The sequence below is a fragment of the Balaenoptera musculus genome, chromosome 4 (genome assembly GCF_009873245.2).
Source record: "Balaenoptera musculus isolate JJ_BM4_2016_0621 chromosome 4, mBalMus1.pri.v3, whole genome shotgun sequence".
NCBI lineage: Eukaryota > Metazoa > Chordata > Mammalia > Artiodactyla > Balaenopteridae > Balaenoptera > Balaenoptera musculus.
Genome location: NC_045788.1, coordinates 78,661,271 through 78,805,449, shown reverse-complemented (window position 1 = coordinate 78,805,449; position 144,179 = coordinate 78,661,271). Strand labels below are relative to the sequence as shown.

The 144,179-nt window shown below is 40.9% G+C and overlaps 2 protein-coding genes across 4 annotated transcripts in view; both read right to left on the bottom strand.

The window, feature by feature from the left end:
- Window positions 1–24,036: 24,036 nt before the first annotated feature.
- On the bottom strand, window positions 24,037–112,671 carry GPR156 (G protein-coupled receptor 156). Of its 3 annotated transcripts, none has more exons than XM_036849544.1 (10): window positions 112,571–112,671; window positions 83,524–84,002; window positions 83,171–83,307; window positions 48,370–48,505; window positions 48,040–48,150; window positions 43,070–43,195; window positions 41,971–42,066; window positions 38,381–38,617; window positions 31,324–31,482; window positions 24,037–27,045 (listed from the first exon to the last, which is right to left on the bottom strand). In XM_036849544.1, exons 2-10 carry the CDS (start codon window positions 83,617–83,619, stop codon window positions 25,696–25,698), a joined length of 2,448 nt encoding a protein of 815 aa, XP_036705439.1. In that variant the 5' UTR covers window positions 83,620–84,002; window positions 112,571–112,671; the 3' UTR covers window positions 24,037–25,695. The 3 variants fall into 3 exon arrangements, with proteins under 3 accessions (XP_036705439.1, XP_036705441.1, XP_036705442.1); XM_036849546.1 differs by having other exon boundaries at window positions 43,082–43,195; XM_036849547.1 differs by lacking the exons at window positions 83,171–83,307; window positions 83,524–84,002; window positions 112,571–112,671 and adding an exon at window positions 64,181–64,310.
- A 25,558-nt stretch (window positions 112,672–138,229) lies between these two features.
- LRRC58 (leucine rich repeat containing 58) overlaps window positions 138,230–144,179 on the bottom strand; it is a 22,361-nt gene continuing 16,411 nt past the window's right edge. Inside the window, exon 4 of the mRNA XM_036850223.1 lies at window positions 138,230–144,045. Coding sequence (XP_036706118.1) covers window positions 143,837–144,045 — 209 coding nt within the window. The 3' untranslated portion in view covers window positions 138,230–143,836. The remainder of the gene's footprint in view (window positions 144,046–144,179) is intronic.

The window sequence follows — 144,179 nt, the reverse complement described above, 5'->3', positions numbered from 1 at the left end:
TCATATATGAAACACATTTGTCTCACATTTTCTGGTTTGCTAACCAAAAGTTCAATTCAGAATACCTGCCATTTTTACAATCTCTCTGATGAATTTATTGTTATTAGAAGCTATTTATTCTAATGTACCAATAGGTAAATTATATATAGTCTGATGTTTTAAGCAGCTGAGCTTCCTATAAGCATGGTTAAGGGAATCACAAAGAGTGCTTCTCTACTCAGTATTTTTTTTTTAACATCTTTATTGGAGTATAATTGCTTTACAATGGTGTGTTAGTTTCTGCCTTATAACAAAGTGAATCAGCTATGCATATACATATATCCCCATATCTCCTCCCTCTTGCGTCTCCCTCCCACCCTCCCTATCCCACCCCTCTAGGTGGTCACAAAGCACTGAGCTGATCTCCCTGTGCTATGTGGATGCTTCCCACTAGCTATCTATTTTACATTTGGTAGTGTATATATGTCCATGGCACTCTCTCACTTCGTCCAGGCTTACCCTACCCCCTCCGCTTGTCCTCAAGTCCCTTCTCTACGTCTGCGCCTTTATTCCTGTCCTGCCCCTAGGCTCTTCAGAATTTTTTTTTTTTTTTAGATTCCATATATATGTGTTAGCATATGGTATTTCTTTTTCTCTTTCTGACTTACTTCACTCTGTATGACAGAATCTAGGTCCATCACTCAGTATTTTTTTTTTGCCATCAAAAATAGAAATTTTTAAATTGTCAAGAAAATATGTACTTGGTACATTCACTAGAATTAGCAATAACTATATTTAAACAAGCAGTTTAGAACAAGATTCAAATAAATCAAGTTGGATTTATTCCAGGGATGCAAGGGTGGTTCAACATTCACAAATCAAGCAATGTGCAACACCACATTAACAAAAGGAAGGATAAAATTAACACGATCAATTCAATAGATGCAGAAAAAGCATTTGACAAAATTCAACATCCATTCATGATAAAAACTCTCATCAAAGTGTGTATAGAGGGAACATATCTCAACGTAATAAGGCCATTTATAACAAACCCACAGCCAACATCACACTCAATGGTGAAAAGCTGAAAGCCTTTCCTCTAAATTCAGGAACAAGACAAGGATGCCCACTCTTACCACTTCTATTTAACATAGTATTAGAAGTCCTAGCCACAGCAAGCAGACAAGAAAAAGAAATAAAAAGTGTACAAATTGGAAGCAAAGAACTAATTGTCACTATTTGCAGATGACCTGATACTTTATATAGAAAACCCTAAAGTCTCCACCCCAAAACTATTAGAACTAATAAACAAATTCAGTAAAGTTTCAGAATACAAGATTAATATAGAGAAATCTCTCACATTTCTATACACTAATAATGAACTATCAGAAAGAGAAAGTTAAGGGGAATTCCCTGGTGGTCCAGTGGTTAGGGCTCGGTGCTTTCACTGTCAGGGCCTGGGTTTAATCTCTGGTTGGGGAACTAAGATCCTGCAAGTTGCGTGGTGCAACCAAAAAAAAAAAGAAAAAGAAAAAGAAAAAGTTAAAAAAAAACGAAAAATTGAATTACCATATGATCCAGCAATTCCAATTCTGAGTAGATATCTAGAAAAAAATGAAAACACTATTTCAAAAAGATACATGCACCCCGATCTTCATAGCAGCACTATTTATAGTAGCCAAGATATGGAAGCAACCTAAATGCCCATTAACAGACTGAATGGATAAAGAAGATGTGTGTATACACACACACATACACACACTGGAATGTTAGCCATAAAAAAGAATGAAATTCTGCCATTTGCAGCAACATGGATGGACCTAGAGAATATTATGCTTAGTGAAATAAGACAAAGAAAGACAAATATCATACAATGTCACTTATATGTGGAATCTAGAAAATAAAATAAACAAGCATAAATAACAAAACAGAAACAGCCTCACAGATATAGAAAACAAACCAGTGGTTACCAAAGGGGAGAGAGAAGGGGGAGGGGCAAATTAGGGGTATGGGATCAAGAGATACAGACTACTCTGTGTAAAATAGATAAGTAACCAGGATATATTGTATAGCACAGGGAACTATAGCCATTATCTTATAATAACTTTTAATGGCATATAATCTGTAAAAATACTGAATCACTATGCTGCACACTTGAAACTAATATAATATTGTAAATCAGCTATACTTTAATAAATAGCATTTTAAAATTTATCAAGAACATTACAGGGGACTTCGCTGGTGGTCCTACGGTTAAGACTTAGCCTTCCAGTGCAGGGGGTACAGGTTGAATCCCTGGTCGGGGAGCTAAGATCCCACACACCTCACCGCCAAAAAACCAAAACGTAAAACAGAAGCAATATTGTAGCAAATAAAATAAAGATTTTAAAAATGGTCCACATCAAAAAAAATCTTAAAAAAAATGTATTCAATATTCACTAAAATTAGCAATAACTATATTTAAACAAGCAATTTAAATCAAGATTCAAAGAAATCCAGACCTAGGTACAGTAAGTATATTTGTCTTTATCTCCTTCAGATTTTCTCTCCTATATTTTCTGAATACAAACACCAGAACAATTTTCTTTAAAATGCCAATTTCATCATGTCATTCATGTGCACAAAATCTTTCAATATCTCTCTGTGCCTTTAGGAAAAATCCAGACTCCTGAGTTGGCATTAAGACTTCTATTCAATGTGGCAGTCCCAATCTATCTTTCCAGCTGCATCTCCCACTCCCATAGTTAAAGCCAAATGAGACAATGAACAAGCCTTGGGCTTTCCTGCCTCCGGGCTCTGTTCATAGGGTCTTCTCCACACAATAAGCTTTCACCAGCTCTTCCTACCCATATCAATTTTACTTATCTCTAAAAACTGGGCTCATACCTCATGTTCTGTGCAGAGACTTCTCTGACTCTCAGCTTAGTTGAATCAATACTTTGAATTCCTATAGCAAAAACCATCCAACTTTCCAGTTTTTTAAAATAATTAATTAATTAATTTATGGCTGCATTGGGTCTTCGTTGCTGCACACAGGCTTTCTCTAGTTGCAGCGAGTGGGGGCTACTCGTTGTTGAGGTGCACAGGCTTCTCATTGCAGTGGCTTCTCCTGTTGCGGAGCACAGGCTCTAGGTGTGCGGGCTTCAGTAGTTGTGGCTCACGGGCTCTAGAGCACAGGCTCAGTAGTTGTGGTGCACGGGCTTAGTTGCGCCGCGGCATGTGGGATCTTCCCAGACCAGGGCTCAAACCTGTGTCCCGTGCATTGGCAGGCAGATTCTTAACCACTGCGCCACCAGGGAAGTCCCAGCTTTCCAGTTCTTAATGGTGATGTCAGGTTGTGAGGTGTATTGCCATTTGTTACCACTAAGCATCAAAGCAGGAGATTGTAAATTTTAAAATAATTAATTAACTGAAGCAATTTTAAGATTATCTCCCACATTAACACCACCCTCCATCACTTGAGTCATGATAGGCTTTCTAGATGGGGAGCTACCTCTGCAGCACTGGTGATTACACATAACCATCTGCCCAGGAGTGTGTCTCACTGTATGATTCCAAGTGCAGCATCCCATCATTCACTCAGCCTGCCTTTTCACCTAGTACTCAGGGATCATGTTGGAGGCCCAGAGGCTTGTAAGACATTGAGAGCCCCATGCAGAGATAAAGGGATGGGGGGGGGGGCTTTGAGATGACTCTAAATCTATAATGGGCATAGTTACCTATGGGGTGGAGATATTGGGGAAGGAGTTACAGTTTGGATGTAGAGACATGCAGGAGGTAACACCAAAACTTTCAGAACAGAGAGGGGTAGAAGGATGGATGGGAAAGATCACTCTGTAACAGAAAAAATCTTGTTTGGGAAAACACAAGAGACCACCTCCACCCCCATCCTAGCTTAGGGACTCCCAGAAATACGTGGGTGGACTTTTGAGAGTGGTCAGATTTCTCAAAATTGAAGGTGACAGGGCTTCCCTGGTGGCGCAGTGGTTAAGAATCCGCCTGCCAATGCAGGGGACACGGGTTCGAGCCCTGGTCTGGGAAGATCCCACATGCCGTGGAGCAACTAGGCCCGTGAGCCACAACTACTGAGCCTGCGCGTCTGGAGCCTGTGCTCCGCAACAAGAGAGACCGTGATAGTGAGAGGCCCGTGCACTGCGATGAAGAGTGGCCCCCACTTGCCGCAACTAGAGAAAGCCCTCGCACAGAAAGGAAGACCCAACACAGCCAAAAAAAAAAAAAAAAAAAAAAAAAAAAATTGAAGGTGACAGCAAAGCCTGAGAAATGCCACTTTTACCATTACTGTGACTCTATTTTATTTCAGACAGGTGTGGCCTGGGACAACATGGGTTATATTCAGATATGTTTATTTGTCATTTTAAGGCACACAGGAATGATAGAGAGATAAAAATACCTGTATTTAGGTGAAGGGGTTATGGGTAATTTTTGTGGTTTTACAACAAAGTTTAAATAAAGAATAAAAAGTTTAATAACAACTATATATAGTTATTATTAAGCTGTTACCACAAAATAAATATTAAAAATTAAAATGTTATTAAACTGTTACCATAAAATTTTACATACAAAAATATATATATTCATATATATGTATGTATGTAAAATGTATACACATTGTTCACATTGGTCTGGGAACAGTTGCTGACAGGACACTTCATGGGTCAGTGACGGCTTCCACACGAGGGGCTGTTGGCAGATTTTGTCAGGAAAGCCAATGGGGTTGGAGACAGAGGAAGAAAGGGTTCTATTAGGATCTGAGTGGGAGAAAAGGGGCAAGGAGTCACTTCCTGCATACCAAGAGAAAGATAAAAAGGAGAAAGGAAACAATACAAGCTCTCTACACTCAAGGTCAGCTCAGGGTAAAATTGGGTTGAAAACAGAATAGGTCTTCAGTTCCAATCCCATTCTATTTTTCTCTCCTTGGATCTCATTTTCTTCCACTTCTACTTTGTATCTTTATTAAAACTTATGAAAGTATGCTTCCTTTCTTTGCCTCACTTAGTTCTGTTTCTTGGAACTTGCTTAGCACAACAGCTCATTCTCTGCCTGTCTCCTGAGGCCAGTTCTGGCTTTATTGTCAAGTCTGCACAATGCCTTGCAGGCCCTCAGGAGAGTCCTCACATTAAGCTGGCCATGAACACACTGGCTGCCTAACCCCCAGGCTGCCACCTGCTGTCTTGCCCTATAGATGTTCCTTTACCAGGGATGCACCCTGGCAATCTGTATACTTTCATGAATGGCATGGCCTCCTTTCCCAGGTGGACTCAATTCCTATCATCCCTGAGAACATGTTCTGCTCTGACCCCTTACTCATCTGACCTCCGGAAGGCCTGGGAACAGTGTGTTGCCCCAATTACAGAAAGCAGAGTGTGGCTGAGGTCAGCCCCAGGCCATCCTTGCTGGGACTACTGCCCTGTGGAGGATTCCTGGGGTTGATCACAGTTTAGTTAGGGGCCTCTTCAGACTTCGTGAATATCACTCAAGTAAGCCCAGGCTGTAACTCTCCACAGGTCCCATGACTCCCTCACTCCCACCCCAAGTGGCCTGCTAATTCTCAGACTTGTCTGATGCAGTTACTAAGAAAACCTCACCTGGTCTGCAGTGGTTCTTCAATGCCTGTGAGAAAACCTTCATTTTGTCTTTACCTGGTCTATACGCTATGCCAGGTGATCACAGGTATCATGGCCTGGTTAATGTTGAAGAATATTCTGAAAGCCTGACAGAGACCATGGTCTGGGGTACAGGTTGCCACCAATTGGGGCTTTATAGTTAACTCCTAATAAACTAAAGAAGTGTCCCGGCTGTTTAATGTCCGAACATTGCCAAATAATGGGCTTTCTGTTAAACACCTACAGCGTGCAGAATTTGACTAATCCCACTGTGACCCTGACTTTTTGCAATGAGACAGAGCACCCCAGAGTTTACAGAGACACCACGCCCACTATGAAATACTGTGGCCTCAAGGTATGCTGTAGATCAGTCTTCTTACACTTTATTGTGCATGTAAATCACCTGGGGATTTTTGTAGAAATATAGATTCTGATCCAGCAGAACTGGGTGGGGCCTGAGATTCTGCCTTTCTAGCAAGTTTCCAGGTGATATTAATACTGCTGCTCTGAGGACCATACTTTGAGTAACAAGACTCTGAAGGAAGCAGAGCAGGTGGAAAATATTCTAGGACATAATTCCAAATTGTGTCCTTCTATGGACAATTTTCTTGCAGCTAGAAAGGAAGTCAGCTTTGAGACAGACGGAAATGGCCTTCATCCACTTGGCCACTTCTCCCAGACAGATGACATTTCCTTGTGAGCAAGCAGAGATAAGGGAACTGATTAGCGTCCAAAAGGAACCCAGCCATATGTCAGCATTTCCACACCACAGCGCATATACCTCCTCAAATCCTCACCTAAACGCACCCCATTCCTCACCCACCCACCTAGTGATTCAGCTCTTTAGGCCCTAGGACAGGGCAGGAGAGATGACGTGAAATTGCCCAGTGACTGGATAATGCTTAGTTCTGACAGCTGGGATTTTCAGAGAAGGTAACAGGGCTCTCTTCTCTTCAGTCTCCACTTGCTGTCCAGGTGGTGGTTGGCAGCTCGCTGGGCTGGGCACTATGAAAATCAGAAATGAATAAAACCTTGTCCCTGCTCTCTAGACACTTACCATCGAGTAAGGAAGACACGTGGGCAAATAACGATGGAATGATGAGTGAACGCTTTATAGGTCTTATGACAAATAACTGTTTTGAACATATCTGGTGAAAGGGTGGGGCTAAGGTTTGGGAAAGGATGTAGAAAAGGCTTCACAGAAGAGGGGCATGGGAGCTAGGACTTTTCCAGGTGGAGAAGGAGGCACGGGAGGGTAGCCTAACCGGAGTATCCTGACAGGGCTCCTTGAGAGGAAGGCTGGGAAGAGAGGGCAGCTCCAAAGAGGAGTCCCTGGGACCAAGGTTTTCCAAAGCACACAACGTAAGGAAGGCTCTTGCTTACTTATCTCCTACTGAGGTATAAGGGTTTTCTCTTTTCATTTTTAATGTTTCTCTGATTTTAGAAGTATTTCTAGTAAAGTTAAAGGTAGATAAGAAAGAGTTGATTGCTGTAATGAAAGGGTGTTTATGAGCTTCTCAAAGATCTTTGTCCCAGAAAGACACACAAGTCAGACTGCAGTGCTCCAGGGACAGACAGGCCTGTTGTCCAGGGCTAGCTGCAACAGTGGAGAGGGGTGTAATTGCCACCTAGTGGCCCAAACCCACAAGTGTGAGCTCCATTCGAGGCATCTGTAGTCTCTTCAGGTGTGGAATCATTATGGTCTCTACAAGTCATTTAGCATAACTTCCTCTATCCTCTTCCAGGGCCTAGCCCCTTAGTTTGGTTACTGGAGAATATTGATTCAACTATGAAAATATCAAATGGGCAGTATACACAAGAAATTAATTCATACTAAAGTGTCAAGAATTACTGAAAAAATGTCAAGTGGCAGATGCTGCACCCATGCCTAATTTGATGGAGGAGAGGAATTGATGGCCAAACCGTGGAGAGTAGGAAAAGCAGGGGGTGTGGGGTGGGGGAATGTGTCCTCCCTGAGAGAAGAAACAAATACAGGAAGAGGCTGCTGGAGCAGCAGCTGCCTTTGATTTTACTTGTTTACCTTCTCCTGGGAAGGGGCAAACAGAAGCTACTCGGTATTATTTTTAGAGCTATTTTCAAACAGTGTGGCTAGAAAGGGCTGCTGTGCTGTTTGGCTATGAAGAATGTTTAGCATGCCTAATTTTCTTCCAGAAGGAAGAAAATTTGTCCCCAGGTGCTTTGTCCCCAGGTGCACCAGCAATGTTAAACACTCTGAAGAAAGAATCCATATCAGTGCCCCCGAATGATGTGGGGTGTCTCCTCTGGCACCACGAGGGGCCCTGGCATGGCCTTTTTCTGGTGCCAGCAGGGGGTGGTCTGATTTACTGTTTCCCCCAGACTCCACTTCTCCAGGGTCCCTTACTATTTGCCGAATCCTTACATTACTGAGAGAGAGCCCAAGGGCTCCTTTTAGCCTCTGAAGAAGGTCATTTCGGATGAGGAGGCTATAGCGAGGTAGAGCCGTTACAGAGCAGGTGAAAGAGAGGCCAGGAAGGCTACGACAAGGAAGCAGAAGGGGCAGGGACCAGGGATTTGCCAGCCAGACATCCTGGCTTCTTAGGACCTGTGCGACCATTTAGGCAAGTTAGCTCATCTCTCCGGCCGGCCTTAGTTTCCTCTTCTACAAAATGGAGGTTAAAAACAACTAGTGTTATTGTGAAGATTTAAAGGAGAAGAAGACAGTAAAGCACAGAGTCTGGCACCTAGTAGGTGCTCCATCATTTCCTTTCAATGCCTACCTTCAAATCTCCCTTCTAATCCCCGCATTTCCTCCGCCGCTTCTCTTTACTTCTTGTTGGAAGGGTACCTCAGTCTCCAGTGTTGAGCCAAGATCCCCGCCTTCTAGGAGTTCTCATTTGGTGCGAAACGAAAGGATGCGCTACAGCTGAGACTTTGGCGCGCCGCCAGGGGGCGGGGCCTTCTCCTTTCAGAATGTCCGGCTCCGCTTTGGAATCACTTCCTCCCTCCCAGGCTCCGGGGCTGTCAGGGGCCCCTTACCAAAAGGGGTGGGTGGCTCAGTCTGAGCGAGAGATGCTCTTTCCTGGGGCACTGATCCTCTGGTGCCTTTTCCAAAGGGGCTCTTTTCACCTTCTGAGCGTTAAGACCTCGGAGGTCTAGGTTAAGCATCTAGGCTTGAGGGGAAGATCCCAGAGAGATACTCAGCTGCTTTTAGTTTGGGCTGGGATTTCTCATGTTTAAGTAAGGTAGAGGCCTCTCTCTCTTTTTAATTTGGTAAAATAGAAATAACATAAAATCTACCATTTTAACCATTTTAAGTGTTAAATTCAGTGGCAGTAAGTGCATTCATATTGTTGGGTAACCATCATCACATCTCTCTCCAGAAATCTTTCATCATCCCAAACTGAAATTCCACACCCATTAAATAATAACTCCCCATTCCCCTTTCCCCACAACCCCTAGTAACACTATTCTACTTTCTGTCTCTATAAATTTGACTATTCTAGGTACCTCACATAAGTAGAATTATAAAATATTTGTCCTTTTGTGTATGTACAGGCCTCTTTTAAAGGAAAAATTATACATTACAGAAATACTCGGTTGCCTATTCTGATGTTGCACACACACACACACACATACACATATGTATATGTAAAAGTAGGTATAGAATCCTATGTGTACAGCTCTGTTTACAGGTTAGGCAATTAGAAAACCAAATCATCAAACTGAACCTAAAAATCCACAAAATTCTATATAATTAAATTTAATGTGAGAGATGATATTTTGTTTTAGCAAAACAAAAGTTTTAGACCCAAAGGTGTTTAAAAATAGAAAAAGTTTTGGTCTGGGTCCATGTTTAATTTTTGTCTGCATTTTGACTTTATTTTAATGCAGAGAATAACTGTTTGCATAAGTATGTTATAGGGAATGTCATTAGTATCATCAAAGCTTGGTTTGATAGTTCAGAATAATCAGACCACACACTTAACCATAATGCCAGCAAGCAAGTCTTGAAGACCAATTTTAATGAAGTTTTACTAGATAATAATGTAAAATTATCTTTTCTTACAGATAAGATTAGCATTGTGATGTTATTGAAATCTGAATTAAAGGAGGCATCTAATCTCTTATTATAGAGTTGGGAACGAAAAAAATCCTTTATTGTAATTACTTACTATACTTGCTGCTAATGAACTGTTGCAAGTTGGTACATACAAAGATAAACTCTGAGCAGTAGAATCTGAATATGAAATCATCTGCTATGGCAAGGTCTTCTTGAATCCAGCATGCTTATAAAACTGTTTGAATCATCTATTGCTATGAAATAAGCCATCCCAAAATTAGTGGCTTAAGACAGCAACATTTATTTTGCTCAGAAATCTTTGATTTGGGTTGAGGCTTGGTGGCGATCGCTTGTGTCTTCACCCTAGGACTTACCTGGGGGTGGCTTGAAGACCGCGGGCTGAAATCATCTAATGCAGAGGTTGGTAAACTTTTTCTGTAAAAGATGAGATAGTAAATTATTTTTGCCTTTGCAGACCATATAGTTTCTGTTGTAACTACTAAACTCTGCATTATAGCACAAAAGAAGCCATAGACAAATAAATGGGTGTGGTTGTACTCCAATAAAACTTATAAAAACAGGCAATAAGTCAGATTTGGCCTACAGGTAAAAATCTGCTAACCCCTGATCTAAAGGCTTGTTCACTCACATGCCTGGCAGTTGATGCTGGCTTCTGACCCTTATCTGGGTCTTCCAGCCAGAATACCCACGTGTGGCCTCTCCATGGGGCCTGAGCTGTGTTCCAAGGGCAAGTGTTCAGAGAGAAAGAGCCAGGAGGAAGTTCTATCTTCTTCATGACCTAGCCTGAGAAGCTATGCAGCATCACTTCGGCCACGTTCTATTTGTTGAAGCAGTCACAAAGGCCCACTGAGGTTAAAGGGGAGGAAATATAGACTCTACCTCTTAAGGGGATAGTGACAAGGTCCTGGAAGAGCGTTTAGACCAGGAATATCGCTGAGCCCATTTTTGGACAATACAATCGTCCACATTTACCATCTGCCATGTGATGATTCAATTCTCCCACTAGTTTTTTTACACTCAAACCATTTCAAAATCCTCGCTTATACAGCAAGCCCTGACGTCATTTGAGCTTCATTTATTATGAAAACGTTCACAAGCACAACCTCTGGTACTGAAGTTTCATGGAACATTCTAAAAGTCATCCAGACGATTCAGAGAAAGCTAAAATTTGCTTTTATATTATCACTAAAATAAAAAGCCAAATTTCAAAAAAATCTCAAAGAGATCTTGAAAATATCTTCTCCATTTGAGAAACACTAATTCAAGCCTTAGGCCACAGGGGAAAACAAATTCCTTCCGGCCTTTACAGGATCCAGTCCAACTTCCCGGAGTGAAGGTCGAAAGTCCTGTAATTATAAGCTGTGTGCATTTGCTGCCAGAGTCCTCTCCCCAGAGCTCTCGGGGGAAGCTGTAGGCCAAGGATTTGGTCTCATTCACTCAGAGACACTACTAACAGCCCCTCATTGTTTTTAACCATTTGCACTTGCACTGTGGCTCTTCAGCAGCCTCTTCACAGCAGTGAAAATGTTCTCTCCTTTATTATTGGCTGGAATTTGGACTGATATGCCTTAGCTTTCTGGATCATCTTCCAAAAGTTTCTCTTAGGGTTTTGCTTGGTGTCCAACCTGGAGGACTGAACACCTGCTATAGGTGGAAGAGAAAGCATGGGAACTCTTTCCTGCATAACAATCTGACTTCTCTTTTTTGATTATCTGAACAAATAGATCTTAAGAATGCCGCCCCACTCTGACAAAGCCTTGCTAAGATCTTCATTCAACATTTTTAGTGGTGAAAGAAGACACGGGAAGCATGTCTTCAGGTCTGGAATACCCCCATTCAGAGAATCTGAGGTGGTTGGACTGAGATGCCGTATCTGAAGTCTGTAGGAAACAATGTAAGCGCATAATAGACCTCAGTGAGCGTCAGGCAGGATGGAGGTAAGGGCTCACACCTCTCACACCCATGTGTCTTGTTTCTGGGTTATTGGATGTTGAGCTTTTCACAGTTGGTCCAGGGACTGAGGGCGGGGGGCTCAGTTGGTGTGGAGCTTTGGAGACCTTTACTGAGCAGCTGGAAGGGAAGTAGCAGCTTATCCTGAAGGTGGGAAGACACTTGGTTAAAGCTAATTGCTGTTTCTATTGCCTTTGGTAACTGAGAGGCTGAGCTGTGGGCCCTCCTTTTCTCCTGTACATCTTGGTAAGGGGTCTCTATCTTAAGATGCTCTCCCTCTTTCCTGCTGTTCATTCCCCTACTGGGAGCCAGACCTTCTCTCTGTGACTCACATAGTTGCTGTAGAGATAATTCTGATGTCAGAAGCAGAGGCCATTGATGTGAGAGGAAGAAAGTAACGACTATTCAGAAACAAGTCTCCTCTCATCATGCAAATACCCCTAATTAAGAAATCCAGACAGATTCTGTGTCATGGAAACATAATTTCCATTGACTCAGAGAATTCCAGGAATTGCTGTAGGCTATCAACCTTTCCTGATTTCCTGAGTTAAATGGCTTCGCCTTCACTCTGGGTTTTCTTGAATAAAAGTAAATTCAATCTGACGTTTGTGAAATATCTTTCATGTGCCAGGAATGGTCCTAGTGACCTGAGAGATAGGTATGAACAACAGAGTTCCTGCCCTCAAGGAGCTTACAACTGAACGAAATAATCTTTAAGTGGTAAACTCTGTGGATCCTGGTAGAAAGGTGAAAATTTTGTTTGGACACTGTAATGGGTTGAATTGTGTTCCTCCAAAATTTATATGTTGAAGTCCTAACCCCCATACCTCAAATGTGACCTTATCTGGAGATAGGGTCTTTACAGAGGGAATTAAGTTACAGGGAGGTCATTAGGGTACACACTAGGGAGAGAGGCCTGGAACAGAACCCTCACAGCTCTCAGAAGGAATCAATCTTGCTGACATCTTGATTTAGACTTCTAGTCTCTAGAACTGAGACAATAAATTTCTGTTGTTTAAGTCACCCAGTATGTGGTACTTTGTTACCACAGCCCTAGCAAAATAAACACTCAGCAACATAGACACTCAGTGGCCCCCTTCTGCTTTTGTACAAGCTGGTGAGGAAAACCCTGGGTGGAAGTAAATTAAATGTTTGTGGAGTTTGCATTTACTAGACATTTGATAAATTCACTCATTGATTTATTTATTCATCCATTTCCTATCTCTTTACCCTGGTTTAATTATTTTTTATTACACTTACCACTATCTGGGAAATTTTATCTTTTGTTTACTTGTTCACTGTTTCTCCACCTGCTTTATGATAGAGGTGCAATAAATATTTGTTGAAGAAGAATTTATCCTCTCTCATTCCCTTCCCTCCCTCTCTCTATTAATATTTAAGCACCTCTTATGTCTATTGTGTACACAGCATTCCATGCTCATCCCTGTCAGAACATAAAGACATTCAAAGAATGGCTCTTGGACTTCCCTGGTGGCGCAGTGGTTAAGAATCTGCCTGCCAATGCAGGGGACACAGTTTCGATCCCTGGTCCAGGAAGATCCCACATGCCACGAAGCAACTAAGCCCGGTGCCACAGCTACTGAGCCTGAGTGCCACAACTACTGAAGCCCTCGCGCCCAAAGCCCATGCTCTGCAACAAGAGAAGCCACTGCAATGAGAAGCCCGTGCACTGCAATGAAGAGTAGCCCCCGCTCACCGCAACTAGAGAAAGCCCTCACACAGCAACGAAGACCCAACACAGCCAAAAATAAATAAATTAATTAAAAAAAAATTTGCCATCTCTCAAACCACTAAAAAAAAAAAAAGAATGGCTCTTGTCTCCGAGGAGTTTGTGATTTCGGGAGAGAGATGAATATCCATGCGAGGGGCTGCATGCCTCACATGGGTGAGTGTGTGCTGGGCAGCTGTTGGATCATGGCTGTTGCAGAGGGAGGGCGAAGTGGGCTGAGGTGTGCGGGAAAGGGTCACAGAGGAGGAGGGACCTACACTTGAGATGAAGGGAGAGAAGTGGAGAGAGTAAGGGGAGAATAGAATGTTTATAATCCATCTACCTTCCTAACCCCTGCAGTCTATGCTTAGGAAGGAGTAGGATTGCTCCAGGCCAGGAGTTGGGCAAAGCATAGGGATGGAGATGGTGGCAGGACCCAGAAGCTTCATTCTGGTGTCCCAGGAGATCAGAGGAGCCAAATCCCAGGGGCTCTCAACTCTGGCTGCACATGAAAATCACTTTGGGAACTTAAAATACTAATGTCAAGACCCTACCTTGATCTGGGATGTCCTGGAAATTATAGGCAGGACTTCAGATGGAAGAAATTCTTTTAGCATGTGGCTTGAGAGCAGTGGCTTCTGTATGCAAGCCCCAGGCCACTCTGGGCCAGTCGTGAGACTCCTGTAGTTCCAGAGTGACAGGGGTAACTGTTGGAAATAAGACATCTGGCTGCATTCTACTGGTACGGCCCGGCCCCCTTTTCCTGAGTGTAAAAGTGCCTGCTTGTGACATCAGAAGAATGTGTTGACAGATCTGTATCCTGTTTCTGACTCTCCATTATATTTTATGGTGGGAGCAGTAGCAACAACAGCAGAAACAACCTGGTGTCCCTTTTTTTAAGGATCCTTCAGCTTTCTGTAGGTGTTCATAGATAGGAACAATCCAGAGGAGTGGCTTTCACCACTGCTGATTTTTATTTGTTTGTTTTGAGGATGTTGGGGAAATTGGGTCGAGTTTTAGGGATCTTACTACTTGGGTCCTGTTAGCTTGATTTCTTCCGGCATTATCTGCAAGGCTCTATCATAATGCTTGGCATGTAATGGACTCTCAACTAAGGAGACAGCAGAGATCCTCTGAAATGCTATACTTCAAGTACAGTCTGAGAGAAAAACACTGCAAACTCCTGTTTGTTTGCTCAAGACCCACTCGGTACAAACAGAAAGGTGGGAACAAAGAGAGAGTTGGTCAGTCTTCAAAATAAACCTAGAAATGTTGATTGAGATCTATGAGGCATCAGGCACTGCGCAAGATATTTTGGACGTGCAATGATAAATTGGACATGGCTTTTGACCTCCAGTCCCTAATAATCTAGTAGGAGAGGCAAGAAATGAACATGTGAAAAGTTAACAATGAAGGACTTATATAACAGCTCAAGATAATAAATTCCGAGACCAGTTGGAACTGGTCAGAGGAACGCAAGGTCACTTTAGGCTGGGGTGGTTAGAAGGAGGGAGGGGCTGGTGTGAACAAAAGTGAGAGCCTGAGGTGGGTGCCGGCATGCTCTGCTTAACGTACTGTAAACCCATTTGGCAGGAGCCAGGAGGGGAGTTTTAGGCAAGTTGAGAATGGGGGAGGGTTGAGCTCCATAAGGGAGGGCCTCGAATCCCAAACCAAGGTGACAGCTCATCTTGCAGGAAGTGGGAACAATGAAAGTTTTTCAGCAATGTAGAGACTTGGGTGGAAGAGATTCCATGGCCCTTCCCCAGTCTCCGCAGAAGCCCTGTGGTCTGCACCACTTCTAGTCATCGTGGAGTCTTCTGGGACCCTTGCCCAGCATCATCTTTTTCTCCCACTTAAAGGGCATGACACTTGAGAAAACACTTTCAGCTTGGAGGACTGGGTTTGGTCTTTTCAAACAAGGGACTTGCTTGTTTTCAATATCCCGTGTGTTTGGCACTGAACTTCCTGAAGGGGGCGGGAGTGACTGGGTAGCTTTAGAAAGCTCCCTTCCAGTGAGTGGCAGGACGTATTTAAAGTGATGAAAGGGAAAAACCTACAACCAAGATTAATCTACCCAGCAAGGATCTCATTCAGATTCGACAGAGAAATTAAAACCTTTACAGACAAGCAAAAGCTAAGAGAATTCAGCACCACCAAACCAGCTTTACAACAAATGCTAAAGGAACTTCTCTAGGCAGGAAACACAAGAAAAGGAAAAGAACTACAGTAACAAACCCAAAACAATTAAGAAATGGTAATAGGAACATACATATCGATAACTAACTTAAATGTAAATGGATTAAATGCTCCAACCAAAAGACATAGACTGGCTGAATGGATACAAAAACAGACGCATATATATGCTGTCTACAAGAGACCCAAATCAGACCTAGGGACACATACAGACTGAAAGTGAAGGGATGGAAAAAGACATTCCATGCAAATGGAAATCAAAAGAAAGCTGGAGTAGCAATACTCGTTTCAGATAAAATAGACTTTAAAATAAAGACTGTTACAAGAGATAAGGAGGGACACTACATAATGGTCAAAGGATCAAGCTAAGAAGAAGATATAACAATTATGAATGTTTATACACCCAACATAGGAGCACCTCAATACGTAAGGCAAATGCTAACAACCATGAAAGGAGAAATCGACAGCAACACAATAATAGTAGGGGACTTTACACCCCACTTACACCCATGGACAGATCATCCAAACAGAAAATAAATAAGGAAACACAAGCTTTAACTGACACAATAGATCAGATAGGTCTAATTGATATTTATAGAACATTCCACCCAAAAGTGGCAGAATACACTTTCTTCTCAACTGCGCATGGAACATTCTCCAGGATACATCACATCTTGGGTCAAAAATCAAGCCCTGGTAAGTTTAAGAAAATTGAAATCACATCAAGTATCTTTTCCGACCACAACGCTATGAGACTAGATATCAATTACAGGAAAAAAATCTGTAAAAGATACAAATACATGGAGGCTAAATAATACAGTACTAAATAACCAATAGACCACTGAAGAAATCAAAGAGGAAATCAAAATTACCTAGAAACAAATGACAGTGAGAACACGACCACCCAAAACCTATGGGATGCAGCAAAAGCAGTTCTAAGAGGGAAGTTTATAGCAATACAATCCTACCTCAAGAAACAAGAAACATCTCAAATAAACAACCTAACCTTACACCTAAAGCAATGAGAGAAAGAAGAACAAAAAACCTGCAAAGTTAGCAGAAGGAAAGAAATCATAAAGATTAGATCAGAAATAAATGAAAAAGAAATGAAGGAAACAATAGCAAAGATCAATAAAACTAAAAGCTACTTCTTTGAGAAGATAAACAAATTGATAAACCACTAGCCAGACTCATCAAGAAAAAAAGGGAGAAGACTCAAATCAATAGAATTAGAAATGAAAAAGGAGAAGTAACAACTGACACTGCAGAAATACAAAGGATCATGAGAGATTACTACAAGCAACTCTATGCCAATAAAATGGACAACCTGGAAGAAATGGACAACTTCTTAAAAAAGCACAACCTTCCAAGACTGAACCAGGAAGAAATAGAAAATAGAAACAGACCAATCACAAGCACTGAAATTGAGACTGTGATTAAAAATAAATCTTCCAACAAACAAAAGCCCAGGACCAGATGGCTTCACAGGAGAATTCTATCAACATTTAGAGAAGAGCTAACACCTATCCTTCTCAAACTCTTCCAAAACATAGCAGAGGGAGGAACACTCCCAAATTCATTCTACGAGGCCACCATCACCCCGATACCAAAACCAGACGAAGATGTCACAAAGAAAGAAAACTGCAGGCCAGTATCACTGATGAACATAGATAGAAAAATCATCAACAAAATAATAGCAAACAGAATCCAACAGCACATTAAAAAGATCATACACCATGATCAAGTGGGATTTATCCCAGGGATGCAAGGATTCTTCAATATACACAAATCAATCAATGTGATACACCACATTAACAAATTAAGGAATAAAAACCATATGATCATCTCAATAGATGCAGAAAAAGCTTTCAACAAAATTCAACACCCATTTATGATTAAAACTCTCCAGAAAGTAGGCATAGAGGGAACTTACCTCAACATAATAAAGGCCATATATGACAAACCCACAGCCAGTATCATTCTCAATGGTGAAAAACTGAAACCATTTCCTCTAAGATCAGGAACAAGACAAGGTTGTCCACTCTCACTACTATTATTCAACATAGTTTTAGCCACAGCAATCAGAGAAGAAAAGGAAATAAAAGGAATCCAAATTGGAAAAGAAGAAGTAAAGCTGTCACTGTTTGCAGATGACATGATACTATACATAGAGAATCCTAAAGATGCTACCAGAAAACTACTAGAGCTAATCAATGAATTTGGTAAAGTAGCAGGATACAAAATTAATGCACAGAAATCTCTGGCATTCTTATACACTGATGATGAAAAATCTGAAAGAGAAATTAAGGAAACATTCCTATTTACCACTGCAACAAAAAGAATAAAATACCTAGGAATAAACCTACCTAAGGAGACAAAAGACCTATATGCAGAAAACTATAAGACACTGATGAAAGAAATTAAAGATGATACAAATAGATGGAGATATATATCATGTTCTTGGATTGGAAGAATCAACATTGTGAAAATAACTACACTACCCAAAGCAATCTACAGATTCAGTGCAATCCCTATCAAACTACTGATGGCATTTTTCACAGAATTAGAACAAAAAATTTCACAATTTGTATGGAAACACAAAAGACGCCGAATAGCCAAGCAATCTTGAGAAAGAAAAACGGAGCTGGAGGAATCAGGCTCCCGGACTTCAGATTATACTACAAAGCTACAATAATCAAGACAGTATGTTACTGGCACAAAAACAGAAATATAGATCAGTGGAACAGGATAGAAAGCCCAGAGATAAACCCACGCACCTATGGTCACTTCATTTTTGATAAAGGAGGCAAGAATATACAATGGAGAAAAGACAGTCTCTTCAATAAGTGGTGCTGGGAAAACTGGACAGCTACATGTAAAAGAATGAAATTAGAACACTCCCTAACACCATACACAAAAATAAGCTCAAAATGGATTAAAGACCTAAATGTAAGGCCAGACACTATAAAACTCTTAGAGGAAAACATAAGCAGAACACTCTATGACATAAATCACAGCAAGATCCTTTTTGACCCACCTCCTAGAGAAATGGAAATAAAAACAAAAATAAACAAATGGGACCTAATGAAACTTAAAAGCTTCTGCGCAGCAAAGGGAACCATAAACAAGACAAAAAGACAACCCTCAGAATGGGAGAAAATATTTGCAAATGAAGCAACTGACAAAGGATTAATTTCCAAAATTTACAAGCAGCTCATGCAGCTCAATATCAAAGAAACAAACAACCCAATCCAAAAATGGGCAGAAGACCTAAATAGACATTTCTCCAAAGAACATATACAGATTGCCAACAAACACATGAAAGGATGCTCAACATCACTAATCATTAGAGAAATGCAAATCAAAACTACAATGAGGTATCACCTCACACCAGTCAGAATGGCCATCATCAAAAAACCTACAGACAAATGCTGGAGAGGGTGTAGAGAAAAGAGAGCTCTCTTGCACTGTTGGTGGGAATGTAAATTGATAGAGCCACTATGGAGAACAGTATGGAGGTTCCTTAAAAAACTAAAAATAGAACTACCATACGAGCCAGCAATCCCACTACTGGGCATATACCCTGAGAAAACCATAATTCAAAAAGAGTCATGTACCACAACGGTCATTGCAGCACTATTTACAATAGCCAGGACATAGAAGCAACCTAAGCGTCCATCGACAGATGAATGGATAAAGATGTGGCACATATATACAATGGAATATTACTCAGCCATAAAAAGAAACGAAATTGAGTTATTTGTAGTGAGGTGGATGGACCTAGAGTCTGTCATACACAGTGAAGTAAATCAGAAAGAGAAAAACAAATACCGTATGCTAACACATATATATGGAATCTAAAAAAAAAAAGGTCAGGAAGAACCTAGGGGCAGGACGGGAATAAAGACGCAGACCTACTCGAGAATGGACTTGAGAACACGGGGAGGGGGAAGGGTAAGCTGGGATGAAGTGATAGAGTGGCATGGACATATATACACTACCAAATGTAAAATAGATAGCTAGTGGGAAGCAGCTGCATAGCACAGGGAGATCAGCTCGGTGTTTTGTGACCACCTAGAGGGGTGGGATAGGGAAGGTGGGAGGCAGATGCAAGAGGAAGGAGATATGGGGATATATGTATACGTATAGCTGATTCACTTTGTTATAAAGCAGAAACTAACACACCATTGTAAAGCAATTATACTCCAATAAAGATGTTAAAAAAAAAAAAAAAAGAAAGCTCCCTTCCAGCCGTGAATATGCTGTTCAATGACTCAGCAATGGAGGGTTTTGCAATAGGCTTACAGAACCAGACCAGCTTGCTTTTCCTAAGGAAACCTTGGTGTCCTGAGAAAACCTCAGTCTGGGTCCCTGCCCTGCCAGGTTGAAATTCCTTCTGTCTTCTGGTAGCACGCCTGTAGCACATGCTCTGGAACCAGCATTGGGGTGTCCTAAAAGGGCTTTGGAGTCAAGTCAGATTTCATTTAAACTTTGGCTCTGCCTCTAATGAGTTGTGTGACTTTGGGCAAGTTACCCAACCTCTCCCAGTTACAGTTTCCTCATCTGTAAAACAGAAATAACTAGTTTGTGGGGTTGTTTTAAGTCTTGAATGAGACAAGTATTAAGTGGCACATAGTAGGTACCCTATATATTTTTGTCTATTATAAAGTGCATAATATTTCTGTAAAGGAAAATAGTCGTCTTTGGCTCCACCCTAAAAAATCTGATTTCCTGACTTTCAACTGTACTTTTCCCTAGGCCTGCCCTAATATTTGAGTCCTGTAGGTGGATGTTCACCCCACAGTAAGTGAACCTGACCTAGAAGGGGTTCAGGGAGAAATTTCTGCTGTCCTAGAAGTGGGCTGAAGCAAAGGGCCATCCTCACGTTACCAGATCTGTTTAGAAGACCCTTCCATCAGGAACAAATTGAACACAGGAATGGGAATTTTGATATAAAGCAAGAAAACATAAAGAGGCTTTTAAAATATAAAGCTGTGTTTCCCAAACAACTTTCTAAGACAAACACTTAATATAATGTTTACTACGTGCCAGGCATAGTTCAAATCAATAATTAATATTAACTTATTTAGCCCTCATATCTGTATGAGGTAGGTGTTATCATCCCAGTTTACAGTTGGGGAAACTGAGCCACAAAGAGGTTATGCAACTTGCTGAAAGTCACACAGTCACATGGGTGACTCTAAGCCCTGGCAGTTCATGGGGAAAATTACTGTACAAAAATTAGTGGAGAAGAGAGCCCATCTAAAATGCCTTCTTTTTTTTTTTTTAATTAATTAATTTATTTATTTTTCGCTGTGTTGGGTCTTCGTTTCTGTGCAAGGGCTTCCTCTAGTTGCGGCAAGTGGGGGCCACTCTTCATCGCGGTGCGCGGGCCTCTCACTATCGCGGCCTCTCTTGTTGGGAGCACAGGCTCCAGACACGCAGGCTCAGTAGTTGTGGCTCATGGGCCCAGTTGCTCCGCGGCACGTGGGATCTTCCCAGACCAGGGCTCGAACCCACGTCCCCTGCATTGGCAGGCAGATTCTCAACCACTGCGCCACCAGGGAAGCCCTAAAATGCCTTCTTTTGAGTAAGGGTCCGGGCACTATCACAAAGCATTTAAACTTCAGTGAATCAACAGCACTGTAGTTCAGTCCGCAATGAGACATCTAAGCCCTGCTTCCCAGGTGACAGCTCTTATGAGTGGCCTCCCTGGGGTCCCCCTTGAGACAGTTCTGGTGAGGCCACTCTTTTCTTGATTTCTTTTGATAAACATCTGCTGAGCGTCAACCCAATCACCAGGCACAGTGCTGGGTGCTGGGGACACCCAGATAATTATAACAAGTTGCAGGCTCAAGAAGCTCACAGTCTAGCGGCAAAGCAGAGAAATGAACCAGTGGTTACGTATACACTAAAGAAAGGGCTCTGCAAGGGTTTCCCTGCCCTTCTTCATAGAAGTGAGCCCCACTTTCTCTCAGCTCAGACCGGAGCCAGCACATTCATTTACGAGAGAGGTGATGTCCACGGACAAAGCTAAGCAGGGTGCCTTTGGTTCTCTGCCTTCCTCCTTCACCACATCTCTCTCATCTCTCTCTCTGTTTTCTGGACTTCTTGTCCTCCTTCCCTTCTTTTTCCCTGCCCCCTTGCTTTTCTCTTAGTCACCCACAGACCTTTCCAGGGCCCTTCCCAAGCACTTATTCTCTGAACCTACGTGTCTTGCTAGTATATTTAGACATCCAAAGGTAAGTTAAAGAATGAAAAGGGTTGGGAAGCATTGACCCAGATCTTGTCAAACTCCTAACAGGTTATTTTGCCTCGTGACACTGGCATTTCTTTTCTCTTTGTGACCTTGATAGTGAACTGAACATTCCAAGATGTTCCCTTATTCAAATGCAGCTTGGCTGGGGATGCTAACATCAGAAACAATTCACGGAGAAAGAGATCAGAGTGGGTACCAGAGGTGAGGAAGAGCGAAGTTTGAGGACAAGTAACCTCTCTCCTGCTTTCAGTCCCAAAGCTGCCATCTCTGCGTTAGACCTCCCTTAACAAAGCCCAGAGGCTGTCACTGGGAGAAGTGCAGCAGCCAGAGGGAACAGAGACAACTGCTTTGTTTGGGGCTCTGGGAAAAGGGACTCAGGAAGATGATGGTGAGAAAGATGAACAGACTGTCCTCCTGCTAGTACTGCTTGCTACTTAGTTACAAGCCTGTGAGGAAAGCGTCTTTAAGAGAACACCTTTAACACAGTAACTTTGTTTCTCTTCCATTAACTCTGTCACTCTACCTCACCTCCCTCCAAGAGACTTAAAGTACTGTCTTTTTCAGAATTCAGTTACTTCTGGGTCCTTCAGTGATGTGGTTTCTTGCTCTTACCTCATCGAGAGGCAGTGAAGCCAGATGGCTCTGCCTCCCTTTTTGTTGCATTACAGGTTCTCTGCCTTCCTCTGTTTTCCTCTGTTTCATCCACTTACCTGCCCAGAAATCCATCCATCAAACATTTACTGGGCTCATACTCTGTGCAAAGCTCTCTGACGGCTACTCTTGAGGATACAAAGATGCAGAAGACACACTCAGTGCTTTCAGGAACTTGCAATCTGTGAAGGAGACACATCTAAATATAATAAAATAAATATAGACACAGAAGAGATTTTTGTGGAACGTGCATTGACTTTTCTCTTTACCGTTTTCAAAGTGAAATGGTTCGTTAAAAACATGCCTCCTACATCTGATGCTCTTTTCTCCTCTCTGAGCTCTGGGGAGGCCAAGTTGATCCTTTAAGGAAAGAGAGTTTGACCCGGGCCAGAGACAGGGGCAGACTTTGGGATCAGGATGGACCCCTCCAACCCTAAGATTTCAATCAGCAAAGCAACATATACTTGGGTAAGAAGCAGGCTGGGCTCCATGCCACACCTTATGACCAAAAGAGGCAGGCATAGCCCCGATGACAACAGCAGAGGCAATGTTTACTTCTCTAGGATTTCTTTGCACCACGTTTCTGCCCTTTCTTCAAGAGCATAACAGTCAAGAGCGGGCCAGAAGCCATGGCATACTCATCCTTTCAAGAATTTCATCACTGGATTAGCTGGTATTGAGTAAAAGATCTAGGGAAAAAGCTGGTGAGGAGTGGGTGTGGAGGTAGTACACAGTAAGCAATCGATTTGGAGACAGTATTCTGGGGCAGGAAGTTGTGGTACTTGGCATACAGTTTTCAAACCAAATGATAAATAAGGAAAATATAGGGTAGATTCTCCATCTTGTCAACGAAGTCTAGCAAGCGTTACAAAGTCATTCTAGGAAAAATGGATGCTAGAAGCTTCTTTGCAACTAAGTGTGAAGCATGGTCCCCAAAACATCTTTCTTCATTTAACTAGGGGATGTCATTTTTACCTGGGAATGCTCTACCTGAGCCTTGAGGGATGAGTCATTCACAAGATGCACAAAGAGAGGAAAGAAATTCTAGATGGAAGAGAGATGGAGATGTGCAAGGGCTGGGATGAGGGAACTGAGGGTGTAGGAGCAGAGACAGTGAGAGAAGCCCTGCCAGGTTTAGAGCCTGCGTATTCCACACTACTGAACAGCAGGCTGCTAGCGGTGACATACTGGGAGGAAAGGAGCTGAAGGAGGTGAAGCCCAACCACAGGATCCCCAGTGGGTGGGAAGAACTGAGGGTCTCCAGAGTGTCCTCTACCCACCGGGGCAGGTGTTTCTGGGATAGGAAGCTGCACGGGGAGACCACAGAAGAATCTGTTACAAATGGAAGCGTGGTAGAAGATACACCTGGAACCCAGGGTAAGCCAGCAGCAACTCTCATGGCTGCTGCATTTCCACTCCTTTGGCTGGTTCGGTCTTGTCTGTGCCCCTCCTCCCCAGCCCCAAACTACAATTTCTGAAGAGACTTGCCTTGAGAGCCATTTCTTTTATTAAGGTCTCACTTGGACAGCATACAAACAGCACAAGCAGAAACTACAAGCCCACACGCAGAATAAATTATGACATTTGTATTTAAAAGTAGACAACAGAAGAAGCTGTGTTACCAGGAGGGCCTCCTGGTCCAGTGTCTGGAGATTCACAAGGTGTCAGCAGCCGCCGAGTCTGTGATACATCTTCTGTGAGACATTTAAAGCCACGTGCTCCCCTCCAGACATACCTAATGAGGCCCAAACTCCTGCACACAAGCATAAGTACACACACAGATGCACACACAAGTGGGGGCAGGGAACAGCCTGTAAACAACAACTAGCTCAGCAACAAGTGAAGTGGACCCAGCTGTGTTCTCCGTGTGGCTCTGGCAGCAGATGAGATCCTGGCACTTATCTTTCACCAACTCCCCGGCTGCCTTGGGAGGTGTGAGTGGGCCCCTGAGGCGGTGAGGCAGTGGAGCGCTGCTTCCCGAGGTGAGGAGCCCAGTTTTGTCATCCTGGACTGCAGGGTGAGTGCACTGCAGCTTCCTACACTACCCCTGCTTTGCTGTCTGGCCTGCCACGCTCTGCCCGCCACTCCCAGAAGAACAAGTGAAGAGATGTGCCCCAGGGAAGTCCACCCACTTGGAGTCCTGTGAGCTGTGGCCAAGTCTCACGTGGGCCCCTACACGGGCCCCTCTCCAGCAATGTGACGCTGGGGAAGCTACCTCAGTTCTCTAAGCCTCATAATCTCCATCTGTAAAAATGGGAACGAGAGTATCTACTTCATGGGGTTATCATAAGGAATTACCGATATTGGATATTTCCAAGTACCATGCTAGACTCAAGGTAAATGTTCAAAACCTGTTTTCTTTCCTACCTTCTCCCCCATTTCTTCCTTTCTATTGTCCCATTTTCTGCTTTTAGGTTTACGTAGCCATCGGTGGTCATGTAGCCCTAGTTGGCATCCTCTTGACCAACAGGGCCTCCCCAACCTCAACAGAGATTGCCAGTGTGTGCTTCCTGCTATTGCAAAACTGCACCACTGGCAAAGTCGATGCGGTGGGCCTCCGGTGCCATCTGAGCCCAGGAGAGAGATCTGGGTCACCTGTGGCCCCATGGACACCTGACTGTCTCAGGGATGATGCTGAGGTGCCACAATGGTATAAAGACATGAACACCAAATACAGGTGCACAGTTGGCTCTGAGCTGAGTCTGCCTGGAAGCTGGGACCTAGGGGTGGTGCTGTTGACAAAGCTGAGCAGAAGCAAAGCCACCCCCTGCCGAGCGTGGGCCACCCAAGGACGCAGGAGATGTCTTCCTAGCAGGTCTGCCACCAAAAAGCCAGTTTGATGGACCACAGTTCACAACTCTGGTTCTGCAGAAATTCTCCTTCCATTTCTCCATCTCTCTGTCCACCCAGCCATCCATCTGGTGTATATGAAGAGTTCTGTACATTATAGGCTGACCAGGACAGAAGACCCTCTGCGCTCATTTAGCACCTTTTATCCAAGGGTATCCTTTATGGGCACTCGGCTGGAGTCTTTTACAGGAATGCGGTGAGGTAGGAACAAGACAGGCAATACCCCTCTTTGTATAGATCGAGAAGTGCCCCAGGTACCACCGTGCTCAAGTGAGCATAGCTGAAACATGGTAAGGGCTGGTCCCACGCAGGGCACTGGTCTGTTCCCTGAAGGCCACAACAGGCCATGGTGTGGCTTGTCCCGGACAGAGCTCTATGTCCAGACTTGCTCTGCCGTTCACACCAGTGTGGGTTTCAAGTCATCTTTGAAGTTCACGATAGGCTTCGAGCGGGCCCACAGCTTTTCCCAGGAAGCCAGCCTCCCAGTAGGCTCAGGGTCGCTGTCTGACGAGCCACTGTCACTGGAATCAGAGGAGCTCTGGAAGCAGATTTCACAGTAGGGCCTGTGGCAGCGGCAGAAGAACTCGTCCGAGCTGCTGGATTCTGTGTCGAGGTAGCTGCGTGGAGGAGACAGGGAAGGGCAGCCTGGGGGCGCCGGGGACCGCTGCAGCCGCTGCTCAGGCAGGTCTGGCGAGGCTCTGGCTCGGCGTGGGGCAGTGGGGCACAGCGCCCGGCCAGGACCAGAAGGCTGGTGAGAAAGGGCTGCGCGGCTCCCTTCGGCTCTCTGGGGCTCTGTCTGGCACTGTTTGCTGCCCTCCAGGGCGTCTGGCTTGCCTTGAGGAGCTGGGAGTAGTAAAGGCTTCCCGGAAGAGGGTCTTGCTACCCTGGAATCCGCAGTTTGGGGGTCCAGGCAGGGGCTGTCCCTGTCCTGCACATTTCGCCCAGTGCGTGCCCCAGAATCAGCCCTGTTTACCCGACGCCCCACAGAGGAGGGCACAGAACCTGGCAAGTGCGAGCGAGCCCGCTGTGCCGCGCCCCTTCTCCTCACCATGTACGGGCTGAAGCCCAGCTCCTTGGAGAGGGGCATCTTCTGGGGGCTGCGGCAGGCACTGCTCTTCCAGGGCTGCTGGGGACAGGACGGGGGAGAGGGGATGGGAGCCTCAGGGCCCAGGCCCAGATCTTGGAGGACTTCCTGAAGCTTCTCCCTGATCACTGAATTCACCCTTGACAGTCGCACCTGGGGCCCTTCTGAGTTCTCCAGCTGCCCCTGTCTCTGGGGAACAGAGCCTTCTCCACCTGGCATGAGACCCTGCTGGAGGGCCACGGGTACCTGGTCTCTTCTCTCCGCACCCGGGCTTTGCTCAGCCCGCGGCTTCTGGCTGCAGCCTAAATTTAAATGATCAGAAAAGTCTTGAGAGGCAGAAATTTTCTCCTTCTGCCCCGGGGAGGGGCTGGTGTCCTTCACAGGCCCCTTGAGGCCTTGTACACTTGAGGCGGGTGCTGAGGTGCTCTGGGAGTCCTGGGTGGCCGGGCTGGTATCATTCAGAGAGTCAGAGGGACATTTCAAAGACCCCTGAGCTGCTCGGCTATGGGGAGGGGCTGCAGCCAGGATGTCCTTGCTGTGGGAAGAGGCAGGCGGGACAGCCCCCTCGGGGGGGTCATAGGTGCACTCAGCTGACATCAGCCTCACCAGCTTCTCTTTGGCGTTGTTTACTTGTTCTTGCAGGCTTTCAATCACAGCATTTTTCTGTAAAACAAAAGCAAAACCATCAACAAAAGATGCTGCTGAGGGCTTTCACACTGTCTCCCATGGTGGAGAAAGGGTGGCATCAGAAGACATTGGTTTAAATCCCAGTTTCTCCACTTATTAGCTGGTGATCTTAGGCTCTGAGGAGGTCCCTCCTTGAGGGGAAATGAGATGATGCATACAAAGCGTTTAGCACAGTAACTGCCACGTGTGCTCAGTAACGGTTTACTATGATTTACTGTTGTATGATCTTAGTCTCCCCATACATCCCCAGACTGTGGCACTGTCTGCGAGAAGGGCGGTCGGGGGGGGGCACAGTCTAGCTGCCTGCTAGCTGCTGCAGCACCCTCTCAACTTTGCTCAGCACACAGGGGGTCAGGTGACGCTGCAGGACACCAGTCACAACAGTGTTTGCGATGGCCCAACTCTGGGTATATCATACTTCTGCAAAATACAGATGACCTTGAGGCATCTCTGAAGGGGATTGAAGGAATAGGGAAACAAGAATTTTGCCACTTGCTAAACAGCCTAGAAAATGGGAAGAACAAGGAGGATGGAGATTCCTGGGCCAAAGTGACAAGACTGGAGCCAGGGGTGGGGGGTAGTTTAGGGGGGAATGAGAATCTCAGGTTGGTGTTATCACCTCCCTCGGCTGGAACGTGCGGGTAGGAGGCCAAAGCTACCATGTGGCACTATCAGCTGTCGGTATGTCCCAAAGGAGTGCAGGCATCAGAATTGCTGGAGAAGCTCAAAAAAAAAAAAAAAAAGGATTATTGGGCCTAAGTCCCTGATAGCTTGATTCAATAGAACTAGAAGGGAACCCAGAAGATAAATGAAGTTGGGCAGTTCTGCTAGTGAGCTGCCTACCTGCAGCACGGCTGTTAGTTGATAAACAGGCTGTGCCCGGGATGCTGGCAGGTGACAGCCGCAGAGATGTACCTGTTCTAACTGCAGGACCGTGGGGCATGAAGTGGGAGGAAGAGTAACAGCAGGGGGTGTGCCCTGAGCATCCTTCGGGGCTACAGCAGCTGATCGTCTGGTTCAGACCTGATGTCCACCTTCTGAAATTTCTGATGTTCAAAGGCGGTGGAGCAGGAAAGAGATCATTGTGGGGAACTGACGGGTCTTGGAGCAGATGACACGGGGTCGAGAGTTTGGAGAAGATAATAAGAAGTGCTTGTCCGAATACCAAAATGCTGCCTCTCTGCTGTCATCCTCTTTAGGAGCTGAGGATGAGCATTTGGATGTCCATTTATCATGCCCTAGAAGTAAAAGGATGTTTCCCTTCTTTAGGATTCCTGACACAACTTGCCTATGAATTGAATTTGTGGTTTCTTCTCAAGTAGGTATGGAAGAGTTGCCCAGAAGTGAACCTTTGAGGGAACAGTAAATTAAGTAAACTAGTCCAGCAAGAGTCTTCTGGCAGCAACTCCAAGGCAAATCTACTGCTCCCTACTTATAAGCAGGAAGGTGATTTTTCTGATTATTGGTACTCCCGGTTTCATTCTGGTTTAGACTTCTGTTATCCTCAGGAGAGAGTCCCGGACCAGTGAGCAACTGGTGAATAAGCGGAAGGGCTTGCAGCTGAGCACCTGCCTGATCATTCTCCCTTTTCCCCAGCCACAGAGCGGTAAGGGCTGGGCGTTGTCGCGGAAGTGTAGGTGACTCAAGGACTCGCCAGGCGCGGAGCGGGTGAGTAACAGGAAGACATTCACTCAGGCTCTTCGTGATATCTGGGTGGTGCCAGGTATCTCTTTGAGCATCTCAACAGGGGTGACTGCGCTGGCTGCACTGCAGGGACCCCAGCTCTCTTCCTCCTCACCAGCCCTTCCTCGTGAAGCCCACCCGGCACATTCTCATGCTGGCTTCAGGAGGCCCTACCGCCTCACAGAGTTGGGAGGGAGCCATCAGCTGATGACAGCTACGCCAGCAAATGAACTCTGAGTGCTGCCTTTTTGTGCCTTATCCACAAATTCCTTAGAGTATGGGAAAACAGTACAAACCTTGAGTTGGGAAGAATGCTCTTCTCTAGCAAACCAAACATCTGAAGCTGGCTGGTGACAGGTTTAGAAACATCAGCCTAATCAGTAAATCTCCCTTCTTACAGAAAAGGAAGTGGGACTCTGTTTTCACCATGGCTGCATACTAATCAGAAGCGTGGTTTGCCACTGTGAGACCAAAATCTGACTGACCATGGCAGCTGCATTGAAACGAGCTTATTAACGATCACTTTTGGCACACCCAGGGAAGCAAAACATCCACAGGCATGTTTCGTAAGGTGCAGGCCACAGGGAGAAATGGAATCTCCCCTTCTTTCTGTGTTTCAAGGAAGAAAAGTAATAGGTGCGTTTCCTCTGCTGCAGAGCGTAGAAGGGAGGTTCTTCAAGCTCTGGGAAGGTTCTACCTGCTGGCCTCCACACAGCCTGGGATGTCAGGGATGGATGCTGCCCCAAACAGCCTTTGGGGACCACTGCCATGGGGAAAGGGAGGCAAGAAAGAGAAGATGGACTGCCCAGATGGTGCGAAAGTAGGAAGAGGACACCAGGGCGGCAGAGGGGCTGCAGAGGAGGGAAATGCAGCCGAGAAGCTGGGGTTACGGAGATTCTTGTGTTCATCCACTGGGCAGTGGTGGAGCTGGGGATTCAGATACCAGAAACTCTCTAGGCCTGCTGCAGGGCTCTGGGATGGGCTGCTGGTTCTCAGGCCTGCTCTGGGAAAGGTGTTCCAGGTGTGGGGTGTCGGGGACAGGAGTCCAGCGTTTTACTACCTAAGCATCTGCTCCCTATTAGGGCCCTGCTTCTGCAGACTCAAGGCATCTTTTTGGTAGAGTGGATTCAGTCACTGCGTGGGAAACAGGGTAGCATGGCAGGAGTACAAAAAGAACGTCACAGATTACCATAAGGCTAAAGAGTCAGGCCACTTGGCTGTTCCAACATTAGCTGATTGTGAATGAAAACCATCCTGGGTGTTCTCGCCAAGTTTCTGGCCTTCTGTTTAGCTGAAAAAAAAAAATGTTTCTTTGAAGACTTCAGAGAGTATCAATGGCAATGCTACTCCCTTGCCAGGTGGGAAGAAATCTGGCTCTGAAAAAAGGTCCTGAATGCTTGATAAATAGTAAAGAAATGGACAAGTATTACTCTGATGGATAAAAAAAGGTCCAGAACCAAGGGAATGGTGCGAGGGACTGAGGGTGCCTGGGGAGCTGAATCCCTTCATTGGTTATGTTTCTTAGGTCCCCATCACACCATCCTTTCGCACAGGGACTATTGGTACCCAGTGTCAGTCCAATACGAAAAAGCATAATTTCCCATATAGCACCTACTCAGGTATGTTCTCTACTAAAAAAAAATATGGAATATAATTTAGTTAGTGTGAAAAAACTGGCTAATTCCTCTGGGCCCCATGCCTCCTCTCTGAGGCAGTGCAGCCTCAAGCTTTCCCATGTGCTTTCTTCAAGCCCACATCACTCTGCCCAGTTCTGGGAGAGGTGCCAAATCTGGCTGAAGAACAGAAGAAAGAGGACTGCGGGCTCCCTTGTCCCTGCCTTGGCGCTACTGTGATATTCAGAGGCTCTATTCATCCTTCCTCCCCATCTTTAGATACCTCTTAATTTTCTGGGTTGGTAGGATGATTGAGATTTCTAGTTAGCACCTGGAAAAGACAGTAAGGAGCCCCATAGGATCTTGGAAACAAGGGCACAACTCTATGTAAAGAAAGAATGTATCATACAGCAGAAGCTAGCATCCACTACTCCTCAGGGCCTTTACAATGCTGTTCCCCGCACTTGGAATGCTTTTCCCTGCACTCTTTGCCTGGCTAATTTGTAGTTAACCTTCAGCGCTCAGCTCAGAGAGTCTTTTCCGACCACTCTAAATTAGGTTCCCTTGTCCTCACCACTCTTTCTTCCCACTCTGATTTTTCCCTTCATAATTCTTATCACCATTTATAACTATATGGCTACTTGATCAGTATCTATTTGCTCCACTACACTGTGAGCTCCATGAAGGTAGGGACTCTGTTTGTTTTGTTTGTCAGCACTTAGCACAATGCCTGGCACACATCTGTCCAATGAATGAATGAAGTGGGTGGGTGAGGGTCAGCAGTGGGAGGGGCACTGGGGAAACGTTGAGGTTTTGCTTGCTGCTAAGGGAGACCAGAATGGCTAGGAATTGGGGAAATGGGAGGAGGAGAAAGAATGTTAGCAATGAGGCATATGGGGCCCACCAATGCATGACTGGAGTTCTTTATAGAGAATCCAGCAGGCAGGGTCTCGCTTACTTCTGTGAGGAGTCTCTCCATGGAGTTTTTCTCTCCTCTAACGTGGCAACTCTGTTCCTCACCATACTGGGTGTGCAAGCTTTTGCTAGGAGTGCTGAAATATTTGGCCATGCGTCTGATTGTTTGGTTTTCCTCTTCAAATGCCTTCCATTGCTTCAGCTGTTGGATAAAAGAACACATGTTATTTATTTAATTACACACCCAGAAACACATTCTCTCACTCTTTCTCAAAAACACCAAGGAATGACAGTGTCATAGATAAATGCACAAACTATTCTCTCCTCAAAATGTACTTTACTCTGGAAAGTTCACAGACAGCAATGACAGAAGGTTTAGAGAATGTAAAGGTTATATCATTTAAAAAATGCCAAAGGAAGAAGATGACAGGTTGATGAAACAGAACAATCAGCTGGACCCATCTACCAACCCATTGCTGGACTGATCAAAGAAAACCAGAGCTGAGGTGGACTTCTAGAGCCACATTCTCAAGCCAGAGTTTAGGAGCTATAACAGGGTTAAGCAATCTAAACACTATGTTTCAAATGAAGCTGGTTTTAGTTGTATGCAGCAGTTCTTAATTATTCTCATGTGTTGAGCGACGGTGTGCTTACCGCTTTTGAAAACCCAGTTCCTTCTAGAGGACTTTTAAAAAAAAATTTAATTTATTTTTTTTATACAGCAGGGTCCTATTAGTTATCTATTTTATACAAATTAGTGTAAACATGTCAATCCCAATCTCCCAATTCATACCCCCCTCACCATTCCCCCCCAACCCCTGCCTTCCCCGCTTGGTGTCCATACGTTTGTTCCTTCTAGAGGACTTCTAACCCAAGTCAGTGATCAAGGCTCAGAGAAACAGAAAACCACAAATGTCAATAAAAATCAATAAAAATGATAGAACATCAGGTCTGCGATCTGTCTTTTTCCCTTGACAAATGAGGAAAGACTCAGAAGGAGGATGACTTGTCTAGGTCCACGTGGCTACTGGGCAGCAGAGTCACAGCTGTAACGAGGGCACTGCGCCACGCTGCACGTCCTCAACACAGCTTAGGAAGAGAGACTGTCAACGGTGAGGGTCCTAGGGAACGTTTTTCAGGAGATACTGGCTTTGAGAACCAGTCTATGGATGCACGGGCTGGTTTAGTTTAACAGGGATGGGACTGAACAGAGAACATTCACAAACAGGGGCACGCTCCTGGGCCTGGGGGACACTGTCTCCTCCTGGCGAATGCCAGGGACGTGATGCCAGGGGAGGCCACCGTGCTGGAGGCGTCTCCTGTTCCCTTAGGGATTCTCATGATTAAGAGCCCTAGTGATGGACGCTGGGCACTCTGGGACCTTAGCTCTAGAAACGATGCTGAGATATCTGTGGGGAACCTCACAGGGATCCTGGGATGTCTGTGCTCGCTCATCAAACATTTACTGAGCTCTGACTATGGAAGGTAACCTGAATTTGGTAAATCTCAGAAAGGATGCTAAATCCTGCCATCAATTTCAATACCACATTCTGCCCAAGTCCTCTTGGGTCCTCTGTTAACTCGGCATGAGTCCTTCATGGTACCAGGAGTCTGTGTGACCTGTGCTGGGTCGGGCCAGGAACCTGCCCTGTCAGATGCCCTTCTTGAAGGCCCCCTCCCCAGGGTGCTGTCCTCTCAACACCCTGTTCAGGAGCTACTGGAGCCCAGCACTACGGGGTCACTGTACGGCCATGGGTGGATGGCGCTGACCGCCAGCGCTGCTCTCCTAGCACTGGCCCTAGCAGTGCTGCACTATCTCTGTGCCTCCTCAGGGCCCCCTCCTTTCCCTAGCAGCACAGCTTTTCCTTTCTCTCCCCCCAGCACCTCCAGACCAAGCCCTCCCTGCAGAGCTGCTGGAGGAACTGCTCAACATTGGTGTAAGGGCACTTCCAAGGCTTTTGGTCTGTCTCACCCTAAGCTGGCTGGGTGGAGCCAGGGTGGCCCTTGACTAAAGCCCCCTGCCCCTCCAACCCCCTCCCCCTTAATTCCCCATTTGTGAAGGTCCTGGTCCTTAAGACTTGACTCTTCAGGATTTCTGGAATATGGCTAGAAATGACCCTTAGGTCATAATTTCAGGACCTCCCCACGGCCCTTCCTTCAGAAGGACAGGGAGTCTTGTTTTCTCAGTATCTGGGTATGGGCGTGTAGCAGGCAGAAAATGGCCCCCCAAAGACGCTTCCCTCCCAATCCAAGAACTCGTAAATATGTTACCTTACATGGCAGAAGGAATTCTGCATATGTTATTGAGTTTAAAACTGTGAGATGGGGAGATTATTCTGGATCATCCAGGTGGGCCCAATGTAATCACAAGAGTCCCTATAAGAGGGACGCAGGACGGGAGATGTGACAATGGAAAGAGAGGTCAGAAAGAGAGACTTGAAGATGCTGTGCTGCTGGCCCTGAACATGAAAGAAGGAGCCGTGGCTCGAAGAAAACGCAGGAAAATGCACGGAAACAGATTCTGTCCCAAAGCCTCCGGAAGCAAGGCAGACCTACTAACAACTTGATTTCAGCCAAATAAGACCCATGTTAGATCTCTGACCTCCAGAACTATAAGACATTAAATGTGTATTGTTTTAAGGCACTCTGTTTGTGGGAATTTGTTACAGCAGCAATAGGAAACCAAACAGTGGGATTAAATCTCGGGTCTTTAATGGGGTGCACCGGGGTCCTTCAGAAGTTCACCCCATGTGCCTCTCTCACCTCCAGCCACTCTCCCCTTGTTTCAATTTGTGCTTCGAAAAGAGCAAAGACTCGTGGTGTTCCAAACACCTTCTCTTCTCTCTCATACCTCTCTGCCTCTGTCAGAGGGCTTCCCCCATCGGAAATGCCACCCATGCCCTTCCCCAGTCTGCGCTGTGAACATTTCTTACTCCTCATTCAAGGTGGGCCCAAGCACCTCATTTTCTGAGACGGTGTCACCGAGTTCCCAGACAGGCTGGGGTATCCCTTCCTTGACATCGTGTAACATCCTCAAACACTTAACACGAGGGTTATAAATCCTTTCATGTCAGCTCCCAACTAGACCCCGAGTGAGGCCGTGTGTTTAACTGCCTGTTCCCAACAGTTAATATTTGCATGGACAGATACACGGACAAATGAAGGAAGCTTTCCTTTAAAAAGCTCATCTGTCTGGTAAGGGTGCTGAGACATTTACAGAGGACTATAAGGCAGAGTAGAAAGTCGTGAGTACCTTCCTGGAGGAGCAGATGAAACACTGTGGGTTTAGAGGATAAAATAACGTCCTATCTCAGGACCCACCTGCCTCTCAGAGGTGGAGGGAGGGGAGGAGGTGTGTGGGAGGATGGGTCACATCTAAGTCACAAAAGCAGAGGCTGGCTCACTACAGGTGATGACCTCAGCGTCTGGCCTAAACACTTAGGCATTTCCTGAGGGCCTGTGGAGAATGCTACTTAGTCCACTTAGCTCTTCAGTCACATCGTCCATTTCACCCAGCTTTCTGGCACCGCCTACCTGCCCTTGAGGTGTCTGTGCCTTTGCTTTCATAAATCCCTCCCATCACCGTCCAGTCTGAAGGCTCAGTAGCAAGAAAGAAGACTGCCTCCCTGCTCCCTTCCCTCTCCTGTGGCTCTCCTCACACACTTCTCCAAATTTGCTCAGCTGTCCTACCAGTCTCTGGTCTCACAGGGAGAATCTTTCTTCAACCAGAGGCCACAGAGTCAGAGGGGAAAATCAATTCAGGGGCACACAAAAAACCTGAAAAACCTCAGTTACTTTTATATTTTGAAAAACAATTTACCTCCTACACCTAAAATACAATTGACTATAAAATATATTTTTTTGTTTCAGATCATGGTCAGTTCAAGAGGAGGAAAAGCATGAGAGAGAAAATAGAAAAGATACAGTATGAGAAAGGAAGCTCAAGACAGCTAGGAAGACTGAGATAGAGAGAAGGAAAAAGAAAGGCCAAAAGAGTCCATTTGCCCAGTTCCGGTACCCCAGCTCCAATAATTCCGTTTCCACTCCCACTTCAACAAACCAAGTGCCTGTTCTTAGTTCAAACCCGGAAGACAGATTCCAAGATGAACTTCATCTTGCATTTTTATGTCTGTGTATAAGATGGAAGTGCACCTAAATATCACTATGGTCCCAGGTCCTGAGGATTTAAACACGGAGGAAAGTGGAAATCTTGTGTCTGAGGCTTAGGATACAAGAGGGACAGAGGCGAGTGTGGAGAGAGGAAACCTAAGTAGGGCCGCATCAGGGGGTTTACTGATTCACTCACTTTTCAGATGGAGGCCTTGTGTTAGATCAGGAAAGCTTTCTTCTAATAGTTCCTTGGTGATTACTTCTGCTCTAAATTATCTTGTTCTCTTTCAGAGACTCCTATTAGCTTTAAATCATATCCCTAGACCTGCTCTCCATATTTTCTAGTCTCTCATTTTTTTCCTGTGTCCTTGTTTTCTGTTTCCTTAAATTAACCCACTAATTCAGTATTTTGCCATGTCCAGCTGCCTATTCAGTGCTTCTATTGGCGTTTTAAATTTAACACAATCTTTTTCATCCTTATTCAATACTTCATGATCTAAGGTTATGTCGTTTTCATAATGGTTTGCTTTAGTCAAAGAGGGGCAATAACCTTTGAATCCTATTGATAAGACTAATCAGATACCTTCTAAAAACCTTCTATTTTACTTCAGAGGAAGGTAGCTTCTCTAAATCTTCAGAAATTTGTGGTCCTTTTATTGTGAACTGCAGAATCTCTTCATAGATCCTTTCCCCCTGAATTCATAGTCTTACGTGGGGAGAGCTATAGTTTCCTGACAATAAATACATTCTCTTGGCTTTTCCCTCATCATCACAAGATGGCTGCCATAACGTCAAGCATCAAAAACATTCAAGGTAGGAAGAAAGTAGAAGAGGCGATGCCAGCCACCCCCATAGCTTTTTTTAGGAAAGCAAAAGCTTTCTCAGAAGCCTCCCAGAAAACCCTTGGTGTTCAAAACTGTGTTACATGGGTACACCTAGCTATAAGGGAGGCTGGCAAAGCAAGTGTTTAGCTCTTTCAGACTATATAGTAGAAATGATCAAGGAACAAAGGGTTTGGCAATGGGTGGATGGGTTACCAATCAACAGTGTTGGCCCCAGGGCCTAAGGAGTGGGCTTCCCAAAAGTCTCCTCTCCGCTCTCTTTTACCCATCTCCCAGGGAGGAACAGCCCTGGCATTTCATAGCCCTTTTCTGCTACATCCCAGACAAATAAGACTCAGCTCTCAAAGGCTTCCTTCAATCCAGTTCTTATAACATTAAGATTCAGCAAAAATTCCTCTAGTTTTTGGCTCAGAGGCAATGCCCATCCTTGATTTTTAGTGCTGCTGCTACAGGTTTTTCCATATTTGTTCATCCTCTTGAGTATTTTAATGAGAATTTATGAAAGGGAAAAAGAGTAAAGGGCCTCTGCCTGTGTCATACTATCGTGCCCCAAAGTGCACTCTTCACTTTTATAAATACACTGCCACCCTCCATCAGGCAACACTTTAATTACCAGCTAGCTCCCTCATGGAGAAGTCATACATGGTAACCTGGTAACTGCATTGGGAATAAGGATAGGGTAGTGAGGGTGTCGTGGGATGAGGGAAGCCTCGGGAGGAAGAAAAAGAGAACTAGAAGGGACACAAAACTAGTGCTTAATGCCAAGCTCATTAACTTGGATGTATGTGGCTCAGTGGTACCCTGGGGCATAACGTGAATAATTTAACATCACTTTCCTTTCAGAGCTTATGGATTCCTTCACCTTTCTCTCTGACTCCCTTTCTTTCTGTTTGCTGTCTGGATATTTCTCCTTCTATCTTCCTCCCTTGTTTGATTTTTTCTTAATCCTCATAATAAGAAATACATTTTATTTTTTTAACATCTTTATTGGAATATAATTGCTTTACATTGTTGTGTTAGTTTCTGCTTTATAACAAAGTGAATCAGCTGTATGTATACATATATCCCCACATCCCCTCCTTCTTGAGTCTCCCTCCCACCCTTCCTATCCCACCCCTCTAGGTAATCACAAAGCACAGAGCTGATCTCCCTGTGCTATGCAGCTGCTTCCCACTAGCTAGCTATTTTACATTTGGTAGTGTATATATGTCCATGACACTCTCTCACTTCGTCTCAGCTTACCCTTCCCCCTCCCCATGTCCTCAAGTCCATTCTCTACGTCAGCGTCTTTATTCCTGTCTTGCCCCTAGGTTCTTCAGAACCTTTTTTTTTTTTAGATGCCATATATATGTGTTAGCATACGGTATTTGTTTTTCTCTTTCTGACTTACTTCACTCTGTATGACAGACTCTAGGTCCATCCACCTCACTACAAATAACTCAATTTTGTTCCTTTTTATGGCTGAGTACTATCCCATTGTATATATGTGCCACATCTTCTTTATCCATTCATCTGTCGATGGACACTTAGGTTGCTTCCATGTCCCGGCTACTGTAGATAGTGCTGCAATGAACATTGTGGTACATGACTCTTTTTGAATGATGGTTAAGAAATACATTTTAAATTTAGTTTTTACTTTTTCCTTATTGTAAAAAGAAAAGGAATGTTCTACATTTTCCTCTTTTTATTCAAAAGAAAGAAAAGGCATTTTAAATTTCATAAAGCCCCAAATGCACTTTTCTCTGAATGTGCAATTGCAAACAGGAAAGAAGGAAAGGTTCCTCACTGCCAGGCTAGTACAAGAAATGACGTTATCAGGATGCAGGGGGAACCGGGGATGCATGGAGCAGACTGGAGCGTGGGTAGAAAAGCAGGTCTGTGAGGCAGCCACCCGGGCGGAAGCGGTGCCACTACTTGGCTACTCTGGTCAGCGCTCCTTGCCGACCGGGAGCAGAGTGGCTCCTTCAGGACAGCGAGGCGGGAAGAACAGAGGGAGCCAGCTCACTAGGAACCCCCCCTTCCTTCTGACTCTCTAATCAATGGCACCCAAAAGTCTCAGTAGGAAACAAAGTGAACAGTTTATCACGCCCAGCAAAGTCTCCGGAATGACGGGGTGGACTGGTCCTCCAAGTTCTCCCTAGAGCATACCTGGGGAATGAAGATGAAGCAGTTGATTGTGGTTGTGCAAACAAAGATACCTCCAGACGTGAGTCCAAAGACCAGGTTGGGCCAGGAGTGCAAGTATCTGGTGACCACAAAAAGAAGCCCAGCAGCCAGCACCACGAGGTTGACCCCAACCATGATGGTTAAAGACTGATTCACGGGAGGAGAGCTGACATGGTCAGTCAAGCCAGCCAGGTAGGCCCCATAGAGCAGCAGCAGGCCCTGGAGACAAAGAGGAGAAGAACCGGAGGCTCAGAGAAGTGAAATAGCAGGCTTGGGGTCAAAGAGCAGTAGGGTTGGGACCAATTTCCTCACCTGTAAAATAGGGATAATAATACCTACCTTAAAGGGTTGCTATGAGGAGGATTTACTAAGATAGCACTTGGGACTACCCTTAGGGTGGTCCCTTTACACCTCATGTATGCGTAATAAATTTCATCTTCCTCTCCTCTGAGAATTAGTTTATCGGAGGTCAGCAAGTCAGCCATCAGAGAGGACTCTGCCAGGATGAGGCACAGGATGGGATGATACATGCAGGTAGGAGCCCGACAGAAAGGGCTGCCAGGCACTGGGAGGGCAAGGGGTGCACCACGCTGCTGGTGGTGAGGGCTTCCGCATCCACTGTGTGCTTCTGCAATGCGTGGAGCTGAGGGGCATGCACAAGCTGAAATAGCCCTGTGGTCCCCTTGTCAAGCCATGTGCCACGGTAGGGGAAGCACCGGAGGAAGGGGCTCTTTTTTCTAATGTTCCCAAAGGCACCATCTGCTTGCCAAGCCCTGCACCTGCAAGACTGCATCTGCCCACAAGGGATGCCTTTTTCTAATTCACACAAAGGATCTCTATAGGCTAGCAGCAGCTCTGTGCCAGTGGGTGTTTATGGGAGACGAAGAGTGAAAAAAGAAGAGAACAAAGGCAGGCCGGGACCTGGACAGGACCGTGGGACAGGCACAGGCAGCAAAGGCCTCATCTATACCCTTCACCCTCTTTGTGACATTCCCTGTCCCGCCCCCCAGAACCCAGGGCCCTATTCTTTCCTCTTTGTCATGAATGTAAACCCGCTCTCAGATTTCTCATTTGTACTACACAGAAAATGGCTCACAGCTTCTTAAAGTGCTGCCTCTCCTAGAAGGAGCTACATTTAAACAGAAATCAAAGCTTTAATCAATAATACATAATATATAGATTCAACGTATGTTCGCTTGATTCGGGGCAAAGCTCTGTGCTGGGGTAGGCGTAGGGCAAGAAGCGGTGTTGCCAAGTGGAAGTCATGGTTCTGGCTTTTAAGAAGCTCAATCTGGTTGGGAGATTTAAGGCAAGCACATAAATATCAATGTTTTATGACAGAATATGAAGCTGCCACAGGGGATGAGGTGGGGTGGGAACTACAGGGATTCAGTGGGAGAACTAATAATAAAAGTAAGGTCAGGTATCAGCAGGGTACCTGCCAGTGACCCTGAAATCACACAATCTGACCAACTCCATCTGCAGGGATGGCCCTTAAGACAACTGTTTGGAGGACTGGCTGTGCCTACAGTGAAGGAGTAAGCCCAGCAGAGATGTTGTCTGGGTGCCCCGAATGCTCAGTGTCCCCAAGGGGGCCAAATGTGGCCGCCCTGAGATCTTCAATGACTAGAGGACATAGAAGTCAGCAGGCCAGTGGGAGTGGGGCCTGACTTTTGGATAACTGACACCATCAGGTGGCATTTGGCAGAGTTAGATCATTAGTAATTTAATCAAAGGCGAATAAAATTAATTCTATGATTCTGAAATGTTCAAATCTGATTCTATTAAAATGCTTTAACTCCATTAAAATTCTTTCCAAAAGGGAATCAGGTATGAATAAGGCATCTATACATGCATGATTCATGTCTGAGTGAATCACATCTGATATTTGTGTGTCATTCGCCCTCACTGCTGAGAAGCGTGGGGTGGCGGTCCGGGGACTTAATGCGCAGATTTGGGGTCCTCCTCAGGAGCTGCCCGTTGAACAGGGAGCCCATGGAGGCCTGGCTCAGTCACCTTCCTGATGCTCAGCACTCTTTCCCCTTTTTCTTTCTTTGTCCTATAGAAAGATATTGCAGTGAAATAAAATGGAAATGGGATTATATAAAAGGCAATGGAGAAAATAAATCAAGTTGACTTGCAGAGGGAGTTGCTATGGGGGAAGTGCTGAGTTTCTGTGCCGGGAAGGACGTGCTCTTCTACAGGGGCTCGAAGAATGGGAAAGGCACTGTGCTTTCAGAACTGTCTGGGGGCAGGGGTGGGCAGTGGAAGATGAATAATAAAAGCATCTAACATGTATTTAGCTCTTACTATGGGTCAGGCGTGAATGAAAACTCAACATGCATTAATCCTTTCAAAACTCAGAACCCTTCTGAGAGGATGTTATCATCATCCCCATTTCACGTATGAGGGAATCGAAGCTCAGGGAGGTCAAATGAGGTTCAGGGTCAGCTAGGAAGCGGCTGAGTCATTATTCAAACCCTGTTCTGTCATATTTTGAAACTCATTTTCTTAACCACTAGTAAGAAACTAGAGATAAAAAGCTATTCACTTCCTACCATTTTCTCTTAAAAATATTTCTATCAAAGTAATACATGCACATGGTTAAAAAGCAACATTTCCCTGTCCCAGCCCTGCCCATCCTCAGGCCTATTTCTCAGAAGCAACCACTTGAACACTTTCCTAGTGGTGAAGTGAGTAAAGTTTACCTTTAGAGACCATCTATTTCTACAAGACCTCCTCTTCCTCTGCCAGCAATCAATCAACCAGGCCCCTCTCTCCTAATACTCAACAGGCAGCCTCCTGCCATGCAGGGCTCGCCTGTTCGTTGAAACAGACCTGCCCTATGCCGCTCCCCTCCTCCCCTGTCCCAAGCCAGATTCTCTGTCCCTCCAAGCTGAAAACCAGCTAACAGGATAGTTGGTTCTCCTTTAGTGCCCTGTATAGTATCCTGTACCCTCTGGAAATAATATCCTCCTTTTGCCATCTAACAGAGATAAATGAGTCGAATGATGGGAGATTCAGGGCAGTACAGGAGACACTTTGAGGCAGCTGGAACCACTCAAAGGACACTATGGATGTTGCCATTTGTCTTAGGGCCAGCCAGGCTTCCAATCAGAGCAAGAAAGTTAGGCAAGTGGAAGGCAGCAGGTTACCTTGACACAAATCTTGAAGAAAGACCCAAGAGGAGTAATAAGGGCACTTAAGAGAATAGGTTAAGCTGGCTAGAATGTCTCCTTATAATTCCCCTTGAAGGTAGCTGGGGAGAAAACTGGTATTGCCAAATCAATGAAAAAACCAGACCAAGAAATGGGAGAAACAGTGGGTGAATTCCACATGATTTGGGGGAGGACTTAATGAGGGAGTCCAAAGATTTGGAAACGTGACCCTCAAAACAAATAAAGAGCACAGAAATAATAAGGGTCACGGCTTTGAGATGTATGCATCAATAGAGGTCTCTTCTGATTTCAATACTCTTTGCAGAAATCACCTCATTAATTCCTATAATTCCTCTTTATATCCATTTTGTTGGTAACAGAGAGATAGTATCCCCAGGAGATGAAGTTACCAACCTTGCATCCCAAAACGAGAGCAATCCAGACATCAGAGTACCGGGAAGCACAGAAGTGTGTGCTAGTCAGAGAGCAGGACACGTCTCTCCCTGTCACCTAGAAGGGACACAGAGTCAGGACTGAGGGCACCCACAGTTACCAGGAACACACATACACAGCAGATCTTTGTAAACATTCTAGATTGTGAAATCCTCTATAGCATATAATTTCTCCCTTAATATGTAAAAACTGTAACCTTTAGGTGACTCCATTAGAATCTAAATGAGAGTAACCATGAGTTGGAGGAAAAAAACGACAAAGTTGGGCTGACATGTGGATTCTTGGTGCCAGCAGGGCTTACCCCTGTTATGTGCTTTGCTACCACAGTGATTCAAATTAGTGCATCAGCAAAATTACAAATTATTTCACATCCTCTTTCTGCTATTTGTTAACAGTTGAAACCTTCAATATTGAATCTGCACTGTCAAGATTCCGCTGTATTCCTCAGCTCCTTTGTCAGGCTGGAGATATAATGCTTCCTATTAACTGAACACTATATACTGGGCACAGTTGAGTCCTTTACCTGCATTGTTTCCCTTAATCTTCACCACAGCCCTATGAAATAGGTAGTATTATTATCTCCATTTTACCTATGAGGAAATAGAGACTTAGATAGGTTAAATAACTTTCCCAAGGCTGGTAAGTGGTAGAGCTGGGATTTGAATTGGGGTTGACTGACTCCAAAGAACACCTCAAAATACTACCTTTACCTTTCAACAATTAGGGTAAAGAAGCTCTCTGTAGCTGAAAACTCTCATTATTGATAAGGTGGAAGCAGAGATAACTGCCAGGCAGATCTCTGTTTGCTGACATCTCAGCGGTTGCTGCTGGAAAACACTTGGGGCGGGAGGAGCAGTGGGAGCGGAGCAGACCCTGCAGACAAGGGGCAGGTGTTCATGGTGCCCACAGCTCCTGACTCGCCATCCTCTTTGGGTCATTTATCTTCTCGCTGGGAGGATGTCCACACAGTGAATGCTACTGGGAGAATGATCCCCGTGTACCCACAGAAGCCAGTCCCTCCGGTTCAGGAACTAGATTCTCCAGGGATTGGGCCCCTCACCGTCATACTGACACTGAGAATCTGGAGGCACTGGATGGGATCAGTCAGCACCCACGTCACGAGCAGGATCACATCTGCTATCACCAGGGCTGCCACCAACCCCAGTAGCTGCAGGTCTTTGATTATCTGCAAAAGAGTCAAGGTCATAACTTTCCTTTGCTCTCTGGCTATACAACACAGGGGCTAGAGTGTCCTATGTGCTCTGAGATAAAGGCTCCAGGGTTAACCTTCCAAAGGGGCTTCAAATCCAGCCATCAAAGATGAAACAGACACTAAACACAGGCAGTGATTTCTATGTCCATATCATCATGAGCACCATTCAACATTTTCATTTGTTTGTCCTTTCCATATCCTGCCTTTTCCCACAAAGGATTCAAGGGATATTATAAAATAAATACACTATTATTTCTATATGTTTATATAGCACATAGAGAGACGTGGAAATTTTTACATAAAACTATTAACAACCATTAACCTGGAGGGTCAGATTGAGAGATGATGGTGGTGGAGGAGAGATTACTAGCATTTTCTTTAAACATATGTGAAGCATTTGACTTAATACAAAGAGAATGTGTTATTTTTGTGGCTACAAAAATAAAATTTAAAAAATGTATGCAGCAACAGGATGAAAAATATTAAGGAAAGAGACAATAAGGAGAATTATGATGAATGCTCAGGTGAGGAGAGCACATACCATTCAAGAATTGGGGCAGAAACATAGGTCTGCATTTTTGACAACCAATGAAAAGAAGGAAGCACAACTAGTTACATGATTCATGGTGTTTGTAAGATAAAAACAAATCAGTTGCTGAACCAAAATGCTCCAAACCAGTGATAAGGAGAAAATCTTCAAATCAACCAGCAAAAAATGACACAGCATGTATAGAAGAACAAAGATAAGGAAGACATCAGATTTCTCATGAGCTATAAGGACAAGTGAGAAAACAGTAGAGGGAAATCTTCAACTAAAGAAAATAAAATATCAACCTAGAATCTTATATCCAGAAAAAATATCTTTCAAAAATAAAGGTGAAATAAGGACTTTTTCAGATGAACAAAAGCCAAAAGAATTCAGCATTAGCACACTTGCATGAGAACGTTAGATATCCTTGAAGTAAAAGGAAAATAATACCAGATGAATATAGGGATCTATACGAAAAAATTAAGAGCTCTGGAAATGTTAAGTTCATAGAAAAATACATGATTGACATTTACTATTTAAATATCTTTAAAACATAACTGATTGTTTAAACAAAAATTAATAACAATTGTGTGGTGCTTGTAACATATGTAAAAGTAAAAACAACACAAAGATTGGAGAGTGGGGAACTGGAAGCACACTATTGTAAATGAAATACTTATGCCATAAGTAAATGCCAATTATATAATTATACACAAACTCTTCCAGAGATTGAATTGGAGGGAATACTTCCCAATTCATTCTACAAGGCTGCCATTACCCTGTTAGAAAACCAGAAAAAGATTTTATAAGAAAAGAAAGCTGCAGAGCAACATACCTTAAGAACATGAACACAAACATTATAAACAAAATTTTATGAAAATGAATCCAACAATGTAAGAGGGTAATACATAATGACCAAGTGGAGTTTGTTTCAGGAATGCAAGGTTGGTTTGAGATCCTAAAATCATTTAATGTAATTCACCATATGAGCAAGCTAAAAATGAAAAATCATACGATTAACAGATACAGAAAACACATTTGACAAAACCCAACATTAATTCTTTATAGAAACTCAGTAAAATAGGAATAGAAGGGAACTTCCCCAATTAGATAAAGGGCATCTATGATAAAACTACAGCTAACATCATTCTTAGTTTTGACTAAGATAGGATGTTTTCCCCATATGATCAAGAACAACTCAAGGATGTCTGCTCTCAGCACTTCTACTGAACACTGTACTGGTGTTTCTAGCCAGTGCCATCATACAAGATTGAAAAGAAAATTTCTTTTACAGAAGATATGAAACTATATAGAAAATTTGATGGAATCTGAACAAAAGCTACTAGAACTAATAAGTAGTTTTGCAAGATTGCAGCATGTAAGATCAGCTTACAAAAATCAATTGTATTTCTATATATTAGCAACAAAAAATTGGAAAGTGAAATAAAAAACAGTAACATATATAATAGCATAAAAAATAAAATACTTAGGAATAAATCTGATAAAAGATATGAAAGACCTCCACCGAAAACTACAAAAAAATTGCTGAGAGAAATTAGAAAAGACCTAAATATATGAAGAATTATACTGTGTTCATGGGTTAAAAGACACAACATTGTTAAGAAATCAGTTCTCCACAATTTGATCTACAGATTCAACACAACCTCAATCAAAATCTCAGCAAAAAATTCGCAGAAATTGGTAAACTGATTAAAAAATTCATATGGAAGTTCAAAGGACCTAGATTAGCCAAAACAACACTGAAAGAGAAGAACTAATACTCTTTGACTCAAGATTTAACATAGGACTTCCCTGGTGGCACAGTGGTTAAGAATCCGCCTGCCAATGCAGGGGACACGGGTTTGAGCCCTGGTCTAGGAAGATCCCACGTGCCACAGAGCAACTAAGCCCGTGCGCCACAACTACTGAGCCCACGTGCCACAACTACTGAAGCCCATGCACCTAGATCCTGTGCTCTGCAACAAGAGAACCCACTGCAATGAGAAGCCCACGCACCACAATGAAGAGATACCCCGCTTGCCACAACTACAGAAAGCCCGTGCGCAGCAATGAAGACCCAACACAGCCAAAAATAAATTAAAAAAAAAAAAAAGATTTAACATAAAGCTACAGTAATATGGTATTGGTGTCAAAATAAACAATGACATCAATGAAACAGATCCAACAAAGGTGCAAAGGTAATTCAGGGAAGAAAGGACACTCTTTTCAACAAATGGTGCCAGAACAATTGGATATCCATATATAAAAAATGAACTTCAATCCACAGATCACATCATATTTCAAAATTAACTCAAAATAAATCATAGACCTAAATGTAAAAACAAAAACTCTTAAAACATCTAGAAGTAAACATAGGAGAAAAACTTTTGGGGCCTTGGGTTAGGCAAAAGTTTCTTAGATCTGATACCAAAAACATGATCCATTAAAGAACAAAGTAGTAAATTGGACTTCATCAGAATTAGAAACATCTTCTTTTTGAAAGACATTCTTAAGTGAATGAAAAGTCACAAACTGGAAGAAAATCTTTATTTGATAAAGGACTGTATCTGGAATATAAAAAGAACCCTCAAAATGCAATAATAAGAAAACAAACAACTAAATTAAAAAATAGGTGAGAGATTTGAGCAGATACTTCACCAAAGAAGGTATATGGATGGCAAATAAGCATATAAAAAGATGCTCAACACTGCATCAGGGAAATGCAAATTAAAACACAATGAGAATCTACCATACACACCTATTAGAATGACCAACGTGAAAACGACCAACCAAGTCTAATGTTGGGAAGGATGTGGAGGAAAGGGACTCAAACACTGTTGGTGGGAATGTAAAATGGTACAACCACTTTGGAAAACAGTCATGCAATTTCTTTAGAATTTAAACATATACCTACTATATGATCCAATCATTCTACGCTTAGGTTTTTAACCAAGAGAAATGAAAGCATATGTCTACACAAAGACTCGTACACAAACATTCACAGCAGTCTTATTTTTAATAGCCCCAAACTGGAAACAAACCCAAACATCCATTAATAGGTGAATGTATAAACCAACTGTAGTTACAACTACACATTGGAAAATTACTTAACAATAATAAGAAAAGAACCATTGATGCAAGTAACAACATAGATGAATCTCAAAATAATTATGCCAAGTAAAAGAAAGATAAAAAAATACATACTATATAATTCCATTTATATAAAATTCTGGAAAACGCAAACTAATCTGTAGTAACAGAAAGCAGGTCAATGGTTGCCTGGGGACAGGGACAGGGGATGTAAGAATTGGACAAGAGAGGGAGATGACAAGGGTGCATGAGGAAACTTGTAGATTATAGCCCACATTTCACAGTGTATACATATGTCAAAACATATCAAACAGTAAATATGTGCAGTTCATTGGATGTCAATTATACCTCAATAAAGCTATTTTTTAAAAAAGGAATTAGTGTTCTAGAGGGAAGAATGAACTTACTGTCCTTTAGGCAAACTTTGTCATATGTTTAGTTACTCACAGTGGAGCTTTTGATAAATATTCACCACAATTTAATAATGTTTGCTAAAAAAAAAAAAGTCTTGTCAGTCCAGAGAAGTAAACTCCAACTGAGTAATATGTTGGGTCTGGGCAGGGCCTACATAGACAAAGGGTTTGATGATCAGGCTTTGAGGTGTGGGCAGCTCTATCAGGAAACCTGATAAAATGGGGGAATGTGGTTAGGATGACGCCTGATGTCAGGCACATGTAGGTGGTCTGGCTGCCACATAGCTTCTAGGGTTGATTCTGTCTGCGGAAATGGGTATGCTCTTCCTTGCTCACTGCTCCAGGCTCATCCTTCTTAGTGCAGAGAATGGCCTTCTTAAATGGAAAAGAATCGGGCTCCAAAGAGGGAAATAACTGCTTATCTGCTATAGCTTCTCTGTAATCACTCTCCCTCTGTCCACTTTCAGCTCACACCTGTGCCAAGCAACAGCCTCTCTGGGCATCCTGCTCTCCCTCAAACTGGTGCCAGGTATGGGCCAGCTCACACATCCCCCAGAGCAGTACCAGGGCCTGGAGTGCATATGAAGCAAAACCTTTGTTTAAAGACCTATATCCCAATAGCACTGACACAGGCCATGTGACTCCAAGGTTTGAAGTAAGGAGCAGGAACTTCAGATCATCATAAAAGGGCCAGACCCAGTAATCTGGCACAAGTTTCTCTAGCTTTCAATCAATAGTAGAGCTGCTGTCTGTGATCAAGCACTGTGTACTTGTTGCCTACTCACCACTCTCTTGTCTGGAACCCTCTGGGTAAACACCTTGTAGAGTCGCCAGCTCTTTCCCAGAATGGGGCCAAACACAAGGGAGGTCCCAATGCACAACATGGACAGTCTTACCTACAGGTGGAAAGGGACAGAAGCAAGAGGCATGAGAGAAACCTTTGTGGTTCTCCACACATTCTGATCTGTAAAGCCTCAGTCCACAGAGGACCTGGGGCAGAAAGTGGACCTCACTGACTCAGCGTTCCAGGGATTGCCTCTGAAAGTGCCCACAGCAAGGATAAATGTAACCACCACCCGCATCATATTCAAAACAAAATTGAAGATTTCACCTACCTGAATGAGAGTTTCCATTGAGCTTCCTGCTAAAGCACCTTGATGGTGAATCCCAAAGAGGTAAGCGCTACTGTAAGTCATACAACTGCCCAATAAGGTCACAATGTTCAGATTGGGACTGGACATCTTCACAATCCTATAGGAAACCAGGAAGAAAGACACCTACAGTCATGACATTTGCCCTGGGAGTGGACCAGAATAGTCTTCAATGCAGCCTCAGAGTAAAAGGCCATAGGGAAGAAACCACTTTACAAATCTGTGAAAAATTTAAATAAAATTTTTTAAAAATTAAATAAATATGACTTATTTAAATTTATTTTCACAAAGAACTAAATTCTGGTATCTCTTGCTTGTATAACTCCAAGTCTTTTAAAAGAAGGTCACTTCCTAAAAACAGGTGGTATCAGAGAAGAGTTAGGATTTTTCCATGAAGTTTATGGTTGCTAAGAGACTGCTCTATGCAGCCTAGTGAATAAATAACTAGCAGGTAGATACCTAAAGAGATACAGTTTGGAGCCTTTAAAAATGAGCTGTAAGGTAAACTACTATTTGAAAAAAACAGACAAATATACCACAAAAAAAGAAAATTACAGGCCAATATCACTAATAAACATAGACGCAAAAATCCTCAACAAAACACTAGCAAATTGAATCCATCAATACTTTAAAAGGATCATACACCATGATCAAGTGGGATTTATCCCAGGGATGCAAGGATTTTTCAATATCCGCAAATCCATCAGTGTGATACACCACACCAACAAACTGGAGAATGAAAACCATAATACGATCATCTTAATAGATGCAGAAAAAGCTTTTGATAAAATTCAACAGCCACTTATGATAAAAACTCTCCGGAAAGTGGGCATAGAGGGAACCTTCTTCAACATAATAAAGGCCATATATGACAAACCCACAGCTAACATCATACTCAAGGGTGAAAAGCTGAAAGCATTTCCTCTAAGATCAGACAAGGATGGCCACTCTCACCACTTTTATTCAACATACTTTTGGAAGTCCTAGCCACAGCAATCAGAGAAGAAAAAGAAATAAAAGAAATCCAAGTTGGAAAAGAAGAAATAAAACTGTCACTGCTTGCAGATGACATGTTACTCTACCTAGAAAATCCTAAAGATACTACCAGAAAACTACTAGAGTTCATCAATGATTTTGGTAAAGTTGCAGGATACAGAATTAATACACATAAATCTATTACATTTCTATACACTAACAACGAAAGATAAGAAAGAAAAATTAAGGAAACAATCCCATTTACCATTGCATCAAAAAGAATAAAATATCTAGGAGTAAACCTACCTAAGGAGGCAAAAGACATGTACTCCAAAAACTATAAGACACTGATGAAAGAAATCAAAGATGACACAAACAGATAGAAAGATATACCATGTTCTTGGACTGGCAGAATCAATACTGTCAAAATGACTATACTACCCAAGGCAATCTATAGATTTAATGCAATCCCTATCAAATTACCAATGGCATTTTTCACAGAACTAGAAAAATTTTTTTTAAATTTGTATGGAAACACAAAAGACCCTGAATAGCCAAAGCAATCTTGAGAAAGAAAAATGGAGCTGCAGGAATCAGGCTCCCTGACTTTAGACCATACTACAAAGCTATGGTCCTCAAGACAGTATGATACTGGCACAAAAACAGAAATATAGATCAATGAGACAGGAGAGAAAGCCCAGAAATAAACCCACACACATATGGTCAGTTAATGACATGACAGAGGAGGCAAGAATATACAATGGAGAAAAGACAGTCTCTTCAATGGGTGATGCTAGGAAAACTGGACAGCTACATGTAAAAGAAAGAAATTAGAACATTCTCTAACACCATACACAAAAATAAACTCAAAATGGATTAAAGACCTAAATGTAAAACTGAATACCATAAAACTCCTCAAGGAAAACATAGAACACTCTTTGACTTAAATCACAGCAATATCTTTTTGCATCCGTCTCCTAGAGTAATGGAAATAAAAAGAAAAATAAACAAATGGGATCTAATTAAACATAAATGGTTTTTCACAACAAAGGAAACCATAAACAAAACAAAAAAGACAACCTACAGAATGGGAGGAAATATTTGCAAATGATGCGACCAACAAGGGATTAATCTCCAAACTATACAAATACCTCATACAGCTCAATAACAACAACAACAACAACAAAACAAACAACCCAATCAAAAAATGGGCAGAAGATCTAAATAGACATTTCTCCAGAGAAGACATACAGATGGCCAAAAGGCGCATGAAAAGATGCTCAACATCGCTAATTATTAGAGAAATGCAAATCAAAACTACAATGAGGTATCACCTCACACCAGTCAGAACGGCTATCATCAAAAAGTCTACAAATAATAAATGCTGGAGAGGGTATGGAGAAAAAGGAACCCTCCTACAGTTGGTGAGAATGTAAATTGATACAGCCACTATGGAGAACAGTATGGAGGTTCCTTAAAAAACTAAAAATAGAGCTACCATATGATCCTGCAATCCCACTCCTGGGCATATATCTGGAGAAAACCATAATTTGAAAAGACACATGCACCCCAGTGCTCACTGCAGCACTATTTACAATAGCCAGGACATGGAAGCAACCTAAATTTCCATTGGCAGGTGAATGGATAAAGAAGATGTGGTATGTATATATGATGGAATGTTAGTCAGCCATAAAAAAGAATGAAATAATGCCATTTGCAGCAACATGGCTGGACCTAGATTATCATACTAAGTGAAGTAAACCAGACAGGGAAAGACAAATATCATATGATATCACTTATATGTGGAATCCAATTAAAAATGATGCAAACGAGATTATACACAAAACAGAAATAGACCCACAGACATAGAAAACAAACTTACGGTTACCAAAAGGGAAAGGTGGGTAGGGATGAATTAGGAGTTTGGGATTAGCATATACACACTACTATATATAAAACGGATAACCAACAAGGACCTACTGTATAGCATAGAGATCTATACTCAATATTTTGTGATAACCTATAAGGGAAAAGAATCTGAAAAAGAATATACATAATACATATATTAATATATACATGTATGTATAACTGAATCACTTTGCTGTACACCTGAAACTAACACAACATTGTAAATCAACTATACTTCAATAAAAAAATAAAATTAAAAAATAAAATAAAATGAGCTGTAAGGTAAACTACTTTTTGACAAAAGTTTGGGGCATTTTTCATCCACTATTTACTTTATTTGACATGTAAATTGTTTTCCTCTCTCTGTTTGACCAAGAGAGGAAGAGAAAGCAGGGATTGAAAGCAGGAAATTTGGGAAGGGTTGTTTCTTGAGTGATTTTTAAATGAGGTTATAGAGCACTTTGAAGATTATAGGGAAATGTGGACAATCACGGTCTGACACAAATCCTGGGCACCAGTGGAGGCTTGGGACAAGGTAGAAATGTGTGAATTGGTTAACCTAAGGGGAAAAGCAGGTTTACATTGGACTGTGATTGATAACAATTAAGAAATAAAAATAACTAGTAACAGTTAAGATGTAACTGTACTTAAAAGTTTTAGTCTAGTGTATTCTGCATAAATGCAATATTTATACAACTAGTCATTTGGTAATTATACTTATATGTTTATTTTTTTCTTAAACTCACGTAAATTTTCTTTTATTAATTAATTAATTAATTAATTAATTATGGCTGCATTGGGTCTTTGTTGCTACGCGCGAGCTTTCTCTAGTTGCGGCGAGTGGGGGCTACTCTTCATTGCGGTGTGTGGGCTTCTCATCGCGGTGGCTTCTCTTGTTGCGGAGCACGGGCTCTAGGTGTGTGGGCTTCAGTAGTTGTGGCACACGAGCTCAGTAGTTGTGGCTCATGGGCTCTAGAGCGCAGGCTCAGTAGTTGTGGCGCACGAGCTTAGTTGCTCCACGGGATCTAAGGGAAGATGTGGGATCTTCCTGGACCAGGGCTCGAACCCGTGTCCCCTGCACTGGCAGGCTGAATCTTAACCACTGCGCCACCAGGGAAGTTCCCTATATGTTTATTTTTAAATAGTAACAAAGGGGGAAAGCATTCTTATCTATGTACCTGGATTACCTGGCTGACCACCTTAAAGGCCAGAGCGAAGGCAAAACCAGCTACTTAGTACAGCCTACTTTAAAGACAGGCAACGTACCTAGGAGGCATTAAACAAACAGTTTGGCAGTGCTGGACTTAGAACCATCACAACCACCATCGGCCCAGCTTGATTACTTCATAACCAGCAACATAATTACGTCCACACATACAAGAACACCAAACCTCTGCCTGTGACTTAGGCCCCAAGTACGGTCACCGTAGGCCAATGAGTCCAGTTGAGCCTTACCTAGTCTTGGAGCAAAAATCTTGATTTTCCTCTCTTCCTCTAAAAGTGAGAACAACTTTCATGTATTCGCCTTGTAAAATGGGGATAATAATAATATACGCTCCCCTCCTCCCCAAACCAAAGAGTTGTGAGGATTCAAAGAGGCAATGTAGCCAAGTGTGTGGCACAGGGCCCAGCATGCAGTAAGCATGTTGCCAACATAGCTGATGATACTGTTAACCTCATCTTCCAGGCTTTAGAAACCTGGGAATCATCTTTTCCCTCTTCCTTTTCCTTCTCCACCTCTTTCTTTATCTCCTCTACCCAATCAATTGCCAATTTCTTTCACTTGTTATTTCAAAATCTCTCTGAGCTATCCCTCACTCTCCATTCCTCTTACCACATTTATCCAGGATACAGTCATGTTAGGAGAAATGGAACTGGAGTCAGGTATGAGATGGGAATCCTGGCTCAGCCAATCACAGCTGTGTGGCTTTCATCGCCTCATTTAACTAGTCTAGGTTCCTGCTTCCTCATTTGTGAAATGAAGATAATATCTTCTTTTGTATCCACCCACAGGGTACTGTGAAGATCAAATGAGGTGTGTGCTAAAACTCTTTGAATACTCTAAGGCGATGCAAAAATGTTAATCTTTAAATTTTTTGGTGTAAGCTTCAGCTCTCTGTAACACCAGTTTTTCCCTGTCCTAATACATCTTGTGCATTACTTTCACATTTATTTTCTTAAAATACCACCTTCATCACTTAGCAAGAGAGCTATATGTATAAAGAACAATTTTCTGTTGTTTACCTTAAGTCTCCTGTATCCCCATTTAAGATTTCGCCCTATCCTACCTACCCACTTCTTCCTCCAGGCTTGCTTCCCCAGTCATCATGTCTTCAAACTGTGGGCTTAGAGTAATCCTTCCTAGTTTCTTTGCCTCTTCCCATAAGAAGGGGGAATATGTGCTGAATATTGACTACCAAAATAACAATGATTATCAGCAGCTTTGCAAAGCATTTGTTAAGAAAAGTATACATTAGAGAGACCAGTGCTGACACTGATTTAGAAAAGAGGGCACCGCTCACCAGGACTGGCCACTCAGTGCAGCCAGAAGCTTGGGTAAAACCACTGGGTGGGATCCTGCAGGACCAAGAACTGAGGCTGTTCTTCCCCATGGCCTCTCACAAGCTCCTAGGCATCAGCCATGAATATCTGATCATGAGGTTCTCACCAAGCAAATGCCCAGGTTTCACAGCCACACGTCTGTGTTGCCTAGATCACTGATGGGTAGGTTTCTTTCTCAACTCCTCTCTGGACCATTTTATTTGAACACCACTGTACAATCAGGTCTCCTTTGTGTAATTCAGTACTGCATGAATCCTGATTTAGAATTCCTCCCCCTCCTGATTTAGTTAGGAGGAACTCAATTTAGTTTTTTAAAAAAACAAAATATACATTACATAGTCTTCACATCTCAGAAGTTGATGCAAGTTAATTTTCAAATGGACATGTTATGGACTTATATATGTATGTTTTGATATTTTTCCTAAACAATGATACTGAATACTTGTCTCAGAAAAAAAATGAATAGAAGATGATTTACCTATTGTGTTTGGCCAAGTTAACACCTGTGAAGTCACTGAAAGGTGAATCATCTCCAATTCAGCAGGTGAATTATCTAAGTCTGGAGAATGTCTCTGCTACTTTGATAGGAATTCAACCACTTATATCATTTATATTTTTCTATTGAACTAAAAGATGAAGCCTGCATATGCTGAATATTTTAATAACCACAAACATAATTTCTACAAGGGAAGAAGATTTAAATATTATCTACTTATAAACAGCCAGGCTCATCTAGATTACTTGTGTTTCATTTATGAAGAGACAAAAAGCCCAGACTGGGTTACTGACAGTCAGAAACAAGGTGGCATTTTTTTAAAAAAAGGATTTTATAGCTACCTCTTTATCTTTTTTTCTTCATTTACTGATTGGCAATATAAGGCAAGAGTTTTCTTGATTTCTCTCTTCTCAAGTAAGGTTTCAGTACATAGAGATAAATATCCATCTATATCTGCAGAACCTGTATAAACCTGGATTATCATTTCAAAGTCTTTAATGAATTCAGATGCATAAATGACATCTACCAGTACGATGTTTTAAAAATCTTTATCAAATATCAGTTTCTGAACTTGGTCTTTCATTATACTTGGAGTTATAGAGACACTGGTATCCTGTTGTTTCTTCTTAATGATGCTAAGGACAGAGTTTGGAAACATAGCCTGTGAATGGGGCTGACGGTACTTCTTAGCTTGCTGTTACTATCAGAAAACTTTCCTAAAATGTCACAGGGCCATGCTTTCTAAAATGCTACATAAGTCGATATAAATGGTATCACTGAGCTTTAAACATATCTAAAAACATATCCAAAAAGCTTTTTAATAAAACAATTAATATTAAATTGTGAAATTTATTGAATTTCTTTTTCAGTCCACTGTTTTTGATCCATGCTACAATGGTATTATAAATCTAACTCATCTGGATATGTTCCAAACAGCTTTATCATAATTTTGCCTGGTGTGTTTCAGCAAATGTGATCATTTTGCTTATTTCTAATGTATTAAGTTCAATTCAAATTCTGAACACCTCAAACTAATATTTGTGTGACCTGTAGCTATTTATATTCAAACTTTGTATTTTAAGGGTGAGAGCAGCCTGGCGCTGCTTCTTCCTCTCCTGCCTGGGGCACCATCCTAGGAGACCGTCCTAGGAGATTTCATTAACCTTTCAGCCTCCAGAGTTTAAATTCTCTAATCATAACAACTTCACTTTATTCCACTTTCAGACACCCTGGGTCACACCCTGGGTCTTATGATCATTCAGAATGGTTCCACTTCAGAAAATTTAAACACCAATATCTCTGATTTCAATGCACCCAAAATTTAACTCCTAGTCTTCCCCCTCAACCTGTTCTTACATTCTTCCTCAGTTCAGATAATGGCAACTTCATCTTTATATTTGCTTGGACCAAAAATCGTGGAGTCATACTTGACTCTAGCTCACCTCCCACATCCAATCTGTCATGAATCCTATTGGCTCTATCCTTAAAACACATCCAGAATCCAACTACTTCTCACCACCTCTGCTGCCATCACCCTGATCAAAGTCTGACTTTGAATTTCTCATTTGGATTATTACACTAGCCTCCTAACTGGTCTCCCTGCTTCTACTCTGGACCCTCCCGACTTCTATTTTCAACATAGCAGCCACAGTGATCATGTCACTTCTCTGCTCAGAACCCTGCAATGGCTTTCTATCTCACTCGAAGGAAAAGCCAAAGTCTTTACCAGGGTCTACAGTGCTTACACATTTGGTCCCCGTTATCTCTCTACCTCATTTCCTACTTCTTCCCCTTGCCCACTCCACTCCACACACCTCCTTGCTATTTCATGAAAACACCAGGTGCTCTCACACTTCAAGGGTTTCAAGTGGCTATGCTCCCTGCCTGGAATATTTTAATTCACATATGTGCATGGTTCATTCCCTCTCTCCCTTCATATCTTTATTCAAATGTTACCCTCTCAACCAGGGCTATGATGACTGACAATCCCACTTAAAATCACACTCTTCCACTAGATACTAAATCCTTATTACCTCACACTATTCTCTCCATCCCCATCCCACCATAGTACTTATTACCTTCTAACATGTTACATAATTTACATATTTATTATTCTTGTTGTTTACTGTCTTCTCCTGCCAATTAGAATTGTTCATGATGTACTCCCAGCACTATAACACTACCTCACATATTAAAATCACTCAGTAAATTTTGCTGTACAGCAGAAACTAACACAACATTGTAAAGCAACTATACTCCAATAAAAATGAATTTTAAAAATCACCCAATAAATACTTGATGAATGAATGAATGAGTCTCCTATCCTCAGCCCTCTACTCTCATAGGCTTACATCTAATACACTTGCCCACTGACAACCTCCAGACCTCCAGTTCCTTGGTTCTTTAGCTTTCTCACGGTCTCTCTTCCTTCCTCTACTCAATTTCAAACCTCTGGTTGGTTATCTGAACTGTTCTCTCAACAACACCCAATTCCCTTTCCAAACAGGCCCTTTTGCTGCACTTGCTCGACAAAACTCGCATCAAAAGTTCAATCCATTGATGTTACTCAGCCATAAAAAGAATGAAATATTGCCATTTGCAGCAACGTGGGTGGACCTAGAGATTATCATACTAAGTGAAGTAACTCAGACAGAGAAAGACAAATATCATATGATATCACTTATATGTGGAATCTGAAAAATAATACAAATCAACATATTTACAAAACAGAAACAGACTCACAGACATAGAAAACTTATGGTTACTAAAGGGGGAAGCGGGGGAGGGATAAATTAGGAGTATGGGATTAACAGATACACACCACTATATACAAAACAGATAAACAAGGATTTACTGTACAGCATAGGGAACTGTATTCAGTATCTTGTAATAACTTGTAATGCAGAAGAATCTGAAGCTGTACACCGGAAACTAACACAAACTGTAAATCAACTATAGTTAAATTAAAAAAAAAATTACAGTTCACTGTCTGCTTTTACATCCAGGTCGCTGACTGCTGGGGGGGAAAACTGTAAAACCTTGTAGACCGTTGCCACCAAAATCAATCAGCCAAGCTTACTGTACTACCAGTCAATCTTTTTATTTGTTCTATGAGTTATTTCTTCATATTTCCTTTGTGAGTGACTCACTTCACTGGATTCAAAGAAATAAGAGCACGTGTCTGTCTGGATGATGCCCTCAGTCTAGGCTTGGTGCCCTCCTCTGCATCCTTATACTACCCCAGGGTGTATGTGCATCAATACAATTGTTGTGTTATATTACAAGACAATTGTATTGATTTTGTTGTCTCACTAGACAATTTCTACTCCTCAAAAGCCAGGCTGTTTCTTTTTTTTTTTTTTTTTTTTTTAAAGTATTTATTTATTTATTTATTTATTTATTTATGGCTGTGTTGGGTCTTCATTTCTGTGCGAGGGCTTTCTCCAGTTGCGGCAAGCGAGGGCCACTCTTCATCGCGGTGCGCGGGCCTCTCACTATCGCGGCCTCTCCTGTTGCGGAGCACAGGCTCCAGACGCGCAGGCTCAGTAGTTGTGGCTCACGGGCCCAATTGCTCCGCGGCATGTGGGATCCTCCCAGACCAGGGCTCGAACCCGTGTCCCCTGCATTAGCAGGCAGATTCTCAACCACTGCGCCACCAGGGAAGCCCCAGGCTGTTTCTTATTTGTCTGTATTTCAGCCCCTAGCACAGGCTTTGGAAAATGGCAAGTGTTCCATAACCATTTGTTAGATGGATGAATGAATGAATGAATTCATTAACGGACATGGAAGGCCCATTGTTTCTTCCTTTCTTTGTTGTCTTCCCTAATCTCATTTTTCCCCGGCAATGCTCTCCTCTGTCAGGTGGAGGAAGGAGGCTCTCATCCTTCCCAAAGTGTGCCAAATGGCCATAAAGTGGCAGAGATCCTTGACAGTCAGAGGGAGAGTCAAGAGCCGGTTCAATGTGTGCTAAGACAAGAGGGGTACATTCTGGGTAATGGTAGGAGCTTTAGGAGGGTCCCCTTGGTCCCTCCTAGAATGGCTGGAAAGTCCCTGGCATTACTGAACACAAAAGGGCCAAGATATTTTAGGTGCCGTGGACTTCCACAGACACAGGGTTTTAACCACTTGGCAAATCCCCAGCCCCCAAACCCTCACTGAAAAGCTGTGTCATCTGGGTGAGCCCCTCCTCTGCTTCCTCTCTCAGCATGGTGCCAAGGGAGTCTAAAAATAAATGAGAGAAAGGATCCTAATGGGATGCTTGTGAAGCTTTTTGCTCTCCCATTCTTTGTTTCTAGGAAAGTGCAGCATCTTGGGGATGTGTATACTCACACAGGCACACATGCATATGTGTTCACTTGTCTCCAGTGAAATCAGGCCACTTGAAAGATTCCTTTCCATTGGCTGAATTCATCTTGGAGAATCCCCCCAGGAAATGCCTTTGTCGAATATGTCTCTTACATCATGTGTCGAGGGCCATGTAGGCCCAGTGATATGATTGTTGCTGAGCAATTGATGGATGAAACCTCATCCTCATGACCGCATAGGCTACAGGGTCTCAGGTGACATCTGCTCAGAGGTTAACACGCATCCCATTCTGACTTCAGAAAATCTGCTGATCTTGATTTGCTGCTTGCAGCTAGGCTGCAATGCATGCCTTCTCTTTACATCCTTGCAGGCAGTAAATGATGTTTTGTCATGAACTAAAACACTCAGCCCTGCTTCTTGTCCTGAGTGAGGCTGGCCTCTCTAAATTTGCCTGCTTTCCTGTAGCCGTAAGTGCTTGCAGAGCCTTGTTTTACACGGAGAGACCGAGGTCCCTACCAACTATTCTGTCAATTCAGGCCTATAGCACTGAAGCTGGGGAGGAACTAGATGAATAGGGACATTCTGCCTGCAGAAGAGCCAAATGGTTAGCAGTGGTTTGACTTGATGAAATCTAGGGCCCCTTCCAGCTCTTCCCTTCTCAACTTATTCCAGAAGCAAATTTCTTTTCCCTGCTCTGGCTTATTAATAAGCCAGTCACGCTTTGCATTTCTTTTTTTTGTTTTTTCAAAAGATTTTTTTTTTGGGGGGGTATAGTTGTTTTACAATGTTGTGTTAGTTTCTACTGTGCAGTGGCGTTCCCTGTGCTATAGAGCAGGTTCTTATTAGTTGTCTATTTTATACATATTAGTGTATATATGTCAATCCCAGTCTCCCAATTCATCCCACCACCATCCCCCGCTTGCCCCCCTTGGACCCTTTGCATTTCTGCTTCTCTAACTTAAGCAGGAACAATAGGCTGACCTGGTTACCAGAGATGCATTAGAATTTATGTCTCAATCAATCAATCAAAATATTTAGCTATTAAGTGCAAAAGAAAACTTGGTATACATCCTGCCCCTAAATTTCCCTTTAACAGATGATCTTCATGTCTCCATGTTTTATTCATTATTATCTTTTTAATAAACTTTCTGCATGAGACATCAATTCAACAATTCTTAAATATCTACTTGTCAAGGTATTAAGAAGAACTGGAGACAGGAAAGCAAATGAGATCTAATTTCTGTCCTCAGCTCATTAGGACTCCACCTCTCTGGTTTCTAATGTTTTCATGGCAAAGACAATTTTCTTATTCTGTCATCTTTTAAAATAGAATAAAAAGTTAATTTAATATTACCAGTTATTTTCTCAGTATACACTGAGCAATTTAACAAAATCTATGTATATGAATGTATGTTTAATATGGATATTTTTATGTAACTATGAATATCAATTTCCAGTATACAAATTTCAGAATGCATAGCTCTCACGGACTATAAACAGGCCTAAGGATCAATTTAAAAATGCAGCCTTGCAAATATTTTTAAAGCTGAAATGTGAATATTTAGATATAAGACCCAATGCCCATTAATTACTTCATTATACCAGCTCAAGTTTAGGACAGTGGTGAAAAAGCATACTGATAGATTCAAGATAAGCTGGTGATGAGAAGGAAAAAAGGGTACCAAAGGGTACCCTTACTAGAAAGGAGCTTGTATGGTTTTAATTAGGAGTATTACGGTCACATTCCACATAGATTTTTTAAAAATTAGTTTCTATGTCTCACGCACTTGTAATATATTTTAAATGTGTTTTTAAATGCTGGTGAGGGGGAAACACTAGAAACACAAAAAATCCTCTTCTGTCATATAACCTCAGACCCTAGGGGGTAGGCATGTGCTGTAATTTATGAAGCAGTGATTTCAACTTCCTTTCTCCCTTCAGCTGTGGGAAAGGCCTTGAGCAATTCCTAACAGGAGCTTGTAGCACTTCCCAAAGGACAGAGCAGATGCCCTGATTTTAAGTAGAGCATAAAGCACGAGCACAACTGGCCACGTGAAACACCCAATCACAGGGCGTCTGCTGTGAACCAGAATATTACCATTTACCAGGTGACATGTAAATTGATCTCTCTGAGGCACGAAAGACTGGCCTGCCATCTTGGGGAGGTTTCTTTCCCTCTTCCCCTTCTTTCTCATCCTCAGGTTGGTGGTATTAGAACTTTGGGCCTTAGGGAATCTGAGTGGAATCCCAAACAGCTACAACTGCTGGAATCATTCCCTACTGGGCCAGAATCTGGGAATTCATGATGTTGGGACTGGGTTTTACTCAGCTTTGTCTCTATCAGCACCATCTACAGGGCCCTGAAGCTGGTGGAAACCTATTAAATGTCTCTTATCCTGGATAAATCATGAGTCTTGGAAGGGTACTCCAAAGAGAAAAAGGGAGACTTCTAGAAAGGCAGGACCTGCTTGCTCCCCACCACTCTGCCCCCCACAAATGCCTAGGACAGGCTTTGAGTCTTAGGGTTCTAAGGAACGTGGCTTTAACCACTGAGTGAACCTGATTCCCTTATTTTAAGATGAAGGGACCTGTATGCAGTTTTACAGCCAGATAGGGATCTCGTGGGGACAGCTAATCTAGATGTCCTGACTCCTGGTTCCTTCTGGTGTTCTCTCACTTCCCCCCAGTCTACCCCAGCCACCTGGGACCTGTGTCCATCCTACTGATCAACGAACTTCTGCTAGGGCCTTCCTGACCCTGGTTTCTAACGTCCTGCAGTAGCTCTGGCAGGCCCAGGGTTTTCTTTTCTTTCTTTCTTTCTTTTTTTAAATATTTATTTGTTTATTTATTTGGCTGCGCTGGGTCTTAGTTGCAGCATGTGGGCTCTTCATTGCCGCATGCAGGATCTAGTTCCCTGACCAGGGATTGAACCCGGGCCCCCTGCATTGGGAGTGCAGAGTCGTAACCACTGGACCACCAGGGAAATCCCAGGCTCAGGGTTTTCACCTCTGCCTTCTCACCTTTAGCTGGAATTTACCATCGAGAGGAGACAGAGAGGAAGTCTGAGTCCCCTGGAGTACCTTCTGCTGGGCACTGCCTGCCTCTTCCAATTCTGATTGCTGGCCTGGACCTCAGACCTTGGCAGGGTTCCCTACGAGTCCTGGCTCAACCTATTGGCTGAAACCCTAGACTGAATTCTTGCTACAGCTGGCTTTGGGCTCTTGGTTTCCACCATTGTCTAGTGTCCAAGTCTTGGCCCCAGCAATGGCCTGGAAGTGTCTGCCCTAGGCTGTGACAGGAGTTGCATATTCTGACCTGTAATCTGATGTGAAAGGAACAACTGTTAGTCTGTGTGTATGTTTAAGCAGCTTTCATGGATTAACACTGAGGTTAATACTGAGGTAACATAAATTTGTGGAAAAGGCGTGGCTTTGAAATCGGACGGACTAGATTGACTAACTGTGTGTGATGGGTGATCTGTCTAACCATGCTGAGGTGGTTTCTTCATCTCAGTTGGGGAAAATAATGTTTATCCTCCTGAGTGCTATATGGGTTAGAGATAATGTACCTGAAGTAAAAAGCAGATAAGAAGCCTGTGACAGAAAGTAACAACTAGTACCTTTAAGTTAAATTGTCCGTGTGTACACATACAGGGACTAAGTGCTGATTTCATGATGTTTGAAGTAGTGAAGGACCCTGAAGTACCTCTGGATCATCAAAAATTACATTATAGTCAGAATCATATGAATACATATTTTCTCTACTAAGAATACTGATAATTATACAGAATAATATTAAAAAGAGTAGGCAACATCAATTATATATTTAATATGTGCTAGGCTGTGCTCTACATATACTACGTAATGCGATAGTCACAGCATTCTGAGATACACAGTATCATTACTCCTATTCAAAAAAAAAATTTTTTTTTTACTTATTTTTATTTTTATTTTTTGGCTGTGTCACCTGGCATGCGGGATCTTAGTTCCCCAACGAGGGATCGAACCCGTGTCCCCTGCAGTGGAAGTGCAAAGTCTTAACCACTGGACTGCCAGCGAAGTCCCATTACTCTTATTTTTAAATAGAGAAGTGGGATTTAGCAAAGTTCATTAAAGTGATCAAGTCACATGCCTAGTAAGTGATGGAGCTGGGATCTGAGGTGGAGTTTGATTCCAGAGCCTGAGTTCTTATGCCATTTAATCTTTCACCGGGCACACCTTTAACCTTGTTAAGGGATGTTAACTTTTTTTTTTTTTTTGGCCACACCGCGCGGCATGCAGAACTTCCCCTGGTCGGAACCCATGTCCCCTGCAATGGAAGCAGAATGTCTTAACCACTGGACCACCAGGGAAGTCCAGGATGTCAACATTTCTTAACCCCTCTTTCCATTTTCCCACCTAGGCCTACTGAGGAAAGGTTTTTCTCCCACTCTCCCCATGTGGGAAACTGCTGAGGAGGAAGCTTTCACCTCCCTCTCCACCCCAGTACTCACTCTTCCCCGAGCGAGCAGGAGTCCACAGTCAGACTGAAGAGAGGTAACAGGCCTGGGCCACGTTCTACCAAACAGTCTCCAAGGCAGGAATTTCCACTCCACTTCCCTCCTTTCCCATCTCCACCGGGCAACGAACTCGTCTCCCTTCCTGGGGCCCATTTTAGTGTTGTGTCAAGCAGCGCTTTCTAATTTAGCTTTCACCAGAAATCCCTGTGCTTTCTTTTTCTCAAAAGACTTTTTCTTTTGAAATTATTTGACTCACAGGGAATTGCAAAACAGAACAGAGAGTTTCTGTGTACCCTTCGCCCAGCTTTCTCCAAAGATAACATATTACATAACTAGAGTACATTATCAAAACCAGGAAATCGACACTGGTGCAATACTATCAACTAAACTATAGACCCTATTCGAGTTTCACCAGTTTTTACGTGCACTCTTTGTGTGTGTGTAGATCTATGAAATTTACCACATGTATAGATTAATGCATTGATAACTACCACCATAATCAGGATACTAAACTCTTCCATTATGCAAACAAACAAAACCTCCCTCCAACTACCCGCTCCAAGTCACACCCTTCCCTCCAACCATAAGCCCTGGCAACCTCTGATCTGTTCTTCATCACTATAAATTCATCTCTTGAGAATGCCATATAAATAGAATCATACAGTATGTAACCTCTTGAGACTGGCTTTTTTCCCTCGGCATAATGCCCTTGAGGTTCATCCACGTTGTTGCATGTGTTAACAGCTTGTTCCCTTTTATTGCTGGGTAGTGTTCCACTGTATGGAGGTAGCACAGTTTGTTTATCCATTCACCTGTTGAAGGATGTTTGGGTTGTTTCTAGGTTTTGATTATTACAAAGAAAGCTTCTATAAACATCTGTGTACAGTTTTTTTTTTTTGGTGAAGATAAGTTTTGATTTCTCTAGGGTAAATACACAGGAGTGTGATTGCTGAATTGCACAGTAAGTGTATGTTTGACTTTGCACAAATCTGCCAAACTGTTTTCCAGAGTAGTGGTACCATTTTACCCACCAGCAATGTATGAGAGATCCAGTTTCTTTGCATCCTTGCTGACACTTGGTCTTGTCAGTATGTGTGCTTTTGGCTAGTGTGGCACATGTCAGCCTTTAAGAGTAGAAACCTTGGACACCTTCTGATTATCAGCGCTGTGTGCTTGTATGCCCCCTGACTGGACCGAATCCTGGAGGGGAGTAGAGTGTGCTTAAGGTTCTGAATTCTTATCAAGCATCTCCTGTATGCCAGACACTGTGGCAGGTGCTAGGAAATAAACAAAAATATTGTATTTGAATTTGAGGACTCAATATGAGGCAGAGGAAATAGATAAGTGGATGGGTAAATATGATTATGAAACAATGTAGCAAGTACTATGGGTATATGCAAAGTGCTGTGGACATTGATAAAGGAATTGTGCCTTAGAACAGTGGTTCTTAAATTGTAGAATTGGTAAGAATCACCTGAAGAGCTTGTTAAAGTACAGATCTAGTCATCATCCTCCAAAGTGTGAGATTCAGTAGGGTCTACCGTAGGGCGCCGAGAATTTGTATTTCTAACAAGTTCCCAGATGCTACTGATGCTGGTGGTCCAGGGCCCACATTTTGATGGACAAGAGTTTGTCTTAAAGGATGAATAGGAGTTTATCAGGTGAAAAATGAGAAGAGTCATGAAACAAGGAAGAGCATGAGGAAAGGCTGGGTGATGAAAGTGCATGGTATGCTCTAGGAATGGTCATTATCTTGTATGATGAAAGTACAACTTAAGGGCTTCCCTGGTGGTGCAGTGGTTGAGAATCTGCCTGTCAATGCAGGGGACACGGGTTCGAGCCCCTGGTCTGGGAAGATCCCACATGCCGCGGAGCAACTAGGCCCGTGAGCCACAACTACTGAGCCTGCGCGTCTGGAGCCTGTGCTCTGCAACAAGAGAGGCCGCGATAGTGAGAGGCCCGTGCACTGCAATGAAGAGTGGCCCCCGCTCGCCGCAACTAGAGAAAGCCCTCGCACAGAAACGAAGACCCAACACAGCCATAAATAAATAAATAAATAATTCCCATTTAAAAAAAAAAAAAAAAGTCATGTTCCTTGCTTAAAAAAAAAAAAAAAAAAAGTACAACTTAATTTAAAGGGAATAAACAGAAATTGTAAATTAAGGCCAGACTACAAAAGATCTTAAGTGCTTACCTTAGGAGTTGGGTAGGTAATAGAAGTCTATGTTTGAAGATAAAAATGCTGGCAAGAGGGCAGAAGCTGAACTGGAAATGGACAAGAGCAGTTAGGGGGCTCCTGTAAGAATTCAGATGAAAAGTAGATCAGGACTACACTTGGGCAACAGAGGTGGATAATAGGAGAACAATTTTAGAGACATTTCAGAGATTAAATGTCTAAGACTTGGTGACTAACTGGATGTATAGGGAGATAAGGAAATCCAGAATGAGAAATGTGGATGGTAGTGCTATTAATGGAGACAGGAAATACACGGAGGTAGAGAGAGATTAGTGGTAAGGTATGAGTCTGGTTTTTGGTCACCAAATCTTAACTGACTGAGGAACATCCATCTGACAATATCAACTATGAAGTTAGAATGTGGGATTTGAAAAAGGCAGGGCTTGGGGATATGTCACAGGAGGGATTAAGACCAGGTGATGGGTATAGTCTAATAAGTGAATTAAGACTGGAACCGAAGATGATATCAACATTAAATGGGTAGGTGGAATACAGGAGCCAGTGAAAGCAGCTGGTAAGAAGCAAACAGCTAAAACCAGGACAATCATGTATGGTAAAGTTAAGAACAGAGAAGTTTTCAGAAAGGAGGAACAGAGGAGATGGTTAAGTGTTAACATGGCTTGAGGCTAAACAGGATGGCATCTAAAAAGAGATGAGTTGATTTAACGACATTGTCAAAGGCCATTTCACTGGAATCAGGGCATGGGTTGAAGAATGAGCTGGAGGTGAGGAAATGGAGGTGGCTGGTGAATACCACTCTTCTAAGAAGCTTGGTGGTAACAGGAAGGAGAGGGCTAGGGCAAGAGCTTTGGAGAAAGGCATGGCCAAGAGAAAAATTTCTTCTGGAGGCCTTCAAAAGTCTCAAGACGAATGTCAACAGTTTCCAGTGGCTAATCAATATTTATTTGTCTACCTGACTTGAAATATGCAAAACAGAGAAAACTATTTGATCAACTACTACTGATTCATTCATAGGAGGCAATTTGAATGTGGTAATCACTCTGGTATCTTTCTCAATAAATTCAGAGGCACATAATTAGTTTAGACTTATTGTCTTTTGGTCTCTGAGCACTCCCTGTGCCCCACTATTAACAGCAAAAGATCCCACTGTTATCCTAAGCTTCTTTTTAATAGATTTAAATAATCCCTTTATGTGTTTTGGACTCTCTTCAAAGATGCTTCTCAAAGTCTTTTCTCCTATTTTGTACCTAACCTGACATACTCTGTGGGCTCCCTGATCTCTTCTGGGTAGCTTTTTACAGTCTTTGAGAGATGTCTTTTTCCCTACACAATAACCATTGTGACTCACATTTTTAAGTGCTTGGATTTTTTTCTTTTTTTTAATTCTCAGTTACTCTTTCCCTACACTTCCAATAAAATCTCTTAAAACAGTCTCCAATCTTCTTATGACTTTCAAAGCCTACGTTTCAATTTTCTCTTAGCTAATACTCATATTTTGTCATAGTTTCCCTTTGAACACTGAATGATTGAGATAAATTTTCTGGGCTTATGGATTGAATGTGTCATGATAACTCACCTTAATTGGCTCACCCATGGTTACCTCCTAAGACCAATGCCTAGTCACAAGGCAAGAACCACAGCCAGGACATTTTTCTAACTGTAGGTGGTTTGAAACCTCCTGTTATAGCAAAGTTGATTCTATCAAAAATCTCTGTTAAAAAGCTCGCTTCTACCTCTTGACCTGCTTAGACTTTTTACAATTCACATTTAGTTCAATTTTTAATACCTGGCATAATTTCTAAGTTTCTAAATCTTTAACATTTCTATATTGGTATCATCAGCTTGGTCATCTAGTCTAAGGCACTGGTTCTCAAACACTGGAATCATCTGGAAAGCTGGAAAAAACTGCTGCTACTGTCCCACTCCCAGACATTCTGATTTAACTGGTCTAGGCTGAAGCCTGGATATCAGGATTTTTAAAAGCTCCCTAAGAGATTCTAATATAAACCAAGTTTGAGATATCACTGGTTTATATTCCTAAGATAAATAATCTAATTTTAAAAATTGTGAAAGGATTTGAATAGACATTTCTCCAAAGAAGATGCACAAATGATCCATAAGTAAGTGAAAAAATGCTCAACATTATTAGCCATCAGAGAAGTGCAAATCAAAACCACAAAACCACTTTATATACACTAGGATGGCTAGAATAAAGAAGACAGATAATAACAAGTGTCGGCAATGATGTGGAGGGAACTGGAACCCTCAAACATTGCTAGTGAGACTGTAAAATGCTAGAGCTACTTTGGAAAAGAGCTCAGCATTTCTGTAAACACAGAGCCACCACATGATGCAGAAATTTCACTCCTAGACATACACCCAAGATAAAGGAAAACATAATGTCCACACAAAAACTTATACATGAATCTTCATAGCAGCATATTATTCATAATAGACAAAAAAGGGGAAATAACCAAATATCTATCAGCTGATAATTGGATAAACAAAATGTGGAATATTCATGCAACAGAACGTTATTCAGCCATAAAAAGGAATGAAGTGTTGCTTCATACTACAACATGGATGAACCTTGTAATCATTATGCTAAGATTACGCTAAGTGAAAGAAGCCAGATACAAAGGGCCACATGTTGTATGACTCCATTTATATGTATTGTCCAGATTAGGCAAATTCATAGAGATAGAAGGTAGATTAGTAGTTGCTAGAGGCTGGGGGAGGGAAGAAATAGGGAGGGACTGCTAACAGGTATGAGGTTTCTTTTCAGAGTAATGAAATTATTCTGGAATTAGATAGTGATGATAATTGTCCAACCTTCTGAATTATACACTTTAAAAAGATGAATTTCCGGCTTCCCTGGTGGCGCAGTGGTTAAGAATCCGCCTGCCAATGCAGGGGACACGGGTTCAAGCCCTGCTCCAGGAAGATCCCACATGCCTCAGAGCAACTAAGCCCATGAGCCACAACTACTGAGCCTGCGCTCTAGAGTCCGTGAGCCACAACTACTGAGCCTGTGTGCCACAACTACTGAAGTCTGCAGGCCTAGAGCCCGTGCTCCACAGCAAAAGAAGCCACCACAACGAGAAGCCCACGCACCGCAACGAATAGTCCCCGCTCGCCGCAACTAGAGAAAGCCCGCATGCAGCAATGACGACCCAATGCAGCCAAAAATTAATTAATTAATTAATTAATTTTAAAAAAGATGAATTTCATGGTGTGTGAATTATATCTCAAAAGAATAAGTATATTCTTATTGTTATCTTATGTGTCTGAGGAATTCTTACCCATGGAGATTTGAGAAAGACTCTCCTTGCCAATAACATTTCTATTTTACTACTGTTTGCTGTATATCTCTCACAAAACTAGGCCACCTCCTTCCCTTTTTGGTAAGAATCTAAAGCCCAGGGTAAAGTCTCACAATGTGCCAGAATGAAACATCTGGCTTTCGTCACCTTTACTAAAGAAGGATATGAGGAAAATAAATAAATTCTGGAGAAGAAAAGCTGAGTGGCAGAGTCTCTAAAGAATGGGGACAGACCACTCTAAAGCCTGGACAGGAGAAGACCAATGGGGATGTCATAGAAACCTATTAAATCACAAAGAGATCTTGTGTATACTAGAAGGAAATCCTGGAATACTTGAAAGAGATGATACCATTTAAAGGTTCAGAAATGCAAAGTTAGGACATGAAAAATAAAGTAACAACTTCACAAAACAGGTAATGATCTAAGGATGATCATTATCATTATTCCCCTGAAAGATAGTACAGGCAATAAAATACAGTTTTAAGGAAATGGCCCTATAGTAGATTATTTTATCAAAATGTTACTACTAATAGGAGTTTTTTTTCTTTAAAATTTCAAAAGATTTTAATTGTGGTAAAATAAAAATAAAATTACATACAATAAAACAACATAAAATTTACCATCTTAACCCTGTTTAAGTGTACAGTTCAGTAGTATTAATTATATTGACATTGTTGTGTAACCAATCTCCAGAACTTTTTCAACTTGCAAAACTGAAACTCTATACCCATTAAACAATAATTTTTCCCATTTCTCCCTCCCTCCCCTCAGCCCCTAGCAACAACCATTTTATTTTCTATTTCTATGAGTTTGACTACCCTTGATATCTCATATAAGTAGATGCATACAGTATTTGTCTTTTTGTGAGTGGCTTATTTCACTTAATGTCCTCAAGATACATCCGTGTTGTAACATATGTCAATTTCCTTCCCTTTTAAGGCTGAATAATATTCCATTGCATGTATATCTCACATTTTGTTTATCCATTCATCTGTCAGTGGACACTTGGATAGCTTGTTTTTTGGGGGCAGGGGGGTAGATGGGACCAAATACTAAAGTTGATATCCAGAGGATTAACCTGTCTTCTCCTAATAAGGTGCTTGGTATCACTATCAGAAACAGAAAGATGGTCAGAATTGGGGCTCAAATGGTGGCCAAAGAGGTTAGACCAGAATTCAGGAGTCTAGGCAGACTCATAGGATTAACACACACAAACCAGATAATGGGAGCATGAAAGGAAGAAGAAGCAGTGGTAATTTAGGGATTGAACATGCAAGGATGTCTAAAACCAGGAGATCTTGGTACAACATTGTGAATCAACTATATTTCAATTAAAAAAATTAAAAAAAAAAGTAAAACCAGGACATCACTTTGAGGAAGAGAAATACAGAAGAAAGAGTCAACAAGGGACTTCCCTGGGAGTCCAGTGGTTAAGACTTCGCCTTCCAATGCAGGGGGTGTGGGTTCAATCCCTGGTCGGGGAGCTGAGATCCCACATGCCTCACAGACAAAAAACCAAAATATAAAACAGAAGCAATGTTGTAACAAATTCAATAAAGACTTCAAAAAAAATTAAAAAAAAAAAAGAAAGAGTCAACAAAATAGTGAACTATGAGTGAGAATCAAAGTCTGCCAAGCAGGGTCAGGAAGTACAGAAAATTAGCAGAGGACCCAGTGAATGAGGGGTTGTACCAGAAAGGGAGGGTATACTACAGGCTAGTGTAGGTATCTAAGGGAGAGGTCTAGGATTCTAGCAGGCAGTATGCCACCAGGAAAGGAATGAACAGACTCTAAATAGACACTGGCTGCTCCCCTCTGGCCTCTGCCCTAGGGCATGTTGATTTGATAAGAGAGAGAGGGAAAATGAAAATAGATAGGCCATCCAGAGAAAACCGTAATTCAAAAAGATACATGCACCCCAGTGTTCATTGCAGTGCTATTCACAATAGCCAGGACATGGACACAACCTAAATGTCCATCAACAGAGGAATGGATAAAGAAGATGTGGTACATATACACAATGGAATATTACTCAGCCATAAAAAAGAACAAAATAATGCCATTTGCAGCAACATGGATGGACCCAGAGATTCTCATACTGAGTGAAGTAAGTCGACAGAGAAAGACAAATATATGATAGCGTTTATATGTGGAATCTAAAAAAAGACTACAAATGAACTTATCTACAAAACCAAAATAGATTTACAGATATAGAAAATAAACTTATGGGGGCTTCCCTGGTGGCACAGTGGTTAAGAATCCGCCTGCCAGTGCAGGGGACACGGGTTCAAGCCCTGGTCCAGGAAGATCCCACATGCTGTGGAGCAACTAAGCCCATGCGCCACAACTACTGAGCCGTGCTCTAGAGCCCGCGAGCCACAACTACTGAGCCTGTGTGCCACAACTACTGAAGCTCGCGTGCCTAGAGCCCATGCTCCGCAACAAGAGAAGCCACCACCATGAGAAGCCTGCGCACTGCAACAAGAGTAGCCCCTGCTTGCTGCAACTAGAGAAAGCCCGCGAGCAACAATGAAGACCCAACGCAGCCAAAAATAAAATAAATAAATTTATTACAAAAAAAGAAAAAGAAAATAAACTTATGGTTACCAGGGAGTGGGAAGGAAGACTGGGATTGATGCATACACAGTACCATATATAAAATAGATAACTAATAAGGACCTACTGTATAGCACAAGGAACTCTACTCAATACTCCGTAATGGCCTATATGGGAAAAGAATCTAAAAAAGAGTGTATATATGTATTTGTATAACAGATTCACTTTGCTGTAACCTGAAACTAACACAACATTGTAAATCAATTATACCCCAATAAAATTTTTTTTTAAATTTTTTATTTATTATTTATTTATTATGTTTATTTTTGGCTGTGTCGGGTCTTCGTTTCTGTGTGAGGGCTTTCTCCAGTTGCGGCGAGTGGGGGCCACTCTTCATCGCGGTGCGCGGGCCTCTCACTATCGCGGCCTCTCTTGTTGCGGAGCAGAGGCTCCAGATGCTCAGGCTCAATAGTTGTGGCTCACGGGCCCAGCTGCTCCGCGGCATGTGGGATCTTCCCAGACCAGGGCTCGAACCCGTGTCCCCTGCATTGGCAGGCAGATTCTCAACCACTGCGCCACCAGGGAAGCCCCAAAATTTTTTTTAAAAAAGTAAATAGATAGGCCAGATCTAGGAAATTTATACTGCATTCTGGAGCTGACTCCCAACATCCAAAACGGTGTGGCTACTTTGATTTCCATCCAGAGTGGTGTCAATATTGGCATGGGTTGGATTTGGTGAGGCTGCAGGGATATCTACACAGCGGGGATGCCTGGGGTCCAGAGAGTGTTAGTTATAGTCTGAAAGTTGTTAGTGGGGCCTGCTATAATATGAATTTAGTACTAATTTAGACCACTTATTTTCTTGTGCCTACAGCCAAACTATGCCCAGATTCCAGGGGTGGGACCAAACTGATAGTTGAAAGTTAATGGGTGGGGGGGCAGATACAAAAAGAAGAAGGGTATAGAGGTTAGAAGACAATCAGTTCTTTGCAATCCTAGGCTATACAGTAATGTTACTGGTCCACTGTGAAATTTCTCAGGATGAGACATAACTGTTCAGATATTACATACACAATATTACCAGCTTGTTTTTCTTTTCTCTCTTTCTTCTTCTTTTAAAGAGTTTAGAGTATATAAGTACGATGTGCAGGAAAAACATGTTCCTAGAAAATTATATTCACAGATAAGCTTCTCTAATTTGCCAGTTCTTCTCTGCTGAGGCATGTTTTCCAGCAAACAAAATGCACTAATAAATCTATCAGGGACAGGAAGGCAGTGGGGGACAGCTGCAGCCGCAGCATCCAGGAGTGACAATGATTAATTCCTACATCTGCTCAGTCAGATAGAAACAAAGGTCACTGTGCATAGATTAGCATCCTGATCACCACCTCCTCCTAACACACACACACACACACACACACACGCACGCACGCACATGGGAATAGCATCTTCCTCCATTGATCATGGCAAAGTTCAAAATGCCTGAAATATGTCTACTGTCTGAAAACTTCCCTCCCCCCAGAAACCAAGCTCTTTAGTAGGACAGAGATGGAAGAAGGAATAGAATAGGATCAGCAACTGCTTAATGTCAGATTACTGTCTAACCTTGTTAACATCCAAATTAAGTGAAAATTTGATGCTCAGCTACATTTACGAAAGCAAAGGGAACAGGAAATTTAAGAACAAATCCTGATGCAGGAATTTGATCAACGTAAGAAAGGCTATTATGGTGAAGCAGTTGAACACGTGGACATCTGGCATTATGTAAGGAAAGTATTTAGAAGCTGACTCTTCGTCCTCATGTTCAGCGGTCTCCTGAAGACATTGCCACTTCCTATTCATGACTTCTACACTTATAGATCCCTGACAGGTTGACTTTTTAAAAAAATAATCTTGGACAAGGAAAGGTATTTTTTAAGTGCACAAATTATAAATGTTTAGCTCAGTGAATTATTACAAGGAAAACATCTATGTAACTATCATCCAAATCAAGAAAAAGAACATTTCAATACCTCAAAACCTCCACTCATAATTATTACCCTTTCCTTCCTCCCTAAAGGTGCACCACTATCTTGACTTTTTTTTTTCACTAGCTTGACTTTTAACACTATACTTTAGTTATGCCTGCTTTTAAACTGTATTTAAGGGGAAGCATATAGTACATGTTCTTTTGTGGCTAGCTTTTAAAATTTGTTTGTGAGATTTGGCCATATTTCTGGGTGTTAACTATAACTTGTCCATTTTCATTGTTGAATAGTATTTCATTGCAAGAATGTACCATAACTTATTTATTCCTTTTACTATTAAAGGACAGTTGGGGTGACTACAAATAATGCTAGTGTGAATATTCTTTATACAACTTTTGGTATAAATGTGCATACATTTCTCATGGGAATAATTCAGAAGTGGATTTGCTGGATCACAAGGTATATGAATTGTTAATTTTAGAAAATATGCCATATAAGAAAAATAAGTACTAGGGATGTAATGTACAACATGGTAAATATAATTAACACTGCTGTATGTTACATATGAAAGTTGTTAATAGAGTGACTCCTAAGAGTTCTCATCACAAGGAAAAAGTTTTTTTTCTATTTCTTTAATTTTGTATCTCTACAAGATGATGGATGGTCACTAAACTTACTGTGATAATCATTTCATGATGTACGTAACAAGTCATAATGCTGTACACCTTAAACTTATATAGTGTTACATGTCAATTATATCTCAATAAACCTGGGAGAAAAAAAATTTTCACAGGAAAAAAAAAGAAGATATACCAAATCACTTTCCAAAGTGGTTGTACCAATTTGCACTCTCACCATGAGCAGATAAGAATTTCACAGCTTCGCATCTTTATCTTAACATTATCTTTAAAAATTTAAGTCATTTGGTGTATATCTCATAGTATTAATTTGCTTTTCCCCAGCCATAGGTAACCACTAATATACTTTGTCTATATAGATTTGTCTATTCTAAGCATTTTAATAAATGGAATCATAATATATATGGTCTTCTCAAAAAGGGAAAGAAATCCAAACATAACACTAAAGATAGTCTTCAAATCAAAAGGGAAGAGAACAAAAGAAAAAAGGAACAAAAAAGAACTAAAAAAAACCCCAAAACAGTTAACAAAATGGCAATAAGTACATACCTATCAATACTTTAAAGGAAAATGGACTAAATGATCCAATCAAGCCACACAGCACAGGGAGATCAGCTTGGTGCTTTGCGTCCACCTAGAGGGGTGGGATAGGGAGGGTGGGAGGGAGATGCAAGAGGGAGGAGGTATGGGGATATATGTATATGTGTAGCTGATTCACTTTGTTATAAAGCAGAAACTAACACAATATTGTAAAGCAATTACACTCCAATAAAGATGTTTTAAAAAAATGATCCAATCAAAAGACATAGACTGGCTGAATGGATACAAAAACACCACCCATATATATGCTGCCTACAAGAGACTCACTTCAGATCTAAAGACACACAAAACTAAAAGCAAAGGGATGGAAAAAAGAATATTCCATGCAAATGGAAATCAAACAAAAGCTGGGGCAGCAATACTCATATGAGACAAAATAGACTTTAAAACAAAAACTGTAGCAAGAACAAAGGAGGTCATTACATAATAATTAAGGGATTGATCCAAGAAGATATAGCAATTATAAATACATATGTGCTCAACATAGAAGCACATATAAAAAACTTTATATTTATATATATATAATAAAACATTCCATCCCAAAGCAGCAGAATACACATTCTTTTCAAGTGCACATGGAATATTTTCCAGGATAGATCATTTGCTAGGCCACAAAACAAGTCTCAGGAAATTTAAGAAAACTGAAATCATATCAAGCATCTTTTCTGACCACAATACTATGAGACTAGAAATCAATTACAAGAAAATAACTGCAAAAAACATAAACACGTGGAGTCTAAACAATATGCTACTAAACAACCAAAGGATCACTGAAGAAATCAAAGAAGAAACTTTTTAAAAACCTGAAGACAAAAGAAAATAAAAGCACAACAATCCAAAAACTATGGGATGCAGAAAAAGCAGTTCTAAGAGGGAAGTTTATAGTGATGCAAGCTACTTTAGGAAACAACAAAAAATCTCCAATAAACAACCTAACCTCATACTTAGAGAAGAAAAAACAAAACCCAAAGAAGGAAAAAAAATCATAAAGATCATAGCAGAAATAAATGAAATACGGACTGAAAAACAATAGAAAAGATCAATGGAACTAACAGCTCGTTCTTTGAAAAGACAAACAAAATTGATAAACCTTCAGCCAGACTCATCAAGAAAAAAGGAGAGAGGGCCCAAATCAATAAAATCAGAAATGAAAAATGAGAAGTTACAACTGGCACCACAGAAATACATTCTTGCTGGGTATGGCCACAGGCAAGGCCCTGACTGCTCCTTAACTAGACCATTTCTCAGGGCTATGTTTGCAGTGAGCAACCTTGAGGGATGAGGTAACATACCCCACCCCCCAGACAAAGAATAGGCTTGTTACGACTCACTATAAAAGTGATGAATTCCCCAGGCTTAGGTTCCTTTCCTTTAATGGTAACCCCCTGTGTGTGCAAGTATCATCCGTCATGGGCCCTGCATCATCCCCATGGGACTGATGGCATGGGAACCAGCACAAACCCAACATGAAGCTCTGACTACTGCTTTCTACCATGAGTAATGAAGTACTTTGTTTCTGACCCAAGAGTCTTGTGTCTTTTGCCAGCATAAAATAGTAACAGGCTAAGTTGTTAACTTATAAGTAGGGCAAAATCTCATACCCTACACAATTCTTTTTTTATTAAATTAATTAATTTATTTATTTTTGGCTGCATTGGGTCTTCGTTGCTGTGTGCAGGCTTTCTCTGTGGTGGTGAGTGGGGGCTATTCTTCATTGCGGTGCGTGGGCTTCTCATTGTGGTGGCTTCTCTTGCTGTGAAGCACAGGCTCTAGGCATGCAGGCTTCAGCAGCTGCGGCACGTGGGCTTGGTAGTTGTGGCTCACAGGCTCTAGAGCACAGGCTCAGTAGTTGTGGCGCACGGGCTTAGTTGCTCCGCGGCATGTGGGATCTTCCTGGACCAGGGCTCGAACCCATATCCCCTGCATTGGCAGGCAGATTCTTAACCACTGAGCCACCAGGGAAGCCCCCCTACACAATTCTTATTACTCAAACTTTTTGATTTCCCAGGTAGTAAAACCCCAGATACTGGGGATTATTGTGGGAATGCTACTTTCAATTCTGAGAAGTAACAATATGTAAATAACTACCATCTAAATCATTATCACAAATGACAGTGAGATAAGGTCTTAGAATAAAAGATAGTCCTTTAATTGAACAAGTTTAGCTTCATGCAAAACTTATGACATTGCCCTTGTTTTGTGCATTTCAGAGGAGGCACCAGGAGAGCCTCCCTTTCGACATGAAAGGTCTACTTTGCTCCAAGAGTTAATTTGGTCCTTATTAAACTGCATGAGGAATCTATGAAAAAAGAGTGCATTCCCCCATATCAGTCAATAATACCTAGCACACTTAACAGATGGGTTTTAGGTCACCTAGCAGGGCCCTTTGGAAAAGGACACCAAATATGGTATACTTTTTCACTCATGAGAACCTTCTCAGAAAAATAAGGATGTTTATGGACTACATTTTCAATAGCTTTATTGAGTGTAACTGACATACAATAAACTGTATGATTTTTGAAGATTATATGATTTATTAAGTTTTGATATATGTATATACCTGTGAAATATTTGCCACATTCAAGGTAATGAACCGTCACCCCCAAAAGTTTCCACATGCCCCTTGGTCATCCCTCCTTCCTGCTCTTCTGTGTTACCCCCCACCTGCAGGCAACCATTCATCTGATCTCTATCACTACAGATTAGTTAACAATAGATTAATTGTCTAGAATTTGTATAATTGGTATTATATAGTATACAATCTTTTTTGCCTGTCTTCCTTCACTCAGCATAATTATTTTGATATCCATCCATGTTGTTCCAAATATTAATAATTATTTTAATGTTGAGTAGTATTTCATTGTATGGATATACCAAAATTCGTTCATCCATTCACTTGTTGATGGATATTTGTTATTTCCAGTTTTTGGCTATTACAAATAAAGTTGTTACGAACATGGTATACAAGTATGGTATACATATAGTTTAATTTCTCTGGGTAAAAACCTAAGAGCAGAATGACTGGATCATATTGTAGCCATATATTGAACTTTTAAAGAAACGTTCAGACTGTTTTCCAAAGTGGTTGTACCATATTACATTCCCACCAGCAGTATATGCCAATTTAGCCAGTCTTTTAAAATTTCAACCATTCTAATAGGTGTGTAGTGGTATTTCATTGTGGTTTTAATATGCATTTCCCTATGACGAATGGTGTTGACTATCTTTTCACATGTTTATTTGCCATCCATATATCTTCTCTGGTGAAGTGTCTGTTCAAACCTTTCACTCATTTTTTTGTTGTTGTTGGATTGCTTCTTTTATTATCAATTTTTAGTATTATTTATATATTCTGGATACAAGTTGTTTATCAGATACATGACTTGCAGATATTTTCTTCCAGTATGTGGCTTTCTTTTCATTTTCTTAAGTTTCTCTTTAGAAGAGAAGATGTTTCTAATTTTGATGAAGTTCAACTCATCAATGCTTTGTTTTATGGATTTTACTTTTATTGTTGTACCTAATAAATCTTTGCTTATTATAAGGTCAAAAAATTGTTATCCTATGTTTTCTTTGAGAAATTTTACAGTTTCAGATTTTTTAAGATTTAATAGATAGGTCTATGATCCATTTTCAGGTAATTTCTAAATATGGCGCAAGATGTAGATCAAAGTTCATTTCTGCATATGGGTATCCAATTGTTCCAGCACCATTTGTGGAAAAGACTGACTGTCCCTTCTCCACTGAATTGCCTTTGCACCTTTGTTGAAAAGCAGTTTCCCATATATGCATAGGTTTATTTCTGGATTCTATCTGTTCTTTACCCAATACCAAACTGTCTTCATTACTGTAGCTTTGTAACATCTTGAAATCAGGTGGTCCTAGTCCTCCAACTTTATTCTTCTTTAAAGTTGTTTTGGCTCTTCTAGGTGCTTCATATTTCCATGTGAATCGTAGAACCAGCTTGTCAATTTATACAAAAAAAGGCCAGCTGAATTGTGATTGTGATTGGGTTTAGTCTATAGATCAATAAGGGGAGAATTAACAATATTGAGTCTTCTAACCCATGAACACAATATGTCTCCATTTATTTAGAATTTCTTTAATATCTCTCAGCAATGTTTTGTAGTTTTCAGTGCACAAGTATTTCACATTGTTTGTTAGATTTATCCCTAAATATTTCATATTTTTTATGCTACTGTAAATGGCATTACTTTTAATTTCACTTTTCAGTTGTTTTTACTCTATAGAAATACAGTTGAGTTTTGTACATTGATCTTGTACCCTGCAATCTTGTTAAACTAATTTATTAGTTCTAATTGTTTTTTAAAAAAATAGATTCCATTGAATTTTCTATACAGATGATCAGGTAACCTGAAGGTAAGCCATTTTAGTTCTTCCTTTCTAAGTTAGGTGACTTTTATTTCTCTTTGCATTGGCTAAAACCTTCACTGTTGAATAGAACTGGTGAGAGCAGACATCTTGCTTCTGGTCACAATGGGAAAGCATTTAGTCTTCTACCATTAAAAATGGTAGGGAGTTAAGTTGAGGGAGTTCTTTTCTATTTTACTTTGTTGAGATTTTATCAGAAATGGATGTTGAACCTTGACATCGTCAAATGCTCTTTCTATGCCTATTAAGATGATCATATGGTTTTCTTTTTTAGTTGGTAAACATGGTGTATTATATTGATTGATATATGGATGTTAAAACAACTTTGCATTCCTGGAATAAACTTCACTTTGCCATGATGAATTATCCTTTTGATATTGGTTGTACTCAATTTGTTAAAATTTTGTTTAGAATTTTGGATCTATGTTCATGAGCCTATAGTTTTTTTCTCTTCTAAATTCTTTGTTTCCTAACTCATTAGAATAAGTTAGGAAGTGCTTCCTTATTTTCAGTTTCTTAGAAGAGTTTGTGTAGAACTAGTAATATTTCTACAATACAGGCACAGTTTAGCAGGGTGCCTCTGGCTCAGGGTCTCTCACAAGTATACCCCTTGGTGAGCCATGGCTGCAGTCCTCCAAGGCTCGACTGGGGGAAAATCTGCTTCCAAGTGTATTCACACTGCTCTTAGCAGGACTCAAGATCTATTTTGAAGCTCACTGACATGGCTGTTAGTAAGCCTCAGGTCCTTGATGGCTACAGACTGGAAACATCATCTCCTGGCCATGTGGGCCTCTCCGCAGGGCAGCTCACAAAATGGAAGGTGGCATCCCTCAGAGTGAGTGAGTGAAAGAGTGAGAGGGATCCAAGTTGGAAGCCATAGTCTTTTTGTAACCTTATCCCAAGTGACTAATAAGCAAATCAGTCAGTCCAGCCCATACTCAAGGAGAAGAGATTTCACAATATTGTGACTACCAGGAGGTAGGACTTATTGGAGAACATTTTAGAGACTGCCTACCAAAGTTGTTCATGATATTAACTTATTTTCCTTCTAATATTTATAGAATCTTTAGTGATGACAGCTCTCTCTTCCTTACTTGGGTAGTTATATATTCTCTTTTTTTTTCCTGGTCACTTGGTCTAGAAGTTGGTCAGTCTTATTGATCTTCATAAAGTTTTTGGTTTTGCTGCTTTTTCTGTTGCTTTTCTGTTTTTCATTTTATCAGTTTCCACTCTGATTTTTATTATTCCTTTCTTCTGCTTATTTGGGGACTCATCTGCTCTTGTTTTCTGTTTTGTAAGGTGGATCTTTCTTCTTTATAATATGGAGTGTAGTGCTCTAATTTCCCCTGAAGTACTGCTTTAATGGCATCCAAAAATTTTTGATATATTGTGTTTCCATCTTCATTCAGTTGAAAATACTTTCTAGTTTCCCTTCTGATTTCTTCTTTGACCATGGGTTATTTTAAAGTGTTCTATTTAGTTTCCAAATATTTCAGAATTTTCCAGAGACCTCTCTGTTACAGATTTCTAATTTAATTCCATTCTGGTCAGAGAACATACTTTGTATAATTTGAATCCTTTTAAATTTAATAAGATCTTCTCTATGGCCCAGAAGATGATCTATCTTGGTAAATGTTCTGTGTGTACTTGAAAAGAATGTGTATTCTGCTGTTGTTGGGTGTAGGATTATACAAATGTCAACTAGGTCAAGTTGGTTGATGGAGTTGTTCAAGTCTTCTGTATCTTTACTGATTTTCTCTTGTAGACTACATTTTAAAATGTTATCAAAAATGCAGTATTGGTGACTGAACTTGAACATTGCTACATTATTTTTATTAAAATGTTTTTCTTACTCTGGCACACACATGCATGTGTACGTACACACAGAGTCACAGTCACAAATTTAGAGACCACAAAACTGGAGTGAAATGAGGCATCTAACTCTGATGCTGCACCTTTGAACAAATTTTACTATTTAAGAAAGCACTTTTGAAACTGGGTTACTTTATGTTTCCTTGTCTGACCTTGTAAGCTACTTAACTGCAAAATGTGTTTTTATTCACAGTGCCTCTTAATATGTTATTTTTTATGCCAAGTCATGCTCCCGCTGAAAGCAAGACAGGCAACAAAATCTTTAGTAGAATGAAACAAATATAGGTGCTTCTACGATAACACTGTTTACAAGTGTTCAGACATACAAATGCTTTTTAAAAAACCTCGCATTCTACAAAATTGTGGATAAAAATAATGGGTTATGGGAAAAATAATGTGGGGCCATAACATATGAAACACATTTAACTTTGTAACCAGAATACTAATAAAAAATAATAATTATCTCAATTAAAATACTGGTACTCAGTAAATGTCCACTACCATTTGTGCCCAGGATCACAGCTGATTTTTACAGCCTTAAATCTGCAAGACATAGGTCCTTAAGGGCATTCACCTCCAATAGATAACATTGTCATCAAAATCTAATTTGGATCTGTGTTTTCTTCAGCAATCAATTTTTTTTAAATACGAGGGAAATGTCTTCTTCATGTCTTCATCTACTCCTGCAACTTCATCAGATAGCTTCACATTGTAGGTAGAATACCAGTTCTTGAAGCCATTAAACCAGCTACTGCTTGCACTGCTATCATAGTATTCTTAGCTTAAGGCTTCCTTCTTTAACTGTAAGAAAGCTTGCCCCTGGATGCTTTAAACTATTGACTAGTTGGGGAAAAAATTACATATGAACCAATGATGTTATTTTCTTATTTGCCAATTGGGTACTAACTTGCATTATAGAAATGTGTTGTAACTGAAAACAGTATACTCCATAGTTTTCTAACCTTGAAATATGTGATTTTCCTAGTCATTTTCTTGGCAGCAGCTGCTGTTGGGATTTAAATCTCCTTACTCCCAGGATCACTGAAAACATATTTACTGAGCACTTATTATGTTCCAGTCTGTTCTAAATGCTGGAGACAGTGGTGAGCATGAGAGACAAGGTCCTTGTGTTCACAGACTTTACATTCTGGTGGGGGATGCAGACAATAAACAGGTAAATCAATAAATATGGTACTATCAGAGAGTGATATTTGCTATGAAGAAAATAAAACAGGGTGATGGGATATGGCATGAGACGTAGGGGGTTGGGTGGCCATTCTGTAGAGAGGCTACCTTAGATAGGATGATCAGGGAAATCCTCCCTGAAGAGATGACATTTGAGCCAAGACCTATCAGATGAGAAGGAACTAGTCATGGGATGATCTGGAGAAGACTGTCAGGCAGTAGGAACAGTAAAGTGACAGTAAATCAAAGGCCTTAAGATGGGAGTGTGCTTAGTGTATTTGAGGAACAGAATGAAAAGTGGCTGGGGAAGCTTCAGGGGTGCACCCAAGGCCAAGTGCCACGCCTCAATGCCATGCTGAGGTTGACCCAGCAGATCAAGCCACTGCTGCCTAACAGTTCCATGTCCTCCAAGCCTCAGATGGCCAGTGGCACCCCAAAATGCCTGCAGACAAATCCAACTGACTGACCCTCATCCGAGTGCCAAACCCAGGCAACGGAGCATAATACACTTGATCACCACAAAGCGTCAGGCTGCTGTGGGGACAGGCGAGTTTGGCATCTCTGAGGGGGTTATTGAAATCTGACATGGGCTCCATCCAAAAATCACCTGTAGACCAGGGAGAGAAGGCTGGAGCAAGGTTTCTCAGGAGGGAGCCTGGGATAGCTGGGGCAGGAGGATGGCACAGAGTGGGAGAGACGGGGTGGGCCTTGAGGGAAGGACTCGATACCAGTGAAGGAAAGATTCTGCAAGTCCCCTCAGAAAAAAGCCATCACTTTGTTTCTTTTGTCAGTCCTGGGTGCCATACGCCCTTACCTGGATGAGCCAGTGACTTTCCAACCAGTTACAACTGTCTAGCAGAATAGCCAGGTAGTGGGGCTTCACTATTTTTACAGAAACCTTAGCTTACCCAGACTGGTTCCAATCGTGCTGCCATAAACTTTAATGTTGCTTTGGAATATTTCTCTACGTGCTCTCTATTTTTAATACAAATACCTCATCTTCTCGGAAAGATCTCACCATCCTTTATAAGGAGAGACTCTCCATTCTCTTCTTTGGATATCCTTGTAGTAGTTAGCGCAAGAGTGGGCCAGACCTTTCTCCTTCTCAAGAGGGAATTGTACTGCGAGGCCAGGCCTCCTTCAGGGACAGCTTCTCACATAGTTAATGCCACAGTAGGACACAAGCTTTGCTGATACCAGCCAGCAGCTCGTGGTGCCAAAATGACACTAACACTCTGGGTTTCATGTTTCATGCAACGAGATACGAGAAACTAGGCATGGGGCTGCTTACCTGTTCTTCCTGCAGCGAATTGTGAAGCCAAGAAAGAAGGCTATCAGCAGAAGTCCACAGCTGAGGAAAGTCCAAACAACACCCAAGAGGGCAGGAGATAATGAAGAAATGGTCTTACTGCTGTGGCGGGAAGAGGTCTGAGAACAGAATGAAGAGAAGCTGTTAGGAACGAAGGCTCTTCTATAGATCAAACATGAACTGCCCCCATCACCTCCAGAGCTGGGACATACATGTCCTGCATAAGCATTTCCTCCTCGTACTTCTCCCCCCTCCACCACCACTACCATCATCAACAATAATAACAACAACGTGTACATCTAAGCAGCCCTGACACCCCATGGCTGCTGACTTACAATTGTTGTCCTGCAGAGATCATGAAGGGGTCTCCGCTCCAGCTCCTGGCCAGGAAAACCGTCACACAATTCAGAGCAGTTTATTTCAGGCTCCATGTCATCATATGCCTCTCTTGGTATGTGCTTATTCACAGTCTTGGTCACCCACCAGTAGATAACCAGAAGATCTTTGAGTAAAACAGAAGAGCAACTCCAATCTTTTCTTCAGAGGTGTCATTTTAAAGCTGGCTCCTGGGGCAGAATCTGGGACGAACAGTCCATTCAGGTGGAAGCGGAGAGTTATTTCACTAAAGCTCCTTCATCAGACACCCTCCAGGCTCTCCGGGTCCCCTGCTGCCAGTGAAGACCATGTAAGTCAAGAGTGGGCATCTTAGTAACAATTAAGTCACACACTGCGATGATTCTGGCTTGCCACCAGATGGCAGTCGCTGCTCCAAGTACTCCCACACAGGTCTCAAAGGAGAAGAAAGCAATTAAACCTGTTAACAAACAAATGTTATTTATATATAACACATACAAATAAACACAAACACACACATATATGTAAATGGCTTATTACAGAAGTTTTAAAATATTTTACACATTTTAACCATATATTTTTATTGTATGTAGTTATATACATTATTATATATAACCAAGGTTTAAAATATAGTATATATTTAAATAAATATATTTCAAAACCTCTTTAATAAACAATACTTTAAAAACAAAGACAAAGCACACTTAACAATTTATAGATATACAGCTCTACAGTCCCTCTTCTGATCCCCTTTATGGTCCAGCACTACAAAAATTTTAGTTTTGGGCTTCCCCGGTGGCACAGTGGTTGAGAGTCTGCCTGCCAATGCAGGGGACACGGGTTCGAGCCCTGGTCTGGGGAGATCCCACATGCCACGGAGCAACTAGGCCCGTGAGCCACAACTACTGAGCCTGTGCGTCTGGAGCCTGTGCTCTGCAACAAGAGAGGCCGCGACAGTGAAAGGCCCACGCACCGCGATGAAGAGTGGCTCCCGCTTGCCGCAACTAGAGAAAGCCCTCGCACAGAAACGAAGACCCAACACAGCCAAAAATAAATAAATAAATAAATAAATTTATTTAAAAAAAAATTTTAGTTTCAATATGTGAACACTCTTCCTTTTTTCCCTAGTGGAAACCCCCCTGCCCTTCCAAGATCTTTCTATGCAACTTAGGGAGTAAGCTCTGTCTGATCCTGGGTGGTGGTAGGCTCAGGTGCCCCATGCTGTCTGCATACATTGTCTGTTGGTTGGTCCTGTTCCTCCTGTTAGCTCAGTAAGGGGAGGAACATTCTATGCCCAGTCAGCTGGGATCTCAAAAGGATATGCAAGCCCTTTGCCAAGAGTTTTCTGTTTGTTTATTTTTAAACTGTTAGACTACTAGAAGTGGGATAGGCTACTCAGGTAATAGGGAGAGAAACTGAGGGTTCTAAGAATTCCCACAGAGTGAGCGAGTGGCCAGAGCATGGTGTTATTTCTCTCAGAAGATGATTGCAATATGAATACTGTGATCTAAAAAAAAGCTCTACCTTGCAGAACAAAAGTACAAATGCTCAAAAGTAGAGAGGCTTAAATTAACTCCAGCAGAAAAGGCAGACATGTCCCCAATACTTTAAAGCAATCTATCCTGTAACAGAGAAACAGATTTGAAATTTTACCAGTGGGAATTTAAAAAAGGATGCCACTTCTGCTTCGTGTTTCTGAAACAGCTTAGCACAGTTTTCTTTTATTGTGGAGGAAACTTGGAAGAGGAAAAAAATCAATTATTATTATTCCAATAGCCACTGAATGCAGGACTTGTGTTTAAGCCAGAACAATAGTGACTGGTGTAGAATGCCATCTTTGGATTCTGCATGCTTAGACATGAACAATATAGCACCAGGTGCTGCCCATATATTGGCCTCTCATATCTTCCTGAATTATTTACCAGGCTCATTACAATGAAATCCCAAGAGAACTAAAAGCCACTACCTCCTGTCAAGACATTTAAATTCTTGTGAAGTCTGATCAGATTACTGAATGCAAAATTAAGAAGTAAATATAAAAATCTGACTATTTGCATCTTAATTTAGTTGAAAATTTAATGGCTAAAAAGATAATTTTTTTCTTTTTCTTAAAAGTTAGACATCCCCTATTGTGCTTTCTAGCATAGAGCAATATTGGAAGCCACAGGGAGGACTATACTCTATGATGGATTGAAAAATATATTTTTCCTATATTGCCCTTTTAATCATACTCACAAATAAGTACAGTTACATTTAAACCATTATTAAGTCCCTGTTTGTGTATCCTTACATCATATAGATGTGTGTGTGTATATACATAAAACCTCATTTTGTTCTCACAACTGTGTCATGTGAGGTAAACAAGACATCTCCTCGTTTTCACATAAGAAAACTGAAGAGCAGAAAAGCGGAGAATCTTGCTCCAAATATGCAGAGGCTGGACTCAAATTCAGGAGTTTAACTGCAAGGTCAATGTCCTCCCAGTTAATACCCTGCATGGGGCAGACACCCTGGACTGACCTCACCCCAAGAAGACACCAATGGCCTGTTAGGTTTCTTCATGTTTAGTTCTCAGAGCTTCACGTCTATGGGTTCTCTGGAGTGTGGCCCACAACAGTATGTCTATATCAGTTACTCTCAACTGGGGCAATTTTGCACCTCCAGAGGACATTTGGCAGTGTCTGGAGACATTGTGGTTGTCAAAACTGAGAGGAAGGTGCTACTGACATGTGGTAGGTAGAGGCCAGGGATGCTGTTAAACATCCTACAATTCACAGAATGGTCCAAATAACAAAGACTTATCCAGCCCCAAATGTCAGTAATGCTAAGGTAGGGAAACCCTGGTCAACACTGTGGATCTCAGAAGGGCTAACAACCTTAAGCCCAAATCATCTTTGGGAGATTCTGTGAACATGATAGAACTGTCCAGCTGAACATAAATTTCTGAGTACATTCTAAAGGTCATCTTGGACAGACTGAACTCACTGACATGGAACTTTGAATGCTAGGCACCCCTCCAGTCCATGGATATCCAGTGTAGGAACTTTATAAACCATGATACTAGGCTCCTCCACGGGGCAGGCATTCAATTCCAACATTAGCACACACTTACAGAGATTCACACATGAAGAAGTGGTGAAACAATGAATGGCTTAGTTATTGAGAGGACAGAGTTGAATGATTTCAAAAAGTATTGAGTGATTGGGAAAGTGGATGGGAAGTAGTGTGTCAGAGGGGATAATAGTGAGGCATTTGACCATAAGATACATACAGAATCCAAGGCACAAAGAGAAAGGTCTGCCAGGCTCCTCCAAGAGCAATTCCCGCCCCCACCAAAGTCTATAGAGGTAAACTGTCTAGTCCACAGACAGCAGCAGGCCCAAGAAGATGAAACGGTAGGGCTTACAATTTATTTGACAGAATCCTGCCCGGTGATTAGGATCAGCAAAACAGACACTGCATCAACTACACTGTTCCAAAGAGCAAGATGGTCATTTACAGGTTCACAACTCTCAACAGCCCCCATATCTTTCCACAAAAATCTACCCTATTCTCCTACACATTATTTCTGGCTATTGGAAAACTAGTCCTACAATTACTGTCTTTTAAAAATTTGTTTTGTAGTTGGTACAACTTCTGCTTCTGTTCATGAAGAATTAACTGCTATTGGAATTGCCCTCCTGCTGTAAACACCTCGAAAACCAGACAAAATATACAAAACAACTCTTACCAGATATTGGATAACAGATTTCACAGGACTTTGGAAAACAAATGAGGTGAACCTACAACTGACTGACAGATATAAAGTGAAATATTAATAAATAAATATATCCTTTCAGTGACAATAATTGATCCCAAGTTACTGCTTGAAGGCAGTTCCCAGGCCACAGCACAAGGAGGGAAACCCAAAGAGAGCCTAGAAGTCTTGCTAAGGTAAGGAGAATAGATTGGAGTTTAGGGACATCAGGCAAACAAATTTGTGAGGCAGAGTAATGAAGAAGACGGAGATACCAAGAAAGAGAGTGCTTTGGAAATCTGCAGGGGATCCTCTCAGTCTTTTTCTGAGTATTGATCTAGGCATGTGAGAGGAAACTATTTGAAGTGAAAGAAATAACCACTGGTAGGCAGTAGCTGAACATTTCCTGGAGTTCACACAGGGTTGGGAATACTTTGTGTTTCCACCAGCCAGAGTGGAGAGACCTCATAATATACAGGACATTGGATACAATTCTCATAAAAAAATGGGACTAAATAAACCCTAGACTAGAAACTACTCTGGACTTTCCCTAATAATGCTTAAAAGTAAGCCTTAAAAGGATCAGATTGATCCACAAAAAACTTAACTGCATTCCAGAGCAAAACACAATGTTCGTTAAAGGAATACAACAAGAGCCAGCACTCAACAACATAAAATTCAAAATGTCCATCATCAATAAAAAATTACCAGGCATACAAAGAAGCAAGAAATAAGATCTATAACAATACACTTTAAAAATTCAATAAAAACATACAGTGGGACTTCCCTGGTGGTCCAGAGGTTAGGACACCGCACATCCACTGCAGGGGGCACAGGTTTGATCCCTGGTCAGGGAATTGGGATCCTGCATCCTGTGCAGCGCAGCCAAAAAATAGAAAAAAAATACAGAAATAAGAGAAATAATATAATTGGCACATGAGGACTTTAAAACAACTATTATAAATATGCTCAAAGATATAAAACAGAACATAAACAAAAAGAAAGGAGAAATGGAGAATATATTTTAAAAACCCAAATAGAATTCTAGCGATTAAAATGCAATTATAAAATTAAAAATATAGTAGATTAGACACTCCAAAAAAAAAAAATATTGGTGATCCACCAGAGGGCAGACAGCAGAAGCAAGAAGAACTACAATCCTGCAGCCTGTGCAACAAAAACCACATTCACAGAAAGACAGACAAGATGAAAAGGCAGAGGGCTATATGCCAGATGAAGGAACAAGATAAAACCCCAGAAAAGTACCTAAATGAAGTGGAGATAGGCAACCTTCCAGAAAAAGAATTCAGAATAATGATAGTGAAGATGATCCAGGACCTCAGAAAACGAATGGAGGCAAAGATCGAGAAGATGCAAGAAATGTTTAACAAAGACCTAGAAGAATTAAAAAACAAACAAACAAACACCTAGAAGAGTTAAAGAACAAACAGAGACGAACAATACAATAACTGAAATCAAAAATACACTAGAAGGGGGCTTCCCTGGTGGCGCAGTGGTTGAGAGTCTGCCTGCCAATGCAGGGGACATGGGTTCGAGCCCTGGTCTGGGAAGATCCCACATGCTGTGGAGCAACTAGGCCTGTGAGCCACAAATACTGAGCCTGCGCGTCTGGAGCTTGTGCTCCGCAACAATAGAGGCCGCGACAGTGAGAGGCCCGCGCACCGCGATGAAGAGTGGCCCCTGCTTGCCGCAACTAGAGGAAGCCCTCGCACAGAAACGAAGACTCAACACAGCCATAAATAAATAAATAAAAATAAATAAATTTAAAGTAGAAAAAAGTTAAATATTAAAAAAAAATACACTAGAAGGAATCAACAGCAGAATAACTGAGGCAGAAGAACAGAAAAAAAAAAAATTAAAAAAAAAAAAAGAAGAACAGATAAGTGACCTGGAAGACAGAATGGTGGAATTCACAGCTGTGGAACAGAATAAAGAAAAAAAGAATGAAAAGAAATGAAGACAGCCTAAGAGACCTCTGGGACAACATTAAACGCACCAACATTCACATTATAGGGGTCCCAGAAGGAGAAGAGAGAGAGAGAAAGGACCCGAGAAAATATCTGAAGAGATTATAGTCAAAAATTTCCCTGACATGGGAAAGGAAATAGCCAGCCAAATCCAGGAAGTGCAGAGAGTCCCAGGCAGGATAAACCCAAGAAGAAACACACCAAGACGCATAGTAATCAAATTGGCAAAAATTAAAGACAAAGAAAAATTACTGAAAGCAGCAAGGGAAAATCGACAAATAACATACAAGGGAACTCCCATAAGGTTAACAACTGATTTCTCAGCAGAAACTCTACAAGCCAGAAGGGAGTGGCATGATATATTTAAAGTGAAGAAAGGGAAGAATCTACAACCAAGATTACTCTACCCAGCAAGAATCTCATTCAGATTCGACGGAGAAATCAAAAGCTTTACAGACAAGCAAAAGCTAAGAGAATTCAGTACCACCAAACCAGCTCTACAACAAATGCTAAAGGAACTTCTCTAGGCAGGAAACACAAAGAAGAAAAGGACCTACAAAAACAAACCCATAACAATTAAGAAAATGGTAATAGGAACATACATACTGATAATTACCTTAAACGTGAATGGATTAAATGCTCCAACCAAAAGACACAGGCTTGCTGAATGGATACAAAAACAAGACCCATATATATGCTGTCTACAAGAGACCCACTTCAGACCTAGGGACACATACAGAAAGTGAGGGGATGGAAAAAGATATTCTATGCAAATGGAAATCAAAAGAAAGTTGCAGTAGCAATACTCATATCAGATAAAATAGACTTTAAAATAAAGAATGTTACAAGAGACAGGGCAGGACACTCCATAATGATCAAGGGATCAATCCAAGAAGAAGATATAACAAATATAAATATATATGCACCCAATATAGGAGCACCTCAATACATAAGGCAACTGCTAACAGCTATAAAAGAGGAAATAGTAACACAAAAATAGTGGGGGACTTTAACACCTCACTTACACCAATGGACAGATCATCCAAACAGATAATTAATAAGGAAACACAAGCTTTAAATGACACAATAGGCCACACAGATTTAATTGATATTTATAGGACATTCCATCCAAAAACAGATTACACTTTCTTCTCAAGTGCACACAGAACATTCTCCAGGATAGATCACATCTTGGGTCACAAATCAAGCCTCAGTAAATTTAAGAAAATTGAAATCATATCAAGCATCTTTCTGACCACAATGCTATGAGATTAGAAATCAATTACAGGGGAAAAAACGTAAAGAACACAAATACATGGAGGCTAAACAATACATTAGTAAATAACCAAGAGATCACTGAGGAAATCAAAGAGGAAATAAAAAAATACCTAGAGACAAATTACCACGAAAACACGACAATCCAAAACCTATGGGATGCAGCAAAAGCAGTTCTAAGAGGGAAGTTTATAGCAATACAAGCCTCAACAAACATGAAAAATCTCAAATAAACTATCTAACTTTACAACTAAAGGAACTAGAGAAAGAACAAAACCCAAAGTTAGTAGAAGGAAAGAAATCATAAAGATCAGAGCAGAAATAAATGAAATAGAAACAAAGAAAATAGCAAAGATCAATAAAACCAAAAGGTGGTTCTTTGAGAAGATAAACAAAATTGATAAACCATTAGCCAGACTGATCAAGAAAAAGAGGAGAGGACTCAAATCAATAAAATTAGAAATGAAAAACGAGAAGTTACAACAGACACCACAGAAATACAAAGCATCCTAAGAGACTACTACAAGCAAACTTATGCCAATAAAATGGACAACCTGGAAGAAGTGGACAAATTCTCAGAAAGGTATAACCTTCCAAGACTGAACCAGGAAGAAATAGAAAATATGAACAGACCAATCACAAGTAATGAAATTGAAAGTGTGATTAAAAATCTTCCAACAAACAAAAGTCCAGGACCAGATAGCTTCACAGGTGAATTCTATCAAACATATAGAGAAGATCTAACACCCATCCTTCTCAAACTCTTCCAAAAATTGCAGAGGAAGGAACCCCCAAACTCATTCTATGAGGCCACCTTCACCCTGACACCAAAACCAGACAAAGATACTACAAAAAAGAAAATTACAGACCAATATCACTGATGAATATAGATGCAAAAATCCTCAACAAAATACTAGCAAACAGGGCTTCCCTGGTGGCGCAGTGGTTAAGAATCCGCCTGCCAATGCAGGGGACACAGGTTCGAGCCCTGGTCCCGGAAGATCCCACATGCCGCGGAGCAGCTGGGCCCGTGAGCCACAATTACTGAGCCCGCGCGTCTGGAGCCTGTGCTCCGCAACAAGAGAGGCCGCGATAGTGAGAGGCCCGCGCACTGCGATGAAGAGTGGCCCCCACTTGCCACAACTGGAGAAAGCCCTCGCACAGAAACGAAGACCGAACACAGCCATAAATAAATAAAATTTAAAAGAGATAAGCAAAACATTCTCTCTATAAATTTGATCTTTAAAAAAAAATGTTAAAAAAAAAATACTAGCAAACAGAATCCCACAACACATTAAAAGGATCATACACCATTATCAAGTGGGATTTATCCCAGCAATACAAGGATTATTTAATATATGCAAATCAATCAATGTGATATACCAAACTAACAAATTGAAGAATAAAAACCATATGATCATATCAATAAATGCAGAAAAAGCTTTTGACAAAATTCAACACCCATTTATGATAAAAACTCTCCAGAAAGTGGGCATAGAAGGAACCTACCTCAACATAATAAAGGCCATATACGACAAACCCACAGCAAACATCATTCTCAATGGTGAAAAACTGAAAGCATTTCCTCTAAGATCAGGAACAAGACAAGGATGTCCACTCTCACCACTATTATTCAACATAGTTTTGGAAGTCCTAGCCATGGCAATCAGAGAAGAAAAGGAAATAAAAGGAATACACATTGGAAAAGAAGAAGTAAAACTGTCACTGTTTGCAGATGACATGATACTATACATAGAGAATCCTAAAGATGCCACCAGAAAACTACTAGAGCTAATCAATGAATTTGGTAAAGCTGCAGGATACAAAATTGATACACAGAAATCTCTTGCATTCCTATACACTAATGATGAAAAATCTGAAAGAGAAATTAAGGAAACACTCCCATTTACCACTGCAACAAAAAGAATAAAATACCTAGGAATAAACCTACCTAGGGAGACAAAAGACCTGTATGCAGAAAACTATAAGACACTGATGAAAGAAATTAAAGATGATACCAACAGATGGAGAGATATACCATGTTCTTGGATTGGCAGAATCAATATTGTGAAAATGACTATACTACCCAAAGCAATCTACAGATTCAATGCAATCCCTATCAAATTACCAATGGCATTTTTTACAGAACTAGAATAAAAATCTTAAAATTTGTATGAAATTGAATAGCCAAAGCAGTCTTGAGGGAAAAAAATGGAGCTGGAGGAATCAGGCTCCCAGACTTCAGACTATACTACAAAGCTACAGTCATCAAGACAGTAAGGTACTGGCACAAAAACAGAAATATAGATCAGTGGAACAGGATAGAAAGCCCAGAGATAAACCCACGCACCTATGGTCAACTAATCTATGACAAAGGAGGCAAGGATATACAATGGAGAAAAGACAGTCTCTTCAATAAGTGATGCTGGGAAAACTGGAGAGCTACATGTAAAAGAATGAAATTAGAACAGTCCCTAACACCACACACAAAAATAAACTCAAAATGGATTAAAGACCTAAATGTAAGACCGGACACAGTAAAACTCTTCGAGGAAAACATAGGAAGAACACTCTTTGACATAAATCACAGCAAGATCTTTTTTGATCCACCTCCTAGAGTAATGGAAATAAAAACAAAAATAAACAAATGGGACCAAATGAAACTTCAAAGCTTTTGCAAAGCAAAGGAAACTACAAACAAGATGAAAAGACAACCCTCACAATGGGAGAAAATATTTGCAAATGAATCAATGGACAAAGGATTAATCTCCAAAATATATAAACAGCTCATGCAGCTCAATATTAAAAAAACAAACAACCCAATCAAAAAATGGGCAGAAGACCTAAACAGACATTTCTCCAAAGAAGACATACAGATGGCCAAGAGGCACATGAAAAGCTGCTCAACATCACTAATTATTAGAGAAATGCAAATCAAAACTACAATGAGATATCACCTCACACCAGTAAGACTATCATCAGAAAGTCTACAATCAACAAATGCTGGAGAGGGTGTGGAGAAAAGGGGACCCTCTTACACTGTTGGTGGGAATGTAAATTGATACAGCCACTATGGAGAACAGTATGGAAGTTCCTTAAAAAACTTAAAATAGAATTACCATATGACCCAGCAATCCCACTACTTGGCATATAACCAGAGAAAACCGTAATTCAAAAAGACACATGCACCCCAATGTTCATTGCAGCACTATTTACAATAGCCAGGTCATGGAAGTAACCTAAATGTCCACTGACAGACAAATGGATAAAGAATATGTGGTACATATATACAATGGAATGTTACTCAGCCATAAAAAGGAACGAAATTGGGTCATTTGTAGAGACGTGGATGGATCTAGAGACTGTCATACAGAGTTAAGTAAGTCAGAAAGAGAAAAACAAATATCGTATATTAACGCCCCTAGAAAAATGGTACAGATGAACCGGTTTGCAGGGCAGAAATAGAGACACAGATGTAGAGAACAAAGTATGGACACCAAGGGGGGAAATGGCAGGGGGTTGGTGGTGGTGTGATGAATTGGGAGATTGGGATTGACATGTATACACTAATATGTATAAAATGGATAACTAATAAGAACCTGCTGTATAAAAAATAAATAAAATAAAATTCAAAAATTCAAAAAAAATAAAAATAAAAACAAAATTAAATCAAAAAGAAAATAAGTATCTAAAAATTAGAAAGCAAGCTGAAACAAATTACTATCATCAAGTTGATGATACAACCACATAGAGAAGAATTATTTTAAGTAAAAGTAATTTGATTATACACCTGAAAGACAAAAAATAACCACAAAGAAATCTTAAATGGCATTAAGAGGGTATTGTTCCTATTTTATATAGATGGATATACATACATATACACATACATACAACTACTTATTAGATAAAGCAAATAAGTAATTATGTTTATGTCAATGGGAACTAAGAATTTCAAAGTAAGAGAAAAATATATGCATATAAAATAAAATAAGTTAAAAATCTCTCAATCATTTATTTAAATGGGAAATATCAGTATGGACTCAAAATTTTTCTTTTTCTAAAATATTCATATTTCCTAGTCTGTTAACTGAAGTTTGGAAGTAAGTACAACATAGCAACAATAAGCACTCCAAGTGCCCAGATTGTAGTCTCTAAAACCATTTTTCACTAAAAGGAATCAGGTTTCCTTAGTGAAATAGTCAATTTAAGTTATGGAGCTGGAAATATATGAGATGAAACTGGGACATTTTGTCATACTAGAGCATGAAAAATTATCAGACTACAGAGAGTACAGGATCATGTCAAAGGGATGCAGGAGTCAACAGGCGTCCACTGGTCAATGACAGGATAACTTGAGCATCAAAAAGAACAATAACTGTAATGCACTGAAACATATATGGCACATAGTAGGCATGCAATAAATGATTATTGAATAAATGAACAAAATTAGCATTGTAGGTATTAGTAAAATATTGTCAAAGGTGTGGTCTACAACACTGACTTAGTGGCTCCTCCATGAGGACAGATGGTGGAAATTTCTCTTCCTTTCAAATACCAGGAAAAGTTGTCTTTTTCTCGAACATTTTCATGTCATGAGTAGTACGTTTCTTTCTCTTTTGGCTGCTGGGAAGCTTGGAATCAAATATGTGGTGCACTTATAGCAACTGTGCAGTGTTAGGTATTTCTGGCTCGTTTTATTATCCTATGACTATTTTCCTTTTGTCTGGATTTCCTTATTCCTTCATTTTTTCAACCCAATACATGCTTTATATTAAAAGCAGAAGGGACAACTGAAGTAATATGGATGTTTCTACCCAATGTGAGCAAATAGATACATTGTTTGAAGTATCTCAGCCTCAGGTTATCCACGAAGAGGTAAGTCAGAACCACATGCAAATTAATAAAAAATGTATCTATTCAAACCACCACCAATAGCACTGACTAGACACTTACTAACGTTCCTTCTGGCACTAATATTGTCTCAAGTGTTACCTCCACATTAACTATGTTAATATAGGCAGCAGATACATGGATAATTATAAACAGCAGGGAATGTAAAATGCATTTTAATTGTTTTTGAATGCACTGTGTTATGTCCTAGTAGCAGATTTACAAACATGCTGCATATGGGTCACTTATACTAACAGTAAAATTCATGTCTATTGCCTAAGCATACACTGCTCTTTGTGGAGGCAGCAGACAAGTACACACAGGGCGGAGGGGATTAAACCTCCCCTAACCACCACCCACCACAGAGATTCTCAACACAGAAGATGGCTTACAGTTGTAAATTCTTTCTAAGAGAGGATGAGCATGAGATTAGGGTGGAAAAGTACTGCGTGTCTATGAACAAGACAGTTCAGTCAGGGAAAGTAAGTGAAGTCACAGAATATTGGAGATGGAATCAACCTCAGATATAATCAAGTCCAGTCTCCATTTTATGGGTCAAAAAACTGTTCCACAGAGGTTGGGAGGTTCAGGGATCACATGGTGAGCGTAGGAAGAGAATCTTGGTGTCCCAAGTTCAGTGCTCTTTCTATACTACTTTAAAGGTCCTTTAAAGGAAGTTATGATTGGCCTTTCACGCACTTGAAACATCTGGGGCAAAGGCCTGGGCTTGGGGAAGGGAAGATGGAGACCGTGTGTGTGTACAGGGGACTGCCGGATGGGAATGGTGACCAGCAGGAAGGCAAGTTTGATGTGAATACACAGAATGTGTGCAGGGCCAGTGGAGGCAACTGGAGAGAGCAGGGCCATAGGGGTAACAGCTCTAAGGCTGTAGTTAGAAGTTTGTGGAGGAGGTCCGAGAGAAAAAAGGAACACTGTGGAAGGGGGAAAGAGTATTCTCTTGGGAGAGTATAAGTTTTGGAACTTGTACATTTTCTCCACAACAATGTAAAGTGTACTGAATTAATCTGCTTCTCAGAACCTCAGATTTGCCTTATAAAAGAGGGAGAAATGATAAAAGTTCTCTTTTAAAGCCTCTGAAGTGCCTCCAGTTAAGTTTTCCACATACTTTCATGGTTTCTGAATAATAATCCCCAGGACCCTGGAGCAGGGCTCATGCAGGGAATCTTGATTCACTGGAGGGAAGATCAAGGGGAGGAGACACAGCTGCTCCAAATACATCCCTCTTAGGGGAGTTTAGAAGCAGAAGGGAATCACTGGGTGTCCCTTGGCAGGGGTGGGAAGAGGACAGGGTGGGGTGAAGGAGAGTGGCCTTGATTCACCACTTTAATGTGAGTTTTAGAGAAAATGAACCTTTTGGATTCTTGGGCTCTGTATGAATTCTTGGATTATCCCACCATTCTTTCCTAATCCCTGTGTTCTAAAGCCTCTCCTCTCCAGAGCTTCCCAGCGCACAGTCAGTGATTTTTTCTGCAATCTGTAGGACATTTTTGTTCAACATTACAGAAGGCCATACTCAACCTTTTAATCTGATATTACTTGTAACTTTTCTTCTACGAAACCTGACTTCTCCCTTTGCTTACAGTGTTTAAATATTTCTGGCTGCTTGGTAGAATTAAAGTGAATCAGACTGTCTATTGGAGTGGGTCCCCCACAGGATCTGAAAAACAGTGCTGTAAGCAGTAGGTTTATTGTAAACAGTAGATCAACTGAATGCAGGGCACACTTCAGGGTCCCTGGGTCAATTCAGCCTCCATCCCAGTACATGGAGTTTGGCTTCATTTCACACATCCTAGGACCATTGGGTATAATGAGTCATACTGCAATGGACAAAGCCCAGGCTGAATTTAACTCTCAGCTCCATCATTTTATATCTGTGGTGTCTTAGGTTAGTCACTTAACTTCTCCAATTCTTAGCTGTCTCCTCAGTGAAATGAGGATAATACTATCTACACCTCATAGGTTTTGTTGATGATTAAATCATATTATGTCCAGGATGCACGCACATGGAACTGATATACCAGATCGTCAATAAATATTGGCTTCTTTCATTTCCACAATAGAGAAGGGTCATCTATACAAAAGACTTGGATCATATAGCCAAGGTTATCTATCTTGTTTCTCTAAAGTTTCTAGCAGAATCCCAAGTTCTAAATCATTGTTTCTTCTAACATGAAGAGTAACGGTCTTTATATTGTATTTAAAATCATATTTTGTAAGGATAATGAATTATAGATCCCTGATGGTAGAGACCATGATCATTAATTCAATAAATGTTGACTGACCAACTATTATGGGCTGGTCACTAAGACCTAGGGATGCAGCAGGGAACAAGACGACGTGGTCTTGCTCTACCACCTAGCACACGGCCTGGTGATCAGTACATATTTGTTGAAGTGAACCCAGAGATGTTTAGAAAACATTATATAGGATAGGAGTCCTATACTCCTGGGAACAATCCTCAGGACAGTGAGATACTCCTATAACTCAGCAGAAACAGGAGATTTGATTTATAAAGGAGGGCTGGAAAATCCCCCTGACTACTGTGGGAGCATCTCCTACTTTCAGAGACCTGCCCTGATGTGTTTTGTGACCCTCTGTACTCTCAGGTATAAACTGGCACAACCACACGAACTGGGCTGTGAGCCACTACTGCCTTATAGACGGATCCTAGAGACATGTGAATATTCCACACTACTGCCAGGGACTGGAGTTGGGAATTAAACACAAAAAAACAAAAAACCCCAGCAACATACAAAAACCCTCACCAACTTCCCAGAGTTGCACTTAGGTACTATCATGCAAATTATATATGCATGATTTCCATAAAAACCAGTCACAAATGTCAATTAGTGTTCATTAATATGCAGTAAAATTCTCACTTGAAAATTATTAAGAGCCAAGAATGAATTCCACTTGGCTGCCCTCCTTTAATGAGAACTGCTGTGAAGTGCTCTGTGCTATTTCTCATCAGCGAAACAGTAAGGTGTCACGACAAAGCAAGCTTCAGGCAACAGAAGGACCAGAGAGAATGATCATTTGAAGGTTTCAGAGGCTGGTTTTGGACAGCTCAAGTTTTATGCTGCTATAGCTGAGACCTCAGTCCTGTTGGATACCCAGAACATACGCTGAGTGAATTCATTAGTCTACCTTGCCAACGGAGCCATGGTGATACTGAGTACTTCTTTAAAGGATGTTTGTGAGGGTGCCGTACAGCTAGAAAAAGGTAAATAGCACTTCGTTCCTGAGGTTCAGTCTGTTCAGGAAACAATGTTCTACTCCTCAAAAGCAGCAGAGATCCAAGGCCCTTGGAATTAATGGGACTCATTCCTGAAAAGCCTTCTGGTTAGAATTTTTATGAGTGAACTCACATGCTGTGTCTGCAAATTCCAGTTTCATCTGGACATTGGATTTCTCTGAACGGTTGTTCAGTGTTATTGTGCAACCCAAGACACTGTGTGACAGTGATTCAGGCTCTTTGAGGATAAAGAGATGGAAAATATAAGCTACTGACACTGGACTGTTCATTCTGCAGCCACTTCCTTATCAAAATGTCCTAAACTTGGCCTGAAAGGAGGGGGTACGGAATAGACTTGTCTAAGAATAGTTTAACCCAGTGGTTACCAAACTTTAGTGCACATCAAAATCACCTGGAGAGTGTCTTAAAAAATACTGATTGCAGGCCCTTTACTGCCAGAGTTTCTGATTCAGTAGGGCCTGAGAATGTGCATTTCTAGTAAGTTCCCAGCTGATGCTGCACCTGTTGATCTGAGAATCATTCCATGAGAACCTGAGTCTAGCTTAAGGAAACGTAAGGCTTTCATCAGATTGTGTGGAACCACACAATCCTTGGAATAACTTTTAACTTGTTACTCCAAGCTACTGTGATGAGGCTCATGTACACACATATAGATCAAATCACTTGAATCGTTCACTAGAAATTAATTTCAGAGAAGTACTAAGAAATTAGACACCTAGAATATACAATGGAGGAAAGACATTCTCTTCAATATGTGGTGCTGGGAAAACTGGACAGCTACATGTAAAAGAATGAAATTAGAACACTCCTTAACACCATACACAAAAATAAACTCAAAATGGATTAAAGACCTAAATGTAAGACCAGACACAATAAAATTCTTAGAGGAAAACATGGGAAGAACACTCTTTGACATAAATCACAGCAAGATCTTTTTTGACCCACCCACCTCCTAGAGTAATGGAAATAAAAACAAAAATAAACAAATGGGACCAAATGAAACTTAAAAGCATTTGCAAAGCAAAGGAAACTATAAACAACACATTAAGACAACCCTCACAATGGGAGAAAATATTTGCAAACGAATCAATGGACAAAGGATTAATCTCCAAAATATATAAGCAGCTCATGCAGTTCAATATCAGAAAAACAAACAACCCAATTAAAAAATGGGCAGAAGACCTAAATAAACATTTCTCCAAAGAAGACATACAGATGGCCAAGAGGTACATGAAAAGCTGCTCAACATCACTAATTAATTATTAGAGAAATGTAAATCAAAACTACAATGAGGTATCAACTCACACCGGTTAGAATGGGCATCATCAGAAAATCTACAAACCACAAATGCTGGAGAGGGTGTGGAGAAAAGGGAATCCTCTTGCACTGTTGGTGGGAATGTGAATTGATACAGCCACTATGGAGAACAGTATGGAGGGTATTCTGGAAAGAATATTTTGGTATGCCTCCTTTTGTTTTGTTTTGTTTTATTTCACTGACTATCAGAGACCATATGTTAAGAATACAGAAGTTCTGGATCATTTTCTCTTTCCAAAGGATATGTTTTTTACCTTCTGTTAGAGTGTTAGAATAAAACTGATTATCTTTTTTTTTTTTTTAGTTGGAAGAAAATGTTTATTTCGTAAAAAGGTATGAAGGTAGAAAACCAGTAAGAATAGGGAAAGGAGAACTTAACAAGTGGGGGATTTTTGAGGCAACTAGTAAGTGATCTGGACAAAACTTTCATAGGCAAGAGAGTTTCATATACCATAACCACTACACTGAAAGGCATCTAATAACCAGCTAATTTTATTTGTATCAGTAGTACTAAGAATAATTCTCTACACTTCCACCTTTACTAAGGAAAATTTAATCAGTGAAGACCTAGCTGGCTTTAATGTTTTCAGTGTGTCTCGAGTTATCAAAGATTAACTGTAAGAGAGTAGGATGAAGTAGAGACCTGCATTTTTGTGTTGAGAAAATATTAACCTTTAATTGTGCAACTTAATTATTGGGTATGCCTTTGCTGTTTGATTTTTGTTTATTCTTCCCTACAACATTAGCATGATGGAAGTATAATTACTTGGTCACCACTTAACAGTTCAGTTCTGTTTTTCAACATGTAACCAAGGGTACAATTAATTTAAACACTTTTAACAGTAAACAATTGTGTATATGGTAAAATAAGTTGGCTTTTTTCAAATTTAAAGGGTATAGTATCAACTGAAACTAACTCCACTCAAGAAATAATTGAGTGTCTTCTATTAAGCAGGCACAGTGCTGGTATTACATGAATATTACCTCCTACTAATCATTCTAAGAACTTTAGAAAAGACTAGTGAAACCAGAGCACTACCAGAGGACTAACTGCAACCCTTCATACCCTGTGGTCTATTTTTCTTGCTGTTACAAGTAACATGAAGTATGGCCACCTTGTAGAACCAGAGAGATAAAATCACTGTCATATGGCTAGAAAGTAGCAGATGCTATAACACGAACCCAAGGCCTTGATTCCAAGATCAACTCTTTTATACTGCCATTATGATGCCTTTATACAATTCATTAGCAGACAGTTTTCTCCACCTGGCAGTCATTTTCTTACTTTAATTTTTTATAAGGAAAACACTGTGAAGAAGCAAAGTAAAAAACTGATTTAATCCTTGGCAGTACAGTGGCAATTAAATAGCTGTTAAAAAAAAAAGTGTTTTGAGAACATGCCCAGGCTTTTTGAGAACATTTCTACTGGACACCTTTGCTCCAAGCTTATCTTCCATTCAGAGAGGGAAGGGACTGTATTTAAAAACAAGAATAGGGTGGTCCAGCGGTTAAGACTCCGTGCTCCCAATTCAGGGGGCCTGGGTTCAATCCCTGGTCCAGGAACTAGATCCTGCATGCTGCAACAAAGGGCAAGGTCATTAAATGAGTGCAGTGCAAGGACACACGGTTTGATAGGGTTAGCCTTCCACAATGTGGGTGGGCCACATCTAATCAGTTGAAGGCTTTCAGAGCAAAAAACAGAGGTTTCCTGGCGGGCTCTGGCCGAGGGGCCGGGCGAGGGGGTGGGGAGTTGTGCGAGAAGGCCACCGGGCCGCCCACCGGGGCCGCCACCCTCCCGCGTCCGCTTCCAGCTCCCTCTCCCTCTCCCCTCCGGCCTGAGCCAAAACTGATCATCTTAATCCAGTCAGTGGCTAATCTGATTGGGGACTGGATTTCAATTGTTTATAAGATCAGGTCTATTTCTGGGCTAACTCCTCAGGCATAGTCCCTCAGGAGTCCCAACCAAAAGCCTAGGGTATTCGTACTAGTCAGGGTCCTCCAGAGAAACAGAAGCAATATTTTAGATATAAATTAAAAAGAGTTATTACAAGGTTCTGGCCCACACAATTAATTATGAAGGCTGAGAAGTCCCATGATCTGTCATCCACAAGCTGGAGACACAGGAAAGCCAGTGGTGTAGTTCAAAGGCCTGAGAGCCAGAGAGCTGATAGTGTAGGTGCCAGTCTGTGTCCGAAAGCCTGAAAACCAGGAGTGCCAAGGGCAAGAGAAGATCAATGTCCCAGCTCAGTAGTCAGGCAGAGGAATTTCAACCTTCCTCTGCCTTTTTTGTTCTATGCAGGCCTTCAACAGACTGGGTGATGTCCACCCACATTGAGGAAGGCCAACTGCTTTACTTAGTTCCCTAACTCAAATGCTAATCTCTTCTAGAAACACCCCACAGATACACCCCAAAATAATGTTTAACCAGATATCTGGGCATCCTGTGGCCGACACAAATAGACACATAAAATTAACCGCTGCAGTGTTTTTCAGGCCCTTCCACTTTGGTGGGCCTAACACCCCCATTTTAATCTCCCCAGCACAGTGAGACTGTAATAGCTCTGGTTACCTTAGCTTTTTAGCACCTGCTTTCTGTTTGGCTTTCTTACCTCTTGGTCTGTGCTACCTATACATTGGTGAATGACTTATAAGGAAAATGGTTCAAACTTATTGGGCTGATTCCTCTGTGCCTCTTTTCTTTCCATGAGCATGGCCTCTTTTGTCCCGGCTCACTTAGTATCCTTGAATTCGCCCTTTTTTCCCTCCCCAGCCCTATCAGGCTGCAGAATGTTCTGCTCAGCTTCTCTGAGTCTTAGCAGCTGCTTTTTGCTTGGGTTCTTAGCTTCTCCTCACATGCTACTTAATAAATGGTAAATGTCTCGAGGAAAAATGCAACCTAGGATGTAGGGCACTCAATGAATTTCTCTTCTTTCTAAGGTCTTAGCTCTCAAGCACTGGCTGCCTTGGTAGGTCTTTTACGCCTTCAAATAGATTTTTGAAATCCAGCTTTTCTAGACGTCCCCTCTGGGAGCAATGGTCTACTACCAGGTAGACCATTATGGCCAGAAGCAGATGCTTAATGTCTTGTAATATGTTTAAGCTTAAATTATTTTTACTGTCAAGACCAAACCGTTTAAAGATAATCTTTACAGATGCAAATCACAGTGCAAACAGTATAAGACATAACTATCCTTACTATTAACTGTGAGACCAATTAAGATACATTATAGAATCCCTAAGTTGTAAGAGACAAATCTATTATAGGGATTGGTTTAACTATCATTATTACTCCATCAGTGCATACTTGAAAATAAAAGTTGACGTAAAAGTATTAACACAAAGGATGATGCTTATGCTTCAGGTTTATATACGTCCAAACTAAAGTTAAAATTTCTCCTTAGAAATTAATCACAATAACTTCTATTCTGGTTTTCATTTCTTTCTTTAGTTTTCAATCTAGGACATAAAAATCCATTTCAAAGTTACTGAGCAAAAATTGTAGCATGTGTTATAGAAGCCAACAGCAAAATGTCTGCCATAGGACTTCATAATTTTGTTCCCTCCACTTAGCTTATGTTTGCATTCTGAACACAGAATCACAACTGGGTTTGTAATATAGATTAGAGATCACAGATTTCCATAGCGTGTCCATGAACTCACAGGCCCACACAGCAGCCTTCAGCTGAGGATTTAAAAATCTCATATACTGGGCTTCCCTGGTGGCGCAGTGGTTGAGAGTCTGCCTGCCAATGCAGGGGACACGGGTTCGAGCCCTGGTCTGGGAAGATCCCACATGCCGCGGAGCAACTGGGCCCGTGAGCCACAATTACTGAGCCTGCGCGTCTGGAGCCTGTGCTCCGCAACAAGAGAGGCCGCGACAGTGAGAGGCCCGCGCACCGCGATGAAGAGTGGACCCCGCTCGCTGGAACTGGAGAAAGCCCTTGCACAGAAACGAAGACCCAACACACCCAAAAATAAATTAATTAATTAATTAAAAAAAAAAAAAAAAGGGAATCTTTAAAAAAAAAAAAAAAAAAATCTCATATACTTCTTGCTACTTTGTCAGTTCACCATTTATATTTCACTTGTTCATACTCACCAGCTTCCCTTAATGCTTCTCTGATATTTTCTCCAGCCCTAGCGTGGTGAGGAATCCCACTCCTCTCCAGCATTATGGGCTAGACTGAATTTTTACATGCAAACAAGAGCAGAACTAAAAATGAAAGCCAAGTAGTCCTGGGAAGCTCACTACCAATACCAGGTTGAGTAACATCATTTGTTTAAAAATGTTCGCATCTGTTGCTTGGCACTGATCCTTAAGCTCCAAGACCCCTACCTTCTCAACTAATTATCCTCATGTCAAGTAATCAATTTTAGTTGATTGACTATATACTCATAAAAACCCCCAAATCCCAAATCCCTCCAAAGAGAGGGAGAAGACCGGGATGGAATCAAAGAACTTTTCTCAATCCAACTATTAAGGAAAGGACATAACAAAAACATTAGCAGATATGGCATTGTGAGAAAGCATTGTAACAGCCTATTCTCTCTGAAAGCGGCCCCCTCCCCACTGATCATGCTGCCCCTGCCACAGATGAAGACCACGTATAATTCCTCAGCATGGAATAAATGAGCAAGGGGAATTGTAAACAGTCTGGCCAACCAGAAGCAATAGAGACACAATGCAACCAAGACACTGCAGACCCTGCTCCCCACTGAGCTGATATAATCCACGCTTGGCAAGGATGAGTTCTCACTGCAGGGCTCTCCTGCCTAAATACACAGGCTCCCCTGGAGAAAGGCGATGGGAGAGGGGAGAGCAAGACAAAAGGAGGGAGGGAAACAACTGCTGTAGGGGAAACCCACAGTGAGCAGTAAAATTGTGTGTGTTCCCTTTGACCCAGAAATGCCAATTTGGGGGATTTTCCTATGGAAATAAAAACCAAAGTGTAAGGATAAATGTAGAACGTTTACTGTGGCATAGTTTGTCGTGTAAAAAAACAAAACAAAAAAACAGTGGAGGAAAACGCAGAATATCTATCAATACAAAAATAATGGGAAAAATTATGGAAATTTTCTGCAAAGGAATATTATAAATAAATAAATAAATAAAGGAATATAATAAATAAAATGAAACAGAATAACTTGTATTATATGATCCCATTTACATATGAAATAGAAAATAGCTCTACCTATGTTTGTTTGAAAGTAGAAAAGGGGTGAAGAAGTGGTTTTGTCAGGAACATGGAAAGGAAAGTAGGTGGAGATTAGTAACATTTTCTTTCTATACTGCTATTTACTAGACTTGTTATAATGAGTGTGTATTACTTTCATAATTTAAAAAAGTAATAAATTAAAACTATAAAAAGGATTTATAAAAAAAAAAAAAGGATTTATTGAGACTGTATTATTACAAGTAATGCCAGACCCCAGAGTTCAGTGGGGTGTATGGTTCTCTGGCATTTGCTTTAAATTGATCCTGGTGGGTAAAGGTAGACAGCAACTTCTGCTCCCGGAGACAGGCCTCACCACGTGTCCCTCAGTAGAAGCCAATTAAAGCACAGACTCGACAGTGCCTCTGGAAAAGGCCAGTGGTTGTGAAATGAAAACTACATCTACCTCTCCAAAGGCTCAGCCGCAGAGCTTCCCAAGGGGTTGCCTGAGCCAGTGAGCAGCAGGCAGAGGCGTGGATGAGAATAGAACAGGCTTTTGTCTGGGAAAATCCCACTACTCCAACTACAGACACCTTTTGTTGGCCCCTGTTCCATATTCCAGAGATGAGATGCACAAGGCTGGCCTGGCCGCTGCAGGAATAAATATTAAACTCTGTGGGAAAGATGCTGCCGCCCAGGTTTGAAGTGTTCTGTGTTAGCACCTTGGTGGACATCTGTAAGCCAGTTGTGGGACTTCCAATTGTCACCCACAGGATTGCATTAAGGCCTTGGAGGTGTGACACTTGGCTTAGTGTTTGCAATTTGGTTTCATGCTAATAGAAGCTTCCAGATCCTTGGGGCGGGGGGCAGGAGATATATGATATTCAATAATGAACAAAAAAATATGCAGAAGCTAGCAGCCTGAAAAGAATTAACTTTTTTGTTCATTCATCTTCCAACATTTTTTTTCTATTCTTGTACAATTCTGCTATCCTCCATCTATGCCTCTTCTTCTTTCTCCCTACTAAGCCCCTTAAAAGATTTTTTTACTTAATGTTTTGCTGATTATCATAGAAATCCATACTTATAATAGCAATCACGGAAAATAGGGATAAGTTTAAAAAAAAGAAAAGTAATCATTTATAATCCCACTGCTGGTAATATTTTAGAATAGTTTCTTCTTATCTTTATACTTACTTTATAAAGTCAGTCTGCATGTGTGTATCTTTGCAAGTACAGCTGAAATGTCTCACATACATAACTAATATTATGCATGAATATGAGAGAATGTGATGGAAGTGCGAAGGGGGTTTGGACAGTGTATTACTGCTGGGATCTGCAGGGTGGTGGTGTGGCTATGTGTTCTGGTGTGTCAAGCCTGTATTAATATTCCTCAAACTGACTGAGAGCAGCCTCATGTCTCCGCCCTTCTTTTCTCCTCACAGCTGCCTTGGAAGTCAGCAATATTTGCACATAAAGATTCCCATGGGTGGTTATTTGATGTTCTTTCATCCAGTCTTTCATTTGCAGATAACTGGGTACCTAGGACCCCAGCAGGTCACTACTCTCTTCCCTTTCCTGTCTCCTGCCATCATCTTTTCTGCTTCCTCTTCACTCCAATCTCCCGGGTTTATCTAAACAGCAACCAAAAGCAGGCAACCATCACCAGCCAGGGCACAACACAGAATCACTGAAATGTCCATTTGGAAAAGGCACTCAGTTAAGGATGCACCCTTTTCACCTGTTCAGAGGAAATACTACAGCTAATGTGGCCCTTGCAAGATTCCACTTCATGCAAAAATCAGGAATTTCTTAAATTAGAACCAAGAAGGACGTTGTTGGTCCGGAGTCTTGCCATTTCCCTAGTTAAGACTTTCGCTTCTGCCTCCTCTCCCAAGGACTCCCCAGTTACCCTTGGAAAATCAGGATGGTGAGGTGACAGTGCTGATTGATAGTCTGACATTGCAGCATAGGCAGACAGCAATGGGAAGGCCCAGAGAATTCTTTCTTGAGTGTTCCCAATGTCACTCTAGAACAGGTACCCACAGCAGCAAGAGAGCAGTTCCAAATAGCAAGGCCCTGGGCAGAATCATGAAGTTTCTCTAAGAGGTCCTCCCATGCCTTTTTCTGTCCTCACACCAAGAAATCGCTTCTCCCCATCAGAACTCCAGAGCTCTCCGGCTAATCTACACATATGCAAAGTTCCTCACCACAGCACTGAAGACTGACTATCCCCAGACCATCACGTCTACAATTATCTCTTCCTTATCACAAACACCATAAAGTGGAGATGACCGAGAGGTTTCACACCCCTCCTAACCTCCTTATTTTTATTATGGATTAAAAATAAACATCCTGAGGCACTTTTGAATAGGAATCTGTGATCTGACGGGAGAACACATGTGGAAGGTGACCGAGCAGTCCTGTCTATAGCTTGTCAATCTGCATGGCCTCAACCCTCTATTGCCAGTTGCCTCTCTAGTCACAGTCCAGGAACCGGGTTGAAGCAGGCCTGAATCTTGCAGAGATGGTCTGCCGGCCTCATCGCTTGGTCCTCTGTTGCTTGGCAACCCAGCCTGAAGCATACTCACCCAGATTTAGGTTCAGGTGATAAAGGGGTACTTAGACCCTCTCAATTCCCTCCCACTGAGGCAAAGTGGCCATGAAAGAGATCAGAGGATGCAGCATACAGCCTATGAATTCAGTTTGACTTGGAGCATTCTGAGTATTTGTGTGATGGGTGAGATCTGTTTCTGGTTAATCCCAGGAGTATATTGAATGAATCTGACCTCCTCTTGTTTACATCCCTTAGAGTAGATTGTACAAAGTCTCTAGACTGGATTGGACACAGGAGAATATTCTGGAAGTGCCTTGGACATAAACAGACCTCAAAGCCTTGCTTGGGCTGGAGGCACTGCCCAAGAATTGCTCAAAATCTGACCCAATCAAGAGTTACATGGCTCCCTACAACAAACAGACTAAAGTCCAGGCTCCTGTGTCCTTTACAATTGGCCTTTAGCTCTCCTGCTTTACCTCTTACTGCAAACCTGCCCTGACCCTCCCTGACCCCCGTCTTCACCTCACTCAAAGCCACACCAGCACTTTGGCCCTGACTCAAATGTCTGCTTAAGTTACTCTGTCTGTCTGGAAATGCCCTTCCACACCACAGCTGCCAGTCAGAGAGCCACACCTCCTTCAAAACTTGACTCAAAAGGCACTTCTTCCTTGGATGAAAATAACAATTCCTCCTGAAATAGCTAGTTCTCTCCCCCGGCCCCCCCACCCCTGGAAACGCTGGCTAGCCTCCACTCCTTCTCCCATATTTTCATAGCAGGTGTGATAATTATAGCACTCAGCACAGCTGTCTTATACAGGCCTTGTCTACACTGCTGTCAAAGGAACTGTGTCTTTTAAAGGCTGATTTCTTTATTCTTCTATTTGGAACGAATGCATTCCATCTTAATTAATCCCTCCTCACGCTGACAAGCTCTTTTCCACCATCCCCTCTGGACTCACACCCTCAGGGGCACTCCATTAACAGGCCCTGCTTTTCCCAAGTCATTGTTGTCAGTCTTTCTCCCGATCCAGATACTATTAATGCTCATTCTTCTGAAGGCTCATTCTCCCCCATCCCTAGAAAGCAGGGTGGGTTCAGTATTACCAATGTTCTCTGGCCGTATCATCTATCTCTGTCCGAGTAGCTCATGATTATGACAAGTGTCTCCAAAAGAACACCTTGAGAAGTCTAGATGGAAATCAATGCCCCATGGAAACACATAAATATTTTATCAGGCTCTGAACAAGACTCTTACTCATAAATATTTAAACCCCTCGAGAACAGAATGCTCAATGGCTAATTAGAGTCAACTTGTACTGGGATGGGGAGCTGAGAGGAGGAGGTGAATACAACAGCAATGGCGGCAGGCATTCTACAGTCTCTTTTAAGGATCTAGAAACGCTGAAAGTGCACCCGAGGGCTCCCCAGTTTGCCTGCGCACTCCTTTTCTAAGTGCTTTCCCTCTGCAGTGGAAGTCAGCGCCCAGTGGGGCTGTCTAGGAAGGGCACTGTTGGGCTGCAGGCCGGCTGCCACATCGGTCATAGCCACCATAACCTTGCCATACTTCTCTCAGCACTGGTGGCACAAAGGTTTTCAAAGAAGTACACAGAAGCCAAAATGAGGCAGACTCTATAAGAATGTTCATGGCAGCTTTATTCAAAATAGCTCCAAACTGGAAACAACCCAAGTGTCCATCAATAAGAGAATGGATAAATAGAAGGTAGATATTCATATTGTGGAATACTATCTTGAAATAAAAAGAAATAAACAACTTTTATACTCAACCACATGGCTGAATCTCACGGACATTGTGCCAAGCAAAAAGAAGCCAGACACAAAAGTACATACTGTGTGAATGCACTTATATGTTCAGGAACCAGCAAGACTAATCTATGGTAACAGAAATCATAACAAAAGTTGCTTCTGGGGGGTGGGAGTAACTAGAAAGGGGCAAGGGGGAAATTTCTAGGATTGAAATTTTTTATATCTTGTTTGGGATAAGGGTTTGTCAAAACTAGCCCAGCTTCTAACACAGGATTCAGCTTCAAAGCACTGTGGAGATAAGAGTGGCCACTGATCTCCAGGATCACCATTTACCTATAAAATATTGATTAACCTGAATTACTTACAAGGACTTCTAATATTTTACCAAGGATTTTGTAACCCTTATGGGAGGCAATGTCTTGCCTGTGTCATTTAATTATCTAATTAATTCAACAATTATTTATTAATTGCCTACAATATGCCAAACAGGAACATAGCCATGAATAAAACAAAAAATTTCTTGTCCTTACTGAAGCTTACATTTGAGTGGGGGATATATGGATGATTAATAAAGAAACAGATATATTATTTAATGCTGGGTAATGGTAAGTACAGTGAAGAAAGCTAAAGCAGGGTCAGAGGACAGGGAGTGAAAAAGTGCGGTTTTGGATCAGGTGGTCGAGGAAGACCTGATGGAGGAGGTCACATTTGAAAAGAGCCCTGAATGAACTGAGGAAAGAAGCACTGCAAGTATTTGAGGGAAGAGTGTTCAGGCAAAGAAAAGCAAGGAAGACAGTAAAGTGAGGGGAGAGTGACAGAATATAAGGGCAAAGAGGCCAGATTACATAGGGCTTTGCTAAATCCTGGTAGAGAGTTGGATTTTATTCCAAGTGTGAGGGATTTTATTCCATTGGAGGGTGAGCAGGGGAGTGAGATCATCCAACTGATGTTTTAAGAATGGGAAAAAGGAAGCAATGAAGAGATGTGCCTAGGATTCTTAGGGAAGAGTCAGAAGAATAAGATCCTCCCCCCACCCCGAAATGTCAATATCTTTCACTCATCTATTTCTTAACCACATTCTGATTCGAGTTCTGTACGTCTGAAATTTTTCACAATAAAATGCTGGAGAAAAAAAAGAGAGGTAGGAACTTGGATCCTTTATCAGGCAAAACTCATCAGTAACTAAAGGTAAGTGTTATGGTTCTCAATGCCCTTCTGCAAAATAAAGGCTCTGATTTTTAACTAAATGTGGAACATTCTTTTCAACTTTCAAATCCACCTTCTGGGCCCAAGTCAGTCCACGTTCCATTGTCTCTGTGGAAAGGCAGAGCCTCAGTGCTTCTTTCTTCTCTCTCCCCCTGCCCTCACTTACTCTCTGAAAACCTACAAGGGAGTTGAAAGAAATACAAATTTGGGAAAAGGAGGGACTTTTCAGAGAAGTTCTATACTCCCCCAACTCCATCTGGAAATGCCCTTATGGTCAAACAACAAAAAAGGAAATAGTAAAACCCTCAGCAGGAAACAAACTGTTAAGCACCTATTGTCCTCCCCAGAGAATCTCTTTCCCTCCATCATTACCCTCCCACTCTTTTGAGAGCCTTCTAGGCTGGAAGTCTAGGCTGGAAGTCTAGGCTGGAAGTTGCTTCACCCCACCCACCCTGAGTCTCCCCTAGGCCACAACTCTGCTTTCACTAGACTTGGAAGTTCTCTATCCCCAGGGCACCATAACTCTGCCTCTGCCAAGCTCAATGCTAGCCTTTACTGGGGAACAGGGAAAAGCTAAAAGCTGGAGGCGGAAGAGAAAGGGAAATACAGGGAGCACTCCAGAGACAGTGGTGGCCCTGAAGTGGAATTAGGTTGGCAAAATGGGGACCAGAGAGCCACCAGTCCCCTCCCAAGAGATCCCTAACTCAAGCAAAGCCTGCCAAGGCATTTTCTTCTCCAGACTCAAACTGCCTTACACTATGTACAACCACTTCCTCAGCCATTTATCTCCATTTATTTAGCCATTTATGCATTTGCTCCAACTGCAGCAGGGGAAGAAGCTACTGTTTTGCAAGCCTGGCTGCTACCCAGCCTGCAGGGAGGCCTTCTATGCTGCATTTAGCCATTGGTGGAGAAAAATTAGTTTTCCTTTGCAGGCTTTGCTGCCTCATATCAACAAATTTTCCAGCTTTTAATCCCCACCTGAAAATCTTTCACTTAGGGGTGCAATAATTTAATGTTGCCCTCCATATCCTGGTTAAAGGACTACACCAGCAAAGACATTTCATTATAGGCTAGGACATAATTTGCCTATTACTCATGCACGCATGTACCTAGGAAACCAACAAAGGGAAGAGTAAGAGAGCAAGCAATGACGTCTCTCCCCCACAGATTCCTATTCGAAAATGTTAACAACTCAATTCTAAAGAAAAACCTCACGGTTCATATTCCGCAGCGTAGCACGTATAACTAGACATACACCACTCAAGTTCTAACAAGTGGCCTCTAGTTTCGGAGAGAGCTACAAGGATGCTGCAGCTCCCGGGCGACTCTCCTCTGCCCAGAACAAGGCAGTTCGACAGACCGCAGTGCAATAAAACTTTCTCTGTTCAGGACCTCACAGTGCCCGGGAGGGAGTCCACCCTATCCGCCACCCGGCACCCTGGGGTGCACGTGCCCCCCCCACCCCCTCCGCCACCAGGCAGGTTTGGGGACAAGCTCGGTGAGGAGGCTCTGGGAGGTCTACACGCTGTTCCCGGATCCCTCCGTTTCAGCAGACCATCGCTCGTATAACAAAACGGAACAGCCGCAGCCCCTCTTCCCGACAAATACCAGTAACCCTCCTCTTCTCAGGAAGCTGCCACGGGCATCCCTGGTCAGTGACCCCGGCTGGCCTCCAATTTCTAAGATAGTTTCATTACCGTTTCCAAAGAAGCTGCCCAGATTCTGGAGAGGAGAGAACGCCCTTCCCCCCTTTCCCCTTTTTACTTTAGAATTTAAGTGTTTGATGTTTTGTGGATATATCGTGTCCACAGAGAGGTCCTGCAAACTCCCGAATTTGGGTTCCTCCAGGGCGCGCTGCTCACCTCACCAGGTCCCGGACCGCCGAGGAGCGCCAAGCCCGCGGCCGGCTGCGGGACGCCCGCGGTGCCCGGGTATCTCGCGGGTTCGCGGGGCCGGAAGGGACGGGGAGGGGCGGGGGCAGCACCGCAGGGCGCCGCGCCCATCTCCGAGCCAGGAGCCGGGAGGCGGGCGCGGAGGCGGCGGGACGGCGGCGCGACGGCGGCGCGAGGCTCTGAGATCTGCACAGGGCGCGATGTGCCTTCGGGGCAGCCCCTGGCCGGCTGGGGCGGGGCCGGGCCTCCTGCCCCTCCCCTGGCACCGCCCCGCGCGCCGCGCCGGACCCGGGGCTCTGCCCGGGAGGGGGGGTCGGCCCCGTACGGCCCCGTACGGCCCCGTACGGCCCCGTACTACTTGGGGCCACGCGGACCCGTGCGCCGCGCCCCGCTCCGCGTGAGCTGGGCTTCCCCCGGGGACTCCGCGGCGGACCGGGGAGGAGGACGCTCAGGCTCTGTTTCCCAGGAGCAGGAATTACGTCCGAGATTTTATCCAGGACTCTTCCCAGATCTCTCATTCGATACAGCCAGGCCCTTTCATTTGGAACATGCGGACAGTGAGCGTAACCAATTTGATCCTCCTCCTTGGGGGCTGCTTTAGTTAAGAAGGCACGTGGGTTTATCTTCTCCTTAGGGCAGCTGACTTAAGAGACCAGAACCAGGGCTTCACTTCTGTGGTTCAGATTGAGGATTTGTCCTTCCCATCTCTGTGGGGCTTTTATTTTTCCTCAGAATTTCTCCTTGCTTTTAGCCCATTATTCTCACCATATTCTGCAAGATATTGGAATTTTTCTCCCAACGTGGTTCCCACCTTCAATCCCAGTGTTCTTTTTCTCAAATTGAAGTATCCCCAAGCCCTCAGTTGGCCAGGCGCAGAAGGTTTTCCATCTTCCACCAAGGCCTGCCCTATTTACCTCAGAAAAGTTTCTGGAACCTTTCCCCTCCTCTGCATCCCCATATTGCTGCTCTTGTTAGATTTTGATTACCTTGGCCCGAATCATTTTAAGTTTCCTTGCCTCCTGCCTCTCCCCACTCCCAAAACAGAACTAAGAATGTTGCTCTCCTGACAAAATAAGCAAAACAAAGCTCCCCTCCCCTGCCACAGACCTGCAGTAAACCCCCTCTGCAATTGGAATACAGTCCAAACTACTTTCACAATTGGAAACCAGCTTACCTTTCCAACCTTCCGTCCACTCAGCACCTGTGTTCCAGTTATACTGAGTTGCACCAATTGCCATTCTTTGAATATACCCTGGTTGTTTAATGCCCCTGTGTGTTTTGGTCACTCTGTTTCCTTATCCTGGATTTCTCTGTATCCCCTTCTTTACCTGTTGAATTGCTCCCAAGCCTTCAAGATCCAACTGCCTTCTCCTTTAACGAAGTTCTTCCAGATCTTCCCAGTCAGATCTGGGAGATCAAATAGTGTCCCTTTCCCAGCACTCTGTGCTTCTGTTACAGCACTCACTAAGTTGGTCTGTATGTTACAGCTGGCTGTGTCTTCTTTTCTCCCCACTGTCAGAGCTTGCAAGGCAGAAGGTGTTTCTGACTCAACTTCATCCCCCATGGCGACTGGCCACACACGTTTTAAAATAAATAACCATTCTTTGGTTGTATATAAACTGTGCTTATTGTAAAAATTCAAATACTTAAATGTATAAGGAAGGAAATTAACCCCCAACACACTGAAGTAACCACTGTTAATGTTTTGATGATCCTATTTTCATGAATATCTTTATGCACATGTCCCTCCACCACATATGCACAAATGGAATGATTTCATGTATGCTATGTTTAGGACACCCTCTGTTTTAGTTTTCTCCTTTCTTACCTGACTCTCCCCTCACTACTCTCCCTCATTCTCAACTATTTAAAATGTTAAGCATGCTGGGCTTCCCTGGTGGCGCAGTGGTTGAGAATCTGCCTGCTTATGCAGGGGACACGGGTTCGAGGCCTGGTCTGGGAAGATCCCACATGCCGCGGAGCAACTAGGCCCGTGAGCCACAACTACTGAGCCTGCGCGTCTGGAGCCTGTGCTCCGCAACAAGAAAGGCCGCGACAGTGAGAGGCCCGCGCACCGCGATGAAGAGTGGCCCCCACTTGCCGCAACTAGAGAAAGCCCTCGCACAGAAACGAAGACCCAACACAGCCAAAAATAAATAAATAAATTAATTAATTAATTAAAAAAAAAGTTAAGCATGCTAATATAACCATATATATTGATATCTATCTATATATGTATTTTACAAAGTGAGTAATTATAGTGTAAACATTTCTCTGCTTCTTGCTTTTCTCATTAAACAATGTTATAAAAATCCTTCCAGTTCAACTGGTATAGCTCTGATTCGTTCTTTTATTTTAGAGGCTGCATAATGTTCCACAGTATGGATGTACCAAAATTTATTCAAGTTTCCCTATTCATGACATTCAAATTCTTTTAAAAAAAATTGTCACTGCCACCAACATTTCAATAAACATCCTTATGTGTATATCCAAATGCCCTGGTACTTTAATTTCTGAGGGACTGATTCCCAGGTATGAGATTGGTCTATTTAAAATGTTAATAGATTGCCTTCTTAAAGACTGTAACAATGTACTTTGCATAATTTATCCATTCTGGTAAGTGAATAGTGATAATTTGTTGTTCCTTTAATTTTTATTTCACTGACTACTAGTGAAGCTGTTCATGTTTTCTCTTTCTTTCCCCTTTTGGATTTTCTGTTCTGTAAATTGCTTAATCATATACTTAGTTCATTTTTCTTTTTGAGTTACTGGTCTTTTTCTTTTCAGAGTATAAGAATTTCTTGTATATTATAGATAGTAATCCTATATATGTTGTATGTTAATATGTTGTATGTTTTGCAAGTATTGTACTTTCCCCAATCTCTCATTTATCTTTTAACTTTGTTTGGAATTTAAAAACCAACTACAACTAATTCCAGTTGGTGTCAAGTTAATATCACATGCCTTATAATGAGTCAACATAGCAGTTAGGAAACTAAAATAGATTTTGCAGTTTCAGACTTCCTTGGGAAACCAATCTTCTATTTCAGTATTTTAAAAATTTGACATACCATCCTACTCTGTAATCCCATACTCAGTCACTATTAATCACATTGCCCCATTCACAAATATACTTCTGTTTATAGTATAATATAAATTTGCTATATATTATTATCTGGCAGAGTCACATTAAATAGACCATTTTGATTCATTAAAATTCTGGTCAACAAAATGTTAACTCATTTAGTGGTCATCACTTATTTATTTATTTTTGTCCAAACCTACTTATTTGGGAAAATGCCTCCCATGTAATTCTAGAGGTCTGCCAATCTTGCAACCCCACTCTTTTGAACATAATAGTGGGCATGACCCACACTAGAACAGATAGACTCTATGTCCCAGGAATTTGAATCTTGAATTTTAGATTGACACTCTCTTAAAATGACTGTCCTTAATCCCAGCCACTAAAATCCTCAGATCTGCCTTGTTTCTTTCGATTGTATGTATTCAGTTGTTTTCTTAGTGGGTGCCCTGGCATTGTAGTTAACATCTGTACTTAAAATAATCTAATTTGGAGTAAGACCAACTTAATTTCAATAGCATACAAACTTTTGCTCCAGTATAGCTCCATTCCCACTTTTGTGATATTATTTTCACACAAATATTTGTATCCTTTTTGTACTATAAGCTCATCAACACAGTTTTAAAATTAATTACTTTTTCATGCAGTTTATTTAAAACTCAAATAGGAAAAGAGAGTTACAAACAAAAATATATTTATACCATCTTTTGTATTTATTTGTGTAGTATGTTTACCAGTGCTCTTTATTTCTCCATGTGGATTTGAGCTACTGTCTAGTGTCTTTTTATTATAGCTTGAAGGACTTCCTTTAGCATTTGTTGAGGGCAGGTCTGCTAACCACAAATTCTTTCAGTTTTTGTTTTCTTGGAATGATTGAATTTCTCCTTCACTTTTAAGGACAGTTTTGCTGGATATAGAATTTTTGGTTGACAGTTTTTTCCTTTTATTACTTTGAATATGTTATCCCACTTCCTTCTGGTCTCCATAGTTTCTGATGAAAAGTCAGCTCTTAATTTTATTGAGGATCCCTTGGATGTGAAGAGCCATTTTTCTCTTTCTGCTTTAAAGATTCTATCTTTGGTTTTCTAAAGTTTGACTATGATGTGTCCAGGTATGGATCTCTTTGTGTTTATCGTACTTACAGTGTGTTGATCCTCTTGGATGTGTAGGTTAATTCTTTTCATCAAATTTGGGAAGTTTTAAGCCATCATTTCTTCAAATATTGTTTTTGCCCTTTTTCTCCCTCTCCTCTCCTTCTGGGACTCCCACTATGCTTATGTTGGTACATTTGATGGTGTCGCACAAGTCTTTGAGGCTTTCTTCATTTTTCTCTTTTCTTCTTTCTGTTCTTCAGATTGCATTATCTCAAGTGACTTATCTTCAAGTGTGCTGACTCTTTCTTCTACCTATTAAATCTGCTGTTAAGCCTCTCTAATTTGTTATTTCAGTGGTAATTTTCAACTTCAGAATTTCAACTTGGTTCTTTTATTTTAATAACTTCTGTCTCCTTATTGATATTCTAGATTTTGTGAGACATCATCCTCATTCTTTTTTTTAAATCTTTATGTGTGATTTCTTTTAATTCTTTGAACATATTTATAATAGCTGACTTAAAAACTTTGTCTAGTAAATCCAAAATGGATTAAAGTTAGCACTGGAACTCTGACCAAGTTAAGCCCCTAAAGGTCCCCCTTCCTGTCATTCATGCTAATCCTTCTTAAGAAAAAGATACCCTCCATACTTCACCCTCTTGGCTCCTCATCTTGACTCCCTTTTAATTTTGTTCCACAAGGAATTTAAAATAAGGTCCCAGAATTTTTACCTTGAAATTGATTTGAAAGCCACCAGAATTTCCAGGCTTCCCACACTTTAACCAGCTGGTAGCATCAAGAATTAAGACTCAGCATCCAGCTCAGTTCCCTAAGATGCTCCCTGCCTGACCTCAAATTGACCTCCAAGGGTTGGCTCCAATTTGCACTACCATGTAGAGGGCTGTGGCTGGTTTGTGAATGGTACATTCTAAAAATGGACTATTATCAGAATGGCATGCATACTTTTGTTATTATTTTTTCAACAACTACCTATCAAGTGTAGGAGATAACAGCCTCTCCCTTTCCATAATTTCTTGCCTTGGTCCAAAACATAGTTCTGCTTTCTCAGAAGTGTTAAGGAGAAAGTGTCAATCCTTTGTTCTTTCACCTCCCACTTGTTTCTTACGGGACATACAATGATTTGTGTGATTGTTATTTTAGAAAAAGGATCATTGCATTTACATAGCCAAGTCCTTCCTTGACTTTCTGTGCAATGATCCTGCTCACAGGAGGTATACGTTCTTCTTCATATGGTAGACTAGCTAGAACAGACCCTGCTTCTTTAGATGGCCTATGTTTGTACAAGTTCTGCCTGTGCTTGGGTGGTTCAGTTCAGTTTGGGAGGAAGGAGTGTGAAACACATTTTGACATCTAATCCAGGCTGTGTTCTCCAATCTAACATTACCATAAAAAGCTGATATTTGGGGCCTCCCTGGTGGTGCAGTGGTTGAGAGTCTGCCTGCCAATGCAGGGGACACGGGTTCGAGCCCTGGTCTGGGAGGATCCCACATGCCGCGTAGCGGCTGGGCCCGTGAGCCACAATTACTGAGCTTGCGCATCTGGAGCCTGTGCTCCGCAGCAAGAGAGGCTGCGATAATGAGAGGCCCGCGCGCCGCGATGAGGAGTGGCCCCCACTTGCCGCAACTAGAGAAAGCCCTCGCACAGAAATGAAGACCCAACACAGCCATAGATGGATAAATAAATAAATAAAATTTAAAAAAAAAAAAAAAAAAAAAAAAAAAGCTGATATTTGGGGAATTTCCTGGCGGTCCAGTGGTTAGGGCTCCACACATTCACTGCCAAGGGCCTGGGTTTGATCTCTGAGAAACTAAGATCCCACAAGCTGCACAGCACAGCCAAAAAAAAAAAGAGAAAAAGCTGATATTTGGATTATAGTCTGATTCCTGGATTTGTATTTCTATTTTTCAGAACTCAGAGGCAAAAGGATATGATTATCCTTCTAGCACTCCAGTTATTGGTGTTCATTTTGTGCAATATATTGCTAGGAGCTATGAGGAATTCAAAGGATTATGTACATGGTCCCTGCCCTTTAAGAAATTTGTAGTTTTGTAGTACTGTAGATATAAGACATAAACAAATAATAACAATTCAAATGAGAATATCATCATAAAATATTTTGGAATCATTTTCTGGTTTAAGGTTTTGTGATAGGTACTAAGGATACAGATATGTTATGGTTTCTGCTTTCAGAGACCAAACAGAGCAATCTTCACAGAGAAAAGGGAACTTGACCTCATTTAAGAAGGATAAGATTTCAAAGGGCAGAGATGGGAGAAGATATTCCAGGTAGAGGAAATAACATGAGCACGAACTCAGAGGCAGGAATCAAGGCAAGCAGTCCATTTTTGTTAGAACTGGAGGGATCTTTGAGGAAAGCAATGGAAGATAACTAGACAGGTAATTGGAACTAGATTGTGTGGTTTCTTGATTTCTGGCCTAATCAGAGCATTAGAGCCTAATGGTTAAGTGTCAGTGGCTCCGGGTAGAAAAAAAGGCTCCCAATAGAGGCTAAATATCTTAAGAGGAGGAAGATGTCCCCCAAATAAATACTTTCCTCTACAATTTACTCGGTACACAGTTATAGAATATCAAAACTGGCAATGACTTTAGAAATATGCTAGTTCAACATTCTCATTTTTAAAATGAATAAAGAAGCTCAGAGAGATGAAGTAAATATTCATACCTAAAAAACTTAAAGATGATGCTGTGAGAAATCTATCCCAAGAAATAAAAGCAGCAACAGCATCATTATTGAAAAAGAAGGGCAGATGCTCCCCAGAATTCCAATAACACAACAGGTAAGAACTGTTTCAGGAACACAACTTGAATAATTTCCTATAAAACAAGTGGGAAGATTTCTGGTCCTTTCATTTGTGGATACTGGTCTTGTGTGAACCAGAGGGACTGAGTCACAGTAATTAGTAGATTATTTTTAGTTGTTTTTTTTTTCATGTTATAGTCATGCCCCTAAATGACTCTTAGGTTAACTTTTCAATCTCCAGTAAGCCTTTAAAAGGTAATAGACATCTTTTGTTGGTGCTTGCTGGGATGATGGGAGGCCATTGGAAAGGGTTGCCATTATGAGTCTTAGCAGGGAACCTGTCTCCTAGGCCTTACTTGTCAGACAGTCAGTTCTGTGGAACAGGCAGGAACAAGATACAGAGAGGAACACCTGTGGGAAACAGAAGTAAACACTATATTAAGAATAATTAAATTAATAAAATGGACATTCTGCAAACTACTTTTGTCACCAAATGTTTACTGCACTGTGGCCCCACATAGCCAGAGGGAGAGTTTTAATGAGCATGAGACTCCTTGAAACTAGATGTCCAGAAACCAACACAGTTGACGCAAGCTGCCAGTCCTTTGAGGTTGAGGAGCTTTCTGGTTGTCCAGCACTTCTTGGGGATAGAAGTTGAGAAGGGCTCATCTTTAGTGCTCTTAGGCAAATGTCTTTTTTGCTTTTTTAAAAAACAAATTTATTAATTCACATAACATACAATTTACCCATTTAAACTTTACAGTTCAGTAGTTTTTAGTATATCCACAAATACGTACAACCATCATCATAGTCAATTTTAGAATGATTTTATTACCTCAGAAAGAAACCCTAGATGATGAGAATGAAATGTAGAATTACTATATGATCCAGCAATTGCAATTCTGTGTATTTGCCCAAATGAATTGAAAGCAGGAACTCGAACAGATATTTGTATATTCATGTTCATAGTAGCATTATTCACATGAGGCAAAAGGTGGAAGCAACCTAAATGTCCATCAGCAGATGAATGGATAAACAAAATATTGTATATACATACAACAGAATATTATTCAGCCTTATAAAAGAATAAAAGTCTGATACATGCTACAACATGGATGAAAATATTATGCTAGGTGAAATAAGCCAGTTACAAAATGACAAATATTGTATGATTTTACTTATATGCAGGATCTAGAATAGTCAAATTCATAGAGACGGAAGTAGAATGATGATAGATGCTTGTGGTAATGTTACTGAAACAGGATGGAAATATAAAATTTAGAATGTATTTCATAATTCCTCCATACAGATATATCTTCACTTAAGAATATATCATGACATTTTTCATGTTAGCTCCCAAGAATTTATTTCATTGTTTTTAACAGTTGCTTAGTACTGTAGTCCATTATATGAATGTGCCATTATTTGTTTTAGCATTCTCCATTGATAAAATTTGTGTAGCTTCTACTTTTTCACTGAAATGACACAATCAAGATATTTACACTGTTTCTTTGTGCTAGTGTTTCCTGGAAGTGGGATTTCTGAGTCAAAGGTTATGGAAATACAGTGTTGTGTAACCTGCTTTTTTAAAAAAAACCTATTAATATATTATGATCCCCTTTTCAGGTCATTAAATATTTAATTTAGCTGCCTAATATAATTTACGGATATATTAAATTTTATTTTTCCAATCTCCTAACATTAGAAATTGAGTTATTTCTAGATCTTCACTAAATTGTTTGATTAAAAAAACTTTGCTTTAAACATTACTTTAGCTAAATCTTGGCATGCAGCTTAAAATTATACTCTTAAGATGAATTCCTAGATATAGAATTGCTCATTCCAGGAGTATGTACATTACAGAAATAATACATAGTCATTCTAGATTAGAAAAATATAGATAGGCAAGAAAATCAAACATGCATAACCTCATCACCCAGAGGTAACCATTGGTAACGATGTGGAGGTAACCATTGGTAACTATTTTGTCTGCATACGTTTTCTTTACACAAATGCAAATAGAGAGTATATGCTGCTTTGAACTACCTATGATAAGCATGCTTTCATTTATCTCCATTATCACTTTTAACATCCGCACAGTGTTCTAGCTTATAAATGTGCCAAAATGTATTTGAACAGTCCTTATTGCTGGGCATTTAGGTTCTTAATGTGCATATTTTGAAAACTTTTCAGGTGAATGCAGTACATACAGGGGCAGTCATCTCACTGTCAAGAAGCCCCGAACAAAAGGTTCCTGCCTTTTTGTGGATCTGTGGGCCAGGGGGAAGGAGAGAGAGAGAAGGGCTAGTAGTGCAAAGGTACTGACTCGAAGTAGAGAAAAGTGCTTCAGCCAAGGCCCTCAACAAGGAGGACTCTGAATGGAGACATCTGGGTTAGGAATGTAGATATGTGTATGAGCATGGCTGGTTGGATTAGGGCAAAGGAAGGCTGAGTCCTTGACTGCAACCCCTCCAGAAAATTGCAATGGATTGGCAGTGCATCAAATCTGGTGTGGGGAGGGCAGCTTCTCCCCATGAGGCCTGCCAGGCAAAGCCCTGTAATTTTCAATGATCAGTTCTAAAATATCACACATACGATTTTGGCCTGGAGCTGGACTCTTCAATAAATAATGACAAACTGCCGAAACTTGTCCAGTATCCCTTCCCACCATAGTATGCGAGAGTGCCAGTAGAAATGGTAGTTTGTCAGGGACCCAGTAGAGAAGACTGAAATGATTTCTTTTGGGGTGTATAAACTGACATCTGAGGGCAGGACAAAGAGTTCCAGCACGACTGGGCAATGGAATGAGCCCAAGAATCCTAAGCAGGCTGAACCGGGATCTGATGTAATGGGTCCCCTCCTTTTGGGAGATGAGACTGAGTCATCTCCATTGTCCACTCAGCCGAGGACTCTACTTTTGGAGTAAATTCTAAGCACATGTTGTGTGAATGCTTGGCTCTGCTCCGTGACCTCAGAAAGTTATGATAAATCTCCTAAATTTTTATTTTTTCTTAAGAAGAACGTAGGGACAGGAATAAAGACGCAGATGTAGAGAATGGACTTCAGGACATGGGGAGGGGTAGGGTAAGCTGGGACGAAGTGAGAGAGTGGCACGGACATATATACACTACCAAATGTAAAACAGATAGCTAGTGGGAAGCAGCCACATAGCACAGGGAGATCAGCTCGATGCTTTGTGACCACCTAGAGGGGTGGGATAGGGAGGGTTGGAGGGAGATGCAAGAGGGAGGAGATATGGGGATATATGTATATGTATAGCTGATTCACTTTGTTATAAAGCAGAAACTAACACACCATAGTAAAACAATTATACTCCAATAAAGATGTTTTAAAAAAATTTAAAAAATAAAATAGATAATGAACAAGGATCTACTGTATAGCATAGGGAGGAACTCTACTCAGTATTCTGTAATAACCTATATGGGAAAAGAATCTGAAAAAGAATGGATATATGTATATGTATAACTGAATCACTTTGCTGTACACCTGAAACTAACACAGCATTGTAAATCAACGATACTCCAATATAAAATAAAAATTAAGTTAAAAAATAAAAAATAAAAGAAATAATCTATTTTGGTTTTTCCCTCTTGAGTTTCCTCTAAACCTTATAGATATTTTTAGCTTGCACTATTTCACTGAGTAATGGATTCTCTCATTCCATTTCCCACTGTGTATACTGCATGTTTTCAATTTTTCTGCTTCAAGATTTAAATACTTTGAAATGTAATGGAGAGTAAGCATTGTCTGGTTATCTCATCCACACCATTCATGATTTCATAAACATTTTATCACATCTCTTTTCAGTCTTCATTGTTTTGGACTGGTCTATTCCTTTTTTTTTTTTTTAATTTATTTTTTATATTTTGGCCAAGCTGTGTGGCATGTGGGATCTTAGTTCCCCGACCAGGGATCGAACCTGTGCCACCTGCAGTGCAAGTGTGGAGTCCAGCCAGTGGACCACCAGGGAAGTCCCTGGTCTATTTCTTTTTAACCCATTAGATGGATGATTCTCAAGCCTTTTGGCTACCAGAGGTGGACCTTCCTGTTTCACTAAATTATTATTGTGATTACTACCAACACTATTATTATTTTAAGCATCTATCATAGGGAAGCACCATTGTAGGTTCTCAGAGAGGGACACATAGTTGAATAACTTATGATCCCTGATGAACCTACTATTCTCTTTGCTTGGCCTGCAGAAGTAGCCCCCTGGGCCAAGTGTTTAGAGTAGAGATAAAAGAAGACATTCTAGGTGGATAATCTCTTTGCTAGGCCACAGGGCTGTTTGACTCTTTAGTAATGAACATAAATAGAAATTAATTTTCTTAACTCTTTTTGTCATGGAAGTAGATTCTCCACAAGGGTGACTGTTATTAGACCTCACAGTTCTAGTTTTGCCTAGAGATTCTCCCTCAGTGTAAGGAGTTCTGACACCAACTACCTAGAGTTAGCGCAAACTTCACGGGTTAAGGGCACAGTCCTCCATAAGACTGTCTTTACTACAAACACCAGCTGCAAGTTGGTGTTCATTAGCATAAACTATCAGGTATGATCTGGGGGGCCAACCACAAATAACAAAGACACTTTTATCACTCTGAAAATTTCAAGGATTTGGAGGTGGATTCCCAGGACCTGGGGAAAAAGGCCAGTTAAGTTTTTTATAATACAATCCCCTTGGGGTCTCTCCCTAGGCACCTAAACATTAGCCTCAAAGGGTGCTAGCTTCTCCTCTACCCTCCAGGCTCAGTATTCACAACAGATCCACTGCCTTCTGGTAGTACCTGTTCTCAGGGCTGACAGAGGCAAGACATTACTCTGTAGCTAATTATTAGAGGTCAAGTATATCCACATAAAATAGTTCAACATCTACACAGCAAATACTCATATGATAGCAGGGGAATTGGGGATCTGTATTCCCACTCTGATTTCTTTTTCTTCCTGCTCCTGTAGAAGACAAAGTAAACTGAGAAGTTTGGTTCTACCAGGAGCATTGGTCTTCAAAGATGTTGAAAGGAGTATTAGGGAGGGTTTGGTAAACAGGCATTCCCATTTGCTGTTGATGGTAGTGTGCATCAATATAACCTTTTTGGAGAGTAATTTGTAAGTAGCTAAATACATGTAACAAGAAATTGAGAGGGACTTTTTCTCTTCCTAAATTGCATTTAAAACCTAAAGCTTACACTATTAGACACTAGGTAAGAAAAACTAGATATATATACATTTTCAAGACAGCCATCAACTGATCACCTTAAGATGGGGTCAAATACCTCCCTAGGTCTTCTGGAAGGAAGCAAAACTGGAAATACTATCATCAACACACCTCAACAACCATGCTGAATCAAGAAGACTGGAAAAGAGTGGGATGAATGATGAGTGGTGGTTTTGTGATAAAAGACTACCATAATCACCTTGAGAGTCTTTTCCCTTCTTTGCGAGAGGAAAGGAGGGATGTTCTCCCCTCCCTCAATCCAAATGAATGTGGACCCCAAGGGTGGCAAGGGGACTTTATTGTTCTATGGATTGAGAGGAGAGGACCCTACAGAAGGTTTCTGGGCTTGAATTATCTTACCAGTACTCCATCCAAGAAGGTTACCCATTCAGGGAGCAACAGCTGTGAAGTGGACCCTAGTGGTCCAGTGGTGGGAGCTCAGGAAGAAGCTGAGCTAGAGCCATGTCGCCCACACTGGGAACTGTGCAACAGAGAAGGAGGTCTCACAAGACACCTCCAAAGATCAAAAATCTTGATGCCTGCCATACAAATAACATCAACTATCTGCCTGGTGAGCCAGAGAAACAGCACAGCCAACAAGATACAATTAAAGTCAAGAAGTGTTTGCTTTTTTCCCACCACCATTCCTCCTCTGTTCCTATCATTGAAGGAGCTCTTCCAAGTATCTCAAGGGAAACGGAGAGCTTTGAATCAGCTTTGAAGTTTTAAATGGACTGGAAAGTTATGGAATCTGCTCAAGATGCCCTTAAAAGTCTGAAGGGTATTCAAAATAACACAGTTGAAAATGATGGTTTGAGAAACAAAACCATTTCACATTTGGACTCTACAAAGAAGCGAGTCTTTTAAATAAGCCAGTTACATGCATATGTTCTTTGATCCTGGAATTCCACAGTTAGGAAATGAGACTAAAGATATAGTAGCTAATGTATGACACATTATATATACAAGGATGGTTACTGCAGCATTATTTGTAATAGCAAAGACAACAGTAACAAAAAGAAAAAAAACAATAGCAGCAAAAAACTAGAAAAAATATGATGCTATCAATTGGATACTGGTGAGAGAAGAAAATGTGACGATGAAAGGAGAGGTCAGAGTGATGTGGCATCACTAGGCAAGGAATGCAGGCAGCCTCTAGAAGTGGGAAAAGGCAAGGGAATGGACTCTCCCCTGGAGACTCCAGCCCTGCCAACCTGGTCTGGTGTTCTGACATCCAGACATTAAAATAACAAATTTGTGAAAAAAAACCCTACCAAGATTGGTTCAAGATTGCGAAGTAGAAGGACATGCTCTCACTCCCTCTTGTGAGAACACCAGAATCACAACTAACTGCTGAACAATCATCGACAGAAAGACATTGGAACTCACCAAAAAAGATACCCCACATCCAAAGACAAAGGAGAAGCCACAATGAGATGGTAGGAGGGGTGCAATCACAATAAAATCAAATCCCATAACTGCTGGGTGGGTGACTCACAAACTGGAGAACATTTATACCACAGAAGTCCCCCCACTGGAGTGAATGTTCTGAGTCACACGTCAGGCTTCCCAATCTGGGGGTTCGGTAGTGGGAGGAGGAATTCCTAGAGAATCAGAATTTGAAGGCTAGTGGGATTTGACTGCAGGACTTCGACAGGACTGGGGGAAACAGAGACTCCATTCTTGGAGGGGACACACAAAGTAGAGTATGCATCAGGACCCAGGGGAAGGAGCAGTGACCCCATAGGAGACGGAACTAGACCTACCTGCTGGTGTTGGAGGGTCTCCTGTGGAGGTGGGGGTTGGCTGTGTCTCACTGTGGGGACGAGGACACTGGCAGCAGAGGTTCTGGGAGGTACCCCTTGGTGTGGGCCCTCCCAGAGTCCCCCATTGGCCCCACCAGGGAGCCTGGGTAGGCTCCAGTGTTGGGTCGCCTCAGGCCAAACAACCAACAGAGAGGGAACCCAGCCCCACCCATCAGCAGACAAGCAGATTAAAGTTTTACTGAGCTCTGCCCACCAAAGCAACAGCCAGCTCTACCCACCAACAGTCCCTCCCATCAGGAAACTTGCACAAACCTCTTAGATAGCCTCATTCACCAGAGGACAGACAGCAGAAGCAAGAAGAACTACAATCCTGCAGCCTGTGGAACAAAAACCACATTCACAGAAAGATAGACGGAATGAAAAGGCAGAGGGCTATGTACCAGATGAAGGAACAAGATAAAACCCCAGAAAAACAACTAAATGAAGTGGAGATAGGCAACCTTCAGGAAAAAGAATTCAGAATAATGATAGTGAAGATGATCCAGGACCTTGGAAAAAAAATGGAGGCAAAGGTCGAGAAGTTGCAAGAAATGTTTAACAAAGATCTAGAAGAATTAAAGAACAAACAGAGATGAACAACACAATAACTGAAATGAAAACTACACTAGAAGGAATCAATAGCAGAATAACTGAGGCAGAAGAACGGATAAGTGACCTGGAAGACAGAATGGTGGAATTCACTGCTGCAGAATGGAATAAAGAAAAAAGAATGAAAAGAAATGAAGACAGCCTAAGAGACCTCTGGGACAACATTAAATGCAACAACATTCACATTATAGGGGTCCCAGAAGGAGAAGAGAGAGAGAAAGGACCAGAGAAAATATTTGAAGAGATTATAGTCGAAAACTTCCCTAACATGGGAAAGGAAATAGCCACCCAAGTCCAGGAAGTGCAGAGAGTCCCAGGCAGGATAAACCCAAGGAGAAACACGCCGAGACACATAGTAATCAAACTTGCAAAAATTAAAGACAAAGAAAAATTATTGAAAGCAGCAAGGGAGAAATGACAAATAACATACAAGGGAATTCCCATAAGGTTAACAGCTGATTTCTCAGCAAAAACTCTACAAGCCAGAAGGGAGTGGCATGATATACTTAAAGTGATGAAAGGGAAGAACCTACAACCAAGATTACTCTACCCGGCAAGGACCTCATTCAGATTCAACAGAGAAATCAAAAGCTTTACAGACAAGCAAAAGCTAAGAGAATTCAGCACCACCAAACCAGCTCTACAACAAATGCTAAAGGAACTTCTCTAAGTGGGAAACACAAGAGAAGAAAAGGACCTACCAAAACAAACCCAAAACAATTAAGAAAATGGTAATAGGAACATACATATCGATAATTACCTTAAACGTGAATGGATTAAATGCTCCAACCAAAAGACACAGGCTTGCTGAATGGATACAAAAACAAGACCCGTATATATGCTGTCTACAAGAGACCCACTTCAGACCTAGGGACACATACAGACTGAAAGTGAGGGAATGGAAAAAGATATTCTATGCAAATGGAAATCAAAAGAAAGCTGCAGTAGCAATACTCATATCAGATAAAATAGACTTTAAAGTAAAGAATGTTACAAGAGACAAGGAAGGACACTACATAATGATCAAGGGATCAATCCAAGAAGAAGATATAACAATTATAAATATTTATGCACCCAACATAGGAGCACCTCAAAACCTAAGGCAACTGCTAACAGCTATAAAACAGGAAATCGACAGCAACACAATAATAGTGGGGGACTTTAACACCTCACTTACACCAATGGACAGATCATCCAAACAGAAAATTAATAAGGGAACACAAGCTTTAAATGACACAATAGACCAGATAGATTTAATTGATATTTATAGGACATTCCATCCAAAAACAGCAGATTACAATTTCTTTTCAAGTGCGCACAGAACATTCTCCAGGATAGATCACATCTTGGGTCAAAAATCAAGCCTCAGTAAATTTTAAAAAATTGAAATCATATCAAGCATCTTTTCTGACCACAACGCTATGAGATTAGAAATCAATTACAGGGAAAAAAACTTAAAAAACACAAACACATGAAGACAAAACAATGCGTTACTAAATAACCAAGAGATCACTGAAGAAATCGAAGAGGAAATCAAAAAATACCTGGAGACAAATGACAATGAAAACACGATGATCCAAAACTTATGGGATGCAGCAAAAGCAGTTCTAGGAGGGAAGTTTATAGCTATACAAGCTTACCTCAAGAAACACAAAAATCTCAAATAAATAATCGAACCTTACACCTAAAGGAACTAGAGAAAGAAGAAAAAACAAAACCCAAAGTTAGCAGAAGGAAAGAAATCTTAAAGATCACAGCAGAAATAAATGAAATAGAAAGAAAGAAAACAATAGCAAAGATCAATAAAACCAAAAGCTAGTTCTTTGAGAAGATAAACAAAATTGATAAACCATTGGCCAGACTGATCAATAAAAAGAAGGAGAGGACTCAAATCAATAAAATTAGAATTGAAAAAGGAGAAGTTACAACAGACACCGCAGAAATACAAAGCATCCTAAGAGACTACTACAAACAACTCTATGACAATAAAATGGACAACTTGGAAGAAATGGAAAAATTCTTAGAAAGGTATAACCTTCCAAGACTGAACCAGGAAGAAATAGAAAATATGAACAGATCAATCACAAGTAATGAAATTGAAACTATGATTAAAAATCTTCCAGCAAACAAAACTCCTGGACCAGATGGCTTCACAGGTGAATTCTATCAAACATTTAGAGAAGAGCTAACACCCATCCTTCTCAAACTCTTCCAAAAAATTGCAGAGGAAGGAACACTCCCAAACTCATTCTATGAGGCCACCATCACCCTGATACCAAAACCTGAAAAATATATCACAAAAAAAGAAAATTATAGACCAATATCACTGATGAATATAGATACAAAAATCCTCAACAAAATACTAGCAAACAGAATCCAACAACACATTGAAAGGATCATACACCATGATCAAATGGGATTTATCCCAGGGATGCAAGGATTCTTCAATATATGCAAATCAATCAATGTGATACACCATATTAACAAATTGAAGAATAAAAACCATATGATCATCTGAATAGATGCAGAAAAAGCTTTTGACAAAATTCAACACCCGTTTATGATAAAAACTCTCCAGAAAGTGGGCATAGAGGGAACCTACCTCAACATAATAAAGGCCATACATGACAAACCCACAGCAAACATCATTCTCAATGGTGAAAAACTGAAAGCATTTCCTCTAAGATCAGGAACAAGACAAGGATGTCCACTCTCACCACTATTATTCAACATAGTTTTGGAAGTCCTAGCCACGGCAATCAGAGAAGAAAAAGAAATAAAAGGAATACACATTGGAAAAGAAGAAGTAAAACTGTCACTGTTTGCAGATGACATGATACTATACATAGAGAATCCTAAAGATGTCACCAGAAAACTACTAGAGCTAATCAATGAATTTGGTGAAGTTGCAGGATACAAAATTAATGCACAGAAATCTCTTGCATTCCTATACACTAATGATGAAAAATCTGAAAGAGAAATTAAGGAAACTTTCCATTTACGATTGCAACAAAAAGAATAAAATACCTAGGAATAAACCTACCTAGGGAGACAAAAGACCTGTATGCAGAAAAGTATAAGACACTGTTGAAACAAATTAAAGATGATACCAACAGATGGAGAGAAATACCATGTTCCTGGACTGGAAGAATCAATACTGTGAAAATGACTATACTACCCAAAGCAATCTACAGATTCAATGTAATCCCTATCCAATTACCAATGGCACTTTTTACAGAAGTAGAACAAAAAATCTTAAAATTTGTATGGATACACAAAAGACCCCGAATAGCCAAAGCAGTCTTGAGGGAAAAAAACGGAGCTGAAGGAATCAGACTCCCTGACTTCAGATTATACTACAAAGCTACAGTAATCAAGACAGTATGCTACTGGCACAGAAACAGAAATATAGATCAATGGAACAGGATAGAAAGCCCAGAGATAAACTGATGCACCTATGGTCAACTAATCTATGACAAAGGATGCAAGGATATACAATGGAGAAAAGACAGTCTCTTCAATAAGTGGTGCTGGGAAAACTGGACAGCTACATGTAAAAGAATGAAATTAGAACACTCCCTAACACCATACACAAAAATAAACTCAAAATGGATTAGAGACCTAAATGTACGACCGGACACTATAAAACTCTTAGAGGAAAACATAGGAAGAACACTCTTTGACATAAATCACAGCAAGATCTTTTTTGATCCACCTCCTAGAGTAATGGAAATAAAAACAAAAATAAACAAATGGGACCTAATGAAACTTCAAAGCTTTTGCAAAGCAAAGGAAACTACAAACAAGACGAAAAGACAACCCTCAGAATGGGAGAAAATATTTGCAAATGAATCAACAGACAAAGGATTAATCTCAAAATATATAAACAGCTCACGCAGCTCAATATTAACAAAACAAACAACCCAATCCAAAAATGGGCAGAAGACCTAAATAGACATTTCTCCAAAGAGGACATACAGATGGCCAAGAAGCACATGAAAAGCTGCTTAATATCACTAATTATTAGAGAAATGCAAATCAAAACTACAATGAGGTATCACCTCACACCGGTTAGAATGGGCATCATCAGAAAATCTACAAACAACAAATGCTGGAGAGGGTGTGGAGAAAAGGGAACCCTCTTACACTGTTGGTGGGAATGTAAATGGATAGAGCCACTATGGAGAACACTATGGAGGTTCCTTAAGAAACTAAAAACAGAACTACCATATGGCCCAGCAATCCCACTACTGGGCATATACCCAGAGAAAAGCATAATTCAAAAAGGCACGTGCACCCCAATGTTCATTGCAGCACTATTTGCAATAGCCAGGTCATGGAAGCAACCTAAATGCCCATCGACAGACGAATGGATAAAGAAGATGTGGTACGTATATACAATGGAATATTAGCCATAAAAAGGAACGAAATTGGGTCATTTGTAGAGATGTGGATGGATCTAGAGACTGTCATACAAAGTGAAGTAAGTCAGAAAGAGAAAAACAAATATTGTATATTAACGCATATATGTGGAACCTAGAAAGATGGTACAGATGAACCGGCTTGCAGGGTAGAAATAGAGACACATGTAGATAACAAACGTATGGACACCAAGGGGGAAAGTGGCAGGGGGTGTGGGTGGTGGTGTGATGAATTGGGAGATTGGGATTGACATGTATACACTGATGTGTTTAAAATGGATGACTAATAAGAACCTGCTGTATAAAAAAATAAATTAAATAAAATTTAAAAAATAGGATACTGGTTAAATCAGTTATCTTATAATCATACATTTAAAAACAACAAAAGGACTGAGGTAGAGGTGTATGTGTTGACACAGAAACAGCTCCAAGATATTTTGTTAAATAAAAAAGCAAAGGCAGCACAATGTGTATAAATGTTTAAAAATTTAAAAAACCTGCTTATATAAATATTTTAAAAATAGGTACTGTACATACTGTATATACTGATATATAAATTAAAAATAATTCTGGAAGTATCCACAAGAAACGTAAGAATGATTTCTTTTGGAACAAACAATTAAGAGACTTTAATTTTTCGTTTGATACCTTCAGGTGCTATTTGAAGTTATTACTAAGGACATGTGGGTTTTTTTAATGTAAAAATTAAATAAACAGGTTGTACAACAATGTGAATGTACTTAATGCTAATGAACCGCACACTTAAAATGGTTAAAATGGTAAGTTTTATGTTATGTCTATTTTTCCACAATAAAAATGTAAATAAATATGTGTAAACTCATTTTAAATAAAAGAAGTATCAAGCGGAGAATAAGGAGCTGCAGGAAGAGAGAGTGAGTATGTAAGAAAGCTCTGAGGTGGCAATAAAAACAAGTTCAATGCCTTGTCTTGGACTCTCATTGAAGGCTATTGCCCAGGAGGCCTCCTGGGGCTTTTATGGGGGTGGTTCAGAAAGGAGTCAGGACATGAATATTTGTCTGGAATAAGTTGGGGAGGGGAACCTGGTAATTTTTTATTTTCACTGGAGTTGTGGTTACACTCTGCACTGTTGTGTGAAATTGAAGAGCAGGAGGATTTACTGGGCAGCGTGACCAGTTTTCTACCTGAGTAACCAAGGGTTTGACTTACACAAAGTCCTATACAAAACCTGGGCTGGATTCTTCATGGATGAGACACTGGCCTAGACTCATGGGGTCCCAGAATATCAGAGCTGGATAGGGCCTCGGGTAGACCCTTCTTTTACTTGAGGATACTAAGACCAGGGAGTGATATGTCCTGGTCCAAGTCACACAGAAGCTCAGTGACTGAACTAAGATTATAACTTGGGTCTCTGGACCCCTGGTCAAGTACTGTTTTTCTAAAAAAGTGATACCAGCACTGTTCTAGTCATGGCTTGACTGTCTTCACTCAATTTCTCTTCCTGTTAATTGCCCAATGCTCCTCAGATTTGAAGGTCTGGTGTTTGGTCATTATTCCTTTGATGCATTGCAGGATTCTGGTTGCCTGATACCCTAGAATGTTTGCACCTGTATTCCATATGGGAGATTATGGTTTTGCACTATTATTTTTCACCAGTTTTGTGATGCATATTGTTTCATGCTTTAGTATCTCTGAAATCAAGGGCCACTGACAATTGCCATAGGCCAGGCCTAAGTTGTGACATAGCTGTGGTTGCTGGTGCCTGTGTGAACTTGTCTGAAACCTTCCATTGACACTCGCAGCAAGAGTAAGAAAGATGTGGCATCAAAACTGGCCAACGTCAGCAGTTTGAGAAAAAAAACAAAACAATCCAGAGACAGCAATGGACCCTTCTTTTGGGAAAGGCAGTATTACCAATGCTTTGGTGGTGTGGAGAACAATATTTTATGGAAAAACACAGACATCAGCAGCTTTGGATTGAAAAGTGATTCAGAAGAGCTTGACTCTGAGTATGAAGACCTTCTTTTTTTATGATGCACAACAGTGATAGAATACAATCTTTTAAAATAAGTCTAAATCTGAGTAAATTTAAAATAAAAATTCCAAGTGCTAAGAATGTATTTTTATCATAGTACATAAAATAATGTGAATTTTGCCATCATCGGCATCTTAGATTAGATGAAATATGTCAACTATATCAAGCTTTGATATTAAGCCTTAAAATGAACTGAAGAGAGTCCCATTTTTTGCTCTAGGCTTTGACCATTTAAAATAACATGAGAATTAACTAAAGGTCAACTAAGGCTCAACTATGAACCCAAATAATCCTGGGGTCTTTCCAATGCAAGGTTTTTAAGTACATTTTAAGCTCTTCTGTGCTAAATGTTCTATTTATTTATTTATATTTTTATTTTTGACTTTTAAATGACTATTAGTACAATATCAGTATACTAAGTAGTGACATGTAACAAGTTCTTAAATTCTATCATCTAGTAATTTTGAATAAGAGAAACCAAAAGCAGCCCAATACTAGTACCCATTGTTTTAACTCTTAGCTGGAAAGGACTATTTTAAGGCTGGCTGTTCACATAGGTTACAAATAACTATTTGCTACTTTTTCATAAAGCCCCTGACCTTCAAGAAAGATTTAGGGAAAAAAAAATTTAATCCCTTTCTTTCTTAAGAAAATTGGTTTTTTAAAAACTATGTCTAAGAAAGAAAAAGTCAGCGTTCATAATATGCCACTTGAGCGAAAAGGCATAGGAAAACAGACAACATATACCCATTAAGTTTCTAAGAAATATGAGGTAAAAAGATAAAATCTTTGGATAGGCTCTAAGTTTGCACAAAGAAGCTACGCTTGCTATTCTGCAAAAAGTGAAGGGACCTATTATATAATATACAGAAATAATTCAATGCCTTTTCACAAGAATATAACCCAAGCCTTACTAAAGCCTCATATTCCATGAAGGCATCTAAAATGCCAATCCACGGAACAGCGCTTTTGTTGTTCCCCTATCCGTTTATGAGGTAATTCTCATGGATTTCTGGCCGGATGTCACAGACGAAGGCCAAGAGGTTATCCAGGACTTCATCCTTGCTCTGCCAGAAGTAGGTCTGAAGGATGGTCATCTTCTCCTGGGTGTCCTTCTCCACTTCAGTGCTGCAACTGCTGTGGGATCCCAGAGCTGCAGCTTCCTTGGCCTTGAACTCCTTCTCCCTCTGCAGGCGGTACTGTTCAATTTCAGCCAGGGTTAAAAATGTAATTACAGTCATGCCAAAGCTTAAGTCATAGGGATCTAGCAATCATCTGATTCATTTTTATCCATTGGTCATTTACACACGTCTTTCTTTTATGAGATGCTGCCCTCAGCAGAAATACAAAAACAGATAGTTTGTTTCAAAGCTGCCTATTGACTTATCCACTACAACAAACCCTTGGAAGTAATATAAAGGGTAGAATTTTAATTGCAGATTCAGGGGCAAAGTTCTCATTATTCCACTAACACTGCCCCTGGCTGCTTGTGCACTGGTTTAAGAGGAAAGATTAAAAGACCCAAATAGAGGTGATTAAAAAGGGTGGGGTGAGTGAAGCAAGAACTTACAAATATTTGAGAGCTACAAAGATGGAAAGGAGTTTTGAACACAGATAACTGTAGACTCAAAGTAAGGAAAAAACTCAGAGATCATTTTTGAGTTTACAAACAGGTTAAAATTACAAATAATGACAAAATTCTAAAATTGTAGAAGCTTTCTAGCTGTTACATAAGCTTAATTTCCAAGAAGTTAAACTTATCTCACAAATCTTTATTTAATTCAGCTTAAAAAACCCCCAAAGCAACATTAAATCCTGTCTTTATTCATAGAAAGAAAATACCCATAGTAACATTTTAAGAATATTTTTTCTTTGAGTTTCCATGGCATCATGAGCAAGTTTACTTTTCCATTTAAGTCTTCCATATATTTACAGAGGTCTTAAGATTGCATTACTATTCAGATTTAAGCAATAAAATAATCATGTAATCTTATAGCTAGACCTAAAAGAAACTGGGGTAGAAATTATGCATAGTGCTTATAAAAATGTGTAGTTGAGTTGAACTTTTCTTACTGTTTCTTAGCAAGAGAATCTATGTTTATGGATGAACTATAGTGTTTTCTTCTAGGCAGATGTCTACATTTTCTTATCTTTCGTGGTAATGTCAACTTGTTCATCACCGCTGCTTAGGATGTTAGCCATTTGTTTACCTGTGGTCAAAAGAAGCAGTGTATAGTGACTTGATGAGGTTTTCCTCGCCCATGGGAAGGCTGTCTCCTGCCTTGTGGCTTTATCCTGAAATATCTGACCAAGCCATCCTTTTACGAATGTTTCTAGTCACGTTGATCTGTTTTGCTGCTTTTGTGCTCCATGATTTGGCAGGTACTCCGACTTAGTTGAAGCTGGCTTCAATACAGCCAATTCAGTATTCCACTTGAATATACCATCTTATGTCCAGCAAATGTACATCCATCTTACATTTCAGTTCAAGAAAAGGTAACTGACAGGGAGAAGCAAAGAACATTGGATTAGTAATCAGCGCCTGGTTTGAAGTAGGCATTCAATTAAAAAAAAATTTTTTTTTTAAATAGATGAATGGATTCTAGCTCCAGCTCTGTCACGATTTACCTTAAGAGAACCTGGGCAAGTCACTTCATCACTTTGGGCTCATTTCTTCATCTGTAAAAATCCTACTTCACTGACCTCAAGTTACCATGAAGGGATTTTCACAAAAGAATCATCATCCTTGCTGGGTAACTGAGTCACAGAGAAGAGCTCAGTGGGCATCAATAATTATTGATGCCCAGACTCCACCTCTAGAGACCAGGTTTCAGTTGGTCTGGGGATGGGCCCATACTTCTGTATATTTTGAAAGCTCCCATAGTGATTCTAAAGTGCAACCAGGGTTGAGAACAGCTGCCCAGAAGAAATCTTTTTAGATCTTTTTCCTCCCTGTGGGAGAAATATTAATTGGGCAGCACTACAGGGCTTAAGATTTGACTTGACCTCCTCTGGATCTGTGGTGTGTTAGGGTCAGTCTTGTGAAATGCTATCTGGGAGTAGAGGGAGTCTGATTTTGGTTGGTTATACTCAATTTACATAGAAGTTCAATTCGGATTTGATAAAGCTGATATTTATATCCCTTTCTCAAATCTATGTCAATTTCTTAATTGATTTCAAACTCAGAGGAGGGGAAAGGGTGTGACAAAACCACACCAACAAATTTCACCTAGTCCTACCTCACAATGTCATGACGATTAACTAAGGTAGACTCTTGAGTATGCTTTGTCAACATAACGAGCTACCCAGATATTTACTCTTATCTAAGGTTTCCCACTAGATGTAAAGTTCTGAAGAGACGGTGCGGACAGCATCACTTTGATGCGCGTTGGCAGATTACAATGCAGTACCAATGCTGTTACTGATTTCCTGTCACACAATAGAGTATTAAAGAAAGCAGCATACTGTAGTGGAGACAGCACTGACCTGGGAATCCAGAGGCTTGGATTCAAGATTCCACCATGTGAAGTCTTTTCTTTTTAACATCTTTATTGGAGTATAATTGGTTTACAATGGTGTGTTAGTTTCTGCTCTATAACAAAGTGAACCAGTTATACGTATACATATATCCCCATATGTCCTCCCTCTTACGTCTTCCTCCCACCCTCCCTATCCCACCCCTCTAGTCCACCACGTGAAGTCTTGAACACATCTCTCTGGGCTTAAATTTTTTCATCTCTCAAACATGAGTCACCTTCAGACCTTTGAGGTAGCCTTAAGCTCCAACATTCTAGGGCATGCTGATGGAACTGCTCACGAAGCTGGCAATGACTGATGTTATGAATGGGACACGTCCAAGTCTTACATAGCCCCTGAAATGTTCTGGCTTCCCATGTAGTATCTACAGTTAGACAAGCCATTAAAGAAGAAAATTTTCTTCCGACACTTGTTCTAAGGAGAACATCCACAACCGGGCAGGTTAGGGAGCAGTTTTATCCTCAGGAAAGATCAGTTACACCCTATGTTTCTTCTCTTGTGCCCTCAAGTTTCTGAGCCCATCTTCACCAAGAGGACTTCCTATATACCAACCAGGGAAGTGCTGAGCTTTTTCCATTTCAGCAATTCTGAAACATCGGCTGTTTTGCAGAGTGTGTCTTTCCTACCCACTCTGTTTACCTCAACTCATAAGCAACCATGATATTCTTCCAAATTCTGGAATCTAGAAATATGTCAGGTGTTCTAGGGTCACCAAAATAATGGCACTAAATAAGTACTGCAATATCAATGTGCTCAGTTAATACTATACTATTTTGCATTAAGATTGATTCTGGACTAAATGCAAGAAGTAACTGACCTTCAGTAGCAACATGACCTCACCAATTTTTTTTTAGAGTATGCATCCGTAAGTCTGTTAAGATTGTGGAAGCAGAAGGAACTCTGGTAGAAAGGATCTGGTCTAGTTCATCTTTTATCCTTTGCATCTAGCACAGACAGTATAAATACTAATACACGCTTAATGTATTATTCATGTATTGAAAAAATTCAATGAATAGATGAGCAATGGTATAGCAAGTAATCAGGCAAAAACCAACAGTATTTTAGATTTTTTAAGTAAATGCCTGTCAATTAAAACTAAAATACTTTTGCTTTTCCAGAATACAGAATTAGATTCCAACAAAACACTTTTAATGAAATAAGGTACAATGTTTGATAAGGCAAAATTCACACAGAGGGTTAATATTAGATCACATTCTTTTGTGTGTCCTGGGGGAAAAAAGGAGGTATAGAACTGAAGTAGCTTAAATACTCTTTTTAGAGCATTTACCATTACAAGGTAATACATAAATTTGATGCAATAAACTATATCTTGTTCCAAAAATAAAATGTAATTATTGAGTCACATTGCTGAGTTACATTTATTGTTACCATTGTTTTAAATATATATATACCTACAGATATAGATATTAAGTCACAAGAATGCAAACACAGAAAATTAAGAAATCAGGTAATAAAAAATAATCTGACTAAAGTAAAAGTATATATATATTTTTGATATCCTTTGTTGATACTTTAAAGTCCCAAGCTTTATAAAAAGTTAAAATACTGGTTATTTAAAATATTTCTCCCATTATATTTTTGTTTCTCATGAATACAAAGTGGGCTCAGAAATGCAACAGACACTAATTGCAGGCACACAGTTTGCTCCATAATTGCTGTAAAGTGATTGTTGAGGTTAATAATCCTTCTCAGTAACACATCGTCAACCATTTAAGTTAGTGAAAGGATTCTCTTAAAACACCAGTTGTAGACAGAAGAATTAACCAATTTAGTAATGCTTTTGTAGTACCAGCAATAGTGATGTCAAGCTTATCCCCAGTTTCTTCCCATAACTGGAATTGAAAATAAAAGTTTTATTCAATTTAGTCAGAGCAAAAGGAAGAATAACTTCTGTTGAATGCAGATAGTCTCTCCAACCATGGCTTTCTAGTATAATTGTATATAAATAACCTTCTTTATACTAACAAATTTTAATATTAACTAGATTGAATACTGTCCCTTACGATAAACTGAGACTGACAAGCAAGTGCTAGGTAAAAGTCTAGTAGCACCCAAATCAATATTACCCTGTGAGTGTTCAATAATGTCATGTTTGTTGTTAGTGAACTGTTATTTTCTACATCAATTCTTAGCAAATATGAACCAAGTAGAGACATAAAAAGAATGGGGATATTTACATGCAAAAAAATTAAACCATACCCCCTTTTTAACCTGGTATTACAAAGAAAGCACAAAACATGCTAGGCCTCATGGCAATATCTTTATAAGATGCTATTAATATGAATTCGTTAGGAACTTGTCATCCCTTAGTGGTAGCAGATATATTTTCTTTATATGAAAGAGAATATACTTTTTCACTGATTTTATTTCAGGGACTCTAATCCTTTTATGACAGTATGCATGATTGGGATTCCTTCTCCAAAAGCCCTAGACTCAGAGACACTAGGTCTACTTTTAGTAGAAGGAGTCCTTCAGGATCACAGTCATTCTCCTTCAACTCAAAGCAAAGGGTCATGAGGCTGTCACACACAACTTATTAAATGACATAGTTCCCCAAACTTTGGCTCCAGCGAGGAAGATTTAAGGCACATACTTTCAAAGCACAACTAAAGGCACTGCTATCTTTAAAAAGATCATGACTATAATAAAAATACAAAATTGGATGCTATTAAATTCATCAGATTAATGTTATATAGTGCTTAATACAGGAAGAGTGAAGGTCAAATACTTCTCTTCTGTACAGCGGGGATCAGAACTATGAATTCCAGGTCACGTTGCCTAAAACCTATACAGCAGCCTTTACTGTTGTTAAATGCTCAACACAACTTCAAAACTATTTTGGACTAAATGGGGAGTGATAGTTATACTGTCATAAAATCTCTACTTTGGATGAGAAGAAAGGGAGTCATTTAGGGAAAAATTAGGTATTTCTAAATAAATGCAGCTTAACTAATTTTATATACTATATATACATATTGTAACTGATAGAAAGTTCTGCCCACAGAGGGTCTTTAGAATAACTTTTTTTTTATAAACAGCTACTGCTAAAATGCTTTATAAGATCAAACTTAATTTGCAGTAATCATTTGCTTAGTATTTGTTCTCTTTTACATAGTGAAAAGGTAAACATTAACCAAAGGTGTACCACAAATTCCAGGTTAATGAGGTATTACTTTCTCCCTTTGGAAAGAGCAAGGTTGGGTGTAAGAAAATCCTATTATTTGCTGGCCCTTCATTATGGAGGGATGTGGACAATCTCCCACTAGCAGAAACTGAAGAAATTTAGTGATAAACAGGCTTTCAGATGGTAGTTAGTGGGCCACTTAATTTCAAAACAATTCAGTATTACTTTAAAAAACTTTCTTGGCTCAGGGATCTCCTTGGGTGTCTGGTGACTTCTCTTTCCCTGCCTTTTGTGGTTTTTAAAGATTTCTTTCATTTAACACTCCAGCAATCAGCCTTTCCCTTGTCTTCTTTTGTTTAAATTGGTATTTACAATGTTTGGTAGAACTGGTCTGCAGTATTACCCTGCACTAGTGTGGACTGCTTTTAACTTTACATTAGTACAAAAATTTCTCAAGTTTGAGGTACAGTTTATAATACAAGTCGTTACTTTTAAATTTGTTAACTTGAAGTTCCAAATATCAAGAATTTTAGAGTAAGAGACTCCCCCAGGAAGCATTTAGAAGTAAAATATGAACAGTAACCCTCAGACCTACCTCTACTACACAAATACAGAGAATGCTGAGAACCCTGACTAGCTTGTCCTCAGGTCAACCAATCCCTGGCACCATGGAAGCAAAACGTTATAGTAGCTAATCTTCCTATTTCCTAAAATCCTAGGACCATTTCACCGACTCAGTTTGGTGACACTGAGAGAAGTGGATTCCAGGAATAAAGATTACTAAGAATGTTCAATGTATCCATTTCAATTCCAAATATTAGCACTGAAGAATTCCATTCTAAACACATTTATGCTTTGGTTAAGTAGTTTTATCCACAGAAGTTTTGGTCACTAAAATTGTCCAAGTAGAGCAGTATCAAAAACTTACACACAAACAAGTGACTCAGCAACTAGAGAGACTTTCAATTTAAAGACACAGTCAGCTATATGACTCTGGAACTGTAACTCACTTCTGGTTAATTTCTACAGTCATCAGTTATGAAAACAGGGAAGGTAGAGAAAAGAAACAGGGGAAAGCTTAGAAATTATTAGCAGCTCAGGAAAAGTTTAGAAATTATTAGAAGCTCTTATAAAAGGTTAGGTCAAAGATAAAAAAAAGATAAAACAGCTAAAAATGTAGATTTCAGTAAAAGTCACCAAAGAGAGCTGCATACTGATCAGAGATTTTCAAATGTACATATAGAGAAGCGTAACAAACATTTTGTTGAAAGACATTTTGCTGTATACAATGTATATATCTACATTACACAGCAAAGACTAGAAACTGTTTCTGGTTGGACCTATTTACATCTGTAAAAGATCAATCAGTATGTCTTCTTTCCTGGAAGCTGGCAAGGTTAAGCATCCATTTACATACCTACCTGTTTATTTCACAAAGACTAACTCTTAGAAGATTACCCAAGCTGTTACTTAGATCAAACTGGTAATCATTAGGAAGTAAACCAAGGCATTTAAGCCAGAAAAATTTGGTCCTATCAATTTGAGTATTTTACTATGAATACATTATTTTCTGTGAAAATATTTTATGTATCTTACCTAAATCACTTACTTACAAAACACTTTCGGCTTGCCACCTAGGCACTGCCTAAATCATCTTTTATCTTTTATAATTTTGTCATATGCAGCCTGCTGTGGCTCAAATGGAGAAGTAAACAAAGACTTTTTATTACTTCCATTTTATGATATAATCACCCATGTACTACTTTGCTAGGCAGTAGAAAGATACTACATGACTTCTACAGACATAGAAAATTTCTGGATCAAAAGGAAAAAAGAATCTTATTACAACAGAGTGAAGGGATTCACTCTATAGCAGCGTTTCACAACTGCAGTCATGAAACTCTCATGATGTTTCATGAATTAACATATAATAAACAAACTATCCTACAGTATATTTTCTTCTAAAATAAAAAATATATGTGACAAAAACCTAACATATGTACATATCATTATTATACAACAACTTGCTTTCAGGAAATGGTGTGTCCCAGTCATGAATGCCAGAAGTCAGAAGGGAGATCATCTGATGTTCCAATGTGTTTCTGACCTTTGTATTACTCTACAGGTAGTATTTACCAACAAACCATTACGTTATTACAGATTAGTTAGCTAACGATTGCTAATGTGTGCTATGTACTTTATTTTACAATGTCAACTTACAGTTGTACTATTACTCAATTTTTACTGCATGCTAGTTAATAAAAATTTGTCATTTCTATTGGCAACTTGGGAAACCATTTTTCTGCTGTACTTTAAGAATATATTTAATACATTTAAAATATTTTATCAATATATTATTTTCAAAAAGTACTCCATGGTTAAACTTGTTTTGGAAACTGTTCTATTGTGTAAAAACACAATGACTGCTGTGCCCAATTTTATTTCACTTGTAATGTTTCTCTAGTTTTTCTTTAACATTAGAGGAAGTTACAGTTCAGTACACACAGGCAAAGGAGTCATACTGGACTGCTAAAACCTTTAAAATAATTTTCCCACTCCTTTAATGCACGACATAAAGAAGTTTCCTATCTTACATTTCTTTTCTGTTAAAAGAAATCTGACAGATTTTTCCATTAAAAACTATTATTCTGTCTTATGATGAACAGACTGATCAAGATCGTGGCCTCCCATTAATTATAAAAGTGATTTGTTTGAACAAAAAATGAAGTTAAGGTGGCTATGAGCTCAGATGTCAGATATACAGTTGTTTACCTAGTTCTGTTAAAGCATATTTTAAAGTGTTCTGCATAGTATGTCAGGTTATAGGCTGCTCTGGTATCGTTCCTTGAATAAATTTCTAAATCCTTGTTATGATTAAGGCACTACTACAGTCATTGCTGGATTATACAAGGGTAACAACAATCATATAGAACAAAGGAGCAGAAGTGAAGAGTTTTAAAACCCCACGTGAAAGTTATATCCCTTACTTTACCAGTCAGTAGCTGAGAAAGGTTTAGGTCCTATGTAACCATCTGTGAGCTTATCTGAGTAACTCTGTAATCTAGACATATGGGCAATACAAGAATGGAGGGCTAATCCTGTTATGGTATAGTGTTCAACCTAAACTCAAGGACAACTCTGGTAAAAATTACATCTTTGATCATTTCTATCTTCATATCAACTGTCACAAGTTACACCACTCATGGTTTATTATAGCACTGCTCCTTCAGGATGTTCCATTCTGCTGTGTGATTCATGCAAAACTTGAGTGAAAACTGCAAACAATCAGCTAAATCTGAAACTGCCATTCACAGTGAAATTATATTAAAAGAATCCAAACATGGAACTGGACTCATTCCTGCTGAATGGCTAGAAACACAAAATCTTTTACACCATCTCCAACTCCGTCATGGACATTTAAGATGAAGGTACGGTTTCTAGTGAACTTCCAAGTCTATTCTCTTTTCTAACCACCTCTGCTGAGTCTTTTAGTGTTTCACACCACCCTGCTCCCTTTTCAGCCAAGAAGAACTTTCTGCATTCTGTGTGCAGCCACACTGGCTTCATCTTCTGAGTCAGATTCGCTCTGGGATGTGGAGCTGTGAGAGGCAGAGCTGCAAGGGGAAGAGCATTCCGGTGAACACAGGTAGTGCATCAGGGGGAGACGGTATTTCCCACAGAAGTCCACAAATTTAATTTGTCTGACGCAGCAATCAAAGTAGACTCCTGGAGAGAAGAAGGAATAAGGACAAAGTAATCATTACAAAGCAAAGACCCACATTTTCTTTTTCAACCCTATCTCCAGCATTCTGAAGAAATGTCTTATAGTCTTCTCTTTTGAGAATCTTAAGCAGAGGTAG

Coding starts and splice junctions, on each gene's coding strand:
- GPR156 (XM_036849544.1), bottom strand. CDS start 83,619: ATGGAGCCTGAAATAAACTGCTCTGAATTGTGTGACGGTTTTCCTGGC. Junction 43,196..48,039: donor GGGTTCCAGACAAGAGAGTG/GTGAGTAGGCAA, acceptor ACTCTTTTGCAG/ATAATCAAAGACCTGCAGCT. Junction 31,483..38,380: donor GCTTCATCTTCATTCCCCAG/GTATGCTCTAGG, acceptor TTTATCCAACAG/CTGAAGCAATGGAAGGCATT.